This window comes from Cimex lectularius, unplaced genomic scaffold (genome assembly GCF_000648675.2).
Source record: "Cimex lectularius strain Harlan isolate CLEC.00 unplaced genomic scaffold, Clec_2.1 scaffold34, whole genome shotgun sequence".
Classification (NCBI taxonomy): Eukaryota; Metazoa; Arthropoda; class Insecta; order Hemiptera; family Cimicidae; genus Cimex; species Cimex lectularius.
Window position 1 is genome coordinate 566,076 of NW_019392635.1, and position 112,900 is coordinate 678,975.

At 34.3% G+C, this 112,900-nt stretch overlaps 2 protein-coding genes and 1 long non-coding RNA gene across 7 annotated transcripts; all 3 read left to right on the forward strand.

The window, feature by feature from the left end:
- Positions 1-191: 191 nt before the first annotated feature.
- On the forward strand, positions 192-2,830 carry LOC106661874. Its single transcript, XM_014385600.2, has 3 exons — positions 192-377; positions 2,267-2,425; positions 2,484-2,830. The coding sequence occupies exons 2-3, from the start codon at positions 2,273-2,275 to the stop codon at positions 2,781-2,783; spliced, it is 453 nt and encodes a 150-aa protein (XP_014241086.1). The 5' UTR covers positions 192-377; positions 2,267-2,272; the 3' UTR covers positions 2,784-2,830.
- A 1,024-nt stretch (positions 2,831-3,854) lies between these two features.
- On the forward strand, positions 3,855-5,055 carry LOC106661875. The gene is made up of 3 exons (XR_001339791.2): positions 3,855-4,067; positions 4,221-4,371; positions 4,464-5,055. It is a non-coding gene; the product is annotated as an uncharacterized LOC106661875 (long non-coding RNA).
- Positions 5,056-8,446: 3,391 nt separating this feature from the next.
- Positions 8,447-108,447, forward strand: LOC106661968 (rhotekin-like). Of its 5 annotated transcripts, XM_014385751.2 has the most exons (10): positions 64,255-64,425; positions 77,913-78,108; positions 100,505-100,689; positions 106,461-106,670; positions 106,743-106,922; positions 107,001-107,095; positions 107,166-107,371; positions 107,434-107,588; positions 107,922-108,034; positions 108,101-108,447. In XM_014385751.2, exons 2-10 carry the CDS (start codon positions 77,977-77,979, stop codon positions 108,286-108,288), a joined length of 1,464 nt encoding a protein of 487 aa, XP_014241237.1. In that variant the 5' UTR covers positions 64,255-64,425; positions 77,913-77,976; the 3' UTR covers positions 108,289-108,447. The 5 variants fall into 5 exon arrangements, with proteins under 5 accessions (XP_014241235.1, XP_014241238.1, XP_014241237.1 ...); XM_014385749.2 differs by lacking the exons at positions 64,255-64,425; positions 77,913-78,108 and adding an exon at positions 8,447-8,675; XM_014385752.2 differs by lacking the exons at positions 64,255-64,425; positions 77,913-78,108 and adding an exon at positions 16,938-17,180.
- Positions 108,448-112,900: the final 4,453 nt, after the last annotated feature.

Below are 112,900 nucleotides of genomic sequence, written 5' to 3' on the forward strand. Positions count from 1 at the left end.
CGAATTGGATAGTCTTTTGAAATGTATTGAAATGGATAAGTCGCACATTCCACTCTGAACAATCTTAAAATGTGCCAGATTGTAATACAAAAATAATCTAACTTGTTATTAAGAAGGACGATAATGTAACGTCAAAAGTAACAAAAAATAATCCTTGAAAATTAAAACTTTTGACGACTTGAAAATAAACAAATGAAACGCAATACATCACATGGGGTTTGCAAAGGGGTTGAGTCACCTCTTGAGTTGGTAAAAAAATCAAGGATTATGTTCACGATTAACAAGACACACATAAATCACGTCATTTTATAGTTTCTAACACAAAAAAGTAATCCTGTCGAAGTAGGAATTCAAAGACAACTTCTCGCACGTTTAAGGTGAATTTTATTAATTTTTATTTATTTATATCGATTTAATAATGGCTCATAACACTACAGATTGTCTCCTCATTGATTTACCCAAAGATAGTTGATTTCAATTGTTGACAAATCCAAATAAAAGACTTTCAAAATGGTCGACGAGCTTTTCTACAGCTTCATATCCACAACTTCCTGACAACATTAATCATGTATCTTCTGCATTCATGCATTTTTTTTACCAAGTAGCAACCATTTCTTCTAACCAGATTTTATTTTCTTTCCTTTTATGAGATGAATAAATATGTGACTACATATGTTAAAATTGACTGCAGGTATTAAAATTTATTAAAAAATAAAATAAACTTTATTGTATTTTATATTATTTCCTACTCACGATTTGTATCATCTTTCGTTGCAAAAGATGATTAGTTTTGCAAAAAGGTTAACTATTATGAAAAAATTTGTTTCCTTATTAGATTATTTCACCAAAAAAATTGTTAGTACTATTTTATTATTGAATTTGTAAAAAATAAATTTAAATTACAGTTTATTTGGATTAAATAACAAAATATGCACACGAAAATGCCGCGTTACATATTTTTTGACTGTATTAGTCAGCCTGTCATTTTTTTTCATTCCATATGTATCATCACTGTGGTTATGTGAACAAGTAATAACTTCTATTTATTAATTTATTAGTCAGCTCGTCATGTCCTGTTTTTTTTAATATAGAGGATAGGGGGTAGGGATAAAAGAGGCGGACTGCACCTCGACCTGAATAGATCTTCTGTTGTTTATAACTCACTTGCCAGCTTCAGGCTATTAACCAGCCTCCGTAGCTTTGCCAGCGGTTCCTAGGTGTAGGATCTTGCTTGTGGTTTTTCTTGCCTTAGTTGCCAGAACCTGCACCTATATAGACCTTCACAGAAACATAAAATGTGTTCTGCGGTCTCCCCCTCTTCCTGGCAGTATCTGCACAGTGTTTCTTATGTCTATACTCCTATTCGGTGCATGTGCTTTCTTAAGTGGCAGTGCCCTGTCAGGAGTCCAACCAGAAAATCCTGGTTAGGTTGCGGTTGCCTTCCAGTATTCTTTTGTAAGTTTCACGAATCTCTTCGCGTGCCTCATACCTGTGGTATTGTTGCACCACGTTTTGGACTCATTAAGGATCCATTTTGTGATGTATCCTTTTTTGTGGCAAGCCGCTAGGCCGCAGTAGGGTTCTGGGCCCATAGAGTTCATGTTGGCTCCCTTTTTGGCCAACATGTTAACCTTTTCGTTGCCTCTATGCGCCGAATGTCCAGGGATCGATGCCAGAGTCAGGTCATTAGTGTCGCTAACTTCCGTCAGGGCCTCCATACATTTCCAAACACTCTTTGCCTTCGCCTCGCATGAGGCTAAGGCCCTGAGAGTTGCCTGGCTGTCAGAGAAAATGGCTATCTTCCGGAAATTATTCCTAGCCTTTTTATTTTTCTGGCACATTCTCCTATCGCAATGATTTCAGACTGGAAAACTGTAGCATACTTGCCTAGGTTTAGCTTTAGGTTTAGTCTTGGGGTTTATCCCAAAGACCCCAGCTCCCGTCCCGTACCCTTGTCGGGTTTGGAGCCGTTCCTTTAACATCGTCAGTTACAAGTACGAGTAATGACACATTTTTCATTACTTAATGCTTAGATTACAAAATGTATGTTTATCAGCTACATTTACGTTATGCTATTTCTTTAAATATTATGCAGTTTTGTTATGTAAACTACCATTTTTTTTTTTTTTTTATATAATTTTACCCAGTCACTTTCATTCTCATTTGTGTTTAAGTTTTCAATTGCACCATTATTTAATATTCATTATAAAAATATGTGCAAAACGTTATATTTGTCTCTAAATTGTGTTTTTTTCCTTTTGCTAAGGGAAAAATGTCTGAAGCAATATTTTCTGAAAAGTCGGTATCTGTACCGCAGCCAACCGAAGAAGACGCCATCAGGCTTCTCGACGAAGCGAAAGAAGCCCTCGACGAAATTAGAGAAATGAAACTGGAGAATTTCATTAGGCCGGAAATCGAGCTGGCCGTGAGCAAAATTCATCTAAAATTAACTACACCAAAAACTATTATAACTCTGTTTTCAGGACGAAGTTATTGACCTAGAAATTGTCCACACTAGCTCTGAGGCTGACATAATCGAGTTCTCTAAAATAATATATGACGCGTTGCCCAAAGAAAAGGAAGAAAAACTATTTTCGAAAAATGTTTCTGAGAAGAACCTGTTATGCCCGGATACAACACCGTCGCCGGCAGTCGACGTGGAAATCGCACCTGTCAACATCACGACGGTCACAGAAGGCAACCAGACGATCCCCGATAACCGAAAGCGTTGGGCAACCATCAGAAGGATATTCAGCAGGAACAAAACAACTAACAAAATATAAAACAGTCGTTGTTTCATTCTAGTGTGAAACGATTGAATTCATTTGGACCGATGTTGTTTCTAGTTTTAACTACTGTCTAACAATTTAAACTCGTAGTTTAGTCGGTCTGACCGTCCAGGTCCACCAGGGCTGACCAAACTACACCACCACAATAGACCTCAATAGTAGTAATAATAGTAACTGTTCCTGTGCACAGATTCTGTGGCATCTGTAATTAACTAAATATCACAATTTTGTCACACACGAGAGTTCGGAGTGATCGCTTTTGTTGTTTCTGATGATAGAGAGAAAAAGACGAAATGCATGACCGTCCTATTCTTAAGAGGTTATTCCATTAAATAAGCAAAGAACTAAAACTGTTCGAAATATAAAAGTCTATATAACTATGACTATATAAAGTCATAATTAGGACTAAGAAAAATAAAAATTCCGCTTATCCGCTTGCAAATCATATCCGTCTGCCTCTTCATGCGTAAATGCATATTTTCTGCACTTGGGCAAACGAAAAATAGTTTATCCTCGATATTTTATTGTTTGTAAACCAAATCTACAAAATTGGTCAATAGTTAGAAACTAATTATTTTATAGGTCCAATAGCTCTTTGGCAGCTAATTAATGTGTGAATAGTTGTTTTAGGAATTGATTGCGTTGTGAGATGAAATGACGTAGCTGTTTGCAGCTCCCCGAGCCAAATCACGGTGGGTGATTCTCGAGGCCTGGCAATTTACTGTAAATTACAAACTGGAATTGCTAGTGGACTGCGAGAAGTGTAGGCTCAACTCTGAACATGTGTGTGTTTATGCACAAACATCTGCGGATTTGAGCATATATAAGGAGGAAGTGATAAATTATGCAACTGAATTCTTAAATTCACTTGATTTATCTGGATTAAAATCACACATCATGAAGGTTGGTGTTCCTATCATTCTTCTTAGTAACATCGAACCCTTCTTTCAATGGTACCAGATTGGCAGTCAAAAGATAAAACAATGTCATCGAAGAACCAATTTTAATTCAAATAAGAAAATGTATGTATGAACAATTATAAATTATGTAAAATAGTACCAACATTTTTTTACAGATCACAGGTTTAAATGAATTGCGATAGTACTGCTATTTTGGCAATTACATTTTTTAACATTCTGACTTTTATAAAGTTAAAAATTGCAAAGTTCCATATGTTTAGTTTTTTTAAATGTTTTGGTTGTGTCTTATTTTTCGGTATTACTAGAGATGCTATATAATGAAGTGATGTTTTGTGAGTACGCCTAATAATGTTTAATGGTACGTTCCAACTTTTTGGCTCTCTGTTGTAGAATTGTTAATAGAATAATATTAATAATCTTACTAGAATTCAAAGGCTAATGCTAATATAACAACCAAACATACCAACAAAAGTACCTTCCCAATTTTAACGATTGCAATTTGCATTTGCAGCAATGTTCAACGAATCCGCTATTGTGTGGATTGAATTTGGAGAAGCCATGGTTTTCTCATGGACAATTATACATCGCATACTCCAGAAAACCAAGGGATTTGTTGCTTGTATATATGCCAAATGGAATCACTAAAAACATAGTATATTCAAGTATTGCAATGATTTTAATGCAATGAAATTCAAAACAAAAATATTGGGTTGGTGCAAACTTCAGGTTTTGCAAAGTTGTTTTATTTTCGCAGGTGCTTGTCATGTAAACGAAGCTAAACCCTCAAATCTAATTTATGGATTATACCCAGAACAGGGAAAGCGTACAATGTCCCAGTTCGTGCTGCCTTCAGAGCAGTTTGGAGGAGGCGGTGTAACGGTCTGGGCTCGGATTTAGACTGGAAGACGAACTGGACTTCATATTGATGAAGGCAACCTCACCGCAGACCGTTATCTCCAGGAAATTATCGTGGAATACAACCCTCAAACCAGGGATTTCATTGGCAGGAATTTTCGATTTCTGTATGACAATGCCATATCACATAGAGGCAGAGTTGTTCATCAATGTTTAGAAAGCCTGGGAATTTATCATCTGCCTTTCCCCATTGTCTCCAGACCTCATTCGCAATGAGCACATGTGGGATGAGTTGCAGAGAAGGCTTTAAGATCACCATCCGAAGCCAGTTGACCTGCAACAACTGTGTGCAGCGTTGCAACCTCCGTGAAGTGGAATTCCTTATGAAATACTAATTTCACAAGTGACAACCTTATTAACAATACGCCAAAAGAGGTTTTTGCTAAGAGAAAACATTATACACGGCATTAATTGTTTACAAAAAACTTATTGTATCCAATAAACCTAATTATGGAATTAAAAACTTTGATTTTGTTATCTTCGAAATCCCTTAATTAATTTTTCCTTCAGTAAAAAAACAATAATTTCTAATATATTTTAATGCAATTTATAATAAAAATAAAATAAAAATGCTGGGAAAGTAAATATTACAAAATAGACAATATCCCTCTATTACATTTTGGGCCGTTTATCTGGAAGTTTGACTTTTGACTAAGATATCATGTAAACAAGTAAGAATCGATGATAAAAAATACGTTTCTTTATAGAACTTTGATTAAAGTCAAAATATTTTTGCAATTATGTATCTTTACTTTCCCTTCCCCGATGATTTTTGCATAGATGAACCGTTACGAAGTATCCAACATTTATTAATTCCACTCGGTTGGATGCAAGCAATCTGATGTCTTAAATTGAGTTATTCAAAGTTCAACAAAACACAAAAACGAATGACGAAAATTACACGTTATTTTTGGGTACATGTGATACATTCACATAGGAATGACTAGAGCGACATATGTATCAGAATAAGCCTTAGTACTAAACACAATTTTATGATTCTATCATCACCGATCACTAACAACATATTTATATCGGAATACACACTATAAAAAAACCAAATCTGTCAACTTTTTCAACGTCAAAACTTATGTCAAAAATTCTATAATCTAATTTTTGAAGAAAGCTTTTTTTATTTTCTATGTACAAACATATCAATAGAAGATCAAACCCTAATTGGTATTTACTTTTAATTTAATTAACCTTTTATTTTGTTATTTGTCAAAATCCCTTAATTAAATTTTCCTTCAGTAGAAAACATATTTTTTTATTAAATTTTAATGCAATTTGTAATAAAAATGCAAGGGAAAGTAAATACTTTAAAGTTGGCAATATCTCTATCATTTTTGAGCAGTTTACAGACATTTAACAACACATCAAACATTTAATTGTGTTCATTTAATTTATATACGGGCTCCTATCTGGTAAAAGAAATATGTATACTCAAAATAATGTGTTAAATAACCCTTTTTTAACCCCCCTTTATAACGCCGCGTTATGAAGCTAATATTTGAACTAAATGTACCAGAGTGTACAATTAAAGTTTATATCGATGTTAATGTTAACGAACAAGCGGTCTGTATTCTTTAGAAAAACAAATTTCGAAAAATTCAAAATAAAAGGAGAATAAAATAAAGAACACTCACCTTCCGGGCGATCCTCGAAGCTCCAGGAGTAGTCAAACGAGGGGGTGACAAGGGCGGCCCTCTTTTTCTCGGAGGGACCAACAGGTGATTTCGCCACGATAATCGCGAGAAATAAAAAAGAAGAAAAATAGAATTTTTAAACGATTCGCAAAACGTAAACAATTCGTACGATAACAAGGAAATGTGTCGGGCGGAGAGGACGGAACGTAAACATCACCGGATCACGAGTTAAAATTCCGAAAAAATTCGCGTTTATTGGTTACAAAAACATAAATGTGAGGTAGATTGCAGAAACATGGAAACTCCCAACTTCATTGCAAGCTTTCGTTTAATTTGTAAACATCTTCAGGGCTAAGTTAGTTTACAATTTCTTTATCAGGTACACATGTAGATATTTGTAAATTCTTAATATTAAATAACATATAAAAACAACAATTAAAATATCAAAAATACTAAAAACAATAATAGATCAATTATTTCACCAATGTGGTTAATTTAATAAATAAACCCATTATATTTAGTAATCTGATTGACCAAATTACTTTTTTCAATTAATTATTCTTCTTATGGAAGATCGAAATGAAAAGTTAGTAGTGTCACGAACGGGTTAGAGCAGCGGCGTATTGAGCCGAAGGTCATGTTCAAATCCCGCTCGTGGTACTGACTTTTTCATTTCGACCAAGACCTTACATAAAAAGATTAATAAATAAATAAAAGTTTTAAAAAAATGAAATTTCATGGGAGTTTCTAGGTTTCTGTAACATAATACCTGATTATCACACATACAAATCTACACAAGGTCAATCCATCTTTTAACAATATAAACGTGAGGAGAACCTCCCGCGCCGCACAGTGTGGCAAAGGCGGCAAAAAATCGGTTTCCTATACTTGAATTTTAATAATCCAATTTACATTTCTTACAGTAGTTAACCCCCAGAATAAGGATGTAATAATAATTTGACGGTTAAAAATTAATCAAACATAGTAATCAATGCTGAACCTGAAAATTATTCATTTTGCAAGATATACAGCAATTTTCTGAACATTACCCCCCTCCAGGCGGTTCGTTGTAAAAACTCATTCCCCGGTTCACCCTAATTTCCTTTTACGTACACACCCAAGTATGAGATAAAGATAAAAATTCATTGTTGTCATGAATCAGGTGGCTTAGTTGAAAGAAAAAACAGTATTAGAGGAATATTCGGTTTTTTAGACATTCAAAAAAAGTTTCGTTGTTTTTTGCTTTGTCACTTTTTTTTTCTCTTCTATACACATTGAAGTACTACCTTTGTGGTTTTCAGCTGCCTATTCCTGCCTATCAGATTGCAACCCTGTTTTAAATAGAGCTGTTTAGCCTAAAATCTGTGACAGCATAGAATCCGAATCAGATATCAGTAATCGTGTCATGAAATGTTTTCTTTAATAAAAAGGTATATCTATAAAAAAAAAAAAAAAAAAAAAAAAAAAAACGACTTAATTTCTTTGTGTTTCAACAGTGTGAGTAATTGTGGGCGAGTCCATCTGAGAAAATACGCCCGATTATTTTTTACAACCTGTAGCAGTTATTCGTTTACCGTCCATAATTTAGGACGATTTCTGTGGTCCAATTCTATTCGAGAACAGTTTCATTGAATTCAGCGTATAGAAAAACATAGAAAACGATCCCAATGATGATTATTAGTGATATTTACGAACCTTGCGCAATGGCAATATCGTAAGCAATGTAGTCTTACTGAGATGTGATTATTGCTATTGGTGATATTATTCCATTTTTGGTTTGTGGATCACAATTTTGGGCATTTCCCGTGGCCCAATCGATTCGAGAACAGTTTCATTGAATTAAGCGTATAGAAACCATAGAAAACGATACCCATGATTATTAATGGTGATATCTGTTCCATTTTTGTTTCTTGGATCACAATTTTGGACGGTTTGCCGTGGTCCAATCGATTTGAAAAAAATTTCTTTGAATTCATTGTACGACAAAACCTAAACATACACAATTTGGGGAACGTACCTCAAAGAGCTTGGGTGTTACTGACTTTTTTCTGCTTTTTCGGCGTTTTGGCCCTACGGCGCGCCGTCCCAGACCCACTAGTTTCTCCAAACCTCGCCATCAGCGCTCGCGTGTGACCGACCGTTAAGTCCGTGGCGGCCTCTATGGACCTTACGAATTCAAATCGTATTGTCAAGTTGCAACCGTTTTCTTTAAGAAACCTGTTTTGTTTTTTCCCACTCGTTGACGTAAAGTTTTCAAGTTTTTCTTCTCAAAAATGGGACCGAGAAAAGTTTTCCGGAAGTCGATGCCGGCCAGCGCGTCCAAGGAAAACGCTTTTGTCAGAAATGTCAACGATTTTCAGTTCAGGGTGAGGAGGAGAGAATCATTGAGGCTTGTTCGACCTATCAGGGTAAGTTATTTACACTTCAAACTCACTCTAAACACAATAAAGCATGTATTATATTTATTAAAAAAACATGGTTGTATTTGTCTGTAATTAGATAAATATACCTACTATTTGATTATAACTACTGATACTCATGTCTTGTCCAGGAATATAATCATACAATACCACTTACATAAAATATGCTTGAAACATTCAGTCCAGTGTACTTTAGTACGAGTTTTTAAGATTTTTGCCTTATAAAAACAAACTTTGATTTTATATTTAACTCAAACGTTAATGATGTTCATAATTAACCCAGAATCATTTTTATTGTCCTTGAGTATGATCATACAGTACTACTTACTGGTTTTTGTCTATACTCAATACAAGTATGTAATTATCTATGAGTATTCATGTTACGTTATACCAGTGTGAAGATTTTTTGCCTTGCAAAAACAATCGATATTTTATACTTGCACTTAAAAGTTAATTCTGTAGGATCATAATTAACAAAAAATCATTTGCCCTTACTGACCTTGAGCATTGTCATGCAATACTACTTATTGGCATTTGATTATATTCATTACAAGTACATACTTAAGTATGGGTATTTATCTTTGGTTATATGTTAGGTAAAAAATTCAATGACAGATAAAAATTAAATGGTGTTCTATATTTTGTATTTATGGTGGTTAAGGATGGTTAGTTCGGTTTGGCCCTAGACTAGATTCTCAAATCTAGAGTGTATCAATGTTGGTTGATAACAAAACCATAAATCGCTGGGTCAGCATTAAATATGCTAAAAACTAGGACCACATACCCAATAAATTCTCATATCCAGAGTGTTTAATATTTTATATCTGTAACACCCAAAAGTTATTTCTACATATTCATGAATCCAGACAGATTGATTTATCTTTATTTTTAGGGGATTCATGGTAAAGATTATACCTCAGTGTAAAGATGTTTGCTTTGCAAAAGTAATCAATTATCTTATTATGATAGGAATAATCTTTCTTTTGCCTAAGTGCTTTGTATTTGTTCTACTTAAAGGTTATTTCTGTATGATCATAATTACAGTCTGAATCATTTAACTATGTCATTGAGTTTGATCGTATAGCACTCTGTCCACAGAAAGCATTTGATTGCATTCAGTACAGGGTTTTGTATACTTCAATGTAAGATGTTTGCCTGGAAAAAAAAGTTATCATCATACAAATAAATATTTTAAGTTTTGTTATGTGCTTTATATGTGTAAATAACTTGTTGCTTCAGTACAGTGTAATGTGCATGGTAGAAAATACACAACAATTCTCTTTTATTTTCATACTTTAATATATTGAAAGGCAGAATTTTATTGTTTCATTATTTTTTAATCGCTAAGCTAACTTGATAAATAAACAAATTTACTCTGTCTTGTGCCTGTAACAAACAATACTGACTATACTGGCATTTATTACCATAGTAGTTTGCGCATATTTATATCATTGTAATAAACTATTTTCTTTGATTTGGATGATGTAGGTGAATGATGTTGTATATTGACTGTTGATTGTTTTTAAGTTTAGTCAACTATGTTTGTTTATGGTGGTGATCAACCGAAAGACTTTGAAATGACTTTCTATTAACTTTATTTAATTTATTTATTATGTTTATCATTATTATTATGTTACACAGTTGTATGATTTGGATTTGAACATTACCACAAATGTTAATGTTTTATATAGTAATATAGTTTGCCCAGACCTCATGCTGGCAATTTTCAGAAAGCTTAGAGCTACCTTTCTTTTATCTTTCAATGGAACAATGAAGTTTGAATAGGGAAATATATATTTAATTTCGTGACACACCAAACCAGAGAAAATAGGCACACTTTTCATGTAAATGGTTAATTTGATTGATCATAATTATTATAATCTTAATTTTGAAAATGAGTGGGAGATATTAGTTTTGTGTATTCAATATCAAAGGAGAATATTAGTACTAATTAAATGGTTTCCTATATAATTCTCAAAGGATAGTTCGAAATTGTGGGTTGATTCTATAGTACACAGTAACCGATGAAGTCAAAATTAAATTAATGTCTCAAATCTGTGTATGAACATCACTTGAAATTTGTCCTGAAAACAACCACACAATAGCCAAATCATTCCTAATTCAATCAAATACTTTGTGGGTAACCATATTTGAACATATACATCTCAATAAAAGATCGAAACGTTGGCACGATAAAGAAAACGTTTTTCTGAAACCTACATCACACCCGACCGCATCTCACGATATCTGAATAACTATCGATTAACGGTCACTAATCTCTACACATTTGAACATATAATTTGAACTTCAGTAAATACGGTCCTTATTGTTGTCCGTTTCACCAATAAACTTATATCAACATGGCATGCTTTCTATTTAATCTGATCAAGGTTTAAAGCTTTAGCAGATCAAATTAATTTGGATTTGAAAAAAAAAAAAATAACGGCTAGTAGAAAATTACCCTTTCTGTTCTATTTTAATTTGCTACAAAACCTCCAGATCTTTGCCTGTAAGTGTAGGTAATTATTATTATTATTATTATTATTAATTTTTAAGGGCGTTTTAACGGCTAAGGTCATTTCACGCCCTAACATCCAAACCTTCTATCTTAGGTTAGCTATATCTCTTCTGAGTGCTATAAAGCTCTGACTCCAAACATTCACTCGTAATCTTATTTATCCTATTGCCATCCAAGCTTTAATTTTTCTTTTTAAAATTCTTAATTCGGAAGGCCAAATGTGTAGGTAATTATTTTCAATCTCATAGCTTAGTCCAGGATTTTGTGTTGATTCTAATCTTTTAAAACGTTGCAATTTTCACAGAATTTATATTTTTATATGATGATGTTTATACACGTGTCATATTTACTGGTAAAAATACATTTTGCCTTATTTGCTTTTCACTTTTTTTCTTCTTTTTTAAACAAATGCTATCCATGAATTTTAAGCTAATTTAATTTAATTATTCCTAAAAATTCATATCTTGTTAATGTGACATTTTAGTTAATGAAACATAAATTATACCTTAAATTCACTAATTTCGTGGTCCGCTTGACCAATTAATATATTACAATTAATTAAGGTTTTTTATCTCAACTAAAAACCTTAATTAATTGTAATAAATTATACCATTAAATTTAGTAAGGTAAAAAGAAGAGAATATTTTTATTGATACCGAGGTCATTACTAAAGGGAAATGGTTTGGGAAATATGTAGGGAAGGGGATTTTTATATTTAAAAAAGTCATAATAATTATAATTAATAATAATAATAATAATTAATAATTAAAATATCAGGATCGAAAAGTTACTTTGGGTGGGTACGTAAAGGATATTTTAATAAATAAGGAGATTATATAAACATATTTGTTTTAAATCAGTATAAATGAATTTTTTGAAAATTCACTGTAAAAACATCTTAACTTGGTTTTCCATGTGTAGTGGTGGCATGTGTGTATGTCCGTCTCTATCACTCTCTTCCTTACGCCGAATAACATGAAATATTTACTGTTCTCCTTGTCTAGTTTTATTATTTTTAAATAACAACCACATGCGATGGTACGTTTACTGGTATTGAATGGTTGAAGCTTCGACTATCGTGCCGTTGGTTTCTAATTTATGCAAGTAAGTAGAGTCAGTACTACAAATAAAGTTAATTGGTTGATAAATTAATAATGATTTGACTTTCGTAACCGAGATCGGAAATTTTCCTTCATGAAAGTGTTTAATTTTCCATGCTTTGCTGATAAGAAGGTCCACTGAAAGAATATTTCATAGCTCGAGATTTGTTAAACTTTGCGGTTTATGTAATTTTTCAGACTGTCAATAACGATTGCCCTGAACTTTGTCGTTTGAACGATTTTTATATTACAGTACAATCATATTGTCGATAATAATGGTATGTGATTAATCTCTTTATCCTAAAAGGGCGAACTTGCTACCAATTTTGGCCGTCGCGTTTTTTCCCCCCAGCAGAGTAGATAAAACTCAAAATGTCGTCAACATTTAAATTATGAATTAGTTAATTGGAAATAAGCACAATCAGCAGTTATATAATTATAAATGCTGTCGGCATCGCGACAATTTTTTAGCTTCATACGTTGTGGGGGCCAGTATGTATAGGTGGCTTCGTTAGCATAAAAAGTACCCAGGACGGCCTCGTTTCAAAATCACGCCGAATTAATGTAACTTACCGAATATCCGAGCATTGTTTTATAAATAAAATTAATTAAAATTTGTCAATTTAAAAGGTTAAATGCACGTAGGTTGCTTCAGAATATTTCAGGCAAGGTTTTAATGGAATTAAGAATTCAAAGAACAATGTCAGAGCTATTTCAAATTAAGTTCGACAGTTAAAAACGTTAACAAACTCATTAATTATTAAGTAAAGTCGACCCACTTGAAGATTTTTATAACGAAAATTTTCCGTAGGTTTTTATTCTTTCATGTCGGTTTAAGGAAAATAAATTGATGTATTTCCGAGTGAATTTACTTTTAAACGTACTTCAATTTCATTGACATGAACTAGCCTAACTTTTAAGAGCATTTTAGGACAAATCAATAAAACGAAACTAGAAATATACAAAATATATGTTCGAGTTGTAAAATGCATGAAAATGTGTATAGGATTGCTAGTTTGCTTAAGAAAAAATTTTCCCATCGCCTGTCAATTTTGGGTGGGAGAAAATGATTCCGAGGCGCTATTTTATGCCAGTTCTCACCATTTATTCTCTACTCCGTCAATTGTCTCGCGTATAATTTTTCATTTTAAGGCACGCGCTGAACCGTGTGTTATCTGGTTCACGTAATAATCGCAGATGGTTGCAAAAAGTCCCGTCGTACAACCATAATAATCTATTAAATCCATCTACTTTTTCCCACATGGGACAGGTTTGGAAAATTTATATTCCCATTTTGAAATAATCGCACTGCGGTTGAAAGATCTATCGTTCCATAGACTATTGATGGGAATTGCCAAATGCTCTCTCACAAATATTTCGCTGCTGTATATGACAGCACTGCATCTGACAGGAGTCTCCCGTCGATTTATTGAAATTGTATTGACATGTTCAATTCAAACGGAATCAGAATAAAATTGGATCGCAGAAACAATCGTTTTAAAGCACGCAATCTGTTCATCCGTTAAGTTTAAAAGTGCAGTCCTGAAAAACTTCTTGATCAATCACTCCCAGCGGTCTACGGTAGCAGTATCATCGCGTTGAGATAATTTCATCGCTCTTGATGAACACCAACAATCGCTTTGGCACGCTTGTTAAAGTGGACCATGGTCTTTCAGCTTAGTTGCAATACGCTTACTGATAATCCTCCCCGTCGATGGCCAGGTGATGTCCTACAAACGAGCGTGACGAAGAGAAGAAAAGAGAGAGGGAGAGAAAAAACATAGGATAAGAGAGAGAAAGAAAGTGAGTGGAAGAAGAGAGATAAGATAATAAGAGATAGAATACTACGTATATCTTCGTTCCTTAGGAGGCTGGCACATCCTTGGACGAGGTCCCACATGTTTTCCTCGGTTTGTTTATTTTTTGTTGTATCGTATACCGTTTTACTACCGTATTAAAATTAATTTTTTTTAAACCTTTAAAATAAGATTTTGAAGTCGTTTTATAACTGTTTTATCCGTAATTGGTTGGTATTAAAACTTTTATTTTATGAAAGGTGAGTTTCGGCTCTGTGTCATAATTGTTGTTATTTGGTTATATCTTGTATTAAGTCATATATAATTAAATATAACGATACAAGTCTTGTACGTGGTCGGTTAAAAATGTAGAGGTTACAGTTTTTCCTGGACGAACACATTTGAAGATAATGAAATGCCGAAACGCTGAACAAAGTGCGTACGTGGAACAGTAATGTAAAACTGTCTTGTGTTGAGAAAAAAAACACGTAATTCTTTAATTTTAATTTTATAAGGGGTAGGGGTACTTCGGAAATAAGGCAATGATATTATCCTTTTATTTGATTGAGAAATAGGTTTCTGGGACTCCTTCATCTCGTTTTTCACTCTCGTGAAACGAGAGATTCTTCTATATTAAGAACGAAATATATTAGTTTGAGTGTCGTGGTCGAGGGGTCAGAGCCACTTTGCAAGAGCTTTGACCTTATCGCCAATTAAAATTCATAGGCTGTGCGGGGATTCGAACCAAGAACTGCCCGCGGGGCATATACACAGTGGGCCGGATCGCGATGTATTAGTAAAAATCGAACCCTCTAATAAAAAACCTAAATTGTGGGCAAAGTTTAATCTTAAATAATAACATTATTTTATAATGTTAAACGACATATACAGTAGACAGAATTACTTATAAACAAAGGAGTATTACCATATAAATAAAAATTAAAATATTCTTTTCGTAAAAACGTTTGGCAAGGGACAGATATGTAGTCCTAGATCTCTCCTACAAAATGGGATAAAAACTTCGGTGTTACTTTGAGTAATCGATTTACACTATAACCATTAAAATTTATTATGACAAATCTTTAATAACAAAAAGAAAAATTGAGTATATGTTGAATAAACAATGTATTTTGAGTCAGTAATGTTGATTTTTTGCTGTAACAAAATTAAAAAGTTCTTAAAAAGTTCATATATAAAACATATATATGATAATTTGTTTTTGTTAAATTGTGTGTGCAAATTAATATATTTTCAAAATCGTATGTAGCTCTAATGTTAGTATTCAAAGATTACATTAGTATATTTCTATAAAATATATTCTATTGAATTGAGTAAACCACGAAATGGATTTCTCAAGAAAAGGGAAACATAATATTTTTGAAGTAACCCATAATAATCAAAAACCTCACTTATTACACTTATTAAATTATCATGCCCAAAATTAAGCCCGTCACTTTTTTCTAGAGAAAAATTAACTAAACTTTTATTTTTATGTAATATATGTAGCAACGAGCAATAAAAGAAGAAGTGAATGCTCAGTTATTTTTGTGTTTTTACAACGAAAATGTAAATAACCTTTTTCTCGTTTTTCACAAAACACGTGGTAGTCATGAAAACCGTTGATTTATTTTATTTAACTCGCTGGTATAGCGTCTTCCTCAGGAACGGCGTGGAAGGAGGAGGGCTATTGAAAATATAATAATAAAATGAAATACATTTAAAAATTGAAATAGATGGTTTTTTATCATCCTAATCATTATCCTGATAATCTCTTTCATTTCTAGTTTTAAAAAAAGTAAATATTCTTATGGCTATTTAAACGAAACAGATCAAGTGTGAAACCCGATCAACCATTGTAGAACTGTTAAATTCATCGCTTGCGTATCGATAAAAAAGATCTGTTCATCGAAACTGTCTAGAATTGCTCTATCCAGCACATTGCCACATCATAAAATGTACCTACTTCTCGAAGTGAGTAGAAATTCGTCATGCCTCCAGAACTGAACGGATCATTGGATTCTGTAATAAGTTTCTTGTTCTTTTGCATTTGTTCCAAGGTCTGAGTGCGAAACAATGTAGATTTTAGAATTGTTGCTTATTTTCTGGTAGATGTTCTTCTCTTTCTTACTATTTAGCTTGTATATTTTATTTCATATTAATCTCCTCCCCCCCAGAACCGGAAGCTGGCGATAAGGCACATTTGAAATTCTATTTTATTATATAATTATATTGTGAGATTTCTTCTTGAGGTCTGCTGGGTGATGATCTTAGTTCGGTCGTTTACGTTTATTTTGGTCTGCTCTGTCTCACTGTTTCGGTCCGTACATTTCCTCTTCATATCTTCAGTGGTTAGTCTGCATGTTGTTTTACTGAAATAGGAAAGACAAAAAATGACATAGACCTAACACTGAAGATGGCGCGAAGGCCAAATGTGTCTGACATAGGCAAACAGAATTGATCGGAAACTACATATATGCGTTTAACACTAGAAATATGTAGAAAACTTGTCATTTCTTTAAAAGGTAGACATCGTTTCCGAAAACTACTCAGATATTGCTTTCAATATCTTCAAAACCCCATATTTTAATCCTTGCAGGAAAGAACTAAATTAAAACCCACACCTTTTTCTTGTAGATGCAGTGTATACAAATTTATGCAAAGTACATTATTCTTGTGCTTGGTTCTGTGTTCGAATAGTTAGCTAACTTTTAATGTGCTATTTGAATAGAACTTAATTCGACGAATTTGACGGTGGAGATCAAATCCGCGTTGCCCGTTTGCCGAGCTTGAATGCACGCCTCTAAGAGAGTAGTGGTAGGCGCTTAGTCGGTGGCCTGTCAGTCCTTCGGTACCTTTCGTGCCGCTAACATGACTCTGTTCCTTTTCTTTTTCTCCTGACCGTTTGCGTTTTATTCTGACTCGTCTGTTTCTTCCACGTGAACCACCCATGTTTCGCGTCAAGTTGTACATCGTTCCAGAGGAGGTTTCCCATTCAGAAAACGAGGAAATTGTCTCCAACAACAATAACAATAACGACGACGATAACAAAAATATTGCCAACAACAACAATGATATCCAGGTAATTAAAACTCAATCCTGACAAGACGGAATCAGCATTTAATTTAGCCTGATCAACTTTTTGCTAGAAAACGTTTTAATTTTTAAAATCTTTATTTATTTGTCTAGAGTTTAACCGGGTTTGATATGAATTTAAAATTAAATTTTAGAGTACTTTCTCTGTGTAAAAATACCGCTTAGAACGTATTTAGTTTAGTATTTTTTATTTATTGCGTAAATGATAATATTTACAAATTTCTGGCCTTTGCTCGAATGCAAATGCCTTGCTTTAAAAAGACCTTTTCTAAGCATTGCATATTAATAACTGTTTTTTAACTTTCATTTATAGAGCACTATACTGTTTTCAATCGATATGAATTGTGACGTAGTTTCACAAAAAATTCTTACAACTTACTCCCCTATGGTCTACAGCTATAGAAGTTCTAACAGTTTTATTGGGACTATTCAGACCTTAAAAAAACTATGAAGTAATGAACTGTACTTATGTATTAAATCTTAACTAGCCGTATTTCAGTGCTTGTATTTATATGAAAAAATAATAGTTTTTCCGTGGTCCCTCATTTATTCCTTATTCGCCTATTTATATCCGTGCTTGGATAAGTTTATTATATAGATAACTCAATAAAAAAGAGGTGCTAGACATGGAAGAGATACATGCTCTATCCAATTTGTGATACCATAGTAGCGTGTAATAATTTTTTAAAGTTGCACTTTTACAAGATTGAGAAATTCCAACTCGGTTTTATCGATTATTAGCATAAGTTTAGAGGCTTCTTTAAAGCAGAAACCTTTCGTAATATAAGCAGACCTAGCAGAACTAAGCCATTTTTCAAGTAATCCTTTTTGTTCTCTGATATTGCGTTGTGTACTGTGTGGTGATGTACCTGTACTTTAATTGTATCCTGTCATCTAGGTTTGGTTTTCCAAATGTGTGTCTTTATTTCATTTTTTCCAACGGTTGACTTGCCTTTCAGAAAATCTGAAAATATTTAAACCCATTATTAATTTTAATTTTTTTAAATGTTGTTGCCCCATCATTTGAACTGGAACTTTGTTATTTGTTGACGTTCTTTAATTTCTCATTACTTCAGATTTCTTACGGACAGACCCTCCTCTTCAGAACGGAAAATGCCGAAGCGCGACTGTGAGACAAGCTCCGAAAATAGGTAGATCTGGATGATCTGAGACGATCGAAGTACAAATCATTCTTATTGTACGTGCACGTTGGAACCTATAATTTTGTCATCATCTTTCAGCAATTCTGACCTTAAACTAAATGGACCATGAATTTTTGTAAACCTAATGTGCTCTTACTATTCAAAAATGGCTCAAAATTAAAAATATTCCCAGAGCTGGCTAATTAGAGAACGCGGTGTGTTTCTTACTTAAGAAAGAAAATGTGTACTTGTGCAATATATCCGACACAATAAGATATCCTATTAAGAAATTGACTCCCCTTCCTTGAACGCGCGTGCAACAGTCACTCCATTTTGCCGCAAAATAATTGAGAGAGCTTCGAAAATGCACCAGTTTTCACCCGTGTGTCCGTGCGTGGCATGCTGAATCGAAGACGGATGATTTTCACCTTTCGTTTTGACAACGAGCGGATTGAATTCCGATTAGTTAAAAAAAAGGTCAATTTTGAACAGTCCAGCTGGACTGTGAGAATATTCTACAAGCAATTTTTCTGAACATTAAAGATGAAAAATCGTCTCCCCTTTAATGAAAAGCTGAGTTGCAAAGAAAATACTATCTTAGTACTATTAACAAACACAACGAAACATAACACTTACAACCGACATGAAACATCAGCGCGTTAGGGTTATTCACACAGACGTACTAGGGATATTTCGCATGTTTTATTATAGTGTATAATTTAAAACTTGATGATAACGTTTTTACCCCAGAAAGTATATACAATTATGCATGTGGTTCTGCCAAAAACGACTATCTCTCCTGTAAACTGTAAACGATTGCATGCAAGACTTAAAATTATACGAAATGCGAATTACTCAACAAATTATTCAACAACCCCTCGGATCCATCAGTGAAATGATGAAAAAGCTAGCAGCAGAAAGTCCTGGGCTCGAATCCCGCTCGTGCTGCTAGCTTTTTTCAACTCTACGAAGACCTTATATAATAAGTATAATTAATTAAAACAATTAATTCGGTCAGTTATTACTATTAAAGACGTAAGATCGTGGTTGTTAAACAACAAATTGCTTATTTTAGACTGGCTTATCTGATACATTTCAGAAACGAATGCCGTACTTGATAAAAATAACAGCTAACTAAAAACTATACGTTTTAGCTTTTTCGTGTCCGAACATTTTAGACTGGCCATCTCCCCTGATTTGGTCTGTCAGACTCGTTACGACTTCTTGTATTGGCTTTTATGGCTATAGCAAAGCAAAAAAAATTGTTAATTAATGTATCTGAATCAAATCAAATCAAATGAAACAAGTGTCCAATTATACTTTTTCTAATAGTAAAATATGTTAATTCAATCCAGTAAGTTTAAGGTCAGCTATGAATCGTTGTGGTGAAGTCTACGAGGTGATGAACTGGGTCAGCTGCCTAGTCTCAATGGCACTGCATGTCAAATTGTTTTCAATAAGACACACTTGACAAAAATACACACAAACAAACAAATTTAACCGCTGCAAATGTCGGGAGACCAAGATGACCAAAGTGCAGGTCCATCACCGCGCAAATCTTAAGAAAAAATCGCTCACAGTGCTAAAAAAAATGGAAATAAAGAAAATGTACCCTGTCTTAAAATCGTTTGTGGATAACGTGATATAGCAGGTGTCACAGTTCAAAAGAAAAGAAAGAAAATTGAATATCAAACTGCTTGCGAACCCACCGTCACTCCTGTGAACAAGTGCACCTCATCCCGACACCCGTTTTATCGTTATATCTACTGATGCGAGTGACATGACACGTACAACGAATCAAATACGGAACGTCTGAAATCGATTTTATCGCTGTTATCTACGGAACAATTCTTCTTGTTTTCTTTTCCATTCTTCTGTCGTGTTGTTCCGCATTTTTGCACTTTCACTCCTTAGGTTTTCTTGAGGATTGCCGAACCGGTTTTGATCTCATGTCTATATGAATGATCCAACGCTCGGTTTCGTTTCTACATTTCTATCTTAATCTTGCTAATCATTTCTTGAAACAGGTTCTAATTTCGCTTTAGCGAATCGATGATAAATTAACTTCTGTTTCACCGGTAGTGGTACAAACTATCAAAATACGCAGTTCACTTTTTAGACAGTTTTGCTAAGTTTATGTGCAATTTACAACATGTATTTTTATGTAAATGGCAGACTGCCTTTTATCGTTTTCCAACGCTTTCTTGATTTTTTTTGTATGATAATTTTTTAAATTGCTTTTTACTAAAAAATTAAATTAATTAAACTTTGTTTTGATTACTCGTCTTAACAAATTTGTTAAGCACTGTGCACCATTGTTGTGTGAAATGAATGGCAAGGAGTTAGGAAATTCTTCAAATTTGAACCATATTTACGAAATGGAATATGAACGTCCGTCGTGACATATATATATTTATATATTGATAGGTTTTGATACGAAAAGCCAATATTGTTTGTTTTCTTAAAATGCATCTGAATTAGATCGAGTATTGCATATGATTGAAAGCATGTGGTTGCTTTTATCAAATAACCAAATTCAATTGAGTTCAATTTAAATTAATCCTCTGTTTCAGTAGAAACAATGGGGCTTCCCCAAATTTAATTCATCCCCCGTTTGATGCAGACAATGTGAAATGTCAAGGGAAAATAGTCCGGTGAAATGTTCATGAGTTCACGGCCTTTGATGTGGGGCAGGGGCATTCGTATGCTCTTCATCATTTCACAACTTCCGCGTACCTGGAGACCGAGTTCGAATTTTTAAATAATGGTGTAATATTAAAAGGAAAAACCGTTTGTGTTATGTGTAAACTTTCGTTTTTATTTAAACAGAAACAATTGTATAAAGATAATGTGGAAATGCGGGGGCCAATATTTGATTCGATACCTTTTGGTATATGAAGTCAAACGGGACTGTTATATTTCGAATGCTTTAATCATGAAAATTTTTGTTCCAAAAATATTGTCATGATGTCTTCTTCGTTGCAGAGTGATGAACCTAGTTGAGTGGTTTCAGATCATCCTGGTCTGTCTCTTCTGGTCGGTTTCGTTTGTCAGAAGTGTGCAAAATCATTTCGCCATCTTCAGTTGTGATACAAGTTTAACAGTAGCTAGGTTGAAGTTTGATCGTCCCAATGATCATTCTCCGCCAATTATCGCTGGATTTGTCTATTAGGCACGGTTCGGAATTTCGCCAATTTCAGCGGTTAGTCAGTTTTGTGCGTTTACTTCTAAGAAAATTTCCCCTGTGATTATTGAAATTTGTAGTTTGATCGTCTCCGATCCTTCTGGTGCGCTTATTATCGCTGGTTTGGTCTTTCATGCGTGTATTGGCATTTCGCCATCTTCAGTGGTTAGTGGGTCTAAAAGTAAGTAGTTTTCTCTTGTAATTATTGAAATTTGTAGTTTCATCGGCTCTGCCCATCCTCGTCCGGTTGTTTTCGCTGCTTTTGTATATCAGACGTGTATAGGCATTTCGCCAATTTCAGTAGTTAATCTGTGTCTCCTTTTTTAATACTAGTTAAATAGTTTTCTCACTTAATTGTTGAAATTCGTAGTGTGAACGTATTTGATCATCCTGATTATCCTATTTTATCTGGTTTTATATATCAGACGGGTTTCCGCTCATTCCACGATTTTCAAAATAAAAGACTAAACACTTAAAAATCACGACAGATTAAAAGGATTGGCATACCAAACTGATCGGAAAGGATCAAATTATTTCTTTTATTTCTTTTTTCCAGCTAACTTCTAAGACCATTGCCCGATGTTCAAATATTTTCCATCTCGCGTTTTTTACTCATTGTTAGTATAAGTGCTATCATTTATGTCCACATGGTTATACGTTCCTAATTCAACCTACCTAAATCGACTCGTGGTGTATTCGGCCACAGGCTCGTCCATATACACACACATTTACGCCTATATATACATTCACCTCTACTACAAACGTATATTAACCTAGTCTACATTGGCGAGTATATGACGTACTCTATAGTCCGTCTCACACACGCCGACACACACACACACACACACACACACACACACACACACACACACAAACCATTATTTCAATGAAAGCCATGCATGAAGGGTCTCTATATGCAACCATAACCTTGTATTAAATAATTTATCTCTGCCGTCACTGTTTTTGGGCCTAATGTTTTCCTATAGTCGGAGGATATGGTGCACTTTTTCTGATATTCTGTATTGGTAGTGACTTACTGTCAGATATCATGTTTTGTAGTAACTTTCCTCACATAGTGGGCAGGTCTTCGCTTTTTTGCCGACAAGGTGTCAATGGGTCAACACTGCTGCATTTTTTTTTTAAGATTCTCCATGGCCCCGGTTTGGCCACAATTTATTTGATATCTTTCAACTTTAACATCTTCGTCACGCAGCAGGTTTGTCAATTATCCCAACTGATTCTTTTCATCTCTTGTTTTACATTTGCTGGGCTATATTCTATTACGACTGTTTTAGGAAGATATTTTTAGGGAAAAGTTTTTCATTTTTGACGCGCTACTTTTAAGTCTTGTTTGATTAATGAAAAAGTCAAAACTCAAAAGTAAGGACCCTCATTCATGCACAGCATAAAAATTTTAATGATATACTTACCTTGTTGATAATCCCAATAGAGGATATAATGTCGAAAGATTGTGGTTCAAGTTTGTCTTCGTTATTAACTTTTTTCAATTATATGACGATAATAATAGGACCATAAAGTATTGTTTTACGACTTGAATTATTTCCCTCTCTTAAAGTATTCAAATTTAGTGTTATAGTTGCATGTATGAATACTGTAATAAATAAAAGTTGAAAGTCAATTTTTTTAAACATCTAATCCCTATTTATCGTACTTAAAGGATATATTACTGTGTTAATGTTATCGTCAGAGTGAATGAATAAACCTCTGAAATGGGTTGGGCTCATCACTAAAGTTTTCATCGTCGTCTCGTTTATAATCGATTTGATTCAAAAAGATGTAGAGATGGAACGGTTATGATTAACATTAATTAAAATTCAAATTTGACTGCCGATGCCTTTAATCCGTTCGCCGGAACATAATTAGGAATCTGACAGAAGCAGTTCGGAGATGGTTAATATTAATAGTTTTAGCCTAGGGGGATAAACAAAGTTGAAATTATCATACCGCCAAGAGTAAAACAAAATTATAAAATTATTTGTAAAGGTTAAAATTGTTCGATATGAAACCAACCCCAGATAAAAAGCGATCGTTGCAAGTACACGAGTTACGCGCACTTTAAGACTCATTAGGGCCAGTTTCAATTCGTTCAGATTTTTATAACCCGGGTTCACGTTGAGTTGGCAATCGTGGACCACAATTTCTGGCACTCGTGTTCCAACGTTGAGCGAATATGGAGTTTTCTTGTCGCAGATAGCATTTCCGATTACAGACCTCGAGGCACTGTACTTAATCAAAGGAATATTTGAAACACATGCTATGTCTTTTAAACAGGAAACATAAAAGAAAAACTTTACGAATACGAAAAATGCAAGGAATCCTGATATTTGATTAATTAAATGTTCTTTTCTTTTAAGGTAGTTTTATTAGTATTAAATATAATTTAATATTAGTATAATAGTTTTGGCTTTTTTGTTCACACTCACTACTTTTTGAGGCTTTGTTTCGGCACATTTTGACATAATAATTGCCATTTGTACATTAACCAAAAACTTACATTATAACTTACTTCAATTGATTATTCTTTTTATGTAAGGTCTTGGTTGAGATGATTGATGTTGACCACTTGAGTATCGTGACTGGTTAGAGCAGCAGCATATTGAGCCAAAGGTCATGGGTTCGAATCCCTGACACTAACTTTTTCATCTCAATCAAGACCTTACATCAAAAAAATAATTAATTGAAGTAAGTAAGGTCAATTAGGCCACTAAACATAAATGGATTATAACTTACATTAAGATTAGAGAAATTAGTTCAAGACAATTGTGCGTTTACCTTTTTATTGATTCAATTTTTTTCCACCAACTTTTTTACGTTATAACAGCATATATTCATTGATAGATCACATCATAATTAATAAAACTAAAAGAATACCACTATAACATAGTATATCATCAACGTTAGAAATTAAAGACGGGGCTATCGGTATCCTAGAGGATATATTCTATTTTAGGGCAACCTGCCTGAATTTTGTTTAATTATGAATATAAAACAGCCTTAGGGAATTTTTAGATCTTCATTTTAACCTTTCGCTTTGAGTTATTTTTTTCAAAAATTTATTAAAACTCGTCAAAAACGACCATTAATTTTTTCACATTTCTATACTGACTAATAAATATAATAATAATAACATTATTGTCCTAGTTTACAAGCTAATATTATAATTATAAAAATGAAAATAAACATATTTAATTAGTATATTTGATAGTAATTTAGTTAGACTAATTGATTGTCATTTTAGAAAGAGATAATGTCTACATGCTTGATGAGTGTTTTTATTAATGAACCAAGGAATCAAAAGTGGTGTTGTTTGTTCCATTTTTGCTGGTTAGTTCAGTTTGAACCGATTTCGTGAAAACGTGTCCGATACGTAATCACAACGTCTCGTAATCCCTCGCTGGACCACTGGCATCTAATATAACTGGAGCGAATCGAATAGCGAGATTAAGCCCTCGTCTGGAGCCCGGAGCCCGTAATTCGACCGGTAATGATGACCATAACGACGAGACCTCTACGCGAAGGGGACCATGATGGGAAAAGTGTAAAAATTCCATTCTCCCAGCGACATATTTTAATTAAGTATTTGCAAGTTTTATATAGGCGTCCTTGCCGGTGGGCGTTATTGTTCCCCGATGTAGGATGAGTCTCATTGTTCTCAAAAGACCAAGAAAGGTTGAGATTAATTTACGTTGGCAAGACATTTAAATTGTTTATAACGGTGTCGACACTATTGTAAATACAGGTAATATGAAGTAACACCTGTCACCTTCTGTCGAGGATGATCACAGCGCATCTTCTTCGACATCGACCGTATTCTAATACACGCTGGCCAATTTAAGAGAAATCGCGGGATGCGTGACAGAATTTATCGCAAGATGCGTCTTACAGAGTCACGTAGCCAAAAAACCGCCGGACACGAATTCCAGGATGCTGGAACAATTTGCTGACTGAGGTAGGTAAGCCGTGAGATAAAGACGTGCCATTCACCGAGTAACCTTTACGGTACAATATGACTTCGAGAATACCTGGTGTGTAAGTATGTTGAATCGCGAAGTTAAGATGCTCGAAATCTATCTCAGTGTTTTATCTAGAACTACATTTTTCTAAACTTCATCTTGAGCCTGATTCAAAACAGCAGGTATTATAATTTATACGATAATGCTAGCACATTAAATAATTTCAAAAAGGAAAATAATTAATGCTAAACAACATGATGGCTTAAAGTCTAAATACCCGATGGCAGGCACAACCACTTTTTTTTTCAAAATTATTCTGAAATAATTCCAAGGATATACCGTGATTCTAACCCTGGACCGCTTGCTTTGCACATAAGAGTCGATCGATCTAACGACCTAATAGTTATTTTTTTAAATATATTAAAAAATCAGCTTGAAGTTAATGTTGTGACTAAACGAGAGAATTATCAACTAGCGGGGTACTGCAATATAAAATGGCATTTGCACTTGCAACACAATGTTTAAAAAATAGCGTGACCACTTTCTTTCCAGACGTGTAGATGGATTGTTGGGAGTGTGGAGGAAGCTAGCTGAATGACGAATGGATTTTCCTGGGTGGAAAGTGTGGAGTAAAATGTAAGATACCGGATTCTTGCACGATGGAATTTTGCAATGAATATGGATCGTTAGGTTTGATAATAAATAGGGACATCGACTGAATGTTGAATCTAGAATTTTTGTAAGATTGGCTATTGGCTTATAATGTGTTCACAAAAGAATCAGAAAGGAAGAAACAAGTCGAAACACACCAGGAAGGTGATGGGGAGGAAATGAATTGTCTTTTCCACAATAGCCTATTGAGAAAAAGAAATTTTTTCCTACCCACCATCTTATTTTGGAATTCCACAAATCAGGATGGACATCATAAAAAAAATTAAAACCAGGAAGGATCAAAAATGTAGTCCATGCGGGATATATAAAAAACATTCTCACGAAACTACAATTCAAAAAGAAGGCGATCTATTCAAATTATGTAGGAAGATCGATGGAGGTTTGGCCGTGGTGTCTTTCGGCACAATATAAAACAATATAATTGTCATTAACTAAGTTCATAATAGCTTCGCTTAGGTAAATCTAGATTTAAAATCAAGTTTCCTTAGTCTCGTGAAAAATTCATGACTAGCTGTAAGAAAGAGATTTATATAATGTGTAATGAAATAAAACATCCAGGTTAAATGTGTAATGAAGGAAAACACCCTAATATAAAGATTATTCATACATTATTGTATGTTTGTTCAAGCAGAGATGTCTAAATGTGTGGAATAGCCCACTAGATATTGGGCCAGTCCACGTGTCGGTTGTTTACTATGAAAGTTCTCGAAACAAACAGATAGGAAGAAACCAGTTACGAAAAGGAAAGGATTAAAATATGGTCAAAGATGGATAAAATTCCATTCCATCAAGCGATTTCCATGAAGACACTCTATTGACTTATCTCCGGCAGCTAAAAGAAATCATTTGATCGTTTTTATTTAATAACCTTCTTGAAGTCGTTAGCACATTTAGCATTCAAATATAAACATCTCTTAAATTTTATTTATATTCGTATTATATTAATACGTAATAACACATTCGATATAATAAAACTGTTGCGTGAACACCCTTATTACTTGACAAACGACGATTCGAAGTTGCGTTTTGTAATAAATGACATTTTTTCATAGTTAACCTCTACTAGAACATTGTGTCGTCACAATCAAGTACAACGCGGAACCCACGGGAATAAATTCAAACTCAGGTTAAAACGCCTTTAAGTTTCAATGTTAAGAAGCAGTGAAAGCAGTTCAGATCCGTCTTGAGCAACTTGTTTCACGATACTTTGCCCAACTCGACGATAGCCTTTGGCTCGGTTCAACCATTTTCAGCAAAGAATTCCTTAGAACAAAATAAAACAGAATATGTGTAGTTAGTATTTCCAGTATGATTTTTATCGTAAATATTAGATGTTGCTCCTGTATAAAATCTCAATATCCCTATAAAACGCTCTCGGTCATATAACATAGGACCTGTTCCAGTCCCATACCATTGGTCAAAAATTCAATCATAAGTGTTCAAGGACCAAAGGGTATCGAAATTCTTATTTGATCCTAAGTCAACGATAAAGAAGAATTTCGAAATATAATCGGATTCCAGATCATTATGCCACATGTTACGTAGGTGGTGTTTATTCCTCTAGGCACGATTGAACCAGTTTTTAAAGGTATTCTCAAAATAAAAAATACTGTATGATTTTTGAATCAGTTTGCCTTAACCTCATTTAAATTGGATGCAAATTAGTGATATAAATCCTAACTTTTAAATTTGGTTCTTAATTTTAAAGCGGTCCAATTAAATGGAATAAATCTCACTAGTTCATCGAGAATTTTTGCTATTGATTTAGTTTAGTATTTCACTGTTATGAATCTTTCAAATTTAAAGTTGAGAACGCAGGTAAGGAAGTTCTCTACACAGTCACTACAACACCACTATCTGTTGGTGATCTTAATATCTAAGAACTTGTTTTTATTTTCTTATTATTACTAAGTCTTAATGTAATGTCATGCTGGGTCTTCTATTAATAATATTTAACGTCATAAAATTCTCTTAAACCAAGCATTCCTACAGTGGAAAGACAAATAAAAGAAAGGCATACTTAACCGCGTTCCACATCATTGATTCGAACATAAAAATAATAAGCTATGCATAAGCAACCAGAGTTTTACAATAAGTTTAGTCTTTTGCTCTGCTTCATCAGTTTTATATTTGAATATTGTAACGACTAAAGCTCATAATCAGCGTCCAAAATGATTTCATCTCAAAATATACTTTAAAAAATACGAAACGTGGAAGACAATATATAATACAATAAAAGTACTTATTGTTGTAACCAAATAATAGTACCCCTGTATATATTGCTAAACGAAACATTTTTTATATCATGAAATACGTAATGTTTTAATAAATTTGCGACACAATTACCCTTTTCATGGCATTCTAAATACAGGATTGGGGTAATGACGTAACTAGAGTGTTACATGAATCCTGGGCGGCTGTTTATTATTGAAATTTTATCATTGGAATTAATACGGAAATGGACAAATATTTTTGTAGTGAAATATCGTTGAAATTGTTTCAAAACAACGATACCGGCCGTGAGGCGGAACACGCATTTTTTTACATGTAATTATACACAGGTGAATTTTCCTTTTCGGCGTGTTTTGAGGCACACGATGCTCACGGCGACGGCATTTCAACTCACTGCCATATCCTAATGTCCATTATTTCTCACGGATCACCTACTTACCTTTCACCGTTTTGCAACCACCCGGATCATCCTCCATCACTTTCCTTCTTGGTGGCCTTCATTTCGTTAGTCAACCGATAGTCGAAACCCGAAAGTATTTCTAGCGTTGGGCAAATAGTTTAGGTAACCGCCGTATTCATTTCAAAGCAAATAAAACACGTTAAAATTTCCCTGGTATAAGATAGAGTACCGAGGTGTCATTCTTGGCCTAGGGACTTCAAACTTAATGATTTAGTAGCATTCAGTACAAACCTATACTTATATTGATTTATCGTTATTTTGAAATTAATAACAGCGAACTGGATCAACTATGCATTATTACATAAAATACATGAACCATAAATAAAATTGTTGAAATATAATAATTGAATGTTTGACATAGAAATTGTTAAATCACTGACTGAACTGAGTATTTTTTATGCCTTTTCCAAGTCCAATACAATTTGTGGTATATTAAATTCGACCCCTTCTTCAGCTGGGTTAAAAAAGAAAAAAATTTTGAGCTAATTACAAAATGTTTACAAATTCAAATTTCTACTAAAGCTACAAGAAAATGCAGCAAGCCACGTTTGCATTGCCCTTATTTTCAATTAAAAGTAGTTTTTGTTTATTTGGATGTAGAAAATAATTTTGTTTCAATTCTTTTCTCCCGTGTGCAGTTTTTATATCTTTTGTAACTTGGAATATTTTTTATTCGTTAGACGTTTTTATTTAACTTCCACTATTAAAGTTTAAAAAAATGTATTACATATTATAGCATTTCTAGGTCTATTTGAACCTCCCAAGTCGAATGTAACATTTGAAATGGAAACTGTTACAATTGAAATAATACGCGTAACAACTTGGAAAAGGCTACATTTGAATTGTAAAAGGTTACCCTTGAGTTAGGGAAGGTTCGAATTTGGAAATGATATTTTTATGTACGTTCAAACTATTCGAAAGAATATTAGAAGAATATTAACCCATTTTTTATTTAACTGAAAACGTTGAATATCAAATATAAAAAGAAAATTGTTAAATGTACATTTTGGTTTATAAGATGTAATCAATGAATATTCAATGTTTGAAAAAAAGTTGAATTTGTTTTGAAAAAGCTGAATTTGGTTTATAAAACATTCAATTTTGTTTGAAAAAAGTTGAATTTGGTGTAAAAAAAAAGTTCATTTTGGTTTTGAAAACATTCAAACTTGCTTGAAAAAAGTGTAATTTGGTTTAGAAAAGTTCAATATTGAGAAAGTTCAGTTTTATTTGGTAAACATTCAGTTATATACAATAGTTGAATTTGCTTGAAAAAAATTCAATTTGGTTTACAAAACATTATTCAGACTTGTTTGAAAGAATTTGAGTTGAGTTTGAAAAAGTTCCATTTGTTTGGGAAACGTATGTATTTATCTTTTTATTCACATAATATACAAATTAATTTAAAAATCCATCACATATTAGCAAACGTTTAGATATTGAGATATAGCAACATTAATATTGAATATAAAAATGCAATTGATCGAAATTTAGAATCTTTTATTCCATAACATGCCATGGTATTGTTGAATCTATTATTAAATACATTTCACCTTGATTGATTTAAAAAACTTAAGTTGGTGGTAAATTTAGAGGAAAATTACACTATGTTACCATAATTTCAACCAGTCAGGCTTAACTTTTCAACAAATTATCGGTTGTGGGAAATCGGCACATTTCCCCACTAAATGCTGATTTGTTTTTTTAATTCTTTATTTATTGTATTGTGAAAATAGTCTCATCGCTTTGGTATTCCGTCAGTCAACGTATTTTTTTAACTCTTTGATAACGTTGAACAAATTCACTCTTTTTATGTGGATCTTCGACTTCTTTTTTTATGAACATCACGCTCGTTTGGCTAACGATCTCATTACTTTTCACTGATTGTTCAAGATCAACTGAGAACGACAGTAATTTAGTGTGTGGTAGAGCTTTGTGGTTTTTGCGTTCCCACGGTAGAACGTGAATTTCAAAAATATCTTACCTTTTCATAGTTAATTATGAAAATAGAAAAACTACCTAAAAGAGTGTGGGTTGTCCAATTTCACCACATTTGAAATCGCCTGGTGTTTGATTATGTTAAACAACGCTGATAATATCTTTGCAACAGTTCCTAGAAAATGTCATAGAAACTTTTAGAAAGAATGGTCTTTATGGTCGAAGTAGCGTTGATCGTTTCATTCCTGATATTGTTCGTTGTTTTTACAATGGAAGAGACTTTCAGTGCTCTCCTTGATTCCAGATTTTGTTCACCACTGAACGGTTGAATGGAGATGCAAATCTCGTCGTTGAAAAAGTTTTCAACGGTCGTCCTGTGGTCGAATCGAACGTCGTAGAATACGTGAAATGTTTCCTTCGAAATCGCTAGGAGGGAGTTTGAAATGTCTGTCAAAAACGGAAAGTATTAGGCTTTAATCCGAGGAAAATGGAGAAGGACCACTTATTTCTATTTCTTAAATTCCTGTTCGTCGTAGCTTTTCACTGCTCCTCTCACAGTAACCATTCATGAAATATTTAACACTCCACCTCAGATGGTATCTGAGAATCGGCAAAATGTTTGAAATTGTGATATCTGTCATCTGGGGACATTCGACAAAGTAATTCGGCTGTTTTAGATCATACCTGTTCCTCCTGTCCTCGTTATTTAATCCTTCAGGTGCGTTTCGCCTTCTCGCCATTATCTGTTATGGTTTTCAGTGATTATTCCGTCTCTTTGATACTTTGGTCATTTTTAGTGAAGTTTAAGTCAAGGAATTAGGTAATCCTATGGAATAGAGAATTATTTTTTTATGTAAGGTGGTATGTTCTGTTAGTACGATGTTTTGGTTATTGATGCCTACTATGATGAATATTCCAATATCTGTATATATTCTAATGCTGCGTTTTGCCAGAATTTTGGGGATGTATGTTACTATCTTCAATGTTTGTTTTTTGATTATATTTATAACTATTTACTGGTTGAGATTAATTATTACTAATTATTTGTTAAGTAATAATTACTTTTTTGCTGTTTATGTTATAATTTTATTATATGTATTGTAGATTGTTGAACATAGCAGCATGAAACATTGTTGGGAAGTCCACTGAATAGACAAATATAATTAACACTGAAGAGGGCTCGTCTGATGAGGTCGAAAACGTTCTGTTAATAAAGAAAATTCCATGGTGCAGTGTACTTCAACAACTTACAATACAAATAATAATATAACTAATTAGGATATACGAATCTACTGCAATAATCATTTCTTTCAATCAATTAATCTTTATGTAAGGTATTGGTTGAAATGAAAAAGTTAGTGTCACGAGCGGGATTCGAACCCGCGAACTTCAGCTAAATACGCCGTTGCTTTACCATTTGAGCTATCGTGACTCCAACCTCCCATCTCAATCCACAACCTTTCGAATTTTACCTCCTTTTTGCCATTTTTCAGATGTCGTGTAATCAGGATTCTATTCTCGGCGACAAATGAAATGGACACGGATGGCTTTAGTGAAGATATACTTTGTTTCTCTTATTAACTCCATTAGATTTCATGGTCCGATTGACCAAATAACTTCTTTCAATTAATTAATCTTTATGTAAGGTATTGGTTGAAATGAAAAAGTTTGGGTCACAAGCGGGTTTCGAACCCACTACCTTCGGCTAAATATGCCGCTGCTTTGCCACTTGAGCTATCGTGACTTCGATCAACTGGGACTCCAATTTCCAACTCAACCCATCTTTCGAGTTTTCCCTCCTTTGAATGAAATGGCCACGGATAGCTTTAGTGATTAGCTATAATAAATACATAGATATAATTTAGCCGAAGGTCGTGGGTCCGAATCCCGCTCGTGACACTAACTTTTTTATTTCAACCAATACCTTACATAAAGATTAATTAATTGTAAGGAGTTATTTGGATAATCGGACCACGAAATATAACGGACGCAATAATAATGCTAACCAAACTAATATTTCTATTAACTCAGCCTAGTTACGTTTAATAAGTTAATTATGAAGCGTTGTGAGGAACTTGTAGATCTATCGTTATTGTTGGTTTAGTTTGTCAAACGTATTTTAAATGGATCACATTTGACAAAATAGCATACCGACCAATCACTGAAGATGGCTAAAAGCTGAAAGACGCGATTGACAGCCAAAAAAAATCCCGCTCTGCTCATTTCAACAGCCTCACAATTTTTATTGCTCTAAGTTAAAAAAATTAATAAATAATAGACACGTGGAAATAATTAGAATTCGAAAGTATATATAATACAAATTTAACATTTTCGGACACACGGTCGTGCACTTTATGTTCTGTCCCTGTCAGAAAGAAATGAAATGTCATGCTCGAACTGTCTGTTTAGTCAATCGTATTTCCCGTCTGTAAATTTAAGAAAATACATAATAAAAACCATCCATCGTTAAATCTTAACACTCGTCTAATCGGTTTTACTACCTGCACATTATTACTTATTTCGGAATGGTCACCTTTCTGATTTCTCAAATGATTAAAGAATTCTGTAAAGTGTTATAAAATCAACATATTTTTCCTCAAGGACTATATCTTAATTTATATAATGTGATTAGATAGCTTTTATAGTTGTCAGAGTTTTCGGAAAACACATTCAAACAAATTATTACGATGCTGAAAATAATAATAAATTCCGCTTTATAAACCTGGCCTTTAAACAGACGTTATTTCGGACGATTCAACATATAAAAGAGATAAATTGTTGAACGAAACAACCTCGGTCGGAGAGAGCGAGTAGAAATCCAGCTTTTGCCCCGTTCTTGGGGATCCCAACCCAGGGTCACCCAGGTGAAAATCCAGCAGCTACATGATTTATACCATGGCAGTCCAGAGGCGAAAAGTCGCGTATCGACCAAACGAAGGTAACATACGTGAAAGTTACTGCAGAAGTGTTCATCCGAAGCCTATGCTTAAATAAGGGGAAATCTGAAGCCGGTTTTGTAACTCATACACGACGTTCCCGTATAAAAGATTATTTTGTTTCGTAATCCGTTTTGTTCTGTAAATATTGGCTTTCTTTTCGTTCTTTGAAACATTCTTGTCTTGTGGATTACTTATGATCCACTGAAGTTTAATAGACAAGCAATGTCATCTTATTCAAGAACACGATTAAAATACATAATATCTAATAGCTTTACACGAATGGCTTAGTGAATGGTATATATNATATACATATTAATATTGCTTGGTCGGTTTCTAGTCAAGTAAATTATAAAATCCTATTTAAAAAATCGTATATGTCAGCTTTTCACTTTTTACTATGTCTTCTGTTCGATTTTATTGAGATCGGTTATACAGAAAATGAACTGACAAAAGCACTTTACACTCTGCCAAATCTTTGTAGGTGATTATTTCTGTAATGCAATGCTTGTACATCAAAGTAAGGTTTCTGACCCCTTGTCGCTAAGTGAAAAATAATGGTATCAGCCAAAACGATTTTTAGCTGTAGGGGTAATATACTTTTTGTAAGAATTTATATTTTATAGTAATAATTAATTGAAATCAATTAGACCACTGAACATAAATGGAGTAATAATTTCTATTATTATTATGTACCATTACTGGCAATTATTGCCAAAAGGTCCTAGTAGTCTTTTTGTTTATTAATTAATTGTTGTGTTTTGTTATCGGTTTTGATTGTTTACTCTTAATAAAAATGGTATTGAAATACAAGCTCTTTCAGTTAAGCATATAACTACTATTAAAACTATTAAAATCGATATGGTTAGAGCTGAATCCAAAATTCGCCCTAGTATGCTATATGCGAACAAATTCGGTTTAAAAGCGTTGGTGATTTTTATTTATTACATTATTCTATGTAGCAACTGGGATGTTTAATTAAAGGACCCTGCGAAACTTGTGCGGTGTAGGTTTCTCTGAATCAATGGCCCGGAATGAGTCAATTAGCAATTTTTGATACTAAATATGGTACAATTTACCTGTTAATAAGCTTGTTCGTTATCTTTGATCTCGCTTCCACGCGTAGAATCAGATACATTTTCGGATAGTAACAACACCTATGATTAACAAATAAACCCTAGGAACGTTTTATTTTCAAAATGTTTAAACCAATTTAATCTTTTATCTTCCGGTAGAACAATCACAGGACCTACTGGGCCATTCTGATCGTCGTTCAAAACTTGAAAATATAGATATACCTCGTTCAGAAAAACGTTGTCTGCATTATGCTCAAAGATACGAAAATACCGATTGAACGAGAAACTTTACCTCATCCTCTGTAATTTCTTTCTCAACAAGGCATTTTCAACATTTTTATTTTCATCAATAAAGTATTATTTATTCTTTGGGGCCTGATAGTATTTAGCGTCGAACCCATAGTAAAATTTATAAATAAAAATATTTGTTTTTTTGGGAGGGAATCCCTTGTTCAAAGAAAAAGTAGGTATTCTATAATAATAACGTAATTATTCTATTAAGATTTGGATAAATAAAATCTTTTTGAATTCCTTAAATGAGCTTTAAATTATAGAGTTTTTGCTGAAAATTTTAATTGTAACAAAAATAACGTTTTTTTTATGGCTCCTTCTTAGTTATATTTTTATGGATTATTTTATTTATTTCTTGATATTTTTATGAAGATGTTTTTAAAAAAATGGTCAAATGTACTTTTCGGCATCCAGTGCCTTTCTCAAGGTTTATTTCTGGAAAATATTGTAGTTGTATATTATGATACTGTTACGGGATGGTTGAATTAATTGATTGGAACATTCCTTAAAACACGTTTATAAAAAATGCCTAGAAAAATAGATGTTTAAACTTTAAATTTTCGAATGGTTATCGTTTCGCTTTTATTTTTATTTATGAATTGTTTAGGATTTATATTACATTAAAGCTTTCATGGCAGTGGATCAACCAAATGAAATTGAATGGAAAATATAATGCTAGATATTAAGCGTATCTTCCGCGACCACAAAACTTTGCAGATTTTGGTTATATTAAGAAATTCAAGTAGACAGATTAAGAGTAATGGAATACGTTTATACATAATTATACGTAATCAATAGATTAGTTAATTACTACGGTTCAGATATTTTCAATATTGCTCTCTCATCAGTCAGATTTATAACTTCTGTAAACACTTCTGCTATTAAGTGTTGATTGAAAATTTCGACAATTTGGCAGAGCTTACGAATTTTCCGTTGTAACGAACCTGCTCTCAGTTGGCAAAGGCCCAGTTGCAACACTGACCACTAAAAGAAGCTACCGTTTCGTTTATAAAGACTGATGATCCATCTGCATATATTGGTGTTTCAACTGCTCATAAAACGTAGAGCTTGGAGGATTATTTAAGTATGTTTGACGTTAAAATCCTTTTAGCCGTTTTTGAAATATAACAGTTTAATCAGATAATCAGACATCATCTTAAGAATCGGAAAAATTTTATTGGTCAAAAAATCGATAAATTTAAATTCAAAGAAAAATTTATATTTATGTGTCATGAGGTGCCAAAACGAAATTTCAATTTCATATTACTCTTATGAAAATTTTTATTGCAATCTACATAAAAAATGCTGTAAAATCATATACTCACATAGTTAATTTGAGCAAGGCGAAATAAAATAAAAAAACGTAAATTTCAATATCCAAAAAAAATTTTTTAACGAAACCAGGGCCTATTCACAAGAAGTGGCGGATACGTGTCCAATATTTTGGACTGTAGAATCACCAACAAAAAGTTTGCTCCAAATCCGTGACACACCAACCAGGACGTCCCCCTTAGTTTAATAGGCTAGTATTTTTACGAAATTAGTGTGACAAAATAAAATTGCTTTCAAAGTTACAGTGCGAAAAATTAGCCGTACGTGTAAAGCTTATTTCGGTTAAAACAATTTAACAAGTAATATTTCTTTTGCATAGAAAATAAATTTTTATTATTAATAATAACAAAATGTTGGCCACCAACTTTAACCATTTTTAATAAAACGATGCATCAATGGAATATTTAACGTGTGTAGAGATTAGTGACCGTTAATCGATAGTTATTCAGATATCGTGAGATGCGGAATATTTAACAATCTACTTCGAATGTTCAGAACAGTATCTTAATATGTAATTATTTCTTAAATCTCCCATTGCTTTACCGGTCCTAGGAGTTAAAAACGTAATCCAAAAATACCTTATTATGGTATTCTCTTGGGATTCGAAGAGATGTTCGAATACTGGTTCTAAACCAGGCTTAACGGGTCTATGCATAATAGTCTTATGTGGGCCTACTAACCTACTCGGAGACATCCGACCCTCTTGTGTTTGCCGTCCTTATTTTAACTTTTTACATACGCAATGATACATTTCTTTCGTTAAACGACACAATTGCGCCCGTGCGCGTATCCCCGACGGGTCCTTTGGAAAGGACGAAACTAGGACAATCGCGTTCGTGCAAATTTGTTAGTCCTTGTCAATCGGTGGCCAGGCGGATATTGCCGCCTTCTAATAGCCGGGGGGTCGAGTGTACACTTTTCGAATGCTAGTCAGTTGCGAAATTTATGATAATCTTCGCCGTGACCCTTTTTATTTTGTGTTTGCTTTGTTGTGTTAACTCCTCTTGACATTCCGGTAATACGTTATTTCGAAAGATTTCCTGACGAGCTGGTTAAAAAGGTGTGGCAATAATTTCCCACAAATTGGATTCAAAACAAAACGCACCTCGTTTTACATAATTGATAATTATTCCGCGCCCCCTTCTAATATTCAGTGAAACTAGTTATTGTAGCGTCGTTCCAAATCGGCATGCTTTTAAATTTGTTTTATAATTATTACGTGATTCGGGTCTCGGACGGCTATCCACCACTGAAATTCCTAGATCAAATTAATTTTTCAGCTTTGTAAGCCTCAAGAAAGCAGATACTCGACGATAACATAAACAAATAGGTGGGATCGTTCTATAAATTTTTGCATTATTAAGTCATCTCTACAAGTGACATACATTCTTCAGTTGTAAATATTCATATCTTCTTCAAAACTGTTTGTCTTTTTTTAATGTTATTTACTTATTAAATATCATAGTTTATATTTACTTTAAAAAAATAGCACTAATTGTACACTCGTTTGATCTATCATAAAGATGGTTTTCTCTAAAAAAACCACTAAAGAAATTTATTTTCCACTGCTTGCAATATTCGGTTATAAATCCACTGGGTTAATATCAAGCTGAAATTTGAAAACATTTTTATACCTTTTATTAACAGTAAATCAATAAAATATATACATTATGTTTACAATTAAAATGAAAAATAAAATAAAATAGATGTTCCACTATATGGCATGGTAATAAACCGTCTTCCGGGATTGAGCAGTTTAAATAAGAAAAAGTAAGAAAAAATACATAGAAAATGAGTTAGACAAAGAAAAATAACCTTAAAACAACGGATCAAACACATAACTGAAACTAGGTACTCTGAGATAGAAGAGATCAGGCAAACCGAGTGGCAAAACTATGAGGAGGTTACATTTTATTGTAGAGCTTAGGAACTCTAGTAGATGAGAAGCAGAAAGCCGCTGCATATCAAAAAGGAAAGGCTCAAGTCATGAGTACCTAGAACACATTTGAAAGAAATGAAACAAGTCCTCTACCTCTTCCAGAACCGCACGCGACAGGTTGTTTATCCATCAGCTCTATCCATAGTTTATGATTCAAAAAATTAAGCTCTTCTCGCAATTTAAAAATTCATCTTAATTAGGACAATGACAATCCTTTGAACGGTCAGCTGGACGGCTAAACATATTAAAGTTAGGATTGAGTTGAGGGTAGAGAGAAATATGGGTGGAGGAAACGGCCCGAGACGCTAAATATTCTCGGCTAGCTGAATTTACTCTTGTCAAAAAGCTGATAATTGGTCATTTCAGAAAGGGATATTTAGGAGTGATCAATCAATCAAACGGAAAAATATATTTGCGAGAGAGGTCTGTCCAACTTTTAAACCAAAATATATTTTTTATAATTTCCATAGCAAACAACCTGGAAATACGAGAGGGGGGTAGGTTTAACGCTCCAAGGCAATACGTGAAGTGTAGCTTCAGAGTTTCCAGAAAAAGAATATCCACCTTAGTTTCGAGTCGTAAAATGTAATGAGGTGTGGCAGAAAATAGGGCAAATACTTTCTTTTCTAAAGAAATAATGGCTTCTCTCAAGTACTTCGTAAGCCTAGAAACCCCAAACTTGAAAACCATAGCAAGGTATGTAGTGACAGATCGATTGAAACACCTTATATTTACAACGGAGAGGTAATTACCTGCTTGTTGAGAAAATTTCACCAAACCCAATCAATTTCCATTTTCGCGAATGAAATCCTCTCCAATAAGTGTGGGATAAAAGAAAGACGGATGGTTAATATAACGCCTAAATTTTTATAACGGTTTTGTTAATTAAACCAATTGCCGATTATAAAACCATTTCTCGTTGTTAGCACCTCATCTACGGAACACAACAATTTTGGATTTCTCCAGATTAAGAGTAGGATTCCACCGCTGGCAATATTTGGGCAGGGCTTTAATTCAGTAGTAAAGCCAGTGGGTTATTTGCAAAAATGGCCACATCATCGGCATACATCAATCCTTTTATTATCGTTCCTCAGGCATGAGTACCACATTTAAGAACTAGATGCAAATCATTGATAAATAACGAAAACAGCATTGGGCTCATTAGGCAGCCATGGCGCACGCCACTTCTCACCTTGAAGAAATCTGTGGTTCCATTTAAACCTTTCATGGCAGCTGCAGAGCTAGAATATAGGGATTTTAAACTATGAACAAATTTTGCGGATATTCCTGCATTGTAAAGCTTCTTAAATAGGGCAGAATGATATATCCCTATGTAAGTCTTTATTCCTTATGTACCAAGGTGCATTGACCATGTTACGTAAGATTTTATTTTGGAGTGATTGTATGATTTTGATATTGCTGTGTTTGGTACAACCCCATAGTTGAATACCATATGTTCACGTAGGCTTTATGACTTGTTTATATAATATTTTATTTTGTATAGCAAGGTTGGATCCACGTCCTTTCAACCAGTATAGTTGTCTATACCTTAAACCTATTTCTGTCCTTTTTTCTTCACGTGTTCTTTCCATCTCAGCTTGGTATCTAAGGTCATTCCCAGATATTTAGCTGTATCGCTGTATGGTATAGTAGTTCAGTTACATCGATTGTGAGCGAATGAACCTGGTCCACTTTTTTGTTTGTAAAGGTTAGATGAACTGATTTATGCTGATTTAGCTTGAATTTCCATTTTTTGTCCACTCCGATAACATTAAGGAACTTTGTTGCGTGTTAAACCGTTTATGACAAGGTTCAAATCATCAAAAGAAATCGGGGTGGAGTAGATGTGATGGTTCAGCGAACAACACATAAAAGGAATCCATGGAGGAGTTAAGTAATTTTTCGAAACGAGACGCCCAAGATGCCGTCGATATTATACTGCTACAATTTGCTTTTTTAATTTTATACTTATTTATCGAGGACTTAAGAATTTTTGACAGAAGAAAATTCCAAAGACCAAGGAGGAGAAAACTGCTTTCTTTTTGGATAATATACGGATTTATAAGAACTGATAGAGTCTAAGTAAGAATTTTTAACTATCAAGGAGTTAGTAACAAGGTATAAATTAAGAAATTTAAAAGACCTCTTTCTGGTTTGAAAGCAAACTCCATCAAACCATGGCTTTCTTTTGACTTCACTAATAAAAGAAGAGATAGGTGTACGAGAAGGGGATATAGATATATCTGCCTTAACCATGCTTGGGGATCATTTGGAAAGAAGTGAATGTTAGAGAGTGCGGCAGATCAAATTCATTTTAAATCAATTTAAGAGGACGGCTGGGGTAAGCCAATGAAATAAAAAAGTTGCTGATTCCTTGCTCATACCTGTCCATTTATCGTCGTGCGAACCAAAAAAAGCACGTAACACCTACTTTTTATCCGGCATTTAAACTTACAAAAATACTAATTTCTGTCAATTCCGTGTGACATTTTTAAAAACGAAGTTTATCACCGCTACGCGGAGGTGGTCAAACATGAAAGTGGAACTAGAAACCTTGAAATGGAACAAGGTTCCGTGTACAACAATGGACAAAGGACGGGATGCTTTGGAGTTAGATCCTCGAAAAGAAATTCAAGCCAACAACCAAACGAAATCTACTGTTCCAATTAATGAATTACAGTCAATTGAAATGAAATTACCAACCTGGATTCAGCGAATAAGCTAAGTCTGGAATTAAAGTCCAAATATTGATTACTAAGAAAAAAGTTCATGCTTACATTATTATGTTGCGTTTATTCTTGGACAGAATTGTGGAGGTAAAGCTAAACATGAAAACGGATAAAGATAACCTTAGAATGTATATATTTTATCCCTTCGTTTGTTGAATGAAGTAAAGAATCTTTATTTCCAAGCAAGCTGCCTTATTTACAAACATAATTATTCTCATCCACCTTTATCAATTGTCCGGAGGTTATTTCGTTTTCCGTATTTGCCATTTACAATTCCCGGATTGGAAAGGGATATTGTTTTGTAATCGCCTGGCCGGAGAGTATGTTTTCCTTTTTTTGGCCGCATTTGCCATTAGCTCCGTCTTAGGTGAGTTGCCTATTCATTATCATGGCCATCTCATCCTTGGGAAGTCGACGCTGTGGAAGTAGTGGTTTGAACTATCACGAACTTGCAAATTGTGTAAAATGTGTTTGTCTATTCACATTTTCGTCAAATTTCTGTTTTTCAATAACGGTTATGTTAATGTGCACGTTGTTTTTTAATATGATCTATTATAAATATAATTACTCTTTTAGTAGAACATATAACTAATGAATTAATTAAACAATCATCTGGCATAACAATGACGAGTAGATGATGCGTTTGTATGGCGTTGTTAAAAATAAATAGAAATCAAATCTCGTCGAATGGGCTTTTTGTTAATTCGTGGTTGTATCTGGGGGAGAAATCATTTTTTGGATTTTTCTTTGAAAGCCTGGAGGTCACGCCTGCCCACGTTTTCCAGGTTGGGCTAACGGGACAAAAAGGAGAAGTGCGGGAAAACTGTCAGGGAAAAAAGAAAATAGGTACATGGAAAGTCAAGTACGTGATGGAACCAGTTGCCATGGTCGTAACAGGGGCGAATATTTCGCCAAGGAGATGATTGTGATTAATCGCTCCTAGGACTAACGGATTATAATTCAAAATTTGTTTATTTACGGCGTTTATTTAAATTTATTATTTATAAGAGGAATAATCTCATATTCGTCATTATCCCATCGGTTTGACCCTATTAAATCTTCATCGGTATTAGGTCAGAAATAATTAAAGGTCATTTATTTTTGTTCTGATTGTAAGTGAGTCAAGGTTTTAAATGACATTCTTGGTTTTATTTGTGGTGAGGTCAGAAAAGGTAATTATTCTGTTGCTAGATTGTCAACGATATAAATTCTTTTTATTTTTTTATAAATTAAAATAAACGATTCAAAACTCCAAAATTTGAATTATTTATTCATTAGTATTTTTTTATTGGTGGTTCTTTAGTAAAGTGGTGATGAGCGGTCAGGAAAGAAGTATTTTAGTTAAACACCTTTTTTTTCACTTTTTTACCGACGTTTCGACCTTTATTCGGGTCATCTTCAGAACATAAGTGTGAAAATGTTGTCTGTTTCATTAATACTTGTGTCATTATCACTTTCACTATCATCACTATCACCTCCTTGGAGATATCTCGGCCATCGTCTCTTCCATCGGCGAGGCGATGTTTCGAACGATAGTTGGGAAGGTTTTGTGAAATGTCCGGTTATGGAATACATAATTTCATATTGAACGAAAGGAATATTTAAGTCTGTATGTGTTGTAAGGTTCGATACATAAAATGGACCATCTAGTATTTTTCGTAGGATTGAGAATTGTGCAGTTTGAATACGGTGTTGGAATATTTTGGCTGAACCCCACATTTCCAGTCCTCAAGTCCATATCGGCATAACTGTGGTGTTGTAAAGCAGCCTTTTATTTTTGAAAGGTAAATTAGAAAATTCGTATCGTGTATTAGTACTGCACTATATTAGTATCTACTATAGAGAAAGCAAAATTGTTAGTTTTTTATGTTTGTTTAATCTATTCTTAGAATTTGTAACTATTATTATTGCTATGTTTTTCTCTTCACATTTAGAAATGTTTTGTTCCCCATTACTAGTTTTACTTTTAACTCTTATATTCACATAATATTGCACCCTTGAGGCATAGCCCTTAAACAGGATCTGTTTTCTTATATAAATGTATATACTTTCCTTTTGTACTAGAAAATTTGTACCAACTGTATTTGTGTGTGCGTGCGTAAGCGCGCGCGCGCTCTTGTGTGTGGTGTGTACTATGTATTAGCATAATGAAGTTGGTGAAAAAAAAATGTTCTAGTGAAATCTGCGAATAGTGATGCGCTTATAACTAGATCGTCTCTAATATAGATTATTGTTTTTGAATCAAAATAAAAGTGGAAATTTTGAGTTAAAAATATCATTATACACTACATTTCGAATCATAGATGTGTCAATGTTTTTTTTAAAGTTTAGTGACTTTTTCTTTTTTTTAATGGAAATATTGCGGTAGGGTCTGCAAAGTGATGGACTACATCCTCTCCCAAACGGATTCGTTTCTCTTTTTTAACCAAAAGAAAAGTCCAAAATTTGAATTGATTATAATAAGCAATATAATTGTCAATATTTATGTTGTGATTGTAAGTCAAGATTTTCACTGACATTTTTCTTTTAGGGAAATGTTGGAGTGCGTCCGAACTGACGTGCTTATAACTAGATCGTCTGTAATGTAGATTCTTGTTTTCAAAACAAAGTAAAGTCAAAATTTTGGGGTCTACGATGTGAGATGGTTTACAACTAGATCGTCTCTAGTACAAATTCTTGATTTTGAAACAAAGTAAAATCGAAAATTTGGAGTGAAAAATATTAAGACGGTGTTTTGATTCAATGACTTGTCAGTTTATGAAAGTTTAAGATTAACCGGAGAAGGAGGTAAATCGTAATTTGTGGCAATTTATTTTTTGTCCTTTCCATTCTGTAGTTACATGGCAAGTGTTGCACCCTCAGGAAGCTCGTTATTTTCTTGCTTTCACTTCTGTTCGGCTCACAGGAGCAATTTTCACGGAGGAAAACTAAATCGATTCAAAACTATATCCAAACGCTGTCGTACTGTTTTTCGAAGGGAAAAAACACTATTCCTGGGAAATGGTGTATAAAAGTGGGTGAAACCCATCATGGTGCCGGTCTCCCTGAGAAAAGGATTTATAAAACATTCATGCCTACGATCTCGCAGATTAAGTATATGGGTTGCACCATCATGACCGCACCATTTACTTGTTTAACGAATCTAATGGCCATAGTTTCCACTAGTTTTTATTCAACCATCTGCCCGCTTTCCATTCGATATTTTCAATTACGTCCGACTTTGCCGTTTAAAGCCAACCGGCGAAAATCAAGTCAATGGTAATTAAGAATACTCTTGGTTAATATGCGCATATATGTTTTGGTCTGAAAGTTATGTTTATTCCGTTGATATATTTTTTGTTTCCTGCTGATTCACTCTAATTTCGTCCAATAAAATCCATTTGAATGATTTTATTTGCATTGTATAATTTGTATTTACATTTCATTTCGTATTATGTTTTAATTTATTTTGTTTACCAAACAGATTAACCTCGAAATAACCCGTCCGTTATCAATTGTTGTTTTAACCCTCAACGAAATTGACATTGTATTTTCGTTTCGCACGTAATAAATTTAGTGATGAAAATTTTTCCATGGTATTCATTCAGGGTGGGGACAAGAGTCCCTTTGTAACAATACCATCCAATCTCTCAAGAAGACAATGAAAACGATCCTGCCGGTCAATTCGTATTGTGATGAGAGCATCTATCTAACGTTTCTACAGCAAATACAAAAAATACAGTTTTGTCACGGTTGATCCTCTTCGAAAACTAAGACGGAACTAATAATTGGCATTGTCGTTATAAACGGGATCCTATACACGAACATCATTTGAAAAGTTATTTGCAAGTCCGATTTTAAGTCATGTTACAAATTAATTTTACGCAAGACCCATCAAAGTCAGTTCATTACATATTTATATAATACATAAATAATTAGGATTAAGTTAATTACAACAAATTTTGCTTCAAAACATTTAATTTGGTCTGTAAAGAAACGAGTTTGACAGACTTTTACAGCGAGGATTCGCGGACCGGGAACAAGTCTGGCCCAAATACCAGTTCTCGGAGTTTGTATCTCTATTACATACTCAACGATTTAAAAAAAACCTGTTACTCGTATTTTGTCGTACATGTATGTTTATCATTATATTAATTAGAACATACTTGTTTTAATCTAAACCAAATTAAACAAGATCAGAAATTCGCGAGTTTTTATAAAAATTATTTATTAAGCGAATATAATTACCCTCCATCACTCTCAATACACATCTCGCAACTTCTTTATAGATGCTGAATAGAATTTTAAGTCTTTATTATTACCGAATTCTGTAAACTAATTTTCTAACGGCTTTTAATCAATAAATGTTGTCCAGGTGTCTTAAAAAAAATGATAGGTGGTAGGCGAGACGTCTGGAAAATAGGGAGGGTGAGGCAGAATCTCATAGCCAAGATACATGTTTTCATGTTGTCATATGTGTGACATGGGGCCGAGCGTTGTCATGTAACAGAATCGGCCTTTTCCGATTGACCAAGGATGGCTTCAATAATGCCAATTTCTGGTGCATTGCTTCAATTTGAGATGAGTACATTTCGGCATTGATTGTTTCCTGTTTCGTCAGGATTCAAGAAAATGAAGGAAATCAGCCCAAATGAAGCCCACCAAGTCACCAGCACTTTTGTTATTGGGGGCTTTAGAAAATGTGGTGCTGCTACTTCTCCTTTGTCGAAACAACGTCCAAAAGGTCAGCTGTTATCGTAGAGAATCCACTTTTCTTCACAAATAAAAAATCTATCCAGAAAAGTTTCGTTTTTGTTTCGGCATAGAAGTGTTGCGCAACTTCATAACGATGAGTTTTTTAGCGGTCGTTTAATGCATGAAGAACCCAACTTTCGAGCTTTTTCACTTTTCTAATTGCCTAAAGTTGGTCAGCTGCGGTCGTATTTACTGGCAAGTTCTCTAACAGTTTTTTGTGATTTTCCAAAGCTCGCAGAACATTATCATCTAGGGAAGAAATCCTTCCACGACCTTCTTTATCTTCAAGGCTAAAGTCTCCCTCTCGAAATTTTTTAAACCATCTTTGAACGGTGCTCTCACTCTGCTATCGCCCCAGACTTCACTAATGTTTTTGGCTGTTTGGGCACCATTCTGACCGATTTTACAATCACGCTTTGACATCTTAGTAAAGACTAAATTATTCCCAAGTAACGATATGCTGCTGAGGTAAACAAACATGTATGTTTGGAAGAGGATTAAAAAGTGTTGACATGCCTACAAAAGAATAATCCACCAAACGTCAAGTATTATTTATTATACAGAGGGGCCCTTAAAAGAAAAGATGAAAACGTGCATTATTTTCATAATTATTATTATTATAATGGTTTGAAAGAAAATTAAACTTCTTCTTTTAGTGATAGAATTAATTTAACTAACAATTTATTACCTAGTTTGCTTTTAATAAAGCATTAAATGCAAAACTAGGTGAACAAATTGTTAGTTAAATTTTACGAGTAATCTAGATCACGGTATGGTCTTGATGAATAAAGCAAATTCAATTGTTACTGCAAACCAAGGCAAAACAGTCTTAAAAATACAAATGGACAGCAGGAAAACTTAACTCTTAAATATGTCTACAAATTGACATAATTAAGTTTTTAATAGACTATTTCAAATTCATTTTAACGCCTCAGCCCCAACATTGCCTAGGACTGTAACCTTAATGTAAACCAAATTAAACGAGATCAGAAATACATGAGTTTTAATAATTTTTAATAAAATTATATAAGTATGTTGGTTTGGTTAAATTTTTTAGCAATGTTGGGACGGAGTCCTCAAAGAAATTAGAAATCGTCTATTAAAAACTTATTTATTTCAATTTGTAGACATACTTAAGAGTTACGTTTTCCTGATGATGACCTTAAAATAGGTCGAAAGATTGGCAGTAACAGTTGAATTTGATTTTTTCATCGAGACACCAAGATTATTGGTGAGCAAAAAAAGGTGGTCGCTACTCTAACATTTAATACAGTTAAATTTTAATCTATCACTAAATGATTTTCCGGTGTTTGGGTGATTTTTCTTTCAGCCATAATAATTAAATAATTCTAATTAAAATTAATCAATTTCTGATCTCTTATAATTTGGCTTTCGATGTTGTAATTAATGTAACAATAAATATAGTTTGAAATAAACGACAAAATACGAGTGGCGTGTTTTGTTGTCTTTGCCTGTGTTATGCTGGGCTATTTACAAATCATTAAATTTCATATTCATGTAACCCATTAGTCGCTCATTGAATTGCTGAAATTAAACCGATTCTTCAAAAATTGTGTGGATTGGTCTTAAAATGATCGCGGGCATGTCCAGTCTTGCTTTTGATCCTGACCTGAATCACTTTCGTCCTGATCTCGTCATCGTCGATTTAGACCAATTGAGCAAAAAGGAAAACGCCTTGACATAACAGAGAAAAAGTAGACGGACGCAAGTACAAAGTTTCCTAACAGGAAAAAACGGCGAGAACAGGCGGACCCGGAAGTGTCTTGATCAACCGTATACTCCCTTCTTGCTATATCGACATTGATGGCGTATGTCAATATTTTTTTATTCGTAATATTTTTCTTTATTTATTTCTCCCTAATTTTTTTTATCATCCTTCTTGTCACAATGGACAAACGATTGATGTGTACAATCATACGACGCTGCCGAACTCTTTATCTCTCTCGCTCTCTGTCTGTCTGTTTCTCTCTCTCTCTCTCTCTCTCTCTCTCTCTCTCTCTTTCTCCTCTCTCTCTCTCTCTTTCTTCCTTTCTTTCTTTCCTTCCTTCCTTCCCTCTCTCTCATTTCTTTAATCGATACTGCACTGTATTATAGGTGTTGTAGAAGGAATGCAGTTTTTTAATTTTTCTTTAAAAGTGTATAAAGCTTAAACGTTCTTCTATCTTGGTAAAATATTAAAGATTGTCAATAAAATTGGTTTGATTACATTTTAAATTTAGACCAAAATTAAATGGCAGAATTTTTTTAGTGAGCTTCATTTTCGGAAGGATCAATTCAATCGATCTCACAGCTCGTTTTTTCAGAAAAAAATAAACGTAGAAGAACAAGTTATAGTTTTTTAAGAGCATTTATTTGGAATTTTGGCCTTCTGATAATCGTTCTAAAGTTACGTGAAGCATTTCGATATTCGATCAGGCCCAGTTGGATCAATAACGATAACGATATTGTTCTGATGCGCGCTTCCTTTGGAAAGAACCACGGCGATGGTAGAAGAGGTGTCATCTGCCGGAAAGCTGCCGACAACATAGTTTTCAGCTTCACCGCAAGAGAGAAATACTCTCTCTCTCTCCGGTTGGGCTTTTAATTATTAAAACTTGCCGGAGAATATAAAAAGGCAATAATATTACGCAAATTGGGTTAAAAATGTGCAAGTGGCTGTCTATATTTTTTCGTGGTACTGCTATAAAAATAATAGTGAGTGGGGGTTTAGAACTTCGTGGACAGTTGAATTTGAAAAATGTCCCACTGTAATGAAATAAACTCCAATTTGATATTTATATACTGTATACATATATACATTAATAATTATAATAACGTATGATTAACGTTATACTTGAAACTGTCAGGTCTAATTTGGATTTTGCTTAAAATCCAAGTTTATTAATCAATATATAAAAAACCGTAAGTGCAGAATTAGCCAATTTCAATTTTTCTATGTTAGTTAAAAAATAGTACAATTTCGCTGATTTATGGTGTTTTACTTTTGAAAAAAGTGCTAGTATTGCACTGTTAAACATTTGCCTTGTATGTTCTGAAAATATCAGCTCAAACACGTTCAAGAAGTTCGACAACGGATTATTTTAACCATTCGCTTAAAGTCAGGATTCTTTAGCTGCCTGTGTTATAGTTTATTTAGTGTTTGAAATCAATTGATTAAAATTGGCTAAGTTAATGTTTTTGATTTTCAAATGCGCTATCATGCCCATTTTAAACAGAGCAGTGGACGAGATGAAATAAGAATTGTTATCGTATGGCGAACATGATATGAAACATCCAGTTGTTAGGATTGCAGGGCTTTTAAAAAAGCCATTAAAGAAAATATAATAACCACCGTTTCCAAAATAGGATAGCTGTAGGAATTAGCGATTAGAAACGTAGTCGAAGCCTTCCATGACAACGCCCTCATATATAGGCGGTGATGCGGCAAAAATTATGGTTCATGGGATATGAACGACCTCGCCCATGAAACTACATTGCAGGTATTTGCGACCAAAACCCGTCAAAGAGGACGGAGGGAGGATGGCATGAAGAAATAATCAAAGACAAGCATTATATGGCTTACAATTAGCGGCGTATTGATAAATAATATATATGGATACCTGCTTGAACGGCAGATGAAAGAAGTTATTTAAAGTAAAACGGTAGTGAGGAAAGAAAGCTCATTCGGGATAAGACATTAAGGAGATTGGCGTAAACTAAGGTATATATATATAGAAAATAGCGAAGAACTGCTGAGAAATATAGTGGAAAAAATGAGAAAAAGTAAACACAGGCAGTGAAAAAGATGGAATACAAAACGAAGATAGAAAATAAGAGAGAAGTAGATTCTTCGAAAATTAATGATCAATTGCGATTAATACCAAAAGAACTAAATACAGCTGCATACTAAATGAGACTATACAGTCTGTCAAGCTAGAATACTTGAAGGGCGATTACAAATTAGGCGCACTTTTAACAGTAGACGGACATAATTGGTTATATAAAGTAAGAAGTATAAAGTAAGCAGATATAAAGCAAACTCAAGTATGAAATCTCAAATTAATATGAAAATGGGTTTGACGAGAAGGCGAGAACAGAAATGATATTGTACATTCATTTTAATATTTTACATTATAATTGGACTGAGTTGTAAAATAGTAGTAAGGTAAGATAAAATTCACGGGAAAACAATTAAGCTAGGTGATAGGTGTAAGCAGTGGTTAACAATTGGTAAAGAAAATGTTGGGAAAATTAGTGAAATTTTACAGTAAGCAAGAAACGAAGGTAATAAGATGTACTAAAAGAACTTAACAACTACTGGTAATCATGTTAATTGAACTGTAATTTGGTCCGCCAAAACTCACTGTTTTGTTCTACCAGGCTTGTGTCTTCTTCAATTGTTAGTACGTGTATTTTTGTTGACAGAATAAGTCAATAGGTGACATACAGATTTGATACTAAAAATGACAAGGAGCGGAAAGTCAAAAAGTTCATCGACCCTCAGACCTCTAGATGAAATCTCAGAAACAAAACTGAATAGCGTATAATTGTGGAATTTGGTCGCTACCGATTTTGCCGCTCGTTTCGGCACCTTCAGTGTTGGATTAGGGTGAGATAGAAATCTTAGAAGCTATTAGTCAGTACATATGCATAGCAATGTAGCTAATATTCAAAATACATTATAGGCGGAAAGGACGGTAATATTAGGTTAGTAACCGGAATACACAGCAATTTAATTAATTTTTGGTTAGTAGATAGAAGTTACTGATACTACATGGATCAGTAAGAGTAACATCAGATTAATAGGGCAAATAACAACGATATCTTGGGATTATTTGCACTGCACTCTTTTTACTTTTATGATGACGAATTCAAACTTCAGTTTCGAAATTTATTGATGTTATTTTATTGACTGGTAGGTAATAGTCAGAGAGTTTGAGAGTGCCCACACACATGACACACAAAAATGACACATCTACACGGAAAACAAACACTTTTAGCCCTGAAGATCATCTCAATAAAGATCGAAACGTTGGCACGATAAAGAAAATGTTTTTCTAAAACCTACGTCACACCAGACCGCATCTCCCGACCTCCATATGAACATTAAGTAAAAGTCGCTAAACACTACTCATAGGTAAAAACCATGGTAACTTTCAAAAAACAATAACTTTGCCTTAGCAATACTTACTTTGTACACGTTTTGTGGTTTCTATGAAGAACTGGTCGGGATAAAGTATCTAAACTCATTGAAACTGTAAAACATACATATTCTTATAATGCTTACGAATATGGTTAATAAACAATATTGGTGGCAATAACGATTATTTTTGGTTAGTACTTAGTAGACCATATATAGGTAGTAAGAATACTAACTTTTGCTAAGTAGGTCCTAGTCATATATAGGTAGCAAAACAGTCAGTTGGACAGTAGGTAGTAGTGAGTATAGGTAAATGTAAATAGGACGAAGCAAAACCAGAATTATAAAAGATAGTGAACATCAAGGTTATTCTTGTTTCGTTGAAATTAATTATTATTTAATATAGTGAGATTTCTTCTTCATCCCTTCTTGCTAAGGGATAAACCAGTAGTGTGATTGACTGATCATCCTGGTCGTTTATCCTCGCTTTTTTAAATATCGTTAAATACGATGGAGTTTTTCACTGAAGAGGGCGAATTGCCGAACCCGTTGGACGGACACACCAGCCCGATTCTAATCGACCTAAAAATAAAAATGGTGCATGCATCGGACAAGTAACAATGTATATACTTTAATCCTGGTTGGACATTTTCTATTGTTTTCTTCTGTTCTAATTTGACGAAATTAACCCCAGACCCCACCTGAAAGATGGAGAAATGTCGAAATGAGTGTGACAGACCAACCCAGCTAGAATAGGCCAAAATGGACCGTAACGAGCAAATTACAGGCACCTCACTCGCAGACCACAAAGAGAAATCCCACGATGTAATTGTAGAGCATTAAGGGATGAATTATAAAATTAGGGAGAACTTTTATGATAGATTATTGGTTTGGCGAGATAAAGGATCAAATTTTACTAATAATTACAAAAGTAAAAACTTAATCAGCTATCAATTATTATTATTAAAATGTAAATAACGAAAAAGGCAAGAATTGGAGATAATTCATTTGTACGAATCAACATTGAAGAATTTTATGAAAACATGACCCTCACATTGTGCGGTGTCAAGAAAGTGTTTTGTTTTTTATTTGAACAGTGATAATTTTCGATGATTAAACGGGAGTGGTTATTTTACTTTTGTTTCGAAATGTTAACCTTTTAAAATCAATGTTTATTTTCGGAAAGAAAAATTTAACTTTATAAAAACACAGCTTCAAGCCGATTCGCTGTGCTTATTTTTTTTAAACATCATATAAAACATGTATACATGATTATTGATGTAGTACTAAATAGTCATTGATTGATTAATTGATCGACATGCCATATAATATAAACATTTTTTCGGCTTCCTCTAGCAAATACCTGCAATGCAGTTTCATTGGTTAGATTGAACATATTCTAAACATAATGGATTGACAATTTGCAACCGTAGAGTAGAAATGCCATTAAAACTGGCATTTTTATGTAATTAATTAAGTACAGTCTAACACCTTAATAAAGCCTGTTTTAAATAAGTGTTAAATATTGTAGAAACTATGTATTGCTAGGCTATTTTAAAAATTAACTTTGTCCCTTTCTTTATACGGAATTGTTTATTGAGTGCAACGTTAATATCTTATTTTTGTCATTTGTTTGATGTTGATAATAACCGTGATAAGCGTAACTGAGGAGGAGAGATTCATTAGGGCTCTTTGATCCCGATAACCGATCGATAATAATAATCTACAGATTAGATTTCGGTAATAAAGCTTTGGCACGTGTTGTAGTTAAGCGTGACCAACATCCACAGGGCATATCTGCCTTCACAGGCGTACGTTTTTTTTTCTTTTACTATTAAGGCTATTTTTAAACCTGTAAACAAAAAATGTTTTACTACTAGAGCGTGATTTTTTAATTATAATTGTTAATGATAACTAGCAGGAAAAAGGCAAACGTTGAGCAATGGTGCATTTCATCCTTAATCTTTACCTTAGGATAAATAGCTGAATATTTGAAGACGTGTTGAGGTCTTGAAATAGGCAATAAAATAAATAATTGAATTAGTTTTTGCATGAAACACTATAATTAACTCAGAATTCACGGCTCCCAATTTTAAAATTCGATTTGTTTTGTTTGAATAATATAAAATTATCAACGAAAAAATCAAAAACAATTGGGCAAGAGATCTATATCATTTTCTCAAACCAATCGGTGAACATAGAAAATCGGTCGGTTCTAATTTTCTTTGGCATTTCTAAATAGATTAGCTATTACTTTATTTAAACAATAGCCAGCATTAAAACAAAAATATATCGTGCATTGCCGTATTTTATCGTACATATTTGGGCTATTAAGTTGACGAGATTCATGTATAAAGGAAATTAGTTTTTATGTGGATATGCTAATTAATTTCAAACTCGTAACCCGCTCCAAGAGATATCACTTGCGTTGATAACTGAGTTATTAATCAGAGTCTATTAATTTTAAACGATACTGCTGTGAGAGAATAGTATAACTATTTCCATATAAATCACACTAGTGTTTGTTGCAGCAACTATTTAATGTTTGTAATTTTTACGATTTTAGATATAATTATTTTTTTGTAGATTTATATCTTGTTTTGGTAGATAATAATATATGTATACTTTTTTCTCGCATAATATGAATCCAAACTCTTCACGAGTATAAGTTTTTACAAGAATAAAAATACCATAATTAAACGTTATTTTCCAAGTTTTAAATGTGTGTGAAGTGAAAATCGACCAGTGAAATTATTTCGGTGAAGATGGAGTAAATTGTCATCCGATGAAGAAAACACCAAAAACGTGCCGAGCTTTCGTCATATATTATTACATCTTCAGGGTAGAAATGGTCCAGATTAAAATTTACAAAAGTTGATGTTAACAATCATCCTTTACAGGTTTCAGAATGAGAAGTACATATTTTACATAAAAATATGTGTGGACATTACAGAGGGGTTTTTATGGATGAGTCACGACTTGTCAAACGGTTTGGTTTGAAAAAAGTGAAAGACAGTGGCCATTAGGTACTCAACATATAACATGACCATTTACCTGATCTTTACTCAAAAAACACTTCTTTTTTTTTCAAAGTTGTTATACAAACTGAAAAACGTTGTACAAAACAACGGAATCAAAGTATAAAAAACATGTGTGGTGTTTAGTGACCGTTAGTTAATGATTATTTGGAGATCGTGAGATGCGGTCTGGTGTGACGTAGGTTTTAGAAAAACTTTTTTTTTAATCGTGCCAACGTTTCGATCTTTATTGAGATCATCTTCAGAGCCTGGGATTCATAAACATTGTTTAAATTTTACAAATGCATGTACGATGTGAAAAAAAAGGAATTTATACAATGCTAGAAATTTTAGATTGGTATTTAGATTGAATCTAAAATTTCTAGCATTGTGTAAATTCCCTTTTTTTCACATCGTACATTATTTGTAAAATTTAAACAAGGCTTATACACCCGAGGCCCTGAAGATGGTTTCAATAAAGATCGAAACGTTGGTACGATAAAAAAGTTTTTCTAAAACTACGTCACACCAGACCGCATCTCACGATCCCCAAATAATTATTAAAAAACCATGTGAGAATAAATAGTACTACATTTATGTGATAAAGTTTATCGGAAAAATGTAATGACATCTGTGGGAAAGTAACTTAACTATATAACTCTTCCTTAGAAAGAGAAGAAAATATTGACTTTTTACATTATATCTATTATATATTTTTTATACCTGGCTGTTTGTGACTATTCGAAGATATCCATTGTTTAAAATTCATTCAGGCAGCATGTCTATTCTTTTTGTATAAAAATCCCTATCTTTGGAGTCTAGAAACGTTTAAACAGCTGTTCCAAAACTTCAAAGTTTTGGCTATTTAAAAAAAAATTGTAACGACCAAAATAAATTGTAGTCACAGGGTGAAATGTCCGGAGAGTACGGCGGGTGTGATAAAAATTTCCAATTAAGATTAGTTAATGACTATTTGGTCCTCAAAGCAACGTGGAGGCGGGTGTTGTCGCGGTGAAAGACCACTTTTTCTGTTTGCTAGTGCAGGCAATTTGTCTTTTATTTGAAGGTCTAACGGGTTACCTGTTAACGCTAGAGTTAACTATTAAATCTTTGGTCTTGTGGTAAAAGCCCAAACTGCAAGGGGATCTGTCCCATCACCACCACCACTACATAATTCATGCAAAGACATGATTACTGTTTAATTATTAGCCACAACTGAAAAAGTTGAAAACGAAGAACTAAGGAGAAATAAAGCCTTTTTATTTAGGGATTAAACAAGCGTAGTTGCAAACGAAAATAATATAAATGTAAATATTGAGCTAATTAATGCTAGAATCGAAAAACGAAATTACTTTCTTGCAAAACCAATAGAAACTGGATAGATGAATATAAATGAACTTTCAGCACTATTAAAATCACTTTTCCTATGTAATTCAGCTTCTCCCAAATAAAATATTTAGCTTTTTCAACGACGATTATATCGAATTCAAGTTTTTTCTAACCCAATCGAATCTTTCCCAAACGAAATTGGAAATTTACCGAAACAAAATAGAACTATTCTTCAAACCCAATTTATCATAATTTAATACAAAATTAATTTTTTCTAAGCAGAATTGTATATTTTTTACTCTTCTTTTTCGGTTGTTGACTTCTTAAATTTCTTGGGTGTTTTTTTTCCTGGAACTAGACAACCATCAAGACAGAAAATGAGTTTGATGGTTGTCGAGTTCCCGAAAAGAAAACCAAGAAATATATAAACAGAACTGTATTTTTTCCGAAACAAATTTTTCTAAACAATTTTTCCCGAACCAATTTGAACTTCTTCCAGTCACTTCAGAATGATTCAAATTGGCATTTTTCAAAACATAATTGAACTTGTACTAACCTGGACTTGAACTTTTTTCAAACCGAAATGGAACTTCTTTTAAACCGAAATTGAACATTTTCCAGCGTGAAATGGAAATTTTTTCAAACCCAATTTAAGATTGCCCAATCCAAATTGGAATGTGTGGTATTTAGTGACCGTTAGTTAATAATTATTACAAATACTTTGATTAAATATAAAATTTCTAGCATTGTATAAATTCATTTTTCACATCCTACATGTATTTGTAAAATTTAAACAGTGTCTATAAATCCCAGGCCCTGAAGATGATATCAGTTAAGTTCGAAAAGTTGGCACGATAAAGAAAATGCTTTTCTGTCATACCAGACCGCATCTCACGATCTCCAAATAACCAGATTGTAATTTGGAACAATTACTTTTAACTTTTCTATTTCAAATGTTTTTTGTTTGTTTTATTATATATTTATTTGTTTGCTTTATTTCAATTGTTGTTTTTCACGAAGAAATTTAAACTACGAGGTTATATAATCCCTCGGGGTGCTAGTGAGTTTGAAAAAAAAGCCCATTTCTAAGTTCGTATGATTTGAAATAGGTTGACTTCATGATCCACCGAGTTTTATTCATTCCTAATATTGTTTTCAACTACTGTCTTTTCTTTTTGTTTAAAGCGTCTCGTTTTGGCTGGACGTTTTTTGTTAACCTTACCGATAATATTTCCCTATAATTACAGTTTCCTCTTCAAAATTGTTGCCTTGAATAGATTTTCAAATGGAAAAAGCTTGTTTTATAGTCCTGCAGTTTTTTCCCTGTGACCGTTTGTTTTTGCCATTTGTCTGGCTCGTTGTGCGGGCCTTCGACCCAGGGGACAACGGTCGACGGAGGACCCCCGATCCCAAATAAAAACACATGTTTACCACTTTTGACCACCCCGAGGAAAACTCATTCATTCATCAACGTCGCAGTTAATTTTTTTTCGCAGCCAACTCAACGAGACTTATGTGTTTTTAAAGACACATGGCATCTTTCACGTGGCCCCAGCTCGATGGATATCACCGAACGACTTGTACATAAAGCATAAGATGTAGTTTAATCGTTCTGGACCGCCTGTGGTCGAAATTTCAAGCCTGTAAAACGCGTTTCGGCATTTCGCCAGATTCAGTGGCTGGTTTGAGTTTTACTAACGTATAAAAAGGAACATGATAGACAAAAATAGCACAAAAAAACCAATCACTGAAGATGGCGAAATGCCGATACGCGTGAACGGACGAAAAACTATGATAGGCAGACCAGAATGATCGGAAACCAACAAACTACCATGATCCTCATTAACTACGCTTTCATAGGTAAATGATAAGTTTGTTTTATTCTGTTCTATTTCAACTAAACAACACACAGGTCACCCTTAAAAACCCGTCCCTGACAGACCAAACCTGCGAGTATCGGAAACGACCAAACTGCACTTCATCACCCCGCAAGCTTGCAAAAGAAACCTCATAATATGATTATACACTATAATAAATTTGAAATGTGTCTTATCGCCCTCTTCCGGGACAAACGTTCTTCAATTTTCTGATAATACGATCTTTGACATATTGTAATACCTTCTTTTAGAAAGAAAACCTTTCATTCTGTCTTATCAATGAACGGGTCTCGGGAGAAAAAATAGGATAGAACGATTTAGATATCACCTATCTCGGAGACATATTGGCGGGTTTAAAATATAAAAAAAGCCGATCGCGGCTATTTCCCAAACGATGACTTATCTTAACTAATTGCGAATTAATTACTAATTGCTGATCTAGAGTGATGATTAATTGCTCTTGATTGATAAACATACAAGATCGATATATTCCTCTTCTCGCTCAATTTGGCATTAGGAGATAGTTTGAGCGTATATTATCGTTTAAAAAAGTCCTAAATTGATTTCTTAAATCAACCTCAAGGTCCTGTGTCGTTTAATCGCCTCGGAGGTCGAATCATGCCTGAATATTTGCAAGGTCCTTCGGTCATTGAAGGAATAAAGCATTCTCTATTATCCCCATTAGTATGTATTATATGACGTACTATGGCTCCGGCTACATAATCTTTTTCTGGACCACTATGTCATTTTAACATTTACAATTACGTCAGTGAAACCTTTCCTTTTGTTGTATGGTATATTTTTGTGCATAAATACATTGACCTATATATTTCAGCTCGTGTTCACATAGTTGACATGAAATATCAAAGTCATTCTGTCATTCAATTCATCGAAGTTACACTTGATCTTGAGGTTATGAGCAAAAATTACATCAATGATTTTTTTAACGAAATCGGAACTTCCTTTATTTATTCCCTTTTTGTCGGCCAGCCTTCTCACTGGATCTCAATTGGAAAAAAATGAGTGGTTTGAAAATAATTCAGTTTTGTTTTGGAAATATTCAAGTTGATCAGGAAAAATTGTAATTGTATTTTGTGCTTTTTAGTATGATATACTCGGTTCAACATTTATTTTTACATCTGTATTGTATTGTTCACAATCAACACGTTTTGTAAATCACTCAGGTCCTGAAGATGACCCGAATAAAGGTCGAAACCCTGGGATAAAAATGAAAAAGGAATTTTTCTAAAATACTTTGTTCCTGACCGCTCGTCACGACTTCAACAAATGATGTAATTGATTAGTGAAACTTAATTAAGGTCCCTATGTTTTTTGAGGGTTTTTGCATTTGTCAATATCACACACAATAAAAATCTAGACATTCTGTTTTGCATAAAGACGAGGTAACAGAAAGTCTAGGAAATTTTGTAATTGAAATGTACAATCATGTGACGAAATATATAAAACATTTACAATATAATGATTTTTTCAAAGAAATAAAGAGTAGACTAGTAAATCTATTATATAATCCATATGATGTGCGAAAATATTACATAATATAAAATAGTAAATTTAAGTAAATGCCGTTCAAACGATGTAATTACGACTACGATAAATATTCTGTCAGTCTGTATTTTCTCGTTAGTAGAAGTTTTCGTTTTTAACCGATAATATTCAGTATTGTTAATAAAAATGTCTGATAAACGATTATTACCAATACTCGTTGGTAAAGATCTGTCGGCATATCTTCTTTGTAACTGGCTCGCACTCACAGCTTCTATGAAAAATCCAAGTCTTATCTCATCCAGAAGCAATAATTACGCCTTAACGTTCATCTCATACGTTATGTAAATTTTCGTTAATCTGCCCCGAAGGCTTTTACAAATTAAAGACAGCTGGGCAAGGGGTCTGTTTCTTATGTTACCTGATTTGACCTGATTTCCAAAAAAAAAATATTACGAATAAATACGATTACTTCACACCTGGTCAATCGCCACAGCGTTGACATAATGTCCAGAGTAACATTTTAATTTGTACCACTTATTAACTTTCTAGAATTTTGCACTTTATAAATGAAACATGGGCTGATGTGGCTAAAACTACGATTATATGTGTGGTGATTAGTGACCGTTAATCGATAATTATTCAGAAATCGTGAGATGCGGTCTGGTGTGATGTAGGTTTCCGAAAAACATTTTCTTTATCGTGTCAACGTTTCGATCTTTATTGAGCCCTGAAGATGATCTCAATAAAGATCGAAACGTTGGCACGATAAAGAAAATGTTTTTCTGAAACCTACATCACACCAGACCGCATCTCACGATTTCTGAATAACTTCGATTATAGTTTGATCGTACATAACGAAACACATTTACAATATTTGAGTTTCAAAGTAAAACCCGCCTTCGACAATATTGACTTATGTCTTTTAAAATGATCCATTACTGCCATTACTATAGCTCGATAGTTGTCACTTCTCACCTATTTATTTCTTAAGGAGTTTGATCATTCGAGTTCAGGATTGCGGGCCGTTCATAATCTCGTAACAGATTCATCTCGTTCCAATAGTCTTACATTTTTTCATCCGGATAAAATCGATTAATAACGGTTCAAAGAATTTCAGCTTCATTGAGCATAGTATTATGGAGTGCAAAAGGTCCATTTAACGAATTAGATAATAATAAGAAATAGGAAATTGTCATTACAGATTTTAATTGTGAAAATTTACTTGCACTTCGCATTGGAAAATTTTTTGTCTGAGTACGTTTAACCTTTAAATCAACCAGCTTTCACTTTTTTCTCTCTTCAAAAGGCATATTCCGTTCATTTTATAAATTTGTAGTTTCAGTGACTTTCAACCGACAAATTTATATAATAAAATAACTGTAGTATGGTACAATCTGCAAATTTTGAGAAAAGTGAACAAGGCTTGTTCGAGTCCGCACAGGAATACACCCATGTTCCTTTCACGTCAAAATAGTGTTATCAGCCATGAAAGAGGGTAATAATATCATTGGAACAATTGTCAGCACGAGGTCAGCCGACTCTAATTTATTACTGAGTACGGAACTGCATTGGCGTTTTACGAGGGTGGAGATTATTAGATAAAACAACTTCGTCGGTAGACAATTTTTAAGTAACTACCTTTATCACGCGATTTTGTCTAAATGTGTTTTTCTTCTTCGAACTAAACCTCATATCCTATTGACTACTTCAGAAATTAAAGCCCTATTTTTATCTCTATCGATAGTTGTTAAAGTGCAAAAGTAAACAAAGAACAACATGAGTCTGGAATTTTAAATTTGTTATCAAGATGGATACCATATTTTTACGTAACTAAAGACGTAAATGAAATCTTAATAATTATGTAATAGCTTCTTTTTTTTAATTGATTTATTTTGCGATATTTTTAATTATTTTGTAAGAGAGTGGAGGAAATTTATATGACAGTCAATCCGGAGTGAGTGATTAGATTATTATAATAGGTAAACACTTGTAACAACACAAATGTATTAAAAAAAGTAAGCAGTCAGATAGTCATGGTTGGTAAAAAATTAATGCAGGTTTTGAAAATTTGTTTTATTTTCGTAGGTGTGTCATGTAAACAAAGCTAAATCCTCAAATCTAATTTATGGATTATAATAAATACTTTTAACTGTACAACACATTTTAGTTTATGTGTGGTGTTTAGTGACCGTCAGCCAATATATATTTGGAGATCATGAGATGCGGTTTGGTATGGTTGGTAAGTTTAGAAAATAATTTTCTTTATCGTGCCAATGTTTCGATCTTTATTGACTTCATCTTCAGGGCCTGGGATTTATAAACATTGCTTAAATTTTGCAAATACATGTAGGGTGTGGGAAATAATTACCTAATTATCCGTGTCTATAAAATCCCGAAAGGATAATCAAGCCGAACCATTACAGTTTTTCCCAATGTCGACTCCTTTCACCTCAAAGAAGCCGACTCCTCATATAAAAATGTCTTTCTATCCCGACTTCCTTCCTCACCCCTTCACAATCCAACTTATATAAACATAAAACATCAATATCTCACTGGCACTCTCAATATGACACACAAGAATGACACATCTACACAGAAAGCAAACACTTTGAGTGAGTACAAATACTTTGATTGAATTTAAAATTTCTAGCATTCTATAAATTCAATTTTTTGCTTCTTCTTATTTTTTTCCACATCCTACATGTATTTGCAAAATTTAAACAATGTTTATAAATTCCAGGTCCTGAAGATGATCACAATAAAGATAAGAGAGACGTTGACACGATAAAGAAAATGTTTTTCTAAAACCTACGACCAGACCGCATATCGCGATTTCCAAATAGTCATTTTAGTTTATATTGAATTTTATAAGAGTGAGGACCTGTGAAATTAAATATGTCCAAACATTTTCGTCAAATCTATTTGTTCGAAGAAATACGACCCAAACTGCGCGTAACATCAATACTGTTTGGGGGAGGGAAGCATTAGCGAATGCGAGGGTGCAGCGATGGTTTCAGGGAAGTCGCGGTAGGCCTTCCATAGAGGACGACGACCAACTCAAAACGTTGATTGAAGAAAATTCACGTAAGAAAACCCGGGAAATTGCGGATGAGCTTCGTGCTTTCTGCTCAACCGTTGTTCGCCATGTTGAGAAAATTGGTAAAGTAAAGAAGCTAGACAAGTGGGTACCGCACGAACTAACCGAAGTCCAGAGAAATCGACCCTTGAAAATGTGCACGTCTCTCTTCTGTTGCGCCACCAAAATTTCTCGATCCAATCATCACGTGGGATATGAAATGGATTCTGTACGCATGGAGGCATACAGGCCCAGTGGTTGGACAAGGATGAAGCGCCCAAACTTCCCGTATCCAAAAGGTTATGGCGACTGTTTTGTGGTTTTGTGCTGGGGTTGTATATATATAATTGCTGAATTATGGTGAAACTATCACAGCAGAGAAATATTGCCAAGAAATTGGCAAAATGCACGTGAAACTGCTACGTCTTTGTCCACCATTGTTAAACCGTAAGGGGCCGATTCGTCTTCACGACTTAACGCCTCTTAACTCTTAACACCAAGCCACATGTCGTAATAACGATCCTGCGGAAACTTAAGGACTTAGGATATGAAACTTTCTTACGCATTTTGATCACTTATTGAGGTATAAAAGTTTTAGAGAACGCGGTGAAGCAGAAAACCCCTTCGAAGGCTACTGTGTGCCGAAATCAAAAAATTTTGTCAGCGGAATAAAAGCGCTTAATACACATTGAAAATATGTATAGATCGTGATGGAAAATATTTCGAATAAATTTTCTTTATTTTATAAAAATGATTAATAGTTTTGACTACTTTGTCAAAATATGCGTTATTTTTGCACCAGCCCGATAGTCCAAAATCAAAACTGACAGAAAGCGGAAAGAGGACAGTTGGTTAGTTTAAAATGATGTTAAATGTACCTATATTGGTATATGTACAAACTTTGAGTCAGTAGGTAGTACTCAGTGGTACTCCACAATATATTTTAAACTTTGGTTAATAGTCAGTTTTCATTAGATTTTATGTTGCAGTGATAATATTGTTAGCAGTACCAATATGTAGCAGTTTAATGATTTTTGATTTCAGACACTACGTAATGCAATAATAGTAAAATTTCATTAGTAACCAGTACTGGTGGCTTAGTAGCGTTTGATTACTATTGATACATACGGTTAGCAGTTTCGGTATGTAACTGATTTAATAAATTTTGATTTCCAGACAGTCAGCAGTATATAATATAATAATAGTATCGTTTGGTTAGTAGTCAGTTTAGGTAGGTATAATACTAGCCTGAGATTAGTATTGGTACATATGGCAAGTAGTTCCTATATGTAGCAGTTTTAATAATTTTTGATTTCCAGAGAGTAGGCAGTTCATAATAAAATAATAGCAACATTTGGTTATAGTCAGTACAGATTGGCATAATAGTAGCGTATGATGGTTTTAGTGGTTAGCAGTTAGAAGTAAAATCCGACCGATACAAGAAAGAAATTAGTTGTTTAGTTTTATATAATGTAAGTTGAGTTTGTTTAAGTGGCAGTAGCAATTGTTTGAGACGACTGGGCGTTTTCCGCTTTTATATTTAGGTAGACGTCCTACTAAAGTGTTTTATTATATTGCCTAGGATCCTCATGCAATCTTCTGTTGTACAAAGGTTCCGACATTTTGTTTGACCTTAGCAAACCCATTTGAACCGATTGTTTGGTGCCGCAGCAAGGATTCGTAGGTAGAAGTTACCCTTTGGCCAACTCCAACCCGTGGCCAAATCTTATATCACAACTTAGGAGCCTAGAATTATATTTTTTATTTAACTTCATGAGCGGGATTCGAGCCCACGACCTTCGGTGAGTTCGAATCCCGCTTATGACACTATCGTTTTCAGTTCAACCAAGACCTTAGATAAAAAGTATCATTAATTTATATTTATTTAGAAATCGTGAGATGCGGTCTGGTGTGATGTAGGTTTGAGAGAAACATTTTCTTTATCGTGCCAACGTTTCGATCTTTATTGAGATCATCTTCAGGGATCAAAGTGTTTGTCTTCTGTGTAATTGTGCCAATCTTGCGTGTCGTGTTGTGGGCACTCTGGGCCCTGAAGATGACTCAATAAAGATCGAAACGTTGGCACGATACTTGTTTCTCTCAAACCTACATCACACCAGACCGCATCTCACGATTTCTAAATGAATATCGATTAACGGTCACTGTTCACCACACATTAATTTATATAATTAATATGTCAATTATGACCACTACATGCACATATGGAATAAAAATATAGTTGGTGTTTGGTTTTAGAAATATATTACTCTCATTTAACAACCTTATTTTGATAAGGATAATTGTTCTTATGAATGGTTATATTGTAGTTGAGGGTACAAAATTGATTGATAAAATCGTATTAATTCTTGAAGAATCCTATCGCGATCAATGCCCCTTATCCATAACGCGCAGGGATATTTTTCCCCTCTTAACCGACGGTTGGTACCGGTCTGATTGTACGTTTCTCCCACTCGTTCTTTCGAGGCTCAGTGACCGTTAGTGAGCCCGAGTACCCGTATCGCCGACGAACGAGTGCCCCCTGCTAATACGAAATTGTTATGACGGCGTACCTGTTCGTGAAGTGACTCGTGTGCGTTTCCAGTTCCTCGCCCTCCGAGATGGTACATCGACGCCAAAACGTTTGACACCCGTAATAATTTCATATTCATTTTTATCTATTCGAGAAGCATACATGGCTCATATTCGTTTAGGATGTCTAGGGATAGAAAATTCGATAAGAAGCTCGTGATCACGTATTGGAATTTGGATCACTTGATACCTAGGCATACAGTGTCAACCACAACAAAAATAAATACTATACTAGGATTCTTATTTTTTTATTGTTTTCTACTCCATCTTAATTTGCTCCAAACAAATCGAATTAATTAAAGCCTGAATAAAAAATATTCAGGGCTAAACTGTAAGTGTTATCTTAAATATTTGTTTGGGTACCTTAAGCTTTCGAAACGACCTATTTGTTCATACATTTATAATTCGGTAAATGGAGTGTTTATATAATATTATTTTATAGTAATGGAAATAAGTGTGGTAAGACGTTTATTTTGGAAGAAAACTCAATTGTTTGAACCGTTGACACGGTTTTTTCATGTCCGTCACGAACCGTTGACCTAAGAAATTAATGTGCACGTGAAGAACAATAAAAGATTAAAGCTTTTAAAGCAATCTTGAAGAAACAACATAAGTGGACACATGTAATGCCTCATAGTACTCATTGTTAATTGATATTTTTACACAAACACACACACGAAAATAACCACGAATCGTGAATGGAATAAATAATTATCATGTTATTCAAGATCAATAAAAATTTGATGGTTTAACATTGCAGTCTTGGTAATAGTACAAATAACATTGTTTGTAGTCATTGACTACACGAGATCAATAATAATCTTATAACTTTATAAACTTTATAATACAACACAATTTTATAAACTGCATTAAGTTTTTTAGTACCATAGTCTACAAAGTACTCGTTCTTCGGAGTTTCCTGAATTTTTCATCAGGTTTTTCAATAATAGGTTACAAAATGGATGAATTCAATTGACTTATAGTCGTAGATTTCATTGACTTCATAAGATCGATACAAACTTTAAGTACTGCATTAAGTTTATAGGACAAGCTACATATTATTCAGAAATCGTGAGATGCGGTCTGGTCTGATGTAGGTTTCAGACAAACATTTTCTTTATCGTGCCAACGTTTCGATCTTTATTGAGATCATCTTCAGGGCTCAAAATGTTTATCTTCTGTGTAATTGTGCCATTCTTGCGTGTCGTGTTGAGAATGGCCATAGGCTACAAAGTACTCGTCCTTCGGAGTTTCCTGAGTTCTTTCATCACGTTTTACGATAATAGGTTCATAAATGGATGAGTTAAATTTAACATTATAATCATTGATTTCTTTGACTTAATGAAATCAATACTAACTTTAATTATTGCATTAAGTTTATCGGACAATAGGCTACAAAGTACTCGTCCTTCGGACGTTCCTGAGTTCTTTCATAACACTAAATTTTTAATTATTTTATCAGCTTCTACTTAATTATATAAATACTCAATTAATTATACACAATTTTTTCCAAATGAAAAATTTGTGTCACAGGCGGGATTCGAACCCACGACTTTCGGCCAAATACGCCGCTGCTCTACCACATGAGCTACCGTGACTTCGATCGCCCATGCCACAAACTTCTCATTTCGACTCGCGGATTTTATTCCAATTGTAAGCAAATCGCGGCTTCATATAAAAACAACTTTTTATTAACGATTGTACTACGTTAGCGGGACTGTGTACGATTCACAGGTGTGATTCTAGATTAATACTAAATTTCTAATTATTTTATCAGCTTCTACTTAATTGAGTATTCTTTCATAACATTTTCCAATAATAAGCTCAAAAATGGATTAATTGAATTTAACATTGTAATCCTAGTTTTATTTGACTTAATGAAATCAATACAAACTTTAATTATTGCATTAAGTTTGTAGCACAATAGGCTACAAAGCACCCGTCCTTCGGAGTTCGCTGAGTTTTTCATCACGTTTTCCGAAGTTATTCATCACGAATAATAAGTTCAAAAATGGATGAATTGAAATTAGACTTATAGTCTTAGATTTCATAGACTTCCTGAGCTCAATACAAACTTTATAAATTGCTTAAATTCACTATTTTTCGTGGTCTGCTTGACCAATTAATATCATTCAATTAATTTATAAATTGCATTAAGTTTATAGGACAAAAGGCTACAAAGTACTCGCCCTTAGGAGTTTCCTGCGTTTTTTCCCTTTACGATTATTTCCTAATTTAACTAAATAATTAATTTAATGCTTGTACGTTTAAAGTTTAGCCCTGATGATTGTGATATTGTAGAAAACTGTGCAGTAACAAGATTTCTTCCTATTATGCCATCCTTTGAACCTATTATCTGAGCAAATCCACAAAAGAAAATAATAAACAATATAGTTAGAATAGAACAAGAAATTACAAATTTTGTAAACATCTATTTTTAACCGATTACTTCAATCGGAATAGATTTTTTTTAAATGCTATTTTTATAAATCCTGCCATTTCAAATTGGCTGTCTTTGTTAATTGTGCAGTAAATTTAATAGTAAACGTTAGAATTTTTTCTTCATGTGTGAATAATTTAACCTGACAATGTTATAATGACAATCACAGTCGTACTAGACGGCTTGGAGCCTACACTATTTTGAGTGATAGAAGCAAGATCAGGCGGACCCAAGCCGTCACCGCAATTGACCGGGAGATTTGATTTTTTTTTAAATTTAAGGTTTTTTAATGTATGTATTGTCGCTTTTCTAACGACCGTTTATTAATGTAGACGGGTTAAGAAAACTATGTTTTATTGGTTAATGTTTTGTTTTGAAGGGTCGTATAGATAAAGGTCCATTAGAGAGGCTATTGCCGTCTATTTTAAGATAAATTTAATAGAAATGGATTCCTCCTAATAACCCAGATACGAAAACGTACTTTAATATACTCGGTTAATTTCGGAATATTAACAAAATGGTCTAAAACGACGTTTCGTATTGTTTTATTTTTTTGCAAAGTATGGTTGAATTGAAGAGTAAAAGCACTTTATCCGCGCCAGTCTTGCCGTCGCCAATCGGACCGGACGGGGAATTACTGTCACGAGCGGGACTCGAACTCACGAACTCCGGATCAGTACCCCGACGTTTCAATTGACTACGGCTTCGCTAATTTTTTAACTCAATCATACTTTGTATTAAAAAACAGATCTAAGAAAGTAATTACTTTCATAAATAGATCCAACTAAAAACATAATGTTTTAATTAGTTTAGAATTGTATTTAAACAAATGAGGAATCTGTATGTTGTATGTTTCCCATGATTGTGGTCTATCTGTGTTGGTCAGGCGCGTTTCACCTTCTCGCCATCTTCAGTAGAGATTCTATGTATTATTCTGTCCAAATTAGGCAAAATAAAACACTGATAAACGACTAAAGATGGGGAAATTCGGAAAAGGCGTCTGGATTAACAAAACATCGAGGATAGACGGACCAGCATGATAGTAGACGACCAAACTTCATGTTCATTTCCCTAACTTGCATTTTCTCGTATGTTTGTCCTTTTGCAACTTTTGCATTATTCACTCATAAAACTATACGTGAGGTAGAGCAGAGAGGCTGAAAATGTCATAGAAATCATGTGTAAAATTCCAGTACATGGGGAAGAAGTGGATCAGGATGATCGGAAAGGACCGAACATCAAGGTTCATAACCTGCAGACATCGAGAGGAAATCTCTCAGTATGGCGAATTTCTAAGAAGTTCAGAAAGCAGTAGAAAGAGTAAATAAGACTGAACCAATAATTTTGTTATATTGACAATTGATGATCAATGATAGACCAGACTTTGGAATTGTTTCATTATTACAAAGTATTTTATGTTGAGAAACCACAAAAAGGATCTTTCTTCAGAATCACCATATATTCATTTCAAGGTTTCGTTTTTCCAAAAAATACGGTTCAAACGATTCTTACGTCTTTCTCCTCCCGTCATCACGTAGAGGCAGGAGTCACGTCCTGCCCTTCGTCATAACAGAGAAAAGGATCGTGATCCTTTTAAAGGGACCACACATTTCTCTCCAACTGTATAAAAAAAGCCCAAAAGAGGGCGGAAACGGAAGGCGGAGGTAGGCACAATGATGTCCCCATTTTCGGACCACCCTCCGTACGCGAACATGAGTGCTAATGAATCACCTCTCATTTCCTCCACCCTCATATTTTGCCATAAACGGTTACCCGTGTTAATTGCGCACTAACAGGGAAACTGGCTTAAGGGTTAAGGGTCAATTGGTGTACTTTCTTGTTTCTGATGTACGACTTTTTTTTTACTCCCTCTTCTTAAGGGATCTTAATCGCAAGGGATACAGGAAAGTACTCCTGGGAGGTTTTATTCATATCTAACGCTGTGGGCTTGTTAATGTTAATGTTGTTGATGTTTATAGAATCATATAACCATTATGCTATTATTAAGTGAAGAAGTTCTATCTACACGGTTGTTGGTTGAAAAAATGCAACATAAAGTAAATTCACGTTTCAAGATTAAATACATCAGTGGTTAAATGATTAATTGTTTCAATATAATAGCGTGTAACATTATGAACCACAGTATATGGAATATAGAAATTCTATTTTGTACTTAACATTAAAAAAATACTTTCCTAGAAAAGCGGAAATATAATGGAAGTCAGTGAACAACCGTTTCCTTATCTGGAATATATTTGTCAATGAGTCATTGTCGGCATTTCTTTTTGACTCGCACATCAAACCGTTTCGAATTGTTCAGTGTTTCAAAAATATATGTATACATAAATAAGACCATGGTGTGAGCACGGGGCACAGAAAGTAAATAGGAAGTTGTATAAATAGACTTATTTTCTTCTATTAACTTGCACCACGATCTGCTCCAATCACCCTAGTCCGCCTATTCGCTGTTTTTTGCTAGCACAATGTGTTAAACCTTTGAATTCTAGGTTGTGTTAAACTGTGCGAAATCGTTCTGAGAGGGAAGACGGTCTTCAATTCCTGTTCTTCAGAACTGACTTAACCGTCTTCTTCAACATACTTAGCCGTAAAAAATTTTCTTTTGAAAAAATTCGGATTGGAATGAGATAATTACTGTTTTTCCCAGATTTTATCTATGCTCAATCATGTCCGACCGTTATTAACGAGAACAACCTTTCGAGTTTTTTTTATCTATAACATCTTCATAATTTTTCGGATATGTTTTATGAGTTCTTTATTAATCAATAACTGTTAATTATTAATTATTTGTTAACTGTTAATGTTTCATGTTTCGCATTTCTTTAATAGCAAAGATAAACGGATTGAAGAAGAATAGATAAAAAGCAAGAGTGCTAGAATAGAAAATCGCCTTGTAAATTTTTCGGTGAAATGGCCTTATCCAGTACATAAGGAAAACCTGATCTTAAAACAGTTTACGAGATAGCACTTTGTTCACACAACCTATGGATCAACACACAACACGGATAGCATTTAGCATCATTTATTTGAATTACCCTTATCCAGGGGTGTCTGTGGCCGCAACGGTATAGGCGTTGTCACGGCGATCAACACTGTAAGGTAAAGGTACAGTGGCCATGCATTTTTTTTTAAACTAGACATACTTACAAATTGGGCTTTTTTTTCAAAAACACCGACACCCTGGGGACCTTTTCACTTGTTGGGAACCCCTGAATAAAACAAATCAGTTACAAGTTTCATTGATTACACATATATTTATATGTGCATATACATTTATATTTTTAGATGCTTCACTTGCTTAAATGGCTAGTGACGAGATTTTCTCCTGCCGAGAAAACTTGATTTTTTTAAGAGTGCATTTTATTTCGAAGAACCAAGCGCTCCCTAGTGGCACACTTTGATTAGACCAAGTTAAACAGAACTAAAATAAATAAGCATGTGTGGTGATTAGTGACCGTTAATCGATATTTATTTAGAAATCGTGAGATGCGGTCTGGTGTGATGTAGGTTTCCACATCCAAAATGTAATTGTAATATGTAAACAATGTTTGTAAATCCCAGGCCCTGAAGATGATCTCAATAAAGATCGAAACGTTGGCACGATAAAGAAAATGTTTTTCTGAAACCTACATCACACTAGACCGCATCTCACGATTTATAAATAAATAAATAAGAATCTGAAGTAACACGAATCTAGTTATCTCGATGGTGCGATGCTTTCCAGTTTCCGTGTGTTAGTCTTCCTGAACTGTATGTTCGTATTCTTTGTGATCAATAACGGATCTCGTAATCGGTAGAAAATATCTTAGCAAACAGGAGTAGTATCATGATTAACTACAAATTGAATGAGCGTAAGTATTTGGTGGTGACAAATGTTTTCGTTGCAATAATCGAAATTGTCTTGTTACTGTATAGAGCAAAGTTCCAATCGTGCACTATGATCTAATGATTTTCTAGTGTGAACCTTTCTACATCGTGATAGATTGACATACCGGGTAATTATTTACAAACTACCCCCTTTTATTAGGACTGGTCTTAACATATTTTTTTACGTAGAATCTGAATCGGAAGTCGAACATTTTTTTCAACGTACGGGACGGCCCCACGGCTCAGTAACCTTTTCTACAAATGGGAAGGTATCATTTTGAATACGGAATTCAATTTTATAACTTTTTTATTATTTTACTTCGGGCACTTTTCTTGTAGAGATTGTCGTTTCCAAATGACTTCCTTAAGATTTTGCTTAGTATGGAGATCGGTGTGCCCATTTAAAAATTTAATTTACTAGGATTAACTTAATAAAGTTATTAGGAGTAATTGTATAAATAATTAACTTAAAGCTACTAGGACGGAAATGAATTACGACTGAGATAAATAAATTTTGAACTTTTTTTTCAAACCTTAATAAACCTAAACGACAAACTCTACAAGAAAAGTGCCCGAAGTAAAATCATTAAAAAAAGTCGTACAATTTAATTCTGTATTCAAAATGATATTTTACATTTTTTTTAAAGTTGCTGAGCTTTGGGAGGACGTACCTACGTTGAGATAAAATTTGATATGAGATTCAGACCCTATTTTTTTTAATTATTTCCAAATAAAAAATAAAAGGGGGGTAGTTTATAAATAAACACGCGGTATATACTATTAACTTTTTGGTCGAAACGAATTGTCATATCAGGCCATTGGTCGAAACACTAAACACTCGATTTTGGTTAATTTAATCCAAAATAAATTAGCATAATTTTCTATATAGGAAATTAAAGTATGGCTAACACTATAAATATTATTTATTAATATTAAGCTTAATTAAGCCGAAGGTCGTGGGTTCAAATCCCGCTCGTGTCACTAACTTTTTCATTTCAACCAATACCTTACATAAATATTAATTAATTGAAAGAAATTATTTGGTCAATCGGACCACGAAATATAATGGATTTATTAAGCTTAATGACACTTTCGCCAAAAGTATTTTCGTATTATTTTCAATGTCTTTTTAAATATAGTTTGACATAATTGAATTTTATCATACTTTTTGCCCAACTTTTTGATGGTTGATATCATTGTAACTTGTTCTTCGTTTCTGATTATTTTGTGCATATTTCCATTATAAGCAACATACATGGCACATAAAGCAAAGCCTTAAAGGAGTTTATGAAATAGCACATACTGTCACAAAACTTCATACGATTAGCAAAGTTTGAATGTCTTTTATATCAGTTTCTGGGTGTTTCCTTGATTACGCACAGGAGGATGACAAATGTTTGACTTGTTTACATGTTTAGTTGTAGTTGATCACCAGAGGAAACTTGCCTTTATATATAACTGAGCTAATCTAAAATAGCGTAATTTTCCGTAGATTATTTGAATGGATCGTCATGCTTTAATTTAACCGAGTTTTTGCTAATTGCATTTCATCTTGTCACTGAATGGATGCCGCTCCTTCGCCGTGAGCATCATTTTTCGAAAGGTCGGATGTAAAAAGCTCGCACGAGACCTTTGTCTGAATCAATTCCGCTTCGTCATAGGACACAGTTGCTTTTTAAGACCTCCGCCTCGATCTTACGCCCTCCCCTCTCGTGTCCTCCCGATTCCTCCGTCAGCTTTTTACATTTTGCACTCTTTAAAACCTATCGTATCCTCTTTCATCTACCAACAATGAGAATTGGTTAAAAGTAACATCAGTAAAATAACAATAAAAGTAGTGGAATGTGTTTTTTTTATTGGTTATAGTTGCCAAGTTAGAGAAGTTTAAAAAAAAATTAAATACGTGGCAATTTTAAGAAATATTGTACAATGGGCAGGATAATCCTCTAAAAGTGGCAAAGGTCTTCAATCCTTCATCCTATCTTTTGTGTAAACTGTTTAAAGGTAAAAATGGGAAATATATTTACTTTGAATTATTTAAAAGGAGGGCAATGAAAAGAATGCATTTGACACACTGATCCATTTTGGTTTTTAGACAGACGAGAATCTGTCCTATCTTTCATAGGTAACTTTTATGTTTTTAGTGTTATTTTTATCGCCCGAGTTATGATATTTGATTACTTTACACCTAATTAAGTAAAAGCTGATTTAATAATAATCATATCGGTTTGTGCTTAAAACTTTGGTTGAGATTAAGAAAGATCAAATGAAAATTTAGCACACCTAAGTCTTCTTGCCTAATAAACATCATTTTGAAATTAAGACTTAGAACCGTGTGGATATTAAAACAACAAAAGTTCATTTATCTTTTAAATGCTGCTTTAAAAGAAATTCTCATATGGGAAGGTTTGCGAATCAATTTTCAAAAATTAGTCAAAGGCAAAGATGATAATGTGCTTCGATAGAAATCGTTCGAAGGAATTGGATTTGAACCCACTTTGACCACTTTTTGATCCTTTGATTCTCAATCTGATTTCTTTCTTCCTTTCCTCGTAGACCAAAGCTTAACTTTACAAGAATTTACCAAAATAGTAAGCTTGCCGGTTGACAACCTTCAGACCGTGGTAGTATTATAATTAATTAGCAAGATTTTTTTTTAAACCTTCATCGGTTTTGGTCTTGGAGGGTCTGCGTCTCTCTCGTAGGAGCAAATTTTAGTTGTTAGCTATTATAAAATTAATTTATCCACTATAGTTTCATAAATAGATACATCAATATTGTACTGTGGCATTTCTTGAACTGGAAGCATTTGATTGTTTCACCTTTTGTGTATTTTTAAACCTTTCACGTGCCGCAAAGGACCACATTCACACATATCATCCTATATCGTGGTTTTTGAAAGAGGTACTCGATTAATTTTGACCGGCATAGTGCCGAGTGTGCTACTAGTTCCGAAATAACTTGTTTGCGATGATAACTCGATGAGCACAGTTTGCGTCAATACCCTTTGTATTGTCAATATGTACACTATAGTATTTGTTATTTGAATTAAGGAACAATTCAAATATGATTTATTCATGATATATGTGCATTCTAAAAATATAGTTATTGGGTTGGTGGAGCCAAAATAAAATTTCGCCCGTCCCCTCTCTCATGGGAACTTGGGTTCCTATGGTAACACCCCAATCATGTCCTATCCCCCTCGTTGAAGTGATAAGGGTTAACTTGCAACCGTCGGATCTGCAAATCAGCTAATCTTTTCTTTTGATTTAAGAAAGTGGTCACCAACCCCTGTTTCCAACGCAACTTGTTATAGTGAAAAATCGTGACTGATTTTCATTCAATAACTCAATTCATTCAATAATAATAAGAGATTTCTACCATCTGAGTCCAGATATGATGTAATGACAATGGTTTCTTTGTACAAATAGAACACAGTTTTTGATAACATTTTATGTAGATGACACTTTCCGTTTTGGCATATCGCAAAAATTTCATATAAATAATATAAAGATTTTTTAAGTACGTTAATATTTGAGTTAGCCATATGGGTGGTCACCTTTTGTATCTCATGATAAAAATATAGTATATTTCTATCAGTTGTGACGCAAAATTGTTTCATTGATTTGTCTTATTTTAGTGCAAAACAGAAATTAGCTTTTTCTTAATACACGTGGCCTACACTTTTCAACTTTACTAAACAGCGAATATATGAAAGTCTTTAGAATTTGTTTCAGATTCGTTTAATTTAATAGCATCTCTTGTCAGATTTGCTTCCATGCTGGGTAAATATCGGTTTGGGTATTTTCCCCCATTCTGTGGTAAGTTCTATAAGTTGTCGGAAAAAGAACGGAAAACAACATGCAACACCGGCAGCACGGCATGTCTGGCGGGGCCGAAACGGGATCAAATCTTCCTCTGTATATTTACGTTTTCCACCGCTTGTCCAATATTTGTTTCTTTTTAAATCGATTTGCTATCTCAGGTGAAACAGGATTAAGAGGTTGATTTTCTTTTCCCACACTTTAAATCGACCTTGTAAATAATACAATACGTTGTATTTGTGCTTTATTTATTATTTCGGATGACTTCCTTAATTGAAAAGAATAATTCTGTAACATCCCTTATTCGTCATTTAAATTAATATAACGACAATTTAGTTGATTTATTAATTTTTTTTAATTTAGTATAATTAATGAATTTACGTAACATTTCTATCCTGTTAAAAGTGATTTTGTGCTAGTCAGATTTTACGAATATACCTTTCGTGATGTTCATATGCTTAATGTCCTAAAGTGTTCAATCAGGTTTTTCATAGATTGTAGAATAATTTTGTTAATAATTTATAATTGATTTGCTTGAAATTTGTTGGTGAAATGGGATTTTAGCCTGCGTTGATCACTTTTTAATCCATCTCTTCTCCATCTAATTTTTATTTCTTTTCTGACCCATTGTGGATACATGGTGAATAAAAAAGCCTGACTTTTAAAAAGATTGCGAGATATTACGAGAAATTAGTACCAAAATGGCACACTCGCGTCTCAAAATTCTTTGGCTCTTTTTCGCGTATATTCCATGTATCCGATACCTGGTTGATGATGGCTCATATTTTACTTGAATAGTTTTTTTTTTTTTTTTTTTTTAATTTTTCACCAGACTAAGGAAATAAGTTGGCTGCATTGTTAGTAATAGTAGATACACTTAACACGATTAGCTGGCTTGCCCATATGCCCCTAATATTAACGGACAACAAAACTTTTGATGTTCAGCCATTGTAAAACTGGCTAACACTAACAGAGTAATTAGAATTCAGTTCCCCATATTTTTTTACTGGTGCGTTTTTGGTAAAAAACCACGTGAGGCGTAAACTTTTATTCTTTGACTAGCTTCTCATGAGGCAAAAGTTTCTCTTCGGGATAACGGGTCACGAATAGGAGCTCAACTATCAAATGGCAATCATCAGTGTACATTTTTAAGGGTATTTTTGACGCTGATTTCAATGGTGCAAACGGTTTTTAATTAGGAGCAATCGTTATCAAGTAATTCACACAAAAAAACTATATCCGATCATTGTTGTTCGGAAAAAAGAAATCTTATTCAACCAATAACGAATTTATTTAACATTTTTATTGCTAGTATATCAGTTGTTTCACATATTTCAAAACTTCGCAATAATTTCCTCAAAGACTATTGGGGCATCGGTGGCCGCAACGTTAAGGCTCTCATCACTATAAGGTAAAGGTCCCGGGTTCGAATCCAGAGGTCCTGCATTCGACCCCGAAATACTTACAAATGGATTTTTCAAAAACACCGGCACCCCGGGGGTTGGTATGACTCTGCTGTTGAGAACCCCTAAAAAAAAAATTAAATGCTCTGGATGTAGCTTATTAAAACGCGATTCAGCCTGGCGCAAATTTAAGTTCACAAATACAAATTTAAAGAAACTACTTGATAAACAGAGCGCGAATAAAAATTGTTTTGTTGACTTCAAAGGCTTTTGAGTAATCCAAATAATATAATTGAAATGTTTTAATGCATAGCTAACACTTATCTGAAAATCATTACTGAAATTTTTACGTTGTCTGACTTACTGTACTTACCATGAAAATGTATGGTACATTACAAGAAAAGTTTGAGATGATTCTGCTGTTGGTAAAAGTGGACCTTAATTTCCACCAGGCTGAATCCCGTTTTGAGCTACATCCTGAGCGTTTTTATTAGTCGATGTAATTTTAAGAAATTGTCGCGATTTTTTTAAGATACTATGAGCAATTCACTTGCTTTCAAATGAAATGATAGATAAATAAATTGGTTATTAGTTGATGAAGTTGAGAAGATTTCGTTTATTCGAAAATAGCGTTTGGAAAACGTTTGTGCGAATAACTTGAGAACGGTGGCTCCAAATTACAAACCGCTTGCACCATCAGCACCAAAAATTTCTTCACTTTCAAAAATTGTACATATTGCCTTTTGAAACAGTTAAACTCCTATTTGTATCCCGCTATCCTGGAATTAGATCAAAACATTTTACCTCCTGAGAAACGTCAAAAAATAAAAATTTTCCTGAAAGCACACCAATAAAAAATATATGGGAGGACAGAATTTAAACACACCTTTGTATGACTTCCAGTATATACGTATACATTGGTATTTCTTAAATGCCATTGCTGTAACTCGAAGTATTCGATTTTTTTTGCAAGGTTTGCAATATTTTTAAACTTTTCACGTCTCACCAGATACAAGGCAAGATACACATAATCTTATATCGTGAAAGGTACGTGATTAATTGTGTAGTGATAGATTGTGTTAGTTGTTATGCCGAGAAACATGTTTTGGTTGAGAAAAGATTGGTGTTAGTTGGCATTTCATTTCTGCCCTGACTTTACGAAGGACATTACGCTATTATCAACACGGTGGATTTGTTTCAGTATCAGTCGTAAACATTGTCAAAGTTGAATAAACAACCCAATCAATGAGCCAGTTTGTGTATGAATCCAGCAAAACAGGTGTTATCTAAGGGGACTGAAATAAATAAATAATCTCGGACTTGAATTAAAATAATCAATTTATGAAAAATTTAGACGTTTCAGTTGATATTTTGTCTCAATTTCAATGTTAGGTTCATTTAAATTGTGGCTGTTCGGTTTGTAGTCTTGTAAAAAGTTATGTTAGTTTTCTTTGTCGATATGTTAAACATAGAAAATTGTAAGTGATTTATGGAAAAACCCAAAAATCGGTCTGTACATACACATCTGTTGAATAATAAAAAAATTTGTACATGTATGTATCAGTGGGGGCACGAAGTTTGAGAGTATAAAAATAAATCTCAAGGTGGGCTTCACACAATTTTTTCTATTCTTCCTATTTATACTTCACCGGTTTCGTTTGAAGGTGTGACCAACGGATCCGTTTATTCTACAATCTGATCAATAATATTAATCAAAGTTGAATTAGTGATTTTATCAATCTTAAATGATTATTTTTCGATATATTATTGTTTTGTGTCGTAAATAATTGGCATTGTTTTCTCCTTTCGCGTGCTGTACAAATACGGTTAGGGAATTCGACATGGATCAAAAGTAAATAAAATACGATAGTTTCTTATGCTTGAACGAGAGTTTTGGCTCTGTATATAACTTTTATGAATATGAGTCATGGACTGCTTCTCACATGTAGCACTTGGATTGTAAACGTGATCGAAACAGCAACAATTGTATCGGCAGGCTCGGATTTCTCTCGCCCAAATGTGATATGTGACAAGGTGACAGGACTGAGCACGGATCTAAGATGAACTCGTGCTTTCCTCCGTTGGCCGCCCTCAGCCTCCACGGGCAGCCGCCCAAGTCGCAACCGGAGAGGATCGAAATCCTGCAGGACCTCGATCTCTACTACATAAAACAGATAGCGCACAATTTAAAGGTGAGTCCACCAAGGCGAAGGTTGAACCCGCCTCGGTCCTTTTCCGACGTGGAAAAATATTACTTTGTTATCTCAGGGATCTCAGGGACGTGATAATTACTGCCGTCTTGGTAAACTCCTGGATGTGATAATTTACCAGGCATACAATCGTTCCAACAATCACCCTTTCGCCACCTCTCCAACCTTTACACGCATATGGTAAAATATTCAAATTAATGAAAAATAATGGTTTGTTTGATTATTAGTTTTACACTTCCCTTGCCAAATTCCAAAATCTTGGATAATTATGTCAGTTACTTGGATTTATACCCGTTGTTGGTCTTTGATGAAATAGAATGGTAAATCGGTGGTAAATAAAAAAGGTCATTATATTTTTGGCTGTCTTAAAATTAAATTTATTCATTCATTTATTTCAAAACATTAATTTCAGATCATTCTTCATGTTATTCTCTGATTTGATAGATTGTTAAATATTCGATAGTACAAAAAAAATAAATTTATAATTATTTGGAGATTGTGAGATGCGGTCTTGTTTAGAATTAGGTTTAGATTGTGATTTAGGTTTAGAAAACATTTTCTTTATTGTGCCAACATTTCGATCTTTAATTATTCAGAAATCGTGAGATGCGGACTGGTGTGATGTAGGTTTCAGAAAAACATTTTCTTTATCGTGAAAACGTTTCGATCTTTATTGAGATCATCTTCAGGGCCTGGGATTTACAAACATTGTTTACATTTAACAAATACATTAGAATGTGGTAAAAAGTGAATTTATACAATGCAAAATATATTTTTTTATATTCAATCAAAGTATTTCTACTCACTCAAAGTGTTGTGTCATTGAATGGCAAAATTACACAGAAGACAAACACTTTGAGTGAGTAGAAATACTTTGATTGAATATAAAAAAAATATACTTGGCATTGTATAAATAAACTTTTTTCCACATCCTACTTGTATTTGTTAAATGTAAACAATGTTTGTAAATCCCAGGCCCTGAAGATGATCTCATTAAAGATCGAAACGTTGACACGATAAAGAAAATGTTTTTCTGAAACCTACATCACGCCACACCGCATCTCACGATTTCTGAATAATTATCGATAACGGTCACTAATCACCACACGTTTCGATCTTTATTGAGATTATCAACACAAAATAGAGAACAAATACTTTGATTAAACCTAAAATTTCTACTTTGTGTACATCATTGTATAAATTCTTTTTCACATCTTACATGTATTTGTAAAATATAAACAATGTTTTTAAATCCCAGGCCGTGAAGTTCAAAGATCTCAATAAAGATCGAAACGTTGGCACAACAAAGAAAATGTTTTTCTAAACCTATATCACACCAGATCGCATCTCACGATCTCCAAATGATCATTAATTAACGGTCACTAAGTAGTACATATCATTTATAATTATTTTTAATATTTATAAAATCCATATGTACTTCCATCAAATACTACAGTATAAGTTTGCAACCACAAAAGATATTAAAAAAATGAAATTTTGAATTGCTTTCCTTGCTATTCACTGATTTGTTACATAGGTAAATAGACAACAGTACAGATAAAAAAATAATTTTCCAAGTTTTTAATTGAGTCAAAAAATTCAATGTATCCTTGTATCTAATAATACAGCTGAATCATTTTCCTTCTTATTCAGTAATTCGATAGATTGATAAATAGTTGAGAGTAGAAATAAAAAATAATTTGCAATAGTTTTTAACTTGATTATCTTGTCTTTAACGCGTTTTTTTTAAAAATTACATTCATTTGAACGTCTCAATCTGTTACTGATTGTGCTTTTATTTTGTACTTTAGATTGTCAACTACAGAACCCTCTATTCTCGCTAATAACTTACTTTTACTCTCCAGTCTCCCACACTCAACTCAAAGTATTCGATCTTCTTCGGGGCGGGGTTGAACAACCCCTTCCTTTCACGCTGATAAATTACATTCATTCCAATAAATTAAAATATACATATATACATTTCAAAATCTCTGTAGTACTGAGAACAGCGACCATTGCCCGCTGCTGTGCCCTAGATTACGCACTGGTCCGACGATATGCCAAAATATTCCCTAAATACGTCAAGCCTTCTGCAGTTGAAAAGATGCTCGACCGTTATTCTATCCTTGCTGAACGGGCACCTAAGCGGTCGCTTTCTGGCCAGAAGGTGCCAGCGCTTTGTTCTTGTATGGCCTATACGTAGTCTTTAGCTTTTTCTACCCTTTCTCCCAGGACCAGGGACCAAGGGTTGCAGGGTTATTTCGATTTTACCTGCAAATATACGATAATTTGGATCATCTATGGAAAATAAAAGTTTTTAATCGTTCCCTCTGTTAAGATTGGTTTTATAGATTGATAAATTACTGATAAAAAATATTTACATTAGCGTTTTTAAAAGAGTCATAAAATCCGATGTGTTCTTGCATCAACTAACAAAATGTTGATTGCGAAAGTCCAAAACTCGTTGACAGATAAACAGACCATAATGGTCAGATACGACCAAAATTGAAGAAATAATTTACCATAACTTTTTAAAATTGTCATAAAATTCAATGTTTATTTTCATCACTTTCGACATTACAAGTTCGCAACAGGGTTCCTATGAGAATTTAATTTTCAAAACAACCTTTACATTCTTCTAGAATTTATCTTTTAAATTTCTTAAATTAAATATGCTAACCAAAAATGATAATCTTCTAAATATAGCATAATACATTACAATAACTAATGAACAATTAAATTAGTTTTATGCCATGGCAAATCGTGCTCTTGGCAAGTCTTCCGATTCTGGTGCCAGTTACGCGGATTTATTTCCCTTGTTGTTCTTTGACTTGATAGCATAATAAATAATTTACGATACCAATAAAAACTAAGTCACTTTAGTTTTTAACAAAACATTTAATATTCTTTTCGTGTTGTTATCCTTCTTTTTTATTCCGTTTTCGATTAATTTATTATCCCATATTTTCGAAGGCAGATAAATGACGCGGACATCTATTTTTCTATATTTTAGTGTTAAAGCAAAAGGGGACCACAGTGGCCGAGTGGTCTGGCGTCCAACCTCATATTTGCAACACTCGGATCTGGGTTCGAATCCCGGCAGGGCATTTTAATTCAGGTTTGCCCCCTCGTCCATGTCACCCCACGGGTTAAGCCCACCTGTATGACAAGACTTACCTTACTTTACTTGACTTATCACAGAAAATATAAAAAACAACCATGTTAATAGTTATTGACCTTTTTTTTTTTTTTAATGATCTATTAAGAATGATTCATGCCATGTCCGAAAACGTATTCGTGTCAAACCGGTCTTCACTACAGAAGTAATTTGGCATTTCCGATCTTTCTGGTCCGCCTATATTCGCTAGTTGGAATAGAACAGAATAAAAAATTTTTACTGAAAAAAAAAATACATCTAGCATTTACAGGAGTGTGGCACACACAATCGTTATAACTGTATTACTACAATATAAGATACAAATGTCAATATTATCTGAAACGAAGAAAAAAATACGTTACGTAAAATAAACAAATATTACATTTTAAAAGAAAACATAATGGGTAAATTTTCCTCCAAATAAGTAATCAACTCTACTTATGCATTTCAACAAAAGGCTCTCAATCTTAAGCCAAAATGGTGGAGGCAAAATCATTGGCTTGTCGAACCTTTGAAATATTCAGTATAGAATTTAATTGGCCGTCTTGACTATGGTAATCAACACAATATTTACCTAGGTAAAAATTCTAGCTGCTACATAATTTGGATGTTCAGAAAAAAACGTTCCATTGTTTCAGATTCTTACAAATTAATTAACTTACGGTTACAAATTAATCAACTGTTATTTACATTTAATATACATTACATCTATTTGGTTTCGTGGTTTCGATTGACCAAATAAATTCTTTTCAATTAATATAAGGCTTTGGTTGAGATAAAAAAGTCAGTGTCACGAATGGGATTCGAACCCACGACCTTCGGCTAAATACGCCGCTGCTCTAGCCACTTGAGCTATCGTGACTTCGATTCACTCGGACACTAACTTCCCATCTCAAAAAGGAGGGAAAATTCAAAAGGTGGGGTTGAGATGGGAAGTTGGTGTCCAATTGGATCGAGGTCACGATAGCTCAAGTGGTAGAGCAGCGGCGTATTTAGCCGAAGGTCTTGGGTTCGAATCCCGCTCGTGACACTGACTTTTTATCTCAACCAAAGCCTTAATTAATTGAAAATATAATTATTACCTTTGAAAGATAATTATCAACTCTTTATTGGCTAACCTCAATTATATAAGAATCTTCTGTTTATTACATTGAGAGGAAATTGGACTTTAGATAATACAGATCATATCTTTGTAGTGGAATTAGTATTTCGATGAGATCCATTGTATTTTGAGTTGATTACACTGTCTATGTCCAGTGATAAAAGATAGTTTTCCTATATATCAGTAATTTCCTATCTAATAATAGGAATATTTTTTTTAGTTCTTCTTTATTATTAAAATGTTATAATCATTAGTTGTCAGCTGTTTCTTTTGTTTTATATGGTCAAACATGTATACAGTGCTGCTCTGAATATGACGCCCGACAGACAAAACTAGAACAGGCGGACCGGATATAGTAAATTGAATGGTAAAAAAGCTGCATAAGTGGACACAGCACTTGGGAAAAAGCTCCGCAGGTATATTTTCTAGCAATGAGAGGGGTGACAACTTTGAGTTAAACTGAATAACGGAATTCCTTTATAAAGGATTTTCTTTTTCTAATAGGGGTTGCTTTCTGACTTGACTTTTCACTTCTTTTTAAAAAACGTATCATGTATTTTATTATGTTCACGGCTGTTTTTCTGTTTCTCAGCCGATCCCGTTGTTGCTCTTGGCGCAGTACGTTACGCAATCGATACTGTTACGCTAATATTTTCAATTGTGAAATAATTCGCTATTTTTTAATTATTTCTCATTAGCAAATTGGCCCAGTTTAAAAAACTATGTTTTGTTGACATTTGACGTTAACGAAAATAGTATTGATACCATGTAATTTAGAATGCTTCCTATATGAGCTTTCGTATTCTCTCCTCTTATCTTATATTTTTCTGACGTAGTTGATAACATAATAACTTAACTATGTTGAATAGGTGTATCTTTTTCTATTTTGTTTTGGGTTCGAGCCCTTTGCCTTATGACGCAATATCTGTCCAATTTCTGTATCGCCGTATTAATTAGTGTCTCCTTGACTTCTTGACATCTGACACATTATTGAGAAGTAGCTCTCCTCCGCACCGTTTGACTTTAATTTGTATTGGCTCCAGTCGAGCACGGTTTTCCTTCCGCACGGGCCCAGAACGTAGTCAAGCCTCAAATCGAAAAAGGACTATGGACGGGTTTTCCATTCCTTATCGGTTCAGGACGGTCAGGGAGCCTAGGTACAGAGGAGAGGCGCTCTGGTCAAATTATGCCACGTGGCAGCACAGGAAGTTTCGTACGAAGGTAAAGCATCAAGAAAAAACGTTATCTCGCATAAAACCAGTTTAGCTATAAATCAGATCAAACCGGCAATTACCATCTTGTAAGAACTAGATAGCACGCCGTTCTTGAGACCTTGGTCGGAACCTTCATGAATTAGTCTTAGTTAAATAACAAGAATTGCAAAATAGTTTGCCAATTAAAAAATAAATAAATAAATTACAGAATCAACACATAATGAAATAATTAGCAAGTACTGTAAAATTTGTGATATTTAATGAGTTATAATCTTTATCCCATAAATTTTGCAATGTATGTGAAAAGTTATACCTACCATTTTCTCATATATTCCCTCCATATTAATATTTATTTGTTCTTTAAGATATGAAAATAGCAGAACACGTTTTCAAAGAAGGATTGAAAATTTTGTGTAACAAATCTCTGCTAATTTTTGTAATTCGATTAATTTCCAGTAAAAAAACAGTGCTCTTTTTCACAATCAATCGTCTTTATTAATTAATTTTTTGACGCGACTTCCTCTGAATTTTGCCCTGCCATCTTCGTTATTTCGACCTGTCAGGCGCGTTTTGGAGTTTCTCCGTTTTCTGTGATAGTTTAGTGTGTGTTCTTTTGTCTTCTTTGCTAAAGTAACACCTCAACCTACGATTGAAGATGGTGTGAAAATGAAATATACCACGCAGGCCAAAAATAGAACAGAAATGAGCATACTACAGTGTAGAAAATGTCTAAGCTTGATCACAATACTCACAACGTTTTTATTATATGTAATCATGATACATTTCTATTGATATTGACTTACATATTGGTTATATCAAAGGTTTTTCAAAATATCATCCTTTACCTAATCTTGGTTTTTAATGTGAGCTTTGGCCTTTGTCAGTTTTATACGAACAAATTTAGTTTATTTTCCCTCCCCCAGCGGAGGGTTGTAAAAATGTCATCAGTGATCCTGGGGTCACAGGTCTCTTTCTCATCCGCCCGAATCGCATTTAAAGTTCACGTAGCCTTTTCACGAGAATGATTGTTTAATTTCACCTGTCATGATGATAATAACGGGTAACTAGTAAAAAAAAGACAAAATCGATAATAAAAAATGGTTCCTTAAGTCCGGCACCGGCCAGGTACGACACACGTAGGCGTGTTGCTACGCAGTACAACCTGATTGATTAATACAAAGAAAACTTTAAATAATTTTCAACGCATTTTTAATTTTTTTTTTAATTTTTCAAAAAGCAATAAAAACGAATTTTTATTTAGAAATCAAGTCAAGAATCCCTACTGAAAGGGACATTTGTAAACAGATTCTTTGAAACAGGAATCTTCAGGTTCTTAAAGAGATAATCCGTTTATTGGTATAAATTACTTTCTTAGTATTTGTGTTGATTATGATTAGGATACTAGAAAGGGGTGAACTTTTCCTAGTTACTAAATTTAGTTCAATTGACTCGATCCTTCTTTTAAGAAGTAGGCCATTGATTGTGTTTGCATTTCTTTCTCCAGGTCTTCTTGATAACCTAGGTCATGTCTTTTCCTCATTGCATAACCCGCAAATAGGGTCGGTTTTGAATGTACCCATGTTATGTAGGTGTGTACCAGTGCCAATACCGTGAGTTTTACGCCATCTTAACCGCAGCCAGTTTTGGCGAGGGTTCTTTAACCATTATTTACCGAGTCTGGTCATCTGTATAGTTCCACTCCTATTGTTTTCTGTGGACCATTTTGAGTTGGATGGGTCTATGTTTGATCTAGTTATCCCTGTTATTGGTTATAGGCCTATAGTCTTTTGTATTCCCATCTACCCAGTTTGTCTGTTTGTTTTGTACTAAAATTTTTTTTATGACCTGGAAGGATATTATTAGGTAATGCAAGGCATAAAAAAAGAAGATACTTATGGTATTTAAATTTTTAAAACGCCTAATTACTTTGTTCTGGTTATTGTCTAATGTTAAAAACTGTTACTGATGAATGATAGGTACTGAGGATTGTTCAGGATACACATAATATGGAGCAAAATATTGTAATTGTTACATGTTTTAGTAAATAGCAATAATAAACTTAATGTGTGGTGATTAGTGACCGTTAGTCGATGATTATTCAGAAATCGTGAGATGCGGTCAGGTGTGATGTAGGTTTCAGAAAAACATTTTCTTTATCGTGCCAACGTTTCGAACTTTATTGAGATCATCTTCAGGGCCTTGTGTTGTCCACATTTCAACAAAAAGGTTCTCTGATTGATAGCCGATGCGAGTTTCTTCTCATTGTTGGCGATGTCCTTCAGAATACTTTTTGCTTCGTGTCCATATGTAGTTGAAATTTGTTCGTAGAATCCCATGTTCTTCGTTCTTTTCGTGTAGAAAGTGTGGTGATGAGTGACCGCATTTCACGATTTCTGAGTAATCATCGACTAACAGTCACTAATCACCATACATTTCTACAGAGAAGAACGAAGAACGGGATTCTATGAACAAATTTCAACTACATATGGACACGAAGCAAAAAGTATTCTGAAGGACGTCGCCAACAATGAGAAGAAACTCGCATCGGCTATCAATCAGAGAACCTTTTTGTTGAAATGCAGACCACACAGGGCCCTGAAGATGAGCTCAATAAAGATCGAAACGTTGGCACGATAAAGAAAATGTTTTTCTGAAACCTACATCACACCAGACCACATCTCACGATTTCTGAATAATCAACTTAATTTAAATTATTTTTTTTAATTAACTAGTTATTTCCAATTTGATAGGTGCTGTCCCAGGAATTCTTATAATAAAGTATAGGTTCAAAGCATGACCGTAGAATATAATAGAGTGTAGGTACCTTATTATTAGATTAATCTAGGTGTCCGTTGTTGGCGTATGTATCCTTGAAGATTAAAGGTGTGACAGTGAGATCATAATTGGCAAGTCCTACGGTCTGATCAGTTTTCCCCCCAAAGATTTCAAAATGGTTTTTAACAAGACAATACGTTAGCCGCCAAATGGGCGAAGTTATGTGTTGAGATTACCAAAATTATAGCGTACAAGTTTTGTTTGAAATGTTTATTGTTGTTGAATATTGTAAAGGGTAATATAATGGGCGATTAGCATACATGAAATGCTGTAAAACCCGAGGACGCTGTTAAAAATAAAAAGAGGCGATATTTTTCGACCTTACCTCCCAGCGAGCGGATTAACTGGGGCTTAGCTAGCTAACCGTCCATTACACGTATTCTTTGTCAGGAAAGGGCGACAACGTGTGCATGCAACCCGTCGACCTTTTATAATATCCAACGGGGGGGTTGATATCAATCTTTTTAAAAGAATATAACAACACTTGAATAGTTATTCCGTTAAATATATCAAAAATAGGAAACATACACAAGTTAAATCAGTTCTTAAATAATTAATCATGTTTTCACGTAATATTTTCTTCAACAAGTAAACATGGAAAGACGTCATGTGCATCATTTACCGTACATTAAAAAAATCATGTATTCACAAACATACTCCAGTTTAAAAGCTTTATTGTTGCCAGTATGTGAAATTGGCAATAAATTTTTGATGTTTGCCAGCTTGATGCTCTATAAATCGAAATGTGCTAAACACGCGGTATAACTCAACTTCCTCAGTTGTAAATGTGGCCGTTTTACGAGCGAGAAAAAACACCAAATGTCCACGCATGTGGAAGTTGCTATTCAATTTTAAATTACAAAGGAACTCTTACTCAAATGTGTTGTAGTAAGGTAGAATTAATTACCCTTTCGAACATGGAATGTCCTTTTTTCTAGCTTAGAGTAAATATGTACACCACTGGAATACTAATAGTATACTTTACCTTTCCTATCTTGGTTTTGTTTTGCTTGATGTAACAGATTTTGACACGATACTATTGTGGGAGATGTTTCATTGAGGCCTGCGGGATGATTTTTTTTGGTCCTTTACGATCATCCTGGTCCGCCAGTCCTCGCCGTTTTGGGCCGTCAGACGAGTTTTCGCGAAGACATGCAGGCCAGGATGATCGTAAACGATCAGATTGTAAGTTCTCGACCTCTCAGATATCAAGGTCTGAGACCTCTCAAATATTAAATATTCCTATGATTAGAAGATGTTATTCAAATTTGAATTATACACGAAACTTTACTCAATTAATTTTTAGGGAAGGTAAAATCGGACTTCGAGGCAAGGAATGTCCTGTATTTCTAGTTTAAAGTAAATATGTATTCAACCGGATCGCTAATGGTAGAATCTACAGATTCTCTTTCAACGTATCCGGTTCTTTCTGCCTTGCTTGACCCAGCAAATGTTAAGATAAAAATATTGTATTGTGAAAATTCTTGTTGAGGTCTGCGTGATGATGAACCTGTTAAGTTTTTCTTGTTTCAGGACATCCTGGTCCGTCTATTCTCGCTGGTTTGGTCTCGTCATAACCAATAGTTGATCGGTTTTGTTTGTTTAACAGTGGCTAAGTAGTTTTCTCTTGTGATTAATGTTATTGTACTTTTCTGCCAGGATGATGTTTGCGGTCTGCGAGGTGATGAACCTGTAGTTTACGTTATGATCATTCTCGTCCGACTATTTCCGCTGTTTCTGTCTGTCAGCGCGTTTCAACATTTAGCCATTTTTAATACCTACTCCGTGGCGGTATTAGCAATGAATATAACGTTATATTTTTTTTGTCCCTCTTCCCCTGTGAAATTTGATTGAGTTTGTTTTTGGTATATTCACTGTGAGGCCACTACTCGCACAATTTCTTCTAAAGTTCGAAGTTTCTGATTCATATCCGCGTAGGAATCAGACAGTAGGGTTAGATCGTCTGCATATAATAGGAGAAAGATATCGCTTATCGCACAATGAATCGACATTTAGACCTTTGTGACCCTTGAACGACAAAAGTCTGTTATGTCCGGGAGGAATTTTATATATATATATATATATATATATANCTATATATATAAGAAAGGGCTCAAGATTTCACCTTGAAAGACTCCCTTAGTTATTTTCGTCGCGACGCTGATAGTACCACCAGCCTCCAGGCCTTGAAACAGAGGCGCAATCATACCGATTGTATTTGAATAACCGATGTCAGAACAAAAATATTATCCAGGCAACTTCTGGTCTTGCGGAATTCAGCTTGTTCTTCCGGAGGTACTTCCTCCGAAACAAATAAGCGACCGAGCATAATGTTAATGAAGATTTTAACAATACAGTTAGCTAGTGCAATCCCCCTGTAGTTGTTAGGGTCGTTACGGTCACTCTGGGGTCTGTAGAGTTTTTGTAGATCATTGTAAGAATACCAGTCCCTGGGCAGTTTCAGTTTCAAGCATTTTGTTAACGTGTTCTCCAAGTATACAAGAGCACTGTGTGGAATCCCCTCTCGTAAGTAATACCATCCTAACCCGGGGCAGAATTATTTTTGCAATGGGAGATACTGTGTACTAGTAACAGGGGAGTCTATATGGATAATTTACGTCGTAGAATAAAACTATTATAGATCTACATAGCATTGTTTTTGTTAAGAATGGATTGGCCCAATATGGTAGTCTTGGAGTTCCTCGATCAAGATGAACCAATTCGGAAAGAGTTTTTCGGATAGAACGGATAGAAAGTAAGATAGGGAAACAGTATTTGTGACTGAGTTATAGCCAGTACGCAAAACAGTAACCGCAGCATAACTGTGGCCCATCACGATTGGCAGTAAGTTGAGGATTCGCACGGTACTTGGCGAATATTCGCTGTTTCCGCACAAACTGAGTAGTATGTACCCCGCACGTGTGTAAACATAGACACGCTATGTGCCGAATACCGAGGCGAGCATCTCGAGATTTGGCAAATATTCGGCGGCAATTCGACGAATGTCTAGAGCCACCTTAATGATAGCTCGGAGTTAAAAACATCAAGAACGATTAGAAATTTTGGACGAACCGCACCACCATTCAACGAATCTCATCCATTTAACATTATTTGTAATAATCCTTATATTTAAGGTCTTGGTTGAGATAAGTGTCACGAGCGGATTCGAACCCACAACCTTCGGCAGCCGAGTGACACTAACTTTTTCATCTCAACCAAGTCCTTACATAAAAAGAATAATTAATTCAAAATATTTGTACTGTTTAAAATACACATTGTGAGAAATTTGTTTAATATCTGCTAAATCTGAAGTTTGGACATTTCGGATCACCCTGGTTCAGGTGGTTGGTTCAATTCTTAATATGTTGCAGTTCATATACGAGAAGATAAGCAAAAAAAACCAATATCTATAACAGCTGTAAAATAGAAACATAGCACAAAGGAGAATCATCCTGGTCATGGCTTAAAGAAATTCCATGTGAAAAAATATTTATGTAGGAATCATGGCTTAAATAGGTATCCTCGAAGAAAATGAATTGAAAGAGAGACGAAAAGCGTGTATGAATAGAAAAAAGGGGATTTTAATATACAAATAATAATGAAAGCTGTAATCCTTTCCCCATGGATTTCCATCTTTTGCTTTCCCTTTCATTACTCATATCGCTTTTCTCCTTTACACGGCGGATAATCCCGAGGACAGCTCTTGGTCTGGGCCCTACGGAAAACGCCCCCAAGTGAGTTTCACACCCTATTTATTCGCATCGTTGCCTAAAAGGAGGAATGGGATTCTTGACGGCCGGCCAACTAGACTTCTAGATTTTTAGTCTTACGTCGGACGGCGTCTCACGTTATTTTTAAACCGAAGAAGAGTTTTGCATATCCCGGGGTTGCTGCTGGTTTCAAACGTTGTCCCTTGTATCATGCCCACAAAGTACAATCGGATTCAACCGTTTAGACAACAAGATAAAAAATAATTTTCGGCTAATTTTAGAGAAAAAAAGTCAGATCAGAAAAGTACGAACATGTATAAACACGATTCGTTCAATATTTTAATCAGCATTTTTTTAAAGTAATCAAACTTTGCCCCAAAAAGGTAAGGGTTATATTTTAATTTATTGATGTTTCCATCAACAGTCACGACTCAAAAAAGAGGGGAGACCGTGTATAATTCGATCCTCAAATTAAGGGCACGTTTGTTCATTAAAGAGGAAAATCCTTCGGCCCTGCTTATAAAGCGGTTTCGCCGTTTCTGATAATCCTTTTCAGACCAGATCTGCATGTATAAGCGTTTTGCTTTAAAAAAAAAAGCTTTAACCTCTCCCGCGAAAAAATTTCTGTACAAATGATTTATTTAAAATTGATGAACGGATTAGGTTGTTTCTAGTACAACTTCTTGAACTTATTACGTACCTTTCTTGTAAATCCTTGTTTTCCAAAATATATAAGTCAACAAAAGTGAAAAGATAAAATCAATTCATTCTAAATTTATCTCAAAAATGCCTTCACAATTTTAGTACGTACTAAAGAAGGCTAAAATACTATCATACTTCTTGTAAGCAGCTATCGATCATTTATCTTCAAATATTTGTTGAGAAATTTGATTGATTTTGATAGTTATGATTTGAATATTAACATAACGGTCAGAGCTATAACATAATGCCTCTCGATTTGCCACGGACGTGGCATTCCGTTCGATTCTCGAGGCTAGCTTCGAAATTTCCGAAATGACAAGTCGAAAACATATTTTGTGTTGAGCTACAAATTGTTGGACTATTTATATTTTTTAATTTAGTATTAAATATTAAACATCTCAATAAATAAGATATGGAAATATGAATTTGCACTCTCTCTCTCTCTCTCTCTCTCTCTCTCTCTCTCTCTCTCTCTCTATCTATCTATCTCTATCTCTATCTATCTTTATTTATTTATTTCCCTGCGCCCCTAACCAATTTATTTGTATGTCAGTAAGTAAATATTCTTCTTTCTCTCTCTTTCCTTATTATTCATGCCCTCTCGTCTATTAATTTATCGCCTATCCATTTTACTTTATAAAAGAATTGGAATGGATGCTGCAGAAAGGGCTGGAATGCTCCGGAAAATAGAACCATAAAAAGCATTGATTTGGATATCCATTTTTCATTTATTTTGCCTCTTTATGGAAGAAGAATCTTGTTGAATGAATTCTGTTCTTTTGTCACATGTTCCTAATTTTAGCTCATGCTTTTAATTTTATTATATTTTTCACTTATAGTGGATCATTGACATCTAAAAATCCTTCATGAAAAGAGACACAAATATTTGTATTATATAAATCCATTTTTCCACATGGGCGTGTTATTTTTCTGTTTAAATCCTGTAGTTTTCCACTCGGATCTTAGAAGATTCGGAAGTAGAATCTTATCACCCCGTATACTTTTGGCAGGTTGTATTTTTAAAGTGGCCGAATGTCTCTTATTGATAGAACCTCTCCCAAGTTCGATGCCCCTTTCGGAATAAGGACAGTGTAGGCTCAATATGCGACGAGGACAAAGACACCGGTCCTTGTCTAAAGCGGAACAATCGCCTTTATAACATCCTGCTCCTTTCCCGCAGACGCGGATCCTTGGTCGATGTGGTAATTTCCATTTCGACAACAGGGGAGACGGAACTGCATCTTTAAAATAGGAAATTCAGCGGCTAGCCATTCAACCTGATTAACGTGCTAATCAACTGGCTAATTGTACAGTCTTCCTCGGACTACTTGTGTCCGCATGCATTATTCACTTTTATACTTCGCCTGTTCCATTTCGACTGAATTTATTCAAAGTTATTCGAAGAAAACGCACAATTATTGTAATAATGCTTGAGAACTTAGGTCATTCTCTTTAAAATCCTATTATCCTGTTCAATATTATTTGTTCCTTCTCGCTGTTCCACATCTTGAATATCTGTTGTTGAGAATCTATTGAACATGCTTGTTTAGATTTTTCGTTTCATATTAATAGATTCTTGTGTTCAGGGGCTTAAATTTTAATCCGATTTCTGAAAAAAAAAATGTTTTACGAACCGTTTTCTGTGTTTACTTATTTGTAAGGAATTATTTGACTTATTTCATTTTTTTATTATGTATTCTATTTGTTTTCAAATGATTATGTGTTGGTTGGCGGGATTTTCTGGTGGTCACTGCCCTCGGGTTTCATCAATTATGTCAATTAATTAATTAATTGAACACTAGAGGCTTGTGCACAGCGACGCTGTTTGTACATTTGTAGATGAATTTAACCATTTTGAAGTTTATTTTTGATTTTTAAAAAAATCTCGATATTACACACTATTTTTCACCCGAATAATGTTATATTAATAAAGATAGAGGATAATAAAGTTAAATTATTGCCTCATTTCTTTTCGCCCGAATCGTCTGTATTTGTCGAAAATAATTAAACGGGTGAAAATTTTGTTTTGAAATTGGTGACACGAGGGCTGTTTATGCCGTTTGTTTACTAAGTTCGTGACGGTCAATAGTCGAGAATCATCTCTCCTGGCTTGTTTACTTTCATAACTTTATGCTTCGGAGGGTCGCGCGTTGTTCCCGTGTTGGCAATAAATGACAACAACAACGAATTTAACCCTTTTGACGTTATTCTCTTATTGATAGCTTAAAAACTAATGAATAATACATTTAATATTTTCACTTAGTTTATAAAACTCCCAACGTAAAAAAGATGTTTCATCATAATTGTAGATCGAGTTTTTAAATGATGGATCTATGATTATAAATAATTGAAATCCGTGGATTTGTGGCATTTGTTTAAGTTTTTATCTTTGAAATATTGATGATGTGGAATGTAGTCATCCTAGTTCTTTGTTTAAAGATAAACACAACAACTTTCCCCGACTTGTGAAGAAATCGTGGAAAGAAAAACAAACCACTTAAAATTTTAGTTAATACAAAAATTATATTCAATTATTGCCTCATTTCTTTTTGTAGTAAATTGTGTACTCATAAAAGGAATTGTACAAAGTGTGTTAGTTTTCTTATTTTTTTTAAGTAATTTTCGAAAACTTAACACTCATGCAAGTTGATGTTTGGCCATCAATTTTCCTCTAGAGTCCAGTACTTTGCATCTCTTGAGTACATTGTCTTGGGGATAAAAGAAAGAGTTAAAAAATAAAAAAAGCACAAGAAGGATAATGGAAAAGCTCGGCCACCGTTTCATCGAGAGCGTGACAAAGCGCTTTTATGATGTAAATAGTACGAGTACCTTTTACCTGCTGGGTATTGCACTAATTAAATAATAAAGGTGTATATTTTTGAAATCCCGTTAAACTCTTAGCGTAGCGCGTTAAGTGATTAGTAATACGGTTATTGATCGATTCCGCTTATCGATAAGTTCATTTAATTTTCATGTTCATAGGCCTAGGAAGGCGAAGTATGTTCAAGTTCACTGTTTATTGACCAGGGAATATCTGAAGATTTTTAGCTTTTCCTGTTTATTTTTACAAAACCGAAATTTTGTTGAATTAAAGAGATTGTATTAAAACATTATTATAATTTTGAAATTTATTTCAAAGTTAATTTAGTGAATTTATCAGCAGTGTAAAAATACGGATGACTTTAGAAGGATTTCATCTCTCAGATTAAAAATAGGGCGAAACGTTGATTTCTAAAGGGTAAAATTGTGGTAAAGTATTATCAAAATGACATAGTTAATAGGCATCTTATGGACTTGTGTTATTGGTATTCTAGGCGTTGGTGTCATAGGTTGAATCATACGGTTTGCGTCTTTGAAATTCATATTGTTAAGTCCGTAAGCTACATTCATGCATCTCAATCGCCTAGGAACTTGTCAGGTTCTTAGCAATTTGAACACGTCCAGGTCCTCACTTTTAAATATCCACATTGTCTGCTATGGATCTTTCCAAACGGTTAACATGGAAAATCTCCAGTCAGAAGTTGTAGAAATGATAGATCTCCTCTGTCCTTTGAATATTTATGAACGTAAAATATAAAAACACGGTTACTCTTTAGGTATTCGACTGAGGTTTGCTATGTTTAAAGAAATAGTGACAACACGCCACATCGGCCGTATTAGAACCTTTTCCTTAACGGTTTACACCGGCGCAGGATTCGCGGCCATCGGAAGAATCCGTCATGGAAAATTGACTTCGGAATCGAGTGAGATCACGGTTTATGTTTAAACTGTGACCGGTCTAGAATGCGTCAAGGTTGCTCACCGGTAGGTCAGCCCGTCTCGAAACCCGGTGCCGATCCATTCACTATTCCACACTCAAGAACTCACCGCTGGTTCATTCTGTGTCTCAGCGAATCCAACGAGGAAAAAGGCTGTTGGATTGGGTGTGGTGACGTGGGAGGAAATGAAGAACCAAAAGGTTTCACCCTCGTTTGTGGAAACTGAAATTCCTTTGCTGTCTTTTTGTCGGCCTTCTGAGATCATATTTGTTGTATGAGTATCGGGGAAGAGAACAACGAAGAGAAAACTCCAATTGTAAACCTTTATTGGCTGGGGGTTGGCACATTGAGGGACCTGACTCGTAGAAGAAAGGTCATCCTCACCTGACTAAGAATAGACCATGCGAGGGTAACACTCGGACAACTTTTGGGCCAAAGTCTGCGGATGTGTCTGGCATGCAGAAAACGTTTGCTCGATGTGTCCCACCTAATCGAATGGTGCGGGCACAATTCTTACTTGATTTTCCTCTGTCACCCTATACCAATATCCAGCCATTCACACTACACATTCACGCTGATAAATACATTCATTCTCAATGTGCACCAAGACTAGATATCTATAAAGTGCTATATACAGTAAAACAATGTTTTTCCTCTAAACATCAAAACAGGAGACCCAAATACTCGCTGCCATGCTTAAGCACAATTCTCATATCGGGTGGACGCGCTTTTTGCATGGAACCAAGGAGATCCTTCAATTAAGGGGGACACATTGTGTAACCTTTCTCTATACGCCGGCGTTTGCCCAAAAGTTGTCCGTGTGTCAACTTCGAACGGCCTATTTTTAATCGAGTGGGATGATCCCTCTTCTACGATTCAGATCCTCCCACGTCCACCTATCGACAGTGCTCTTAATACGTGAGCCGATCCAACCCACCGTCGCTGCCACTTTATTTCAATCATAAAACATTGTTAATTCAGATAAAATTGAAACAATCTTAACAAGGACTAAATATAAGCACAATACCACGACTGAAGGTGGCGACAAAACGACAGAACTCTGTAAAACCAAAACCTCGTGACTATGAATAACAGGGAAATAGGAAACGACTAAACTGAAAAAAAATTATAAGGTTTAACTACTGTTCTGTTAATCTGATTTATTTCTACAAAAAAGTTACTATAACTACTGATTTTGGTAGGTATTAACAACAATTTCGCTTATAATAGGCTTTTCGGGTAAATTCTTCGATTAAAATCACAAGAATTAAACATTCACCACTTGGAAAGTTTTTCCAATAAACTTTATATAAAACAACTTTATTTATCAATCGGGTTATTGAATGTATCACGTCAAATTAAAAGAATACGTCAAATTTATTAGTAAATGTGAAATTGATGTCTATTTGACTGCTGTGGCCGATTCCCATTCAGATTTTCCACACTAGCTGTGTTCGAATCCCGGTATAGACCAATAATTTTAATTTGTAATAATATGTCAAAGGGTAAAGCGATTTTGATCCCTCATCCTCGACAGCCCAACAGTAGTTGTACGTTAAGCCTCCTGAATAACAGAAATTCATTTGCTTTAAATTAACACCTAATCCTACGATCTGTCAGATGCTTTGTTTTCCTTTTCATCTTCTCTTCATTAAATAATACACATATCAATTGCTGAAAATGGCTTTAAAAAAACGAAATCTGGGAAGTACCAAAAAATGGAAAATGAGGTTGAATTAGTAAGGAGCGGAATCATTTAATTATCGACTACCTTTATTCCGGTCATAAACCTTTATTTTAGATGATATATGCAAAGATTGTATCACGCTAATGACTATGTTTTCTACATTGCAACTTGACTTCATATTTAAGTAAATGTTACAATGCATGTGAACAGCTAATAATCAAGTCAACTAGTTTTATGCCATTTGTGAAGAAAGTATTCATTTCCAATCGGTCAAAACTATGATGTAGCTTGGTCGTTCTGGCCATCCTGGTCCGACTGTCCTCGCTGGTTCGGTCTATCTCGTTTCAGATTTTCCCGGATTACTGGCCGTCTATTTTCATCTTATATTCTATAATGACAAAATAGTACAGAAACCAAAGACATGTAGATGGTGAAGCAAAGGACCAACGCGAGGGTGGGCGGACCGGGATGGTCGGAAACGACCTAATGGACCTTGAGCACGTCCGTAGGTGACAAGGTGACAGAGATCGCAATTTAAAATAGGTTACCGATTCACTTTCGCCAATCGAGGTGGTGAAATTTGTTCAATTGTTTTTTCTTTTTGAGAGGGGGCGATTTGACCTACGAAACAAATAGACGCTAGTACGTTTATTTTCTATTTTGTTTATCCCAATACTACATTATACTTATAAAGGATAAAACAACCTAGAAATACTCCGAAATGTATAAAATGCCAGACACCAGAAGGCATTTTTTTTTAACAGGACGGCGGTTAGCACTGACCCAGATACCGATCGCTCCTATGTACTCGAAGGTCCGATTTTGTTCCGGATTGTTTTGACGGGGAGAAAACCTTGGCGTCCCGCGCCGGCAGGATGCAAGGACCCGGTGCAGATTATCCTTAAGGATAATTACTCGTCTCCTGAATGGAAGACAGCTGGGGCGAACACATGTAGCCGAGGGGCTCCCCTTTTCGGCCACCGGCTTGTGTCATCCTACATTCTGTTCCTTCCTTCCTCGGACTGACGGTGCGCATCTGTGCCATTGACTTTCAACAAATTAGCGAAACGGTACAGACCGACTTTCTAAAAACGCAAGAGGACACAATTAGAAAGGCGATTATTGGTCTTATTGGACGATTGTTAAGCAATTTATAATATTAATAATTACTAGTGATAATCTTTAATGTACTAAGTTCATATTCTTTAATTATATGTACAATATTTTATAAAATCAATATAATACATGGGAAATATAAAAAATTGTGAAATGGCACGGGTAATTGCACACGTCATTAATTTTTCTATTTATTTTTTTATTATTATCGTACCAACTTATTGGGAATGATCTGATAATCGACAATCAACTTTTGATAGTCACTCTTCTTTTTACTTGTTTCATTATCAACTTATTGTTCTTCTGATGATCTAAATTTTCTTGTTGACCATGTAATAACCTACACGGAAAACTGTTTATCCTAGCAGTTTTCATAAATAGTTTTCATGTTCCTGGCATGTTCAATTTTACTGGTTCCATTTTATTTTTAATTAAACATCGTAGTAATAGGGGTTTTGAACTGGTTTTTACTTTTGATTTAGGTTTGTTTAGTTTAGTGTTGTTCCTCGGCCGTTTTTTTTTTCTTACTTTCGTTTTTATTTACATAATCTTGTGCTAGTTTCTATCTAATTTTATGATATTGATTAATTTTTAATTATTCAGAAATCGTGAGATGCGGTCTGGTGTGATGTAGGTTTCAGAAAAACATTTTCTTTATCGTGCCAACGTTTCGATCTTTATTGAGATCATCTTCAGGGCTCAAAGTTTGTCTTCTGTTTAATTGTGCCATTCTTGCGTGTCGTGTGTGGCACTCTCAACACGACCCGCAAGAATGACTCAATTACACAGAAGACAAACACTTTGAGCCCTGAAGATGATCTCAATAAAGATCGAAACGTTGGCACGATAAAGAAAATGTTTTTCTGAAACCTACATCACACCAGACCGCATCTCACGATTTCTGAATAATTAAAAATTAATCAATATCATAAAATTAGATAGAAACTAGCACAAGATTATGTAAATAAAAACGAAAGTAAGAAGAAAAAAAACGGCCGAGGAACGTAGGTCATCCTTGGATAACCAAGGATCCTAATCCGCTGTTAAGCCGGAACTAGGCGTTCAATTAAAAGTTAGAACAATTATCTTCAATAACAATGAATCGTTAAAGAATCATATAATTGATTACTATTTTCATATAATTTAATTAGGAAAACCTTACAATCGAGACCTTCAGCCAGGAGGCTTTTTATACCTTTCTAGATGTACTGAAAGTGACTTTAGGAGCCTAGTTAAGATAGGGGCTAATCCGGTCCCAAGTGGACCTCCTGCCATATGGATGGGATTGTACGGCAGGAGGGCCTACCTTGCAGATGAAAGCCATTCATTACAGATGAATATTTCCTTCCATCTGCGTCTGCTGTTGGTGTAAAATGAACTTTTTGAACCTTTCACCTGGTTTTAGAAGTTTGTTTATATGTTATATTTCTTTGTGCGTTTTCCGTATTGCATTCGAGGAATGGTTTTCAGAAAAAATATTTTGTCGTATTTATTTTGATATATTTGAGCTCGAGACGTTTCTCAAGTCTGCTATGTCGCGAATGGAAAAAATACGGTCTTGTCAGACAAAGTGTTAATAAGCCTGCCAAGTGCACGGACTGACATTTCCACTCGCTTATATGTTCACCTACTTTATTACTTTTTGCTCCATTTAATATATTTTATATTGCAAAAGCCCTCCGGGCATAAGATCCCAAGGGTGAGGCAAATGATTCGAAGAGAAATTTCATGAATGAAAGAGACTTATAATACCTCAGGCGGAAAATTGCCTCATTCTCTCGATTCAATTAGTTTCCTTGGTCTTTACTAATCGAGTTTGCTTTGCGATTTTTTTTAACCCTTTTGTAATGGCAGTGGCTTAGAAAAACGGTTGCGGTTTGCGTTGAATGAGCACTGTTCTTTTTTTGGCATTAAGTAATAATATTCGCTTTATCCAGTAGACTTTATCATTTATTTATCTTGCAGAAGTACTAGTTGAATTCTGCATGTTGATGAGAGTAAAGTTTTCCACTTATTTTCAATTCTTAACAAGTGGTCTCCTATGAAACGAGTCTCGTCATTTCTCCTTATTCTGTCATTATCTGCAGGTTCCTTGATATATCATTTTGGCATAACTTAAAAAAAAAGATAAATTGCAAGAAAACGCACAGGCTCAGCAAGTGAACCTGTAGTTTAGTCCGATCATATTGGTCTGCCATTCCTTGTTGTTTTTCGATATGTAAGTAGAGCTTAGACTTCACACCATCTTCAGTCATTATCACATCTCCTCGATTTAGTCATTCTTCTGCAGGTTAACTTGCTTGGAAGGACGAGAGCACTAGAAAACGCACCGACTCAGCAGGTGAACCTGTTCTTTGGTCGTTTCATCTTCGTCCGCCATTCCTTGCTTTTACGAACAGTATGTCGAGGTTTCTCACCATCTGCAGTTATTCTCACTTTTCTTTTAACAGAACTTATCAAAAGACAAAGAGCGCGAGAAAAGACCCCAGCAACTAATGTAGTTTGGTCTGGTTCATCCGTTACTTTTCGCTTTTTTTATCTGTACGAAGCGTTTCTGCTTTTCGTCATCTTCACTCACTTTCCTTCTGTAAGTTAATTTGTTCAAAAATTATTAACATATTAAGGAGTCAGAACATGTGTCTCAGTGGCGAAAATATAGTTTGGTCGTTTCCAATCAACCCGGTCCGCCTATCCTGATGCTCAACATGACAGACACATTTCCGCTCTAACCCTGTTCTAAGCAACCTCCTCTGTCTCCTGCAGGTTAGCTTGCATAGGACTTTGAAAGATGATGGTGCAAAAAAACGCACAGATCATGTCAGTGAACCTGCAGTTAGATCGTTTCTAATCATCCTGGTTCGCTTCTCCTAGCTGATTTGTGTTATTTGGCAAAAAAAAGTACTGGAGTACTTTAAGTACTTACTATTTGTGATAAGAGATTTCAAATGTTCTCAAAACAAGGACTTTTACGATATGTATCATTTCACAAGTAGATAATGATGCGATTGATATGTATGTTCAAGACTTGTTTCCCATATATTTACCCTTTATTGCATTTTATAAAAATGATTAACGTTAGGCGATATTTTTGTTACAGGAGCTCGATCTGGAGCAGAAGATCGAAGTGGAGATCAAAATGAGAGAAGGAACGACGAAGCTGCTAGCGGCATGTAAACACCAGACTCAAAGCTTGGAGGCGGCCAAGTCTCTCCTCACTTCAAATGAAAGAATGTCCGCCTACATGGCAGAGCTCCAAAGGAGGAAAAGGCAGCAGATACCTAAGTAAGACATTTACGCTTACGACCGTTTCAAATATATAAATAACGACCCGTCTGGGCTAACTGTCGTTGATAAGTGTTCTCAGCCACCACCAGTTTAATCGTTATTGTAGTACTTTTCCGGTCCGCCCCTTTTCGCTTTTTGCACTTGTGATCTAGTGCCAGTTACATCATTTCAGATAATGACAGTTAGGTCATTAGAGAAGTCGCACTAGAAAGGCTGATATATGATGTTATTTGTTTTCATATTTTATTAAGCATTGTGTTTTTGGATTTAATTTGCCGCCAGTTTTAATACTTATTAGAGAGCACAATGTAACTTTTTTGGGCTTGTTAATGTTTATTATAAATAAATATAAAGTTTTATTGCTGCAAAATGCAAAGTACATGGTTACATCGACTAAAATACATAATTTATAAATTGATCCATATATGTAGTCAGTAGTCATAATTGACCGTATTAATTATACTTTTAATCTCAGGTCTTTGTTGAGATGAAAAGTCGAATATGCGCGAGCGGGATTCGTACCCACGACCTTCGACACAATACGCCGCTGCTCTTACCACTCGTCACCGTAGCTCAAGGTCATGGGTTCGAATCCCGCTCGTGGCACTTGCTTTTTCATCTCAACCAAGAGCTTAGATAAAAATTTCTTACACGAATTAAAAATTCAGGAACTCCTTCACACTTACGCACTTGAGCTATTGTGACCTCGATCCACGATAGCTCAAGTGGTAGAACAGCGGCGTATCAAGCCGAAGATCGTGGATTCGAATCCCGCTCGTGACACTGACTTTAGTTAAGTCAGTTACGCAAGCAGTAGAAAACGCACAGTCTCAGATAGTGAACTGTAGTTTGGTCGTTCCTGATCCTTCTGGCGTCCATAATCAATTCAAGAATCAAAATAGATCAGAAGAAGATACAGACAAACCAATCAAGATATGGCGAGAAGCCGAAACGCATCTGAAAAGTCCAAAACAGCCGGGATTAGCAGACAAAAATTGGAAACCACCAAACACCTACTAGCTTTTTCCTTGTAGTGGCTGATTTAAGCTCATTTTTGCTGCCTTTTTCGTGTAAGTGAGAGACAAAGCACGTACAAATTTTTTTACATTTAGAAAAGTTAACAAATAATGCAAATAGTTTTAGTTCATATATTCCAATGATTTTGAGTCATCTGCCAACGAAGACACAAGGAAGGAGTTTGTCTTGTTGGATATAGCGAAAAACGGGGGACTTAACTAAATATACCTGGGTAACTACCGTCGTTCATTCGACACGTCCATAGCCTGCACTTTTTTTATATTCACTAGTTTTCTTCGTACGCTTGACCAATTAATATCTTTCAATTAAATAAGGTTTTTAGTTGTGATAAAAAAGTCAGTGTCACGAGCGGGATTCGAATCCACGATCTTCGGCTTGATACGCCGCTGCTCTACCACTTGAGCTATCGTGGATCGAGGTCACAATAGCTCAAGTGGTAGAGCAGCGGCGTATCTAGCCGAAGGTCGTGGGTTCGAATCCCGCTCGTGACACTGACTTTTTTATCTCAACTAAAAACCTTATTTTTTTTTTATATTGTTGTTCACCTTGAATGTTGACTTCAGTTACTCTTACAGAATCAAATGTTCATTAGTGAAAAATAATCGTTATAGGTTGGCTTCTACGGATAAAAACCAGTTCTGAATTTTGGACAGCCTAGTTAAAAACTAATTTCTACGATAGTGGTACATGTGAGAAAGGGTTTCTCTTCTTCTTCCCAAACCGAGAGATTACAAAAGAAAGAATACAATCCGCCCTCTCCGATTTGTCTCACTGGGTTTCACAGATGAAAAGCGTTTCAAAGCGACAGCATGACGAGTCGCCGAAGTTGGAGTCAACATCCAGACACAATGACATCATTGAATCAGTTTTTGAGAAAGGAAAAATTGGCCAAAAGCCTGGTCGTCTACTCCCTAACGGATTTTCCATCAAAAGAAAAAATTCTCTTAAAACTTGCTAAAAGATTATACAAACAGATCGTATTACCCATTTATTTCTGTTTTACATTAAATATTGAATTCTATAACTTTATTTATTTACATGTTGCACAATCGTGTAGTTTTTCCGAAACTTCGTCATAAAAATGCAAAAACAAAACACAGTTCTGTACATGTGCCAGAAAACTGGATACCCTTTAAATAATGAATGGGGTATTCAATAAAAAATATAAATTATTTTGTAATAAAAATAAAAAAGTCCTAAGGTTAAGGGAGACTTATCCTTGAGGCTTGTTTTATTCTAGCGTTGCGTCAATGTGATCATCAGGCTCGTCTGGTCAATTAAGCGAATGTGATATCCCTCTTTTTCAAGTCCGGTCGATTTGAAATCCTTTCGCACAACTCGGAAAAACAAGCCGGGCCAATTTTTCAACGTTATTGGCCTTCAAATACACGCGGTTTGACAAATTGGAACGTGTTGTTTTCGACCTTTATCCGTGGTAATCGCTGACCTATCAACTTGATTAAGTTTGCCCCGGGCTAATCAACCGTGAATCGAGTTAGGCAAAGTGAAAAGACAAAGCGGCCACGAACTCACGGCAAGTTGTGGGTCCTTCGGAACCCTTAAGAAAATCCAAACTAAAGTAAAGTAATTAAAAGACTTCCGTCAACTTCTAACTGAGATAAAAATAAGCAGAGGGGTCAGATCCGTTGGTTTCATAAGCAACAATATTTTATAGAAAGAATTTTTAAAGTAACCCTTTAATAACTGAAGAAACAACTTTTTAAACAAACTTCTTCTAGAAAATAAAGAAAAAACATTTATAACTCGTCTCGTCCTTTGATAGGACGCGGCAAAGAACCGGAGGCGTTATCCTTCAGGAAGGAAACTCCAAACAATAGAGCATACATTTTTTTATTGAGACCGCCCTTTTTTAGGGCAGGAAGTTCTGTGCGGGTAAAAACCCGGCTTGGGTGAAGCACCGGGATCGATCCAGGACTTAGGATGGTAACAGCCGTCGCCGGCATCGGTTATTCAACACGCGGAACCGCAATTAATTGCCAATTAACCCGAATAGGCGGTGACGGATTTATTATCCTCGCAATTGTGATTTTTCACTCGCTGAAATAATTCTTGGGATGAAACTGTCAAGAGACGTCTGTCTCTATTAAAACTGTCATCTTGATGGTTGTACTGAGTGAATCGGGCAGATCATTTGAAATTTAAGATTAACCTTCTTGTTTTATTTTCTGCACTGTAGAAAATTGACGAGGGTGAAACATCTTAAATAATAAAGCAACAGTAAAGCTTTCTGAGTATGCCACCAAACCAATATAACTTTTTCCAAATCAAATCGAATTTTTTCCAACCAAACTGAACTTTTTCCTAACAATGTTGACCTGTTTTCAAATATAACAAATTTTTTTTTAACCGAGAGGAACTTATTCCAAAAATTGAACTTTTTCCAAATGAACTTTTGTTCATCAGAACTGAACTATTTCCAAACAATGTTGACCTGTTTTCAAACCAAGCAGAACTTTTTTTAAACCAAGTGGAAATTAGTTCAACCAAATTGAACTTTTTCCTAACAATATTGACCTGTTTTCAAATCGAATAGAACTTTTTTTTAAACAAGTGGAACTTATTCCAAAAGTCGGACTAGTTCCCAACCAAATTGACCTTTTTCCAAATCATAGTTTGCTTATTCCAAATCAAATTGAACTTCTGCCTAACCAAATTGAACTTTTTCCAAATAATATTGACCTGTTTTCAAATCAAATAGAACTTTTTTTAAACGAAGAGGAAGTTATTCTAAAAATCGGACTTGTTCCCAACCAAATTGGCCTTTTTTAAATCAAATTTTGCTTATTCCAAATCAAATTGAACTTCTGTCCAACCAAACTGAACTTTTTCCAAACAATATTGACCTGTTTTCAAATCAAATAGAACTTTTTTAAAACCAAATTGAACTTTTGTTCAACCAAGCTGAACTATTTCCAAACAATTTTGACCTATTTTCAAATCCAATAGAATTTATTCAAAAAATTGGACTTTTTCCAAATCAAATTGAACTTTTGTCCAACCAAATTCTATTTCCAAACCAAATTAAACGTTTTTTGAACCTAGAACAAGTTTGATCCATATTGAATTAAATAAATATTTATTGGGTCTGTTCATTGCATTTCTGCATTCCAAAATCTAATTTTTTTGGCGTATTTTTCATTATTTTCCCACTCGTCCTATAATTATTTCAAAGCATAAGCTTGGCATTCTTTAATCAAACTAAATGACAAAATGGTCATTTTGATCATTCTGATCTTCCTACCTCATTTTTTGGATCTTTTCAGCGTTTCACAATATTACTTTTTTGGCACCTTTTCATCACTTTCCTACTCATCCTCCTCTCATTAATTCAAAGCTCTAAGCTTGGCAAAGAAGAAGAAGAAGAAAAATAAATTTATTCTGGGACTGGTGTCCCCTAAGAATAATTTACATGAAATAAATAAAGGAAGTTCCTTCTATGAAGTTAAAAGTAAAAAAGATAGAAATCTTGGCACAATGTATACCAAGTAAGGCAGGCCAGAAGAGAAAATTACAATAATAGTAAACAAAAATAACATATGTTAACGTGAGATCTCTGCTTGGAGGGAGAGGAGGTGATTATACAGGTGTGATTTAAAGGAGGAAAAGGAGGCAGCATGACGAATAGAAAGGGAGTTCCAGAGTTTAGGGGCTCGGATCAGAAAGGATCTTTCGAAGGTATGGGTTGTATGTTGCGGAAGGATAAGGTCGATTGGGGATGAGCGGGTCTTACGAGTGTGATGTGAGGAGTTGAATTGGATTGGAGGGATTGAATGATGTGAGGAGGACGACAAGTGTGGATGGACTGGAAAAGAAAGCAACCTAGGAAATACTGTGCACGGAAGAAGGGGTAGAGCCAAGAAAGTTGGGAATACAACCCCGACACCCGGGATTCCCGTGGGGTGCCATACACAAATTTTACACAACAATTCATAATACGCTTCAGTCGTGCGTTCTCCCCTCCGAGAGACTACCATATGCCACACAGCTATAATCGAAGAAGGGAAGATAGAAGGAGTTTGCGGGTGGAGAAAGATAAGAGAAGCCAGGACCGACAGGCTGAGAGAAGCAATTGAATGGCAGGAAATTTGGGAAATTGGGGGGGGGGGGGTGGCAAAGCCTAGAATCAAACAAAATGACAAAATAGTAATTTACGATCACCCTGGTCTTCCCGGCATTTCACAATGTTACTTTTTGGCACCATTTTCCCACTCAACCTCTCATGATTTCAAAGCTCTACGCTTGGCCAAGTCTAGTATCCAACTAAATTCTCTTTCTTCTCTTGTAATTCCTATCATCTCTGTTTTCGTCTGCCTGCTAAATTTAGGTATTTCACAACCTTCACTGTTTTGTATGTGTTATAATTTCATATCTGTGACCCTTTTGTAGGTTCATATGTCACACAATCTTAAAAAGAAACTTTTTCATAAAAACTTAAGAAAGTTTTTATACTTTCACATGCTAGAAGGATGACATCAAAAATTCATCTTTACAGGGTTTTTTTTTTTTTTATTTTTTTTTTTTATTACTATTATTATTTAATAAACGTGTTGACTTATAAGATGGACATGAAACAGTTAATTTATATTTGATTTCATATTGATTTTTAACAAATCAATGTAACAAATATATATTGAGGTACTAACCATAAATAAATTTATTTAACATAAAATTTTTTTGCGTAATTTTTACAATTATCATTTTATTTTCAGGCCAGCAGGATGTAAGGCTAGGGTGTGCCTTTCTGACCTAAGAATGCCTCTTATCTGGAGAGATACCGACCATTTCAAAAACAAGGGTGACTACAGGCGTTTTGCTGTCTTCTGCCTTGCCAAAATCGGTACCGAGATGTACGACACGTCTCTCCTCTGTCCCGTCGACAGATCACTCACAGACCTCACTTTCTCTGATGTTCTAGTCTTGTAAATATTTTTTTTCTTTTGTTTTTATGGTGGACAATTTGAAGAGTTTGTGATTTTTTTAATTTTTTTTAGTAACCAAGTACCTTCAGACTTTACATTTACACTTGAAGTATATAGCCACATGTTGAGGGACGATATGTCAATAGCAAGTACAAGGAGGAAAATTAAAAATACAATACATACATCTATTAGCAGAACTGTAGGGAAAAAATTGGCCGCTTCTTTAAGAGATGAGCTTAATTCAGGAAAAATGTATGTTGCCAGTTTAATTTTAACTTTTTTGACATCTTTGGCTTAATAAAAAGTAAAACAAATTTTTTTTTTTTTTAGAGGTCCACATTTCGAACTGATGGCATCAGCTCGACTAGTGTTAGATGATGTTAATGATGTTATAAGAACACACGATCTTAAGTTAGAACACACAGGTAAAAAAACAGTTGAATATTTTGTAAAGTTAATTAAGAGGATGTAACTATCGGTTTTTATTATTTGTAGACGTCCGAGGCGGTGATGCTTTACCACTTTTTGGACATTTCTGTTGTCGACTTGCTGCCCAGCCAGAGTGCATGACGAGGGATGTGATCTCGTCGAGTCATACCAACGGATATGTCAGCTTACAAGCGTTTAACCTTAACTTCTGGAAGGACAGGCAACATTGGCTCCAAGGCAATTTACCATTATTTAGAACACCTGTCAATAAGGTACTTTTTATACGATTTCTCGCTTTTTATTACTTTTACTTATTTCTTTTCAATGCATTTAGGAAACACTTATAAAATGTACAAAACATGGAAACGATATTATAATAGTAAATGAAATCGAGGGGAAAGAAGAGACCAAGACGATAAAGCTAAATTCGAAAGAAGATAAAGAAATGTGGCTTGAATATCTAGCTGCTCACATAAAAGACCACGAAAGGTATTCTTGCTTTATAAATGTATTTCTACCAACCTCAAAATATGTAAATAATATGCACAATGCTAAAAATATATGGATTAATATACACAATGTTGAAAATTGGCGATGGAAAATAGAATCAAATATACAAAATCGACTGCATAAAAACATTTATCTAAGGTCTTGGTTAAGATGAAAGAGTTAGTGACACAAGCGAGATTCGAACCCATGAACTAACTTTTTCATCTCAACCATGACCTTAGAGAAAAAGAAAATTTAAGTGAAATAATCAATACGGTCAATTATGGCCGCTAAACATATATGGATTTTTATATTTATATTTGTTATCGTTAGGTGGAAGATAGCAGCTGAAAAAGTGATGGATATCTACACGCCAGGCACTGGAAAGAACAATTTCCAAAGGACGTACAGGCAAGGCTCATTGTACGATGAAACGCCGTTAATTGGTATGCGTTTATTTTTATTTTAAATTCTTCAAAGATTTTTTTTTTATGTAAATTATTTTGTTGCAGATACAAATGAAAGCAGTGATTATAGGCCGACGGTGCATGATATTTTCGGCCTGACGCCTTCGACCAGCCTCAGCTCTTGCTCGTCATCGTCTTCGCCTACATTCAGAGAGCGGTCTCTGAGCTCGGGGGGTAGCAACAAATCTCGAACGCGTTCCCATTGGCCATTTTCCAGAGGAAATCAAGATTGAATAATAAATGAGTGATGTTTAGATATTGTAAATAATTAATAATAAAAAAAAAGTGGTCTTTCTTCCTGAAACTGCTAAACGCTTTTGTGCATTTGTGAACCGCTCTTTTTTGTTTCTTTTTTTATACATATATATCTATATTCTTTATATTTGTTCAAACTTTTGCTAAGAACGTGTATAATTTTATATATTTATTCTGTTAGGAGCTTTTGGACTCAAAATCCAATTTAAAAAATAAAAAATAAAACTTTCTAACTTTTAATCAGTATTAATTTCAGTCTAGGCTTTTTAAAAAGATTATCTATAAATATACGACAGAAGATTTCTATTTACATAATTATGTAATTCTTCAGTTTAATAAAAGTGAGATTGTTTAATTTAAAATAATATCCTTAACCTTTTGATTTTGAACATTTTAACCATCTTCACTGATTCTGTCAGACACATTACAGCATTTTGTCATCTTTAGTGGTGGCTTTGTTGAGACATACAGGCAAGGAAATACGCAGACTAATCACTGAAGATGGCAAAAAACCAAGATGGATAGAAACCAGCTTGATCAGAAATGACTAAATTACTGTTATATATTCTAAAAATCAGTATTAAGTCAAACAGGGTTAATATTCTATCAGATCCCAGAAACACACAACATGCTTAAAGCGGGGGGGGGGACACGCTTACCTGACGCAAAGCTACCCGATGTGACCCGAAGCCACCCGACACAAATCCAATGTCCAATTTTCCAAAAGATTGTATTACCCCCGTGCATATCTGCCCGATGCCATGGAATGCTACACTACTCTACGCTCTGCGATCCCCATTGTCCAGATTTTCGATGAGTAGCATCGAGTACAGTCGAAGACAATAAAACTGGACACTCATATTTTTATTTCAAACTATATATGTATTATTGTTGTTATATTAATTATAATTCACTAGTTTCATGGTCCGCTTGACCAATTAATATATTACAATTAATTAAGGTTTTCATTTGAGATAAAAAAAGTCAATGGCACGAGCGGGATTCGTACCCACGATCTTCCATTTCATTTGTCGCCGAGAATCAAATTGATTACAGGACATTTGAAAAATGGCAAAAAGGAGGGAAAATTCAAAAGGTGTGGTTGAGATGGGAGGTTGGTGTCCGAGTGGATCGAGGTCACGATAGCTCAAGTGGTAGAGCAGCGGTGTATCAAGCCGAAGATCGTGGGTTCTAATCCCGCTCGTGCCATTGACTTTTTTATCTCAACTGAAAACCTTAATTAATTATAATTAATTATAATATTCTTATTTTAATATAAACCAAACTAAGCGAGATCAAAAATTCATTAGTTTTTTGTTTTTGTTTTTATTAATTTTAATGGTTTGGCAGAAAATTTATCAAAACAGGAATACCATTTATTGATAGAATGAATTTAACTAACAATTCATTTCGTCATTTTGCTCATAAAATTTATTACACGGTTTTGCTCATAAAATTTAACTAACAATTTATTACATGATTTTGCTCATAAAATTACACCATTTTCATTGAGTAGCGTTTATTTCAAACTGTATATTGTAATTTTGTCGTTATATTAATTACAACATGCTTATTTTATTGTACGAACGTAATGTTTTATCCAAATTAAACGAAATCAAAAATTCATGCGTTTTATAAAAATTATTTAATTATGATGATTAGGCAGAAAATTTATCCAAACACTGGAATAACTTTATTTAAAACAATTAAAATGTGCACACCCTACCAAAATGAGACGAGAGGTGTTATGCTTAAAAGTCTGAACGGACAACAGTTTTTCAAGCTGAAATACATTGCATCATGTATGTGCCTTAGAAAATCTTAAAAGAGGTTATGCTGACAAAAAAATTCTTATAAGGTCGGACAGCCAAGCAGCCATTAAAGCATTAGCATGTAAAATAAATCACATCAAAATTAGTGAATGCATACAAAATCTCCAAAGCCTGGGAAACACACAGCCTGATGATATCTTAGGTACCAGGAGTCCAGGACAGGAATTTTGGGTAACAAAAAGGCAGACACACTGGCCAGAGACTATTTATAGACCCAGAACCTATTCTTGGGTTAACAAAAACAAACAGAATCATCATTCACAGAATGGATCCAAAAAAAGACAAAAAGAGAAGTGAATAAATTCTTGGGATACTAGGCACAATAAGCTTATGTAAAAAAGGGCTAAACTCAGAGGACTGATAGGACTATATACTAGTCACTGACATCTGAGAAAACATCTACATGGTTTATCGATGATGACCCCATTTGTAGGTTATGCAATGAGGAGAAAGAAACATCCACCCATATCATCTTTGAATGCAAATCAACCGTTCAATGGAGACATAACCTGAGATACAAAGAAAACCCAAGGAAAGGAATTGTACTAAGCCAGTCAAAGACCTAGTACTCCTTAGAAGAAGAAACGTGTAGATTGCACTGAACTAAGGAACTATGAAAGTGCGATATCATGTCCAGAAGGCTTCAGTGCTTGGGTAATAAAAAAATCCCTGATTCTATATGAGCTGTAGAGAACATATAAAATTTGGATTCAACCGTTTGCCAAAAATGCCTCTGTAATCATCCAAAGATATGAATTGTGTATCTTGGTTTTGCGAGTCGTCAGTCATATAGGCAATAAACAGTCATGGACAGCACGAAATCAGATTAGGAAATTAGTTTGTATAACTAGTTTTATGGTATTTCATCTTCCCTTATTATTCTAATTAAAAGGAAATAAAATAGATAATTTGGTTTGCAAAGTAGTAAACAGAACTGAATGCCTGAGAGAGGTGGAACATTGAAAGAAATAAGACATAAGAGATCAGAGCAATCTAATAGTAAGTACTGTTTTTAAAAAGTTAATAAATCAATCAAACAATGGAAGATTAAAAAGAGAAGAATACGGTTCTGGGAAGGTTTATTGAATGATGACCCCATTTGTAGGTTATGCAATGAAGAAAAGGCCACCCATATCATCTTCAAAAGCAAAACAACCACTCAATGGAGACATAACATGAGATACAAAGAAAACCCAAGAAAAGGAATTGTAGTAAGCAAGTCTAGGGTTCTAATAAATTTGCTGATTACAAACAATGGTAGAAAATTCAAGGATAGGACGAATAAGAGCAGTATGCTTCAGTATAATGTAAAGAATTGGAATTACAAAAATTACAAGTGTTTCTTATTACAAAACCCAAAATTTGAAAAGCTTTCTTTTTAATCCATATAGGTATTTAGTAGTCAGAATTGACTGTATTAATTATTTAAATTATATGTTTTATCTAAGGCCTTGGTTGTAATGAAAAAGCTAGTGTCATGAGCTGGATTCAAACCCACGACCATCAGCTCAATACGCTGCTCTAACTATTTGAGCTATTGTAATTTCAATCCACTAAAAATAAGACTGATGACACTATATTTGAAAATAAGGCAAAAACTGGGAAAATTTGAAAAGTACGTTGAGACGATCGAAGTCACAATAGCTCAAGTAGTTAGAGCAGCTGCATATTGAGCCGAAGATTATGGGTTCGAATCCTGCTCGTAACACTAGCTTTTTCAACTCAACCAAGACCTTAGATAAAAAGTATAATTAATTAATATAATACAATGTTGGATTTTTTTGAAAATAGGACAAATCCGCTTTATCAAAAACATTATGGTGATATTATGATACATACTTTTTTTTAAACTATGAGTATTGTTACGATCAAGATGAAGAAAAATTGCAATTTGTTTTCCAAAATAAAATTAAAAATCCAGCTAAAATGTTTCTTTCAGACTCACAAAACATACATTGATTTAATCCAAATGCCAAAAAGATTTTTGAAGATTGGAGTGTGATTAGATTTAGAAACTGTCTTTATTTGACTAAGGATTTATTTATCTCATGTGGTCAAAAATAGTCCAGTAATTTGATATCAAGCTAACTGAACGGGATGAGGAAGCGGAGATAAAATTAACTGTATTTCCATCCTATCTTACATGACATTTATGCCTTGTCGAGACACGTCCTTCATGCAAAAATAAGACTACAAACATAGAACAAATTCAATTATTAACTCTTCAAAATTAAAATTACAAAATTGGCGACATTTTATATTTCTTCTGATTGTTTATTATAACTTTTTTGTTAAATAATAACGAAGAAAATATGAAAATAAAATAAAGCTAAATAAAAAAATTAATCAACAATAACGGGGCCTGCTTCCAATTGACTCCAACTACCTATTCAACTTAGACAAATTTTGCGTAGTGATGGAATAGTCCAATAAACAAATAAAATAACAAATTGACAAAGCAAAAGGAAAAGAACACAATAGGAAAAAATTTTTTGCATGCTACAGCATGAAAAGAAACAATTTATTAGAAAAACCAACATATACTTGTAAAATAATAATATAAAGCAGAAAAATAAAAGGCTCACTGCCATAATAGTATTTAAAAAATAATAATAAAAAAATATATATAAAAAAACCGCAATGGTGTGAAAAGCAACTGTAGCCCTGTGAACAAAAGACGCTCAGCATAACATTTCCTTCATTTCACAGACATTCTTGAGGATATCCCTCATCTAGCAATGCCTGCCCATTCCCCATC

What these genes read in the sequence shown, in the direction of transcription:
- LOC106661874 (XM_014385600.2), top strand. Translation starts at nt 2,273, where the DNA reads ATGTCTGAAGCAATATTTTCTGAAAAGTCGGTATCTGTACCGCAGCCA. An exon ending in GGCCGGAAATCGAGCTGGCC is followed by an intron (nt 2,426 to 2,483) that starts GTGAGCAAAATT and finishes CTCTGTTTTCAG; the next exon opens with GACGAAGTTATTGACCTAGA.
- LOC106661968 (XM_014385749.2), top strand. Translation starts at nt 8,541, where the DNA reads ATGGGACCGAGAAAAGTTTTCCGGAAGTCGATGCCGGCCAGCGCGTCC. An exon ending in GGCTTGTTCGACCTATCAGG is followed by an intron (nt 8,676 to 100,504) that starts GTAAGTTATTTA and finishes TTTTTGTTACAG; the next exon opens with GAGCTCGATCTGGAGCAGAA. An exon ending in TTCTCTGATGTTCTAGTCTT is followed by an intron (nt 106,671 to 106,742) that starts GTAAATATTTTT and finishes AATTTTTTTTAG; the next exon opens with TAACCAAGTACCTTCAGACT.